The 143,292-nt window shown below is 42.6% G+C and overlaps 6 protein-coding genes across 13 annotated transcripts; 3 read left to right on the top strand and 3 right to left on the bottom strand.

Annotated features, from left to right (window-relative positions):
* The first annotated feature begins 5,830 nt into the window (after positions 1-5,830).
* On the top strand, positions 5,831-29,587 carry CLTB (clathrin light chain B). Of its 2 annotated transcripts, XM_061617531.1 has the most exons (6): positions 5,831-6,200; positions 11,272-11,318; positions 20,437-20,554; positions 21,962-22,073; positions 23,773-23,826; positions 26,219-29,587. In XM_061617531.1, the coding sequence occupies exons 1-6, from the start codon at positions 6,017-6,019 to the stop codon at positions 26,388-26,390; spliced, it is 687 nt and encodes a 228-aa protein (XP_061473515.1). In that variant the 5' UTR covers positions 5,831-6,016; the 3' UTR covers positions 26,391-29,587. The 2 variants fall into 2 exon arrangements, with proteins under 2 accessions (XP_061473515.1, XP_061473516.1); XM_061617532.1 differs by lacking the exon at positions 23,773-23,826 and having other exon boundaries at positions 5,834-6,200; positions 26,219-26,636.
* Positions 29,588-33,491: 3,904 nt separating this feature from the next.
* On the bottom strand, positions 33,492-35,621 carry HIGD2A (HIG1 hypoxia inducible domain family member 2A). Its single transcript, XM_061617534.1, has 2 exons — positions 35,324-35,621; positions 33,492-33,940 (listed from the first exon to the last, which is right to left on the bottom strand). Exons 1-2 carry the CDS (start codon positions 35,460-35,462, stop codon positions 33,774-33,776), a joined length of 306 nt encoding a protein of 101 aa, XP_061473518.1. The 5' UTR covers positions 35,463-35,621; the 3' UTR covers positions 33,492-33,773.
* Positions 35,622-35,680: 59 nt separating this feature from the next.
* On the top strand, positions 35,681-42,187 carry NOP16 (NOP16 nucleolar protein). Its single transcript, XM_061617533.1, has 5 exons — positions 35,681-35,928; positions 38,363-38,477; positions 39,556-39,625; positions 40,328-40,434; positions 41,252-42,187. The coding sequence occupies exons 1-5, from the start codon at positions 35,822-35,824 to the stop codon at positions 41,393-41,395; spliced, it is 543 nt and encodes a 180-aa protein (XP_061473517.1). The 5' UTR covers positions 35,681-35,821; the 3' UTR covers positions 41,396-42,187.
* A 617-nt stretch (positions 42,188-42,804) lies between these two features.
* Positions 42,805-49,630, bottom strand: ARL10 (ADP ribosylation factor like GTPase 10). The gene is made up of 4 exons (XM_061617530.1): positions 49,145-49,630; positions 45,739-45,907; positions 45,169-45,344; positions 42,805-44,502 (listed from the first exon to the last, which is right to left on the bottom strand). The coding sequence occupies exons 1-4, from the start codon at positions 49,538-49,540 to the stop codon at positions 44,326-44,328; spliced, it is 918 nt and encodes a 305-aa protein (XP_061473514.1). The 5' UTR covers positions 49,541-49,630; the 3' UTR covers positions 42,805-44,325.
* Positions 49,631-65,847: 16,217 nt separating this feature from the next.
* KIAA1191 (KIAA1191 ortholog) lies at positions 65,848-80,011 on the top strand. Of its 4 annotated transcripts, none has more exons than XM_061617529.1 (9): positions 65,848-66,072; positions 68,515-68,591; positions 68,836-68,918; positions 70,554-70,744; positions 72,262-72,388; positions 76,285-76,409; positions 77,018-77,124; positions 77,388-77,536; positions 78,386-80,011. In XM_061617529.1, exons 3-9 carry the CDS (start codon positions 68,891-68,893, stop codon positions 78,592-78,594), a joined length of 936 nt encoding a protein of 311 aa, XP_061473513.1. In that variant the 5' UTR covers positions 65,848-66,072; positions 68,515-68,591; positions 68,836-68,890; the 3' UTR covers positions 78,595-80,011. The 4 variants fall into 4 exon arrangements, with proteins under 4 accessions (XP_061473513.1, XP_061473512.1, XP_061473511.1 ...); XM_061617528.1 differs by having other exon boundaries at positions 65,848-66,087; XM_061617527.1 differs by lacking the exon at positions 68,515-68,591.
* A 184-nt stretch (positions 80,012-80,195) lies between these two features.
* SIMC1 (SUMO interacting motifs containing 1) lies at positions 80,196-127,362 on the bottom strand. Of its 4 annotated transcripts, none has more exons than XM_061617521.1 (10): positions 127,077-127,362; positions 96,641-97,420; positions 94,648-94,889; positions 92,773-92,842; positions 90,336-90,484; positions 89,324-89,512; positions 88,249-88,377; positions 81,437-81,593; positions 81,110-81,194; positions 80,196-80,671 (listed from the first exon to the last, which is right to left on the bottom strand). In XM_061617521.1, the coding sequence occupies exons 1-10, from the start codon at positions 127,212-127,214 to the stop codon at positions 80,451-80,453; spliced, it is 2,160 nt and encodes a 719-aa protein (XP_061473505.1). In that variant the 5' UTR covers positions 127,215-127,362; the 3' UTR covers positions 80,196-80,450. The 4 variants fall into 4 exon arrangements, with proteins under 4 accessions (XP_061473505.1, XP_061473504.1, XP_061473506.1 ...); XM_061617520.1 differs by lacking the exon at positions 127,077-127,362 and adding an exon at positions 126,721-126,936; XM_061617522.1 differs by lacking the exon at positions 127,077-127,362 and adding an exon at positions 109,636-109,850.
* Positions 127,363-143,292: the final 15,930 nt, after the last annotated feature.

Here is a 143,292-nt window from a genome sequence, read left to right as displayed (position 1 = left end):
CGGATTTAAAGGCAAAAGCAGCTGAATGTACTCGCGTTGGCAAAAATGTCATGTAAACGGTCCAAATTAAAAGGATCAGCAAAAAGCATCAGATCCACATTATACTGGCATCTGATCAGGCCCAGTGTCATGGCAGTGACTGATGTGGTATGTAATTGACATGGTATGGCTAGCGGAAGGGTCAGCTGCCACATGGGGAAGTTGATTTTGGTGGCATAACATGTGTGGAGGCCCTTACTTCTTGCATGGTTGCCCCTAGCACTTTAGCTCCAGCCCAGCTATTTTGCTGGATCCCAGGGGAGAGAAATAGATGCATCACAATTATTTAGCAACATGGGCCACAGTGCCTGATTCCAGAAGCAGTGAAGGAGCTCTACACTGAAATAGTGATATCTATCAGTTTGAATTAATGCCTAATTTGCCCAATGGGTTAGCAAGCCCTGATTGTGCCATAGGAGTTTGTGATGCTTCTCTTTCCTTGCCCTAAGTATTTCCCATGAATGCTTCCCTGTCCCAACAGCAGAAGCAATTCCTATAGAGAAGATTTCCTGCAATAAATGAGTGTCAACTAGACATTTAGGGCTCATCTACATGGTGGTTTAATGTGTGTTTGTGCTACTCACATCCCCTTTTATTTTGCATGGTTCACATGACGTTGCTGGCAAACAGATGCTATCACGCAGTTTTCTTCCTGTAAATCTGTACTAAACCAATCCTCTGATAATACGAAAAGGGAAGGAAAACATGTCTTCACTCTGTATCTCTAGTGCTTGCAGACGCTGTGCTCTGATGCTTTTAGGTGGGTGTGTCAGTCATTTCCCTCTCTATGCCCACACCCTTCTCCCTTCGTTCATTTTGTTTCCTGAGGGCTGAAGAACAACCACTGGCTGCTCTCCCCTGTTCTGCTAGCATTTTTATGTTGCTTTAAACTGTGCCTTTATTTTGTTTTCCCCTAACTTGTGTGCAAAAGCATAACACTGCTCAAAGATTTGTATTTCTTCTGTATCCTACCAGGGAAAACACAGATATTTGCACTTCTGAGTTTTTTTTAAAGGAACCCACTGCAGCATGCTTGGTTGTCAAGCAACCAGAGGGAATGGAAATGGTAAATTAGAGGCTGTGGTCATTAGGAAACTGTGTGGTTGATCCTTGCCCCCAGTGTGAATAGAAAACACTGTATTTCCAGCTGGCATTGAGCTGTTAATGTGGACGGTGCAAACAGAAAATGGAGGTGAAAACAGTGACTTTAGTATGAAGTAATGCTCCCATGTGGATAAGTCCATATTATTTATATTCACATTATACTTAGGTTGGATCCAATGTTGTGAGAGCAAACTTCCGCTTGCCCAACAAAACTTCCACTTCCTCTTCTCTCCTCTCCTCTGCACCTCCCCAAAATCTACTCTGGAGGGTTCTTAATACAAAGCAGATTTTGGGATAATGTGAGGAGTCTCAGCATAAGTGAAAGGTTACATTCTATTGTATGAGTGGAAGTCTGTTCTGCTTGTGCACAGTTACCATTATATTTCACCTATTATTTATTTTTTATTACATTTATATCCCACCTTTCCTCCAAGCAGCTGAAGGTGACGTATATGGTTCTCCTCCATCTCCATTTTATCTTCACAACAACCCTGTGAGGTAGGTTAGGCTGAGAGATTGTGACCGGGCCAAGGTCACCCAGTGAGCTTCATGACTAAGTTGGGATCTGAACCCTGGTGTCCCAGGTCCTAGTCTACCACTCTCTACATAATGCCTATTTACAAAAAGTCATTAATCTAGGTCTTTACCATCCCATCTGTCATATTGTCCTTCCTCTTATTCCTTAGTTCTTGAAATTCTCATAACAACATGAAGTCCACTTTTGAGCCTTTAAACTTTTGTCTAAACTAATATAATTAATTTTTTTTAAAAAAAAAATCCCAGTGCCATTCAGAAAGGTTCCATTTGTTCAAATGTCTCCTAAAAACGCAGTTGTTCACTCAGGTCTATTTTGATGCTGGAGACGGTTCTCCTGTTAAGTTAAAGTTAAGTTAAAACAGCAAGTCAACATGATGGATTTTTTTGGTATTTTGAGTTTTATTTGTATTATTTCATTTATTTAATATATTTTGATTGTATAATTTCTCTAAACCACTTAGGACTTTTTGCCAAAAGTTTAAGCAGTATATAGGGCTCCTGCTGGGAGGAAGGGCAGGATATAAATCAAATAATAAACAATTCATTCATTCATTGGCGATCACTCGTGGCAGAGTAAGATTGTCTTCCAAGATAAGGTCTTTAACAGTGGGTCTGTAAGTGACTGTGGAGGCCAATTCTGGATCCACACAGCCTCCACAGTGAGGACATAGGTTTCCAGATGGAAGATGGTTGCGATGAGGATTTGTTTGATGTGCCTTCCGCTTAGCTCATTTGTCCCATTCGCCTTGTATTCATGCTTCTTTGAAGTCCATAGCACCTTTGATAATAGCTGTCCCCCATTTGGGACGTTCATGGGTCAAGACTTCCCAGTTCTTGATGCTCATGTTACATTTTTTTAGATTCGTTTTAAGAACATCTTTAAACCTGTTTTGCTGTCCACCAATATTCCATTTTCCATCCGAAAGCTGGGAGTAAAGTAGCTGCCTTGGAAGATGGTGATCAGGCATTCGAACAACATGGCCAGTGCAGCAAAGTTGATGTTGAAGGATCAATGTTTCAACACTGGTAGTCTTTGCTTCTTCCAAAATGCTAACATTAGTCCGTTTGTCTTCCCAAGTAATTTGCAGAATTTTCCAGAGGTGGCATTGGTGGAATCTTTCAAGAAGCTGGGAGTGGTGTTTATAAATGGTCCATGTTTCACAGGTGTACATTAAGGTCAGTGGTACAATGGTTTTGTAAATAAGCATTTTGGTCTCCCTGCAAATATCCCAATCCTCGAACACTCTACGCTTGATTCGGGAGAATGCAGCACTTGCTGAGCTCAGACGATGTTGAATTTCAGCATCGATGTCAGCTTTTACAGAGAGATGGCTGCCAAGACAGGGGAAATGATCAACGTTCTCCAGCTTCACACAATTAAGCTGGATTGATGGTGCTACAGAGGGACTAGTTCGCACCTGTTGATGAAGCACTTTGTTTTTTTTTAATATTAACTGAGAGCCCAAACTTTCCATATGCTTCTGCAAAGACATTTAGGATAGTTTGAAGATCTTTCTCTGAATGTGTGGAAACTACATTATCATCGGCATATTGAAGTTTATTTATTTATTTATTATCATCTCATTTATATCCCGCCCTTCCTCCCAGCAGGAGCCCAGGGTGGCAAATAGAAATGCTAAAAACACTTTAAAACATCATAAAAAGACCTTAAAATACATTAAAGCAAAACAATGTTAAAAACATTTTTTTAAAAAAGCTTTAAAAACATCTTTTTTTTAAAAAAGGGTTAAAAACATTATTAAAGAAAACATATTAAAAGCAATTCTAACACAGACGCGGACTGGGATAGGTCTCAACTTAAAAGGCTTGTTGAAAGAGGAAAGTCTTCAAAAGTTCTGCGACAGAGGTTGACATTACCTTACTTTTTGCTTTCAGCCTACTGAGATTAAAAAGCTTTCCTTCTGTTCGATATATCACACCAGTAGGAAGTTTCCCCTCAATAAGGTGTAGAATCATAGCAATGAAGATAGCAAATAAGGTAGGGGCAATGACGCATCCCTGTTTTACACCTGATCCGACTCTGAGTGGATCGCTCTGAATGCCATTGTTATCCAAAATTGACGCTGTCATGTTGTCATGAAGGAGTTGCAAAATATTCACAAATTTATCAGGGCATCCAGTTTTCAGAAGGATGGTCCAGACAGCGGTTCGATTCATAGTATCAAAGGCCTTATTCAGATCAATAAATGTCATATATAAAGGTTGATTCTGCTCCCGGCATTTTTCTTGAAGCTGTTGTGCAGTGAAGATCATGTCCACTGTCCCCCTGGAAGAGTGGAAACCATTTTGAGATTCGGGGAGGACATCCTCTGAGATTGGCAGGAGGTGATTTGCAAGGATCCTTGCAAGGATTTTACCTGCGGTAGCAAGAAGACAGATACCTCGATAGTTCCCACAATCTGTTCTATCACCCTTCTTTAAAATGGTGATAATTATGGCGACCCTAAAGTCTTCTGGGATCTCCTCCCTCATCCAGATTTTTTTCGATGAACTTATGAAGTTGTTGTGTGGGTTCAGGCCCACCTTATTTAAAGACTTCAGCCGGAATCCCATCAGGTCCACTAGCTTTGTTCTTCATTTGATTAATGGCTTTACTGACTTCATCCAAATTAGGGGATACTGCAAGCTCATCTCTAGTTTGGTGTTGTGGAATTTGCGAGAATACCTCATCAGCCACAACAGAGTTACGATTAAGGAGGTCATGGTAATGCTCTTTCCAGTGCAGTGCAATAGACTCTTTATCCTTAAGAAGTTTGGTACCATCCATTGAACGTAAGGGATTTGTACCGTGATTTGTTGGTCGGTAGATGGCCTTTGTGGCATTAAAAAAGCCCTGTGCGTCGTGAGCATCTGCAAAGTGCTGGATTTCTTGACCTTTCTTTATCCACCAGGCGTTCTTAAGCTCTCTGGTTCTTCTTTGGACCTCTGCCTTTGCACTGGCATAGATGTTTTTCTTAGCAGCACAGTTAATGTCTTTTTGCCATATCTGGAAGGCTTTCCTTTTCTTGTCAATGATACGTTCAATCTCACTATCATTCTCATCAAACCAGTCCTGATGTTTCTTAGTTTGGTATCCAATAGTTTGTTCACACGCTGCAGTAATGGATGTCTTCAGTTTAACCCAGTGTTCCTCGACATTTTCAGGGACTTCCGTCAGTAGATATTTCTTGAGAGTTGTTTGAAAGCAGGCTTGTGAGGGGGAAGGGCGGATTATAAAGGTATGGATGGCATAAAATTGCAAAATTGGGGTGGCTAGTTTTCCCCCCCTAGTACACCAGCTAGAAGCTCACTGGGTGACCTTGGGCCAGTCACTGCCCCTCAGTCTCAGAGGAAGGCAATGGTAAACCCCCTCTGAATACTGCTTACCATGAAAACCCTGTTCATAGGGTTGCCATAATTCGAAATCAACTTGAAGGCAGTACATTTCCATTTTCATCTGCTCTTTATTCCTGTTTTCCATCTACCAAGGAATCTGTGTGTTTCATTTAAGGATGAAGACAGGCTTGAGTAACATCTGGATTTTATATTCCCATTGATAGGGGAACATACTATTGTATGTTCCTTCTTCCTACTAGCCTTTGCTGCAAACTGACACCTGCACAGCACCTAACAGAGCCTCATTTGATGAATGTCTGCTGCCTTCTCCCACATTCCACCTTGAGACCACGACCAGGTGCAGATTCCGTAGCTTCACCATCAGCCACTTTTCCCTCCCCACTCCCCGCTTTGTTTACTGATATAGCTGGGAGTTCTGGAAAACGGGGGAACGTGCGTATTACTTTGAGACATTTTGGTTGGACTAATCAAGGTACTGCTTGCCCTTATCTGGATTTTGGAACTGAGAGCCTGGGGAGTGTAAAGTCGGGGGGGGGGCGACCTTAGGCCATACTAAATATTGCTCTGTTAAGATGCCACAACAAAACTCTTCGTCGTTTATGGTGTACCATTGGGTAATATTCCTGACAAAGCTCCCACTGGGCGGAACTGATCTGATTTCGAGGGAGGCTGGTTAGTTGGGTCACCCCGAAGCGATGCGAAGTGCACGCCCAGAGCTTCCCCCTCGTGGTTCCAGCGTGACTCCGCAGCCTGGTTGGTGAGGTCACCTCCCTTCGCCTATATAATATCGTTTTCAGGCTCCTCCCGCAGCGCGCCGCAGTGACAGCTGAGCCTGGGCTTGCTCGGCGCTGATTGCCCCGCTCAGTTGGTCTCCGCTCGTATCGTTGCAGCCAGGGAGCGCCGCCAGGGCCGTAGGGGCTGTTCGGTGTGCCCATCATCCCTGAGGGAGGAGGGCTTGGGAGGAACTGGGGAAAGCAACATGGCTGATGATTTTGGTTTCTTCTCGTCCTCGGAGAGCGGGGCAGCCGAGGCCGCCGAAGAGGACCCGGCCGCAGCTTTCCTGGCCCAGCAGGAGAGCGAGATTGCGGGCATCGAGAACGATGAAGGCTTCAGCACGGCCGACGGGGCCGCGGGAGGCGGCCAGGAGGCAGAAGAGATGTCGGGTGAGCGAGTCTGAAGGGCAAAGAGGCACCCCCGGGAAGGGGAACGCGGGTCTGCGGAGAATGTTCCTGTTGTTATGCTTCTAGTTGGGCTCCTGTTGTTATGCTTCTAGTTGGCGCGGGCGGGGGAATCGTCGCAGCGTCCGGGCCAGCTTGGAATAAGAGAAGGATGGTCGCCCAGCGGCGGGGTAGCTCAGGTCCCCAGGTCAATCCCCGGCATCTCCAGGTAGGGCTGGGAATGACCCTGGAGGACTGCTGCTGCTAGTCACTGCGGGCAATACAGGTCTAGATGGGCCAATGGCCTGACTCAGTATAAGGCTGCTTTCCTATGGTCCTATGCCTTCCTCGGCCTGCATCTGAAGCCGGTTGTAACTGCCGGTTCCATTAGGGACAGGGAAGCTTGGAAACAGCTTTTGAGGGTTACATCAGGAGAGCGGGAGGCAGGGTAAGTGGCGCTCCCTTTCTGTCCTCGGAGGCCTTGGGCATCATCAGCCTGGCAAGGATGCTGCCGCTTCTGCTACAATGTATAACTTAACTGGCACTCAATGCCATCTTTATGGTCTCTTCAGTAGAATACTGTCTCCATTTTATCTTTAAGGGAAGCTGAAACGCTGTCCGAGTGCCTGTTCTAAGACCGGACAATAAGTTTGTGGCACAGGAGGGACTTAAACCCAGGACTGTCTGCCCAGTGGAGAATACTGGCATCCCAAGCTCCCTTCCAGTCTCAGTAATACCATATCTGTGGCAGGGTAGCTTAGTCCTTTGGGTCAGGAGCCAGCTCCGCTTCAGGTTTGGGAGCCTCATAGGAGACAGACACCTTTTAGAGCAGCTCTGCAACCTGAGGAGGGGAATTGGAGTTGGAAAGGATATCAAAGTTCATCTAGTCCACCCCCTGCCAATGCAGGAACCCCATTTCTTCATTATCAGTGATAGTTGGTCTTCCAGCATCTTTTCATGGGCAGCATCTTTTGCCCAGCCATGAAAATGGAAATGGACTGCCCTCAAGTCGATCCTGACTTATGGCGACCCCATGAATAGGGTTTTCATGGTAAGCGGTATTCAGAGGGGGTTTACCATTGCCTCCCTCTGAGGCTGAGAGGCAGCAACTGGCCCGAGGTCACCCAGTAAGCTTCATGGCTGTGTGGGGATTCAAACCCTTGTCTCCCAGGTCCTAGTCCAACACCTTAACCACTACACCACATTGGCTCTCCTTGCCCAGCCATAAACAGTTGCAAAACAATGACCCACCCGGAAAGCCCTGTTTCCCTGGTTAATTCCTTCCTTGGCTGTGGTAAGGCAGAGCTGTTAGGCCCCAGTGCTGGCCTGGGGAGAGAGGCTGTGGAAGGAAGGGACTAGCATCAAAGGAGACAGGCCTAGTGAAGTTCCAGGCCAACTTTGGGAGGAGTCCCTACAAATGTTGCCAGACCAGATCTAGTCATCCTGGGTGTAGCCAGATATTCAGGGTGTGTGTGATGCCAGGGAAGGGAAAGGGCATCTGCAAGGAAGTGGCATAAGGACAAGAAGAAATATATTAGTATGGGGACAGCACAAGGAATGGCCCTCTGCCCTTTGACTTACCCTCTTGCCTTAGCTCCAGCTAGGGTTGTCAACTTTTTCAACTGGCCCGCTCCTGTGCTTTTACCATTGGCTTGGCTCACATACATTTTCCATTGCTTTATCTCCCTGCCAAGGAAAGCTTGTTCATTTCTGCATGTCATGCTGCTACCGAAAGCAAGAAAGTAGAACTAGTGAAAGACAAGTCCATTCTTGGCTCTGCTTAGGCAGGAGCCCTGAAACTATTTTATTCCCAAGCAAGAAAGTTACACTCTTTAGCCATAGTTACTGTTTTCAAAGGCCTTGTGAACTAAAAACACAGTGTCCCCAGCTAGCCTTTCCAAACATGCTCCAAGGAAGCAGCCTAGAGTTTCAGAACCTATTTATACTGATGATAAGGGTTTCCCCCCCCCATCTTTACATCAGATGTTTGGAGTCAACCCCCCTCTTCCTGTGAGTCTGGCTGGTCCCAAGGACAGCCTTAATTTAGTGCAGCACTTCAGCAGAAGGTACCTAAAGATCCCCCCTCCCCCAGAGTGGGATATGGGTACAGAGGGGCAGATTGGTCTCTCCATTTGCCAAGGCTAGGTTAGGAGTCGGCATCCACACTTGGCGTACTTTCATGCGGCCCTCAGCCTAGTCATTCCAAAAGCCCTCTGCAAGCAATCAGTTCAGACCCCCGGCAAGAGTGATTTGTCTCTCTCCTGGCAGCCCGCTAGGTGGAGGGGAAGTGGAAGGACAAGGGGGGAGGCATGGAAGTGAGTGAATGAGTGAGTGAGTGAGAGAGAGAGAGAGAATGAGAGAGAGAGAGAGTTTCTGCTCACTTTTGCCTCTGACCTTATCCACTGCTGGCTTTGGGCCTTACCCGCCTTCAGCATGCAGATTACCCCTAAGAACATAAGAAGAGCCCTGCTGGATCAGCCAAAGGCCCATCTAGTTAGGCATCCTGTTCTCACAGTGGTGATTCAGATGCCATTGGAAAACTCGCAAGCAGGCCAATGAGTGCAGCAGCCCTCTTCCCACTTGTGATTCCCAGCAGGTGGTATTCAGAGGCATACTGCCACCAGCAGAGGAGGGGGTATATAGCTCTCATGGCTTGTAGCCACTGATAGCTTTATCCTCCATGAATTTGTCTCTATGAAAGCCATCCATGTTGATGGCCATCACCACCTCTTGCAGGAGCGAATGCTGTAGCTTAACTATGCACTGTTTGAAGAAATACTTTCTTTTGTCCCGAGGGAATGTGGGCCCGCAACAGCAAAAATATTGCCCACCTCTGGTCTAGGGGCTTCTTCCAAACTAAAGGGGCAGCTATTATATTTCACAAGTTACCAATGTTGCGTGTAGTAAAGAATTATCCTTTGAAATAACAGGTGTTTGGCCAGCCTAGATAGAGCCAGAACTCTTCATGCCATGTGCCGTTAGCTAACCCATCATAGGTTTGCGAGGTTCAGGATAGGGCTGTTGTCCCATTAGCGTTACAAAAACAGAGAAAAATGGCTAAGTCCCATTTAATTCAGTGGGGACTTACTCTGGAGAAAACACGTATCATCATCTGCTGTCAGACTTATTTGCAGTATTGAAGAAAGGGGATTTCTGGCTTCTAACAACATTCCACTGAATTTGAATCTTGGCAATTGCTCAGAGGCACCTGGTAGTTGGGTCCTTATCTAGGGCTTAGATAAAGGAAAATGAGTCACAAATGGATAAACTGGCTTTTACTGAGAAGGCTAGCCCAAATGCCCTTACACAGGTATGTTTTCCTGGGGGGACACTCTGGGATGCAGCCTCCCCCCCTATTACTTTCTTTGCTGCTGTCCCCCTCCAAACCACAGCAATTACCCAATGCCTAGTGTATGCTTGTGTTTAAAAGCTATGGTCAGGAGCCACTAGAGCTAATCAGCAGTCAGTATGAATCTTCTTGCATGCTAATTGGCTCCCACCATCTATTGTTGTGGGGAGGAGAGAAACACGAGGAGGGGGAGAGTCAACAGGAGTTAAGAGAGGGAAGTTTCCTGAGAAGAGGAGGGACAGCCAAGCCTGATTTCAGAGGGGCTTTGCATCAGAATCTTACTAAAAGGATGGGCTTTCAAGCTGTCCCACGCAGACCCATAGCAGCCAATGCGGAGGATAGGTGAAGACAGCCACACTGGAGGGGAGAGGGAAGGCAAAGCAGCATTTTCTCACAGAGAAGGGGGACGAAGAAAGGCAGGCTGCTTGTAAAATACAAGGTGCATTGCTTATAAAGCATTTTTTCCACTCATTGGTGCTTTTTGCAGATTGTCTGGGAGAAACTGGGGGGGAGACAAAGAACTAAGAAGAGTGGGGGTATTTTAGAGACATCACTGCACGAGACAGAACTTCTCACGGCTCATCTTCAAAAAGCAGGTTTCTTCCCCTTGTAAAATAAAGGCAGCCTCATCCTTCTTTGCTCTTTCTGTCTTCCCCCACCCTCTGTGGGGCTCCCTCTCCCCCCCTCCACTTTCTCACAGACAATCTGCAAACAGCACAATCAAGGGGAACAGAACTACTTTACAAGCAACCCCCTTGTATTTTATATGCAGCCTTCCTTCTCCCTTTCTTCAGCCTTCCTTTGCCCCCTTCTTTGTCAGGAAATGCTACCTCACCTCGCTCTCCGCTCACTCGTAGCCCTCTTTCTCTCTCTCCCCACGCACCCTCCATTCTGGCTGCGGTGAGTCTGTGCAAGGAGAAAGAAACACTTGTCAGGCAATGCCCCTTGTATTTTACAAGCATCACGTGTGTGAGAGAAGTCCTTTCTCAGCTGATATGCAAAATGCAGGGGGAAGAAACCTGCTTTTTGCAGATCAGCTGTGAGAGGGGCCTTTCTTGCAGGCAGCAATGCCTGTAAAATCTCACCCTCTTTGTGCCCACCCCCATGGGGAGGGGAGAAACAGCCACTTTGCTTGCTGTGTGTTTGACGCTTTGGGAAGTGCCAAGTACGGGACTAGCAATGCTCCATGTGCAGCGATTTTCAAGCACCTGATTGCCAGCAGGATGTTGTGGCTTGGGAACCCCCTGCAAGGAGTTTTGATAAGTGGGTTGGATAATGTTGTCATGTGATTGACAGGTGGGTGCCTGCAGTCACATGTCAAATTTGGCTGTGAGGCTGATCCTGGTGACTCATGAAGGGATCCTGGACTTCTAAATTTGCCACTAGACTATGGCTCTCACAGTCTGTGTTGGCTTGGCTACCAGGGTTTGTTTCGGGGTGCTAGAAGATGGGGGTGAGCATTCCAGATTTCTGAACTTTCTGTCCCTAGATTCTGAGACTTATGGCTGTCTCTTTGCCTTGCAGCCTTTACACATCAATGTTCCTTGGATTTACCTCTCTGATATAGACCTGTGTTCTTTGCAACCCAGTCAAACCATGAGGTAGAAAGCTGGTGCAATAACTCATTCTCTCAGCCTGGTGCAGTCCAGATGTTTTGGACTCCAGCTCCCCTTAGCTCTGCCAGCACAGCTGACTACTAACATATTTTTCTTTTTTTGCCCTCTGCAGCTGATTTTGACGGCACTGGGGCCACTGTGAACGGAGATGTCTTTCAGGTGAGACTGTGTGCTGTACTAAGCTGGGAAAGGGGGAAAGCCTTGGTCTGTGGGACTAGCGAATACAGCAAATGTAGATGACCAGCAGGAATCACTAGACCCAAACATCTAGAGAAGGTTCATTGAGATGTCTCATCTGAGGGAAAACTGGTATTGTGTCTGCTTCTTTGCTGATTTCTCAAAGAAAGCACAAAGCATTTGTGGATGGGCAGGGATCCCAGTCTGTTATCAGTTGAGATTGGCTATAACATTCTCTTTTCCTAGAGGTTTATCCATAGCAGCTGCTTATGAGCATCACATATAGCAGGGATGAGGAATCTATGGTCCTCCCTCAAGATGGAGAAGAGCCATAGGTCAGTGGTAGGGTGTCTGTTCTGCATGCTGCAGGTCCCAGGTTCACTCCTAGCATTTCCAGCTAGGGCTGGGAATGTCCCCAGTCTGCTATCCTGTAGAGCTGCTGACAGTCAGTGTAGACAAGACTGAACTAGATGGACCAATGGTCCTACTTGGTATAAGGTACCTTCCTATGTTGTCAGACTACAGCTTCCAGTATCCCAGACTGTTGGCCATGCTGGCTGGGCAGATTGGGTTTGTAGTCCAACAATCTCTGGAGGGGTCCCCCTCCTGAACATCAGGTGGCAACTGGTGGCCATTTGAGGACACTGTTATTGTGGAGGGGGGTTGCTAATGTTTTCAAACAGGAAATTTGTTGGTGGTGGGATTGGATAATCAATTAAATAAAGGAATGGGAGTATGGGAAGAATAGGTAAAATGAGGAGAATGAGAAATGGGGTTTTTTGAGAGAGGCCATCTTGTTAATTAATAGTAATGAAAAGGAATTTTGTTTGAATCTGGACTGTTTAAAATGTTGGTACAGGTATTTGTATTACTTTTTAAAAAATGGATCCTACAGCCTAAGGAACATTAGGAAGGCTGTTTCTCTCTCTCTCTCTCTTTAAGGAGTGGATCTCAAAAGCATAGAACATATTGCACAGTGGTGGCTGGGCCTCTCCCATCATGGATTATTGACAGGGGCTTTCTTCACACACATCTTGTAGCTTCCCAGTCCAGTTCAGCCCCTGTAGCTAAACTATGTGCCTTTTGTCAGGGATGAGTCAAGTCTTATCTAGCAGAAAATAACCATCTGAATAGAGCCTGACCAGACAGATACATCAGGGGCCAGATATGCTGGCATATGCCGTGCGTAAGTTCAGTTGTATCTTAACTAGGGAAGGGGTTCAGTAGTTGGTTCCTATTCATTTGAATTCCAACGGTCTGGCTTTCAGTACTGATCCACCTTTTTTTGTTCCTGATTGTTTTTGCAATTGCCAATTCTTGTTTTTTTCCAGCGGAAAAAAATGACGTAATTACTAACGAAAATGCTAATGAAAATGCTTATGCTGTAGGCACTTGTTCCACTGAGTTTTTTTTTCCTATTTAAATATTGGTTAGGCAGCTAATCGCCCATTAATTCTGTCTCTTGCCTCAGGCTAACTGCTGTGCTGCTTAGCGAGGACTATCTCCCCCACTTTTGCTATTCTTGTTGTTTTGCAGTACCTTTGATTGTTAATGGTGATTATTATCACCCAGATAGCAGTTAAGAATGCATCAGCTTAGATGAAAGCTGATTACAAAGACAATAATGTAAACTTTGGAGCATTTTTTTTAAAAAAAAAGTGCCGATGACAACTGTGACCACAAGAAATCAATGCCGGTCTGAAAACAATGTGGATTGTTGGATTATGTCAAAATCCAGTAATAAATTCAATTTGGCGAATATTCTCCCCTAATCCTAACTGTTTCTGGTCAGGGTTTGGGGGGGGGGGAGGGTAGCATAAACCTTCATAGTCTGCTTTTCCATTGACTCCTGCGGCACAAATTTACTTTTTTCGTGCATTTTTGGTAATGAAAGTTACAGGGAGCTCTGTAGGTGGGGCCAGTGAATGAAGGGAGTTAGAATGCAGCATATTTTTTAATCCTTATCCCTGTCCTGACCCACTCATTCACTGCCCTTGATATATCCCTTTTACTGGCTAACTTCCGCTGGCTTTATGCCAACATGGCTTTCCCTCAGATGGAGAATAACACCAGGGTAAGTGATTTACACAGGCTTCAGGCTAGCTCAGGTGGGGGATGGCGAGATGTGCCACATCCTGATCTCTCCTAGCCAGTGTATCTGGAGGGTTGGATTGCATCATCAGTTAGGAAGCCTGTGTCGATTAGAATTTAAGAACATAAGAAGGGCTCTGCTGGGTCAGGCCAGTGGCCCATCTAGTCCAGCATCCTGTTCTCACAGTGGCCAGTCGGATGCCTGGGGGAAGTTTGATGGATTCAACCCTAGATGTTCTGACTGTACAGAGATTACTAGCAGAGGCAAGACCACTTTTTTCATTTTGTTAATGTGAAGAGGTTATGAATGAATATTTTACTCTCCCTTCATTTGACAGGGAGATCTTAATAGCACTCTTGACATTGCAGTTGGTATTGAAAGCAAACATTTTTTAGATATCCATCTACCTTTTTTTTTTAATGTAACATTCACTCTTGATATGTTTAGATGTACAATCAGGTGCCGGGGGGAAATGTATCTTACAGATATACTTGTCAGAAATCCAGGATTGGCAGCAGCTCCCTGTTGAGTATATGCTCGGTGAGAAAATTAGATTTGTTCCTCTGTAATGTATTAAAGAGTGCAAACTTGACAACCATGGACCCATGTCCTTGTAATGTTTTCCCCGGCCATGCAGGATCCAGACTTTTTTTATCTTTCTGTGAGTTAGTTGGCAGCTTTTTAGTCTTGGAAATATCATGACTATCTGGTTGGGGCACACAGTTTCTCTGTTGTGCTGCTGTGATTGCTAAATATGATTGCTGAAAAACAGTTTTGTGCTTTTTTTAACATCATAATGTTAATCTACTGCACTACTGATTGCACATTCTGAGCACATCCACTTCCTCCACACAGTCCCTTTAGCCTCCACTTTCTGCTGACGTTAATCCACAGTTGCACAGCACTCTTACAATGTTGTGCGTCGGCAACCACTGACAAGCTACTAAGAAAGAATTTGACATCCACTGCCCTTTTGGATGCCATCACACACTGTGGCATATGAACAAGCCCTGTCTGCCCAGATGGATGGAGAGGCAGCGGCTGTTGTGGAGTGTTTCACTCCCTCCTTCTTGTGGTATTGACTTCGTCTATAGAGCTATAATCCCACTGGAGATGGGTAGACTTAATTAGATTAGTGGATTGGGATGCGGGTAGAGGGTAATCTAATAGCTGCATTCAGCACTACAGACAGCAGTATTTGTGGAAGCAGAGAGCACTTCACACACAATTGCAGCTATTTCTATCTCTCTCTCCCCCCCCCGACTTGGACCCCCTTGGAGACTTGACTGTTGAGCCTAGAAAAGCAACCCTCTTAGTCACATCCAGATACATCAAATCCTGATAACAATTTATGGACCATAAGCTTTCATAGCCAGAGAGCCAGTCTAAATGTAACCACGGAGTCAGATTTTTGGCTTACTTGGAGAGGGTGTTTGAGGCAGGCTAGGAAATGCTTGCACCCTGATGGTAAAAAAGCAATCATTACACCTTAGTAACAGTACTGACATCTGAATAGTGCTTGCATGTTCATCTGTCAAAGCATGTTGATGGCAGGAAAATAGTTGAGGTACACTTTAAGACAGTGGTGGCCAGTTTCCTAGGTTTAGAGTGTGTGTGTGTGTGTGTTACTTTGCACATTCCACAAGGGAGGCCAGTTTTAGGGATGGGTCATTCCCCTTAAAAAGCCTAAGATTTGAGGGGAAAGTGTGGATGCTCCTCAAATACTTTGTTGCTTCAGGAGAAGAAAGTGGTGCCCCCAATACAGGGACAATTTGGTGCTACCCAGAACTCCAGGCAAGAACCTGTAGGCTGTCAGGATAAAATTTTCCTTAGGACCAGATGCAAATGCAACCCCTTGGGTCATTCCCCACTCCACCCGGTTTACCTTAATACAGTATTGCTCTTCTTCCTTAATGTTTCACTTCTTGTAGCTACAAGCCAGGTGTCACATTTCTCTCCCAATATACATTCCTTGTTGACCTCACTGCCTCTCACAGGAACTGGGTGTGGCCAATTCCAGCCCACTATCAAATTATCCCTGCATTGCATCTTTGTTGCAACAACAGAAGCTGCAATAAGGAAGGGCAAGAGAACTGGCTGTACTGGGAGAATTAGATGTGCTAGTTCTTTGCAGTACAGGTAAAACATCATGAAAGTTAAGGGGAAATAGCATTGCATGGTAATTTAGAGACAACCCAAGGTATTTTGCTACCTGAGGCAAATGGTGCCCTCGGTTCCTCCACCGTGTAGTATCCAAGGCTGGACAGGTTATTTTGGTATCTGTGGCAGAACATTGCACTAGTGCCTTTCTCCTCCCTGATAGTAAAAAAAGCAATAATAGTAAATTAAATAACCAGTCTTGTCTTGACACTCAATATCAGTCTGAGGTCTGGCTGTCTCACTTTGCCTAATGTCAGGGCCGGCTGTTCCCTCCATGACACTCTTTCAGCTTCTAACCTATCCCTGTTTATATACCTTGGCTACTGAATAACTAACCGTCTTTTCATGTATATGCTTGCAGAGAGCTAGCCTGTTGGGGGGAAAATGGGCTCCTACTAGGAGGAAGGGCGGGATATAAATTTAATAAATAAATAATAAAAGAAGAAGAAGAGTTTTATGGCACCTCATGAAGCATCTGTGAAAAAGCCCTCGGCCTTTTCCAGAACTGAATTGGTGATGAGTTGATACCCCTTTGTCCCAGGATTTTAAAACTGTTTTTAAGAGTACTTTTTATTGTAAAGATGCTTAGGCATCACTTACCAAGGTATCAAAACTGTTAAATCACAACTAATAGAAAGATGAAATTTGGTCTACCTATAACAACTCATCCTGATTATTAGAAAAATATGAAAATGGAATTTATAAAATACATACTGTTTGAAATTGTAGACATGAAGTCTGTCTCACCATGCACGCAGTGCATTTTGAAGTAGAATTGTGGGGACCCAGGTTCAAGTCCCCACTTAGCATGAAGCTCACTGGGTGACTTTAAGCCAGTCTCTCTCTCTCTCTCTCTCTCTCTCTCTCTCTCTCTCTCTCTCTTTACCTACCACCTAACCTAACCCTAACCTACATTGTTGTGAGGGTAAAATGGACCATGCACACCACCTTTTGCTCTTTCGCAGGGCAGGTGCGGGATAAAAATGTAATAAATAAATATATATGAAAACTGTAGAAGCTACATGTGCAACAGAAAGTGTGGAAATTCCCTTGTTATGCCTTTGAGCAGGATTGGGGGGAGAGGAGTTCAGGAAGCTGGGAATGTATGTATGTTTGTGGAATGCAAGATGACATATTATTCGTAGTCTGGTAAAGGGTCAGCGCTTACTTGGCTAAACATGTATGTTCATGCAGCTCTTTCAAAAGAAAAAAAATAGTACAGTGCTAAAAGTTATGCACATCACGTCAAGGGCCTTTTATTTAAAATTGCTATCTGAAAGATATAAGCTCTCCCTTCTAGCAATGAAGAAGTGAATGGCCTTTATCCCCTTTGCAGCAAAGTCCTCCCACTTACACTGCCATAGGACTGATCACACCACAGTTGCAGGATAGGGGCTCGCCATCGTAGTGCCCTATCATAGAACTAGAGGTGAAGCTGTTTCCATTGCTCATTGACAATTCTCATCCGCACGTGCCTTTGCAGACATAGCCTGGATTTAGACTTCATACACAACTGTATGCTTTTGACAGCCATTATTACACTGTTTTTGACCTCAAGTGGCGAGTTTGTTAGATCATTCCAGGAGTGCTAACACAGTCAGGCATTAAAGTGTTTGTGAATGAAGAATGATAAGGTATGACGTAGCGCATGAGAGAATATTACTAGTGATGAGAACATTCCTACCACAAGGGGTTTACACCCCTTGTGGCATAACTCACAACTCCTATTAACTACAGATACCATTTTCTTCATGTTAAGAGTTTTTGGTAAATATATATTGTAGAAGAGTGCAGAAATAATTGGTCTGTTAAGACTGGTAATTGAAAGAACAAAGAAACTTAAGGTTTATTATTACAAAGAGGTAAAGTAATACATGCTGAAGTAGCCATGTGACTTGTACTCCGGAAGCCATTAGTAACTAGTTGAAAATAAAGACAGGAAGAGAAGAGAAAGGGGAGGAGCAAAGCCTGCAAAAAACAACAAACACTTAAGAGAAGTCCGCAAAGAGAAGAATAGATAGATAGAAAGGCAATCGCTCCCAACTGGTTCATGTTGTTTGGTACATGCATTGTTGCCTTACTCCCAAAACTGAAAGAAGGAAAATAACTGTTAGATGAACAACAAAAATCCCATTGGTATAATCTCCTTATATTCATTAGCATTTAGATATGTAGATTGGCTTACAGATAGAAAGTGCTCCATTAGTCTTAGTTTGTTCTTATAATGGCAGAGGTTTTTCTTCACTTTCTAACGGCTAGTCTACACAAGCAGCAGATCATGCAGCACAAGCGTGGGGAAGCTGGGCCCTCCAGGAGTTGCTGAACAACAGTTCCCATCATCCCCGACCATTGGCCATGCTGGCTAGGGCCAATGGAAGTTGCAGTCCAAGAACATCTGAAGGACCACAGGTCCCCTGCATCCCTTATGTAGCACAAGGGTAGGGAACCTCTAGCTGGATTTGGTCTGCAGAGATTTTGGATTCAGCCCTCAGTTTCTCCTCCCTGCCTCCTGGCAGTTAATCTTAGAAGAAAGGTCCCATTTGTCTTTTTACATCATGGTAACACAACATTGCCCCTGTGGTGCAGTTCCTAACTGTAGTAATACTGTTCCTGGACTGAACCACTGTGGAGGTGAGGGGGATTCAATGCATGAACCCTTCTCTCTGACACACTAGCTTTTTATATAGAGGAAGAGTTAGTTATTGCTATTTTGATTTTACAGGGTGATATAGAGATATGCTGCTCCCCACCTGCCATGGTCCAGTTCAGAAACAATTGTGTAAATTTGGTCTTAGAAATTGGCTTTCCTTTTGAACTGAATGCTAAAATTCTGGAGGGGCAGTGATAAGTTCAGAAGAATGATAGCAAACCATTTGGTTGATTGCCATGGTAAGAATGAAACAAGGTTATGGGGAGGGTTGCTCCATTGATAGTGAGTTAACAATCCACTGCACAGACGTTGAAATCACTGCAGGGAGTCCTACTATGGACCAAGAAAATGTCATACGTAAATGGAACTGATACTGTGGCCCTTCTCAAATACTACAGCTGGTTTTTTAATTACTATCATTACTAGCCTTTAAATAAAGATGACCACAGCTTGCACTTCTGGCATGATTTCAGCTTGAGGCTGTGATAATTGGTTCTTGCCATGACAATGGCCCTGGATGGCATCAAGGTGGTTTTAGAACCAATTGAAACAAGTGTCCAGTTCTGTTCAGAGAAAGATCTCCTCAACAAGACACTGACCTTTTAAAGATTGATTGTGACATCATAGGGGTGACATCACAGAGGCACAGCTTGTAGTCATTCCTCCTTAGAACTGTAGGAGCTTGCCTGAAGCACAGACATGAAAATCATGTTGGCAGTGAATGGCAAGTTGAATAAGGCTGGGCAGGTACATGGGGGATGAAAGGCTTCCATTAGGCAGCTTTAGCATTCAGAAAGCCCTGTTCTTAGAAGCTTGCAGGCAGTTGTACTAGAGACAGCGTTCAAACCTCCTAATTGTTTCCATTCCTCCCCACCTTGCTTGCTGAATGGGCCTTGGGAAAAGATAGTTTATATGTATTGGAGAACCAGGATTAGGATTTGCCTATAGTTCTGTGGAAGATGTGTTAGCATGGTAGTTGTCATGCCCCCCAGACCCTCAAGGTACCGGGTTCATGCATCAGACTCAGACCCCCACCCTTAGGGAAATGAGACTGGAACCAAAAAGCTATTACTTCACCCTTGCCAAGGCTGTGTACGCTCACAACAACCCTGCAAGGTAGAAGGTAGGCTGCCACCACCCCTGTATACTGGTCCACTCAGAGCCAGGGGATCTCTGAGCCCAGAAGATATATAAAACCAAGGTCCTAAAAGGCAAGAGTCACAGTTACACTCCTTGCCAGGCACCTCTGGTTTAACACTTAAAATCCAAGCCTTCAACTTCTTAACCCTCTTTGGTAGTGAGTGACTGAGATGGGTCAAAGTACTGAATTCAGAACCACCCCTTCTCTCAAATGAACACACCAGGTTAAATAGAAGTAGCTTTATTAAGAAATATAAGTGCACATATCATATAGCAGCAAGTAATCCTTTAAGACCATTCACCCAACAGGGGTTTAGGTTCTTACAAGAGAATTCATACACACAACAAGAAAATAACAAACTAGCTTACCTAACTACTTACACAGGAGGTAGTTGGTTGCAGTGGCATCTCTCCTAAGAGAGATGGATGTTCAACATAAAGCAATGGAACCAGACATAGGTTGCCTTCTCATAAGCAACCCCTGGAACCATAAGGCAGAAAGGTTTGGAACTCTGGTGCCAGTCAGCATAGGCAGAGAACAAAGAACAACGGCTATGGGTCTCTAGCCCTATACTTAAGGGAAAAGGATCCTAACGGTCCAAGATTAATTGACCAATCAGGAATTGGCTGATGTAACTTTCTTCTCGATGTTTCTCACATTTTCGCGCCTTCAGGCCCCCCTCCCAACTGTGTTTTCCAACTGTACAGGCCAAGGATGACCTTGGGTACCAGGCACTTGCTAATCAGCAAAGATAAACAGGTGCAGCTTGTTAAGGCTTCTCTAACCATCTTCAGCTGGGAAGTGAAACTTAAATTTGCAAATTGGCAAAGGCTTGTCTTTTCTAACTGTAACCGTCTCCCAGAGTCCCTTACTGGAGCCAAAGTATTGTTATTAGATTTTTAATAACTCATGACCATTACAGGTTCATGACAGTAGTGACTGGAGAGCCACAACCTTCAAGCTCCTAGTAATTCCACATAGGTAAATGGTTGGTCGGGGCTATGGGTGAGTGTGGGAGAACAGCCTGAATTTCACACACAGATTCTTTTGTTGAAAGGAATCCAATGGACCCACAGATGCCTATGCAGCCATTGCCAGAGCTGACCGGTTGACACAGGAGCCTGAGAGCATTCGCAAATGGCGAGAGGAGCAGAAAAAGAGGCTGCAAGAGCTGGGTAGGAATGAACATGTCTGGGTGGGAAGAAATATAAACTGTACACATGTACACTGTGACAATGACGGGAAGAGTCTGTATTGTATTGATCAGATTCTTGAGGGGCAGTCCTAGCTGGCCCAGGACATTATTTTTATTTATTTATTATTTGATTTATATCCGGCCCTTCCTCCCGGCAGGAGCCCAGGGCGGCAAACAAAAGCACTAAAAACTTTAAAACGTCATAAAAACAAACTGTGAAACACATTAAAACAAAACATCTTTAAAAAATTTCTTAAAAAAAAAAAGATGATGATGATTAAAAAAAAAATGTCTGAAGCGGAGTCTAGTAGCCAAGGCCTGTCATATTACTTTGGAACCAGAGGCGGAAAAGTGCCCCAAGTGTCTCTTCTCCTGCCTGGCAGCAAAAATACAACCACCAATTAAATAAGCAACAGTTTGCTGGCCTTCTATGGGGGCTGAAACCAGCCACCTGAGGTGGTTGCCTCCCACTACCTTATGATAGAATCAGCCTACAGAAGCAGAAAACAGCAAATAAAAAGATAAGGAGAAGCTACAAGGATGAGTTTAAAGGGAGAAATGAAAAGATCACTTTCATGGTGTGTTTTTTTGGAGGGGCGGGGAAGTAAAAGGCAAAAGGGAAAATGGCAGGTGAGAAAAGTTGAAGCCTGGGATGATGTGGGCAAAGGAGTGGCTAGTGCTGAGGAGATGAGTGGAGAAATTAAAAAGATGGCACTGGGAGGTAAAACCACCAAACACAGAATGGGAAGACAGGAGGAAAAGACGAAGGAAATGTAGGATTGCTAGATGGAACATTAGCCTCAAGCTTCACCTCAGGTTGAGCTATTTTCATAGGACTTCAGCTGGACAGAACTGGCAGACCCCCTTTGTAACTGTAAGCCTGGTTAGTTGGGTGTCCATTGATTTTTTTCTCCTAGTGTTTGTGCTTCTCCCATATTTCTACTTGGACCTTGGTAGTCCATTGGGCGGTCCATGCAAGCCACTTCTTTGTTCTTGTCAGCCATGTTTCAAGGTTGCTTACAGCTAGGGCTGGGAAAGACTCCCTGTCCGAAAGCCTGGAGAGCCACTGTTTTCCAGTGGAGATTATACTGAGCTACTGTGGAGAGACTGGGCCACAGGATGCTTGGAAAACACTTAATAACTATAGGTCAAGCATTTATAGTCGCAGGTTTAATCCCTGGCATCTCCAGCTGGGGCTGGGAAAGACTTTCTGTGTGAAACCCTGGAGAGCCGCATGTGGAACCTCTCCCTTGCTGCAGATCTTCAGCCACCACTTTGGAGCATCCCCTAGTACCTCTTCAAAGTCAGCTTTGCAGGGTGTGCAACTGTGGCTGAGACTTCTCTTTGTATCCTTCTCTCCACCAGTTATGTGTCCATCTGATTTTAGATGCGGCCTCCAAGGTGCTGGAACAGGAATGGCGTGAGAAGGCTAAGAAAGATTTGGAAGAGTGGAACTTGCGGCAGAATGAGCAGATGGAGAGGAACCGGGCCAACAACAGGTACAACTGGGAGGGAAAAGCCTCCTGCCAATTTTTAGCTACTGACAACAACAGCAGTAATAGCTTACTTCACCACCACTCCTGCCAAAATATCTCAGGCGGATGGGACAGAGCTGCCCCTTGGAGCCATAACACAGCGTGACAAAAAGGAACAGGCCCCTTTGGCTGCTCTTGCCCATGTGTCCCGTGAGGCGGACAGGGCAAGGAAGCTTGGAGGTAAACTGTCTTGATCTATGTCTCCACCAGGCCATTCTTCACATCATCCACATCAAAGTTTACTAAACTTAGCAGGGCCAAGTAATGAATTCTGGTGAGAGGGCCCAACCAGGAAGCAAGGCTAGTCACTTTTGTGTTATCTACAACATGTAGGCAGTCTTTTCCACATTATCTGCTGGATGTAAACGCTAGTTCCTTCAGACATTGTCAAAGTATTTGCCTCAAATATCTTGGGTGAATTCCCTTTTACCGCTTGTTGTAAAAAAATGTTAATCTTCGGGAGATTTTGGGCCCAACCACACTATACATTTAAAGCACTATGATACCACTTTAGATCTTTATCTTCTGCAATAGTTAGCTGCTGATCTCTGATTTTAGATTTTTACATGTTTTTACTGTATTATAATTGTTATAAATTGCTTTGATTTTTAAAAATAAAATTGTGGTATACAAATATTGCAGTAAGTAAGTAAATAAATAAATAGTAATGGCTTCCCTCAAAGAATATGAGAGCTGTTGTTTGTTAAGGGGGTTGGGAGACCCCATTCCCCCACTGAACTACAATTCAGAGTTCCCTGGGAAGAGGAATTGATTGTTAAACCATTCTGGAAATCGTAGCTCTGTGAGGAGAATAGGAGTCTCCTAACTCTCAGAATCCTTAACAAACTACACTTCCCAGGATTCTTTGGGGGAAGCCAGTGTGATGAAGTGGTTAAGGTGTTGGACTACGACCTGGGAGACCAGGGTTCGAATCCCCACACAGCCATGAAGCTCACTGGGTGACCTTGGGCCAGTCACAGCCCCTCAGCATCAGAGGGAAGCAATGGTAAACCCCCTCTGAATACTGCTTACCATGAAAACCCTATTCATAGAGTTGCCATAAGTTGGAATTGACTTGCAGGTAGTCCATTTCCATTTTTAAGAGCCAGTGTGTTGTGGTGGTTAAGGTGTTGGACTATGACCTGGGAGACCAGGGTTCGAATCCCCACACAGCAATGTAGCTCACTGGGTGACCTTGGGCCAGTCACTGCCTCTCAGCCTCAGAGGGAGGCAATGGTAAACCCCCTCTGAATACCGCTTACCATGAAAACCCTATTTGTAGGGTCACCATAAGTTGGGATCGACTTGAAGGCAGTACATCATCATGATGACTGTTTAGAGTGACATAATGTTGCTTTAAATGTATAGTTCGGGTGTGGTCTTTGTCTCTGTACTTCTCAGAAGCTGCTGTCTCTGCTCTAGGAGGGTCACAGTGGGGGCACCATGCCAAATATTTTCACATCGTAAGGGGGCTTCCTTCTGTCTCGCCTAAGCATTTGTCTAATGAATCTCTAACAAACCCACAGAAGCCCCTATGCTGTCCTGCAGTGTCTAATTCTCTTGCTCTTCCACTCTCCCAAGCGCATTAACCCATCTTTCTCTCTTTAACTCTTTGCTGCCTCTCTGCTCTGCTGTTTTCTTCTGTCTCTGGGTCACACCATAGGATTGCTGACAAAGCCTTTTACCAGCAGCCGGATGCCGATGTGATTGGCTACGTGTAGGTCTCTCTTGCTCTTTTTTGGGGGGAGGGGCTTTACTGATGGGGATCTCTGTATGCAATTTATGGGCTTTCCTAAGCTTAAGGGAGTTTGTTGGTTACACACGAGTATAGTCAGGCATTTTACAACTGAAGGGCCTCTGCAAATGCTTCAGGATAGGCTAACACTGCATTGGTTCCTTCCTTTCATAGTTAGAATTTCCAGACATAATTTCAGTGTGTTAGTGTCGCCATTTGACTGTATAGTTTCCCTAGTCTGTTTAAAAAATCTCGCACTTCTTTGACTTAGTTGTACTCGATACCATTCCTATTCCAAGAGGTCTGTGGCTGATCTCTCTCTGCTGTGTCTTGATTAATTCCTGATAAGTAGGTGGGTGCTCTTTGCCTTTCACATCGAAAGAAAACTAATCTGTTTTTGATGTCCAGTTAAATAAGTAACCCCTCCCCCTGCCACCATTCCACTGGGGTAGTAGAGAAGTGAAGAGGAAACAGGTGCTGAAAGTGTATAAAGGAGCACTAGAGGAGTGACTGAGCAATGATGTAGGAGGAGAAGTTACAAAGTGGTACAGGTGTGCTCTGTGTAGCCAGAAGCTTCCTGACTCTTGAAAGAGTGTCGCACAGAGGAGGGCCAGGATCTCTTCTTGATCATGACAGAGTGCAGGACATGGAATAATGGGCTCAAGTTACAGGAAGCCAGATTTCAGCTGAGCCTCAAGAAAAACTTCCTAACTGACAATAAAGCCAATTACCTTGGGAGGTGGTGGGCTCTCCAAAACTGGAGGCATTCAAGAGGCAGCTGGACAGCCACCTGCTGAGTATGCTTTTGCTTGGATTCCTGCATTGAGCAGGTGGTTGGACACAATTGCCTTATAAGTCCCTTCCAACTCTACAATACTATGGGTAGAAACACACCCACTGTTCTGCCAGTTCCAGTGCGTCTCCGCCTCTCTCTCTTCTGAAAACGGGGGGTGGGGGCGGCACACAACACTACTCAAACCCTGCCCGTTAGTGTAAAACCTGGTGGGATCAGCTTTTTAACTTTTCAACTTTAAAGAGATTTTGCAGCTGATCGGCAGATCAACCCGTTCCCCCTCCAGGAGTGGCTAATGGAAACTCTTTGATCTGGCGAGTAGTGTGTTTACAGCCTATAACTTTTAAGTAACAATTACAGTGCTTAGAAATTATAAAGCTCTTTCCTAATTGCTCAGACACTCTTCATCTAAACTTGGCAACTGTTACAACAATCCCATATTGTTAGTATTGCTGGCCATATCCCCATATTTGATACCAGATTCCAGCAATGTTCCTGGAATTGAAGAATCCTAGAGGTGCTGCTCACAGCAATGTATCCCTCTGTGTGTGTTATTTTGCAAGTCCTTCCAAGGATGTCTTGGTGATTGTTCCAAATAAGCATCCTAATCTCTAGTATGCAGGCAGTGAATCGCCTCCTGTCACCCTCTGTTGCTTGCTTTTAAGGATGAGGCATATGTATCCTACCGCCTGAGTCACTGATCGTGGCACTGTCCATACACTCGGGGGGACTTTTCATGCTATAGAAGAGCAGTTTTGTTACTCAACTGTTGCATGAAATTCAGATGTTTTGGCAAGGCAGAATTCCTGTTGTGGGAATTTCACATTTCCCCACACCATGCAATCCACCCCAGTATTCAACTAATGTATTGTATTGTGATAGTAAAAACGGTGTGGGATCACGTTGCCTCTTTATCAGAGGCACCCATTGGATAGTGCTTGTATGATATCAGTGTGATGAGTGACACACATCTTTTCCCTGTCTGAACCCTTCTGCAACCTTTTATGGAAATCTATTTTTTAAATACTTCTTTCAACAATTGGAGCAGACCCACCCAAATTGTAACATACAAGCTAAATACATCCCATCAACCTCCTGCTGTGGCCAATGTTCGACAACCACCTTGTTTTTGCAGTCCTGCGTAGGCAGCGAAACAGGATGTTTTTCAAGCCCCTGATGGAATACCATAGTTAGTTAGTGTGCTATGTTCTGTTTGCTGGGTGATGCATTTTTGATCTTATGATGGCATCCATTTACAAAAATGTGGCTGCACAAAAAGATGAGAGTTGCCTTTTAGCATATATAGCACCCTACATATATACGTCCAAACATTTATGTACATGACATAGCCTGATTAGTTGCATAGTTTGCAAGTTCACTTGAAGGGCTTTGTGTGCCTCATTTTGCAAGGTTTGCAGTCTCCACCCCTGCAGGCCTTGCAAAAAGGAAGGAAGGGGAAACTTGTAAGCTCTCCTATCCAGGAGACAGATAGGAACATTCATAGGTTTCCCCATGTTGAGGCAGAGTTGTGTCTGCTTGCTTCTTTTTTGAGCCTATTTGCTAACTTACCTTCTTCTCCAGAGCCTCGGAGGAAGTCTTTCTGAAGGAGTCCAAGGAAGAGACGCCTGGCACCGAATGGGAGAAAGTGGCTCAACTCTGTGACTTCAACCCCAAGAGCAGCAAGCAGTCCAAGGATATGTCACGCATGCGCTCAGTGCTGATCTCTCTCAAACAGACACCCCTGGCCCGCTAGCCTATCCAAAAAGGGGCTGGGGCTAGGGCCGGGACTGGGGTGAGGATGCGAATTGCTCTTTTGCCGGCAGATTTTGTTCAGCACAACAGGCTTAGATGGCTACCAGTAGGGGACACAAAAGCATCCCACCCCTGCCCCTTACTCTCTCCTCCGTATGTTTGTGTCACTCGGATTGGGTGGTTGCCTGTACCCCTCTCCCTTGATTTTACTTTGCTTAAAGGGTGCATTGGTATCTTTTTACACATATTTATTAACTGCGTGGTTCCTTGGGCAATTGCCTTCTTTGGTTTCTCCACCTGCTGCCTTCAGGAAAGGTCACTCCCTATTTTAGTACTGGGGGCATTCACAGGCTTCTCTGACCCTAGTGCTGCAGGCCTGACCCCACCCCCCTTATCCCATCAAACTTGGCTGGTAGACAAAATACGGTTCACTTTTCCAATACTCTGTACCAGACCCAGGAGGCAGCACCAGATCCGAGCTTAAGGCTGCAAGTAGGATTCCCTGAGTTGGAGACTCAGCTCTGTTCCTGTTTACCACTTCCTCCAAGTGACAGTGAACGGTGATTCTCGCAAGCTGCCTGTAGGTAGAGAGTTGGAGCTCAGTCGCGCTTCCGAGTTGGTGCCTGAGAGGTTTGCACAGATCGAAGAGGATGTCCTCTGGGGGCACAGATAGAAGCAGGTCCTCTGGGAGTCGAGGGGGGGATGTGGAAAGGGAGAGAGGGTCATGATGAAAACTGAAGTAATTCTAAACACTTGGTATACTGAAATGGTAATGGAGTGGCTGAAAATGAAGTTATGGAAGAGCCTCAAGGGGGGAAAATACACAAGTCATTGCAGTAAGACTTGCTTCCATTGAAATGGAATGCTGTTCCTCCCTACCACAAGTTATTCCTGAATCAAAAGACTGTTTTGGTTTAGGGGAAGAATACAAGAAGGTAACCTGATCATTTCCTTCATGTTCATTCTCTCAGACACACATGCACACACACCCCTCTTAAGGCAGGTTATTCTGTATTTATTTAGGAAACACTAAGCACAGGGACATGATATGGGATTAATTAGATTTTCTTTTTGAGATCATTAATTTCAGTTTGTGTGCTTCGAAGAGATGATAGGGGAAAGGAAGGAATTTGTCGACTTGAGATGATTCCCCACTGAGAACTGTACGCATCTTTTAGGGTAAACCCAAGTCAATTACTATCACCACCCATAGTACGTTAACTGTACTTCAGAATGCACTCCTTGGCATGTTTACTTGGAATTAAGTGCCACAGTGTATTCAACAGGGCTTTCTCCCATATAAGTATGCACAGGTTTGCAGTCTTAGGCACTTCATCAGTGCAATACTACTACACCCATCTACTCAGAAGTCCCATTGAGTTCAATGACGTTTACTCCTAAATAAGTGGGAATAGGATTTCATTTGACAACTTTGTTTGGGAGGCTGTATGTCCCCTCTAAATATTCAGAGATTTACTGCTCTTGTAATGCTGCAGCTGCTGTTCTTGTTGCTGTTAGGTTTCCCCAGCCCAGCTAACAAGCAGGAAACAGGAAAATGTGGAGCTAAAATTCCACTGAGAGGAGCGCACTCCCCTGGTGCTGTGAGAAGAGTAGGTGATGATTTTTCTTGTATTTGTTCCCTTCCACACTGCTGGCCTGTATCTCAGGCTCCTGCATTCTCCTCCTCTGTACCTGGAGAGGAACCATCAGATCGCTCCAGTTTCTCCTTTGACTGTATGTTCTGCTGCGAAGGGCTGTTTGGCTCTCCTAATGAAGGTTTTTTACCTTGAGTGAATGTAGAGGTGGTAGACCTAATAACAGAAAAGAGTTAAGAGCACAATGGCCACACAATGAATGTAAGACACCTAGGAAAGTACGTATTTTGGAGACCCAGGAAAATATGGCCATTTGGGGAGATCTGGGCTGCCTGCCGAGTCTTTCATGCATTTGGGTTGAAGCATATGAGCCCATGGAAACAGCTGAAAGTACAGCATACGTGGATTATCTGAGTTCACCTCTTTACTTGGTTTGGCTTTGCAGGGAGTTGATTTTGTGATTCACTTATGTCCATGTGTATTGTTGAATGCATTAAGGTCCTTATGCAGTAACCTAACCATATCATTTTTGCACAGTGGAGCATTTGTGAGAAAGAGATCCACATAATTCTTGTTGTGGAAATTCTGAAGTTCTTGCTCATTTCTTTCAAGCAGTTTCTCTGATATGTAACTTTTGAACTTTCTGCATGTGGGGTGTCACATCAGTGCCTCACTCTTCAAAAATGGTGTTATAAAAATCATCCAATGAAGACTTTACTATGTTCAAAATGGGGTTGTATGAGCCTTGGCATCTTCCAGAAAAAGGGATAGGTGTTTCCCATAAGGAGAAGCATCTCCTTCAGATAAGATGCTCAATAAGGTTCATGTTTTTTGCTAATCTGGAGCCCCAAAGCTTTGGAAACAAATCCTATGAGTGCAACAGCCTTGTAGGATGTAGGGAGCCTTGCGGTATATACGGCTCAAAAACAAACAAATGAAAAAACCCTGGCAGATCTTTCCCCAGTATGTCCTGGGACCTATGCCCTGTTGCCAAAAGGTGCTTTGATTTGAAATGCAATGTTTGCAACAATTGCATTTCAGCTATTTGTTTTGAGCTGTTGTCGCTAGTTAACAAAAGTACAGAGAAAACTTATTTTCACAGGAGTTCTTTTTTAGAGATGTTTCCTCTGGATATTTGTTACTTCTTCAGAGGCCCAGGTAGGGGGCGAACAATCCACATTCAGGTCTATCTGAAGAGATAGAGACAAAGAAGGGCCCTACAGTGATATGAGGGACAGATTCCAGATTGGTGGCAGCTGCCTCTTCCATCATCAGCTACAGAGAAGTTCATAGTATAGACGAGACAACCAGGCCACCATCTGGAAGCAATGGTGGTCTGACCATTCATCACAACTGTTGGCTAGGTTTGCTTTGTACCCAAGGACAGATATTTGCACTGGAGTCCAGTAGCAAGACACACTGTGCTTGGAATCACCCAATCAACCCACAATTCCACTACCACTTCAACTTGAATCCCAAGAGGCAGCAGCAGTAAGCTGGGGTGGCACTTGAGGGAGGTGGGAGCTCTGCCTGCAGCTGTCCTGTCCCCCCAGCTTTACAATCTGTCTGTTGAACCACTTATCAATAAACTGCCACTACTGCAGTCACAGCATATTTCTTTCAGTGCTTCTCTCTGATATTATGGGGAGTGAATAGGGCAATTAATATCCTAGGCCAAGGTTGGGAAACCTCTGGCCCTCCAGATGTTGTTGGAGTACAGCTTTTTTCCCTATCATTGACCATGTTAGCTGTGGCTCATCATTGACCATCTTGAGGACCATAGGTTCCCCATCTCTCCTAACCTGAGGCCTTCCAATCTTCTGTTCAGATGGAAGATGACAAGTTTAAATATATCTCTCTGAATGAACACAGACCTTTTTAGACACATGCAGACTGATCTTAGGCATGCTGAGTTGGAAATGTCCCACTGTCTCCAGTGAAAATTACTCCTAGGTAAGCATTCATAGTGTTCCACACAAGAAGCTTATGAAAGAAAATAGTGTATCACCAATGTTAGGGAGCAACACCTAATAATAGATCTTTCTTATTCCATTTTATATATAAAAAGTTCTTGGTTTGAGGCATTTATGGAATAAACTTCTTCAGCAGTAAATAATACAGAACTAAAAATAGCAGTTTTCTTCCTATCTCCCTTGACATAGATTTGAATTACTATTTCCCCCCCAAATATTCTCTGGAATAACAGAAAATCCACCCCTTTAGCACACTCTAAATTGATTTGTAACTGATCTTTGCGGGCAGGTACATTCTGTTAGCTGAACGAAAAGTTGCCTGTCTACATTTGTGAGAACAGACTGAATTATGTCTGGCAAACTATTCACTAGAAGAAATTATTATGTGCCTTACATGAGCAGCTAACTGCAAGCAAGTTGGGCTATGTGAAATGTTCTTGTAAATGACTCTCCTTCCCCTGTTGCCCCAGTGGCAGATAATATACTGGCATCTTACACTAATCTTATGCACTCTGCACTGCCAGTCGAATGAGCAACAGATTGCATTTAAGGTTTGCCTGTCAATACAAGCCAAGCATATTTTGGCCTTAGGCATGAAAAAAACACTTTCGTTCTACATTTCCTGCTACAATGTGCTCAGCATTCTTCTCTTTCATAGATTTGGGATAATTTTAGTTTCTAAATGTTATTAAACATTTAGAACTGACTTAGAGATTCCTCCAACTCCAACTTATTATTAGAGTTGTTGGAATCTCTAAGACAGTTCTGTCCACACACCTTGCTTCTGACCTCTAGGCCTTGGAAATCATCTTGGAAAAGTTATCAGTTCTGATTAACATGCCTTTCTGTGATTTCAGGAGAAGCATAGTTCCCTGGAGCATCTAATCTCAGTTCTCAGGCAGGCATTGTGACAAAGGAACAGGGCTAGGCTGAACATTAAAAGCTGTCAACTAACTGACCTATTATAACTGCAGTAGTTTATTGGAGAGTTCTCATGTCTTCATTGTAAATAGTTAAAGTCAAGGCACACAACAACTTCAGTGAAAGAGAATTTGGATTTATTAATGTACAAACATCACCAAAAGGAAGGAAGGAAGCATGCAGGCAGGCAACTTGTTCTACTTGGTGACAGATTCTTCAGCTATGTGCTGGTTGCTCATGTTTCTAGAGGAACTCTGCTTGGATTTTTATCACTATCTGCTCAGTTAATTACTAAATCCTCTAAGCTATGGTTTGCACTTCGTCATTAACAGCTCAGAATACAATCTTATGTGCACCTAAAGAGTAAGATCCATTAGATTATATATTGTAGAGCATGAAGGGGGGGACCTGTGGTCCACTAGATATTGATGGGCAAGTTTCCATCACCTCCAGCTGTGCTGACTGAGGCCAACAGAAGTTGGTTTAACAACTTCTGAAGGGGCAAATGTTCCCCATCCCGGTTGTGGAAGATGCTATATGCCAGGGACAGGGAACTTGTGGCCCATCAGATGCTGCTGGACTACAGTGCCCATCAGCCCTACTCAGCATGTCCAATGGTTAGGTAAGATGGAAGCTGTAGTCCAATAACATGCAGAGAAGCACTAGTTCCCTATCCCTGCTGTAGGTCACACTGAGTTTAATTTACTCATAACAAACATAGTACTAGGCTGCTAGTCTTCCACTTTGATTCGTATTGTCCACTTTCAATGGAATAAATAAATCAAGTGCAGATGAAACAGCTGCAACAGAATCCAGGCCCAATTAACTCCAATTCTAGATTTAGTTCTGCTAAATAATCATGCTGGCACCACTAAGTCTGGTGATGGCAAAATGTATTGGGCTCTAACTTCAGGAAGAACAATTTAAAGCTTTCTCATCAAGTCTTAATTTGTTGACATCTACTCCCCCCCCACATATTTCCATAGCTCCTATCCATTTGAGATTGCAATCCAATTTGCTGAGCTTATTCACACAAAATAGAGGGGGAGGCATTACTCCCAAAATCTACAAAAAATATTGTATATCTTCTTTGGTTTCTCTTCATTCAGAATCAAAGTTCCATCCAATGAAGTGGATATTCTACATTTTTTGCACTGTATAACTCTTGGATGCAAGGTGCACCATTTCAAACTATTTTGGTGGGATCTGCTTTCGACAGGCATAAAAAATTTGTCCATAAAATGTGATCTCTTTGCAGATGATCTAGAAATTAGACTAAACCTTTTCCCCTCCATGATAGATTTCCTCAGTGTTATGTTTGCTTACCAATCATAACATGGAACCACAATTGATTATATAATGTTACAACTAGATAATCAAAGAGGTTGTTCTTCAAATTGTTAATTTTACAATAGGTTAATAATATATCAACTGCCTCATTCAGCAGAGTAAGCTGCAAAGCTGCTGCTTAACACGACTTGTCTTGTAAGTCAGACGGTTCCAGAATGCTAACTGATATTATCAAAGTAATCCCAATGCATTCTATGGACAGCCATCACTATATTTAACTCACTGTGTTATGAAACAATGCTTTGAAAATAAAGTTTTCCCACTCTCCCATTTCAAGCATCTTCACTTATGCCATATGCTCCAGATGTTGTCCAACTGTTTTATTTCCATAATCTGTCCCCCAATTTGCACCAACCAATTCCTCTTTGTCAATCACAAACCATGGAGCATAAAACAAATCATATACAACCTCAACAACACAGTCCTATACATGTCTACCCAAAAATAAAATGGAAATGGACTGCCTTCAGGTCGATCCCGACTTATGGCTACCCTGTGAATAGGGTTTTCATGGTAAGTGGTATTCAGAGGGGGTTTACCATTGCCTCTCTCTGAGGCTAGTCCTCCCCAGCTGGCTAGGGCCTGCTCAGCTTGCCACAGCTGCACAAGCCAGCCCCTTCCTTGTCTGCAACTGCCAGCTGGGGGGCAACTGGGCTCCTTGGGACTATGCAGCTTGCCCAGGGCTGCACAGGTGGCAGGGCACGTAACCCCTGAGCCACTCACTGTGGGGATGATCTTTAGCTGGCCCCTGACACCCAGGAGACACGAGCGGGGATTTGAACTCACAGACTCTGGACTCCCAGCCAGGCTCTCATCCCCACTGTGCTATACTCCTGGAAAAGTGGGTACAGGATTGCAGCCTAAGTCACATATCCATTTCCCTATCCTTCCTTTTGAACTCAGCAGCCTGGATGCCTGAGGAATTGATAGTGGTTGGCTAGAAGATGGCACCAGTAAGAAAACCAGCAACATGCACAAGAGCAGCACATGTAGATACCAATAGCAGGAAAGAAAAAACCAGCAAGCTTATAATTTTCAGTTCAGATAAGAACAAACATGAACACAGATTGGAAAAGAGATGTGATGTGCCTTGCCCTTGAATGTGAATATATTTTAGAAAAAGTAACCACAACACCCTTCCCCATCATTCAAAATATTTTGCTCATTACTCCCAGACCTAATGCCAAGTAATAAACACGTGCCATTTCAAATGTGTTTCAAATCTCATGATGGCCTACAAGATAATAAAGACACTCCTTCCAGTAAGCTTTCCTAATAACCTTTACTCCAGGATACTGGCCTTGTCAGCAAACTGGTCTCACAAGGCTACATCTGTGCACAAAAATTCTTATACACCAGTGACAAGGCTGAATTATTTGAATGTGTTAATACAGTTATAACAATATAAAAAGAATCTGGAACTCTCTGACACTTGATGTTCAATCCAAAATGATCAATAAGACATCAACCTGCAAGTACCCTCTCCACGGCAGAAGGATTCACTGAGACAGGATTGTCACATATTACTGCACACCAGCAGTACGTTCACTTCCTTGGTTTCAGTGCTGTAACCACCACACCCACCAGTAAGGCTGCAACAGTGAAACCCTGGGCTAGAATACGTGCCCGCATCATCATCTGGGACTGGCGGGTTTTGCCCCTCTTGAAGCAGATGAGTCCATAGGTCAAAATTCCTGCTGTGCCAAGGCAGCCTAAAGGGCAGGACAAGAGAAAGAAAGGTCAAAGGAGGAAATGCAACCACGGAGGTCTGTGTGGTCCTGTGAACAAAAAGTCAGACTTTGACTAAGAGATGTCAATGTAAACACTTTCTTTCAGCCTCCAATCCCCCTAGGTAAAATAGTGATTTACGTCACAGGGAAAAATCCTAGTCTCAAGTAACAGATAATAAGAATTATATAAACAGAATCTATTAGGATGGTGATGCCCTTCTTTTCTTGGATCTAGTTTTCCCAAAGAAGCAGCATCTGACCACATACTGCTGCGAGGGTGGGGGTGGAAATAAATGCTACATGGAGTCTCCTTCCTTAGATGGGCAGAGTAGAGAATGTACCTACACAGTGGTTTAAATACTCAAAATTTCAGCTTAAAAATCAGTCACTAGCTGTATGGATAAAATGCACTGGATGGGGAACTGACACAGTCACATCCTCTGGTACACTAGAAGTCCACAGACTTTAAAAATGGTGACATTCTGTACTTTCGACAGGCTTTGTTTTTAAACAATTCACTAGAGCCCCCATACATAAACCCTGTGGATTTTATTTATTTTGTCCTTCGATAGTCTCCACTCTGACTGAAATCCAGTCCACCCAAACTGAAATCTAGATGACTGTTCGTAGCTTTATGGCACCTTAAGACTAATACATTATGACATAACCTTTTGTGGACCACAGCCAGTTTCACCTGATGCATGGAATAGGATCCTCAGTGGTCAGGTATAACTAACTGATGAAGTGGGTTCTAGTCCACGAAAGCATATGCCACAATAATGTTTGCTAGTCTTTGAGGTGCCACAATTTTTTTAGTTTTGCTACAAAAGACTAAACGTGGCCGTCCCCCTGGAAATTGTTCACCATTTATTACCTTTAATCCAGTTCATCATTTTCCCCCTCACTCCAACTGCCATCTTATTTCTGGCCCTGGGCCTTTAAGAATATTCCAACACCAGATATTTCGCTGGAGAGATTTTCCCCAGCCAGGAAGCGCTTTACCAACATTTCTGTGTGTCAGGCTAATATTAAAGGCACAGGGCCGGGAGAAGTCAAACAAAGAAAAGGAAACACGCACCCATCACCTTCATACTCTCCAGACCTGTTTTCTTTCTAGATTTGTTCCCTTCTTTGGCCAGGTGGGCCCAAAGCATTTTGCTGCCTAAGGTGGAGCAGCAAATGGCTTCCCACCCACGGTGACCCCGACCAGATGCTATCACTGCATTTCCATATTGGAAAGAAGCTTTCTCTGTTGAATGAGTGGTCACTGTAAACAGGAGCCACGGCAGAGGAGACAATAAACTTAATCCGGTCACCTCCCGCTTTAACATGCCCTCTCTCCCATATCCTCGGCCTCCCTCTCACCAATGGGCACCAGCGGGTTCTCGCGGATCTTGAGCAGGAACTTTTCTCTGGTTTTCTCGCGGTGGACGGCGGTTGGCGTAAAGCCTTCGATCAAAGGTGGGCGATTGGGGTCAAAGGGGGGTGGACTACTCTGAGCCATGGCAAATTACTCCAGGGGTCTAAACAGAAAGGTGACTGACTGCTTCGCTCTAACTATACTAACCCTCTTCACCACCCGTACAAACGTTGGGACACGAGCTGCCCTTGTAGCCAATAAGCTAGGATCTGGGAACCGGCCAGCCAGCAATACGAATACACGTATTCTTTGGCTTTCTGGGAGTTGTAGTCCATTTAGGGCTTTCCGTACAGGAATTTAACCACGTGGGCCGAGCACTAAAACTACGCTTCCTATCGGCCACTGCGGCAACGGGTCCTGTTGCCTTCGCTGCTCCACAGGTTGGGACTTCTACAGTATAGAAGCCGCGTGTTGCTGGCTGCTCTGTCTTCGGAGTCGCCGCGATGCCAAAAGCGAAGGGGAAGACTCGGCGGCAAAAGTACAACTATAATGTGAATCGCAAGAAGCAGAACAAGGCTTTCCGCAAGCGCGCGGCGCCTCGTATAAAATGGTGAGTGGCCGAGAAGGCAAAAATAGGCACCGACTCGGGTTTTGGATGACCAGGCTTCGGATCTCAGCCCGTAGCCTAGGAAAGCCCATCCCCGTATTTTCGGATCACAGTCAGGAGGGCTCACCCATGGCCTTATGAGAAGCTTGGAGGACGCTGGTAAGGCTTTTCGCTCCTGCTGCGTTTTTGGAGCCGTCGCAGTGCCAAAAGCCAAGGGAGAGGACTGGGTGTCTCTCCAGAACCATAGTTAAACCGTCCAGTTTCTGCACCGCCACTATCTTTGTTTCAGTTTTAGTCATGCACTGAAATTAAGCTTGAAAATTAAGCTTGATAATTAAGGTCCGTTTTAGCCATTTCTGCCATTCATGGTAAGAATGGCTGCTTTACAGTGCAATGCAGGGCATGTTCTGAGGGTACGTGATGCAGCCATCTTGGTGTAGCTAAGCCGGTCTCATAAGTGTGTGGATGGATGACCACCTGAGAATCCTGTGTATATTGCCTTGAGTTTCGTGATGGAAGAAAAGAGGAATAGAAATGAATTAAGTAACTATAAATAAGTAAATGTCGTATGCAGCCTTGATCATGGACTTTCACTGGAAGATGCTTTTTGTTTCTTGTAAAGCTTTGTTGTGTCCCTTCAGCGCTTATTTCCTTGGGATACTTGGAAGTAATTCTGGAGGGTATTGATTACACTGGATTCAGCACTGGATTCCCACTAGGCAAAATGAATTATACTAGTTGGGAGACCTTTCCAGAGCTAGGTCTGTCAGTAAATGGTCCCAGGCTATATGGTCTGAAGACACATGAGGCCAGCACCCAGTCTGGTCAGTGCCTGGATGAGAGACCGCCAGGGAACCATATGTAAGCTGCCTTGGGTTTCTATCATGAAAAGAAAGTCAGGGTATAAATGTAATAAATAAATAATAAAACAGAATTAAAAGTGCTCTTGTGGAACCACATGTTGATGGGTGCCTCATATGAGCAGAAACAGAAACACATAGAGCAGCAATAAATTGACAGTTCTCCCAATGGGTGGGGGGGCTATAGAAAGAGTCCCCCAAGTATTGGCATTGAGACCTGTGCTTTTTAACTTGTTCATAAATGATTTAGAGTTAGGGGTGAGCAGGGAGGTGGCCAAGTTTGCTAATGATACTAAATTGTTCAGGGTTAAAACAAAAAGGGATTGTGAACAGCTCCAAAAGGACCTTTCTTCACTGAGTGGAGGTAAAATGGTAAATGCAGTTGAATGTAAACAGTGTAAAGTTATACATATCGGAGCAAAAAAACTTAATTTCATATATATGCTCATGGGGACTGAACCAGCGTTGACTGACCAGGAACAAGACCTTGGGGTCATAGTGAATAGCTCAATGAAGATATCAATCCAGCATGTTGCAGCTGTGAAAAACGCAAATTCCATGCTAGGGATTATTAGGAAATTTAAAATAAAACTGCAAATATAATGCTGTTACATAAATCTATGGTGTGGTTGCATTTTGAATAATGAGTACAGTTCTGGTCACCTCACCTCAAAAAGGATATTGTAGAGCTAGTAAGGTTCAAAAAAGGGCAACCAAAATCATCAAGGGGGCAGAGCGACTCCCCTATGAAAAAAGGTTGCAGAATTTGGGCCTTTTTAGGTTAGAGAAAATGCGAGTAAGAGGTGACATGATAGTAGGTTATAAAATTATGCATGGCATGGAGAAAGTGGACAGAGAAAAGTTTTTCTTCCTTTCTCATAACACTAGAACTCCAGTAAAGCTGAATGTTGGAAGGTTCAGGACAGACAAAAGAAAGTGCTTCTTCACACAGCGCATAGTTAAATTATGGAATTTGCTCCCACAAGAGGCAGTGATGGCTACCAACTTGAATGGATTTGAAAGGGGAGGAGACAAATTCAAGGAGGATAAGACTATCAGTGGCTACTAGCCCAGATGGCAATACTCTGCCTCCATAGTTGGAGGTGGTATGCTTCTGAATACCAATTGCTGGAAACTGCAGGAGGAGAGAGTTCTCTTGCACTCAGATCCTGTTTGCAGATTTCCCATGGCAACTGATCGGCCACTGTGAGAACAGGATGCTGGACTAAATGGGCTATTGGTCTGATCCAGCAGTCTCTTTGTATGTTCATATGTTCTTAGGTATTCTGTCTATTTGCTATGTGCTGAAGTGCTGAAAACATTCAAGGAGACAAACAGGCTTTAAAAAGTTAATGAATTCAGGCAGAACTGTGTTAAACAATGAAACAAATAAAATATGTACCTCATAATAAGGTGTGATAGTTTGAAAGATCTTTGGATGAGGATGGCTAATGTTCCCCCCCCCCAATAGTAAGTTAGCTGTATGGAATTCTTATCAGAAAGGGGAAGAAGTCCCTTCAAGAATACTTAATATTGATACACATCTCTTTCTTCCCCTCCACCCCATCTTGGTCCAGTGCCCAAATCCGACATGCTTGGGATAGGACCAAATCAGTATCTCAGAACCTGGCTGAAATGGGCCTGGCTGTTGATCCAAACAAGGCTATACCTATTCCAAAGACAATACAACAGGTGAGTGCTGTTTGTGAACTCCAAATAGGATAATGGTATGTAGAGCATGTGGGAAAGTTTTTAAACCAAGGTTTCCAGGTTGGGAGATCAGCTATTGTTAGGTTGAATACCAGTTCATGGGTGATGGATGCACTGACAGGACAGGATGCATAAAATGAAAGCTACACAAAGAACTGGAAAATTACCCCATAAGAAAATGTTATATTTAAGCCTGGATAAAAGATCTCATGTGGTGTTTAGGTAGACACAAAGTATACATGAGAGAAATACAGTAGCCAAGATGTTACTTTATTTGTGAGAACACCAAAAAGGTAAGATTTCAAATTCATGTACACTTTCCCTTTACCCTTCTTATTGAACAGCCAGATGGAGAGTTGGGTGAATTCCAAATCTTGGGATTTCCTCATGGAACGTCAGCAGGTCTAGTAAAAATCTCTGAGTAGCATTCTATTAACTTGTCCCATCAGTGCAAGGATTACTGCTACTGCAGCAGGATTGTCCCCCTTTCTCCTCCCCCTCTGCCCCTCAAATCCACCCCGGAGGGTTGGGAAAGTCCCTAGAACAGATTTAGGGGGCACATGGGTGGGGGGAAGTCCTGCTGCGCCAGTGGCATTCCTTGTGCTGACAGGACCCTGATCAAATACGACCCTTTATTCATCTGTACAAGATACAGATTGACATCCCAAGTATCCCTGGGAGTTATATTGTGGTGGTTTGTGGAAGTAGTGCAGAATGACTGTTCTCTGATGCTAACTTATTCTAGGGATGCTACCATAGTTTGAGTTAATTTAGTAGTCTGGAATAATGATTGCATTGGTGAAGTGCCATCCAATGTGTCTCAAGTATGTAATTCTTGCTCTTTCCTGAAAGACAAATCAAGTGGACATTTGCTGTTCATGCGCTTTTATCTTACCCAGGTGATACTAATGAGCATGATAGCATTAAAAAAGCAAATTACATCCTTAAGGAAAGATGAATTAACACCAGCTATGGGATTTATAAAGTTAGATAAGAGTTTTAGAGTGTACAAAGCAATGGCTGAAACACGAACCTACCACCATGTTCTTTCAAAATGCAGATGATGAAAATGGAAGTTGATGGACAGCAAGCAAAGGTGAAGACTGTGCGGAAGCCATATGTACTAAATGGTTGGTATTGCCTTCATATTGGCAGTGTAGCGCTGACCTGATGCCACATAGTGAAGCCCTTTAGTGCCCAACAACCCCAAAGTGTTGCATTGCTGAATCCTGAGAACCATTGTTTATTCCATTCAAATTAAGTGCAGCTTTGTGGAATTTATCAGCTGTCATTGTCAGGCAAACAGAAGCGTTATCCTGTGCAGTTTGTGTGGTTTGTTTGTTTTTAATGTGTTTTGTAGGCCACTTCTTGTCTGAATCAGAAACCGCCCATCCTCTGTAAGAACCCAGTTGCTGGTTGATCACAATAAAAGGATTGTGCCTGTTGCCCGTGGTGCATGCCTTTTGAGCTTTAGGACAGCACACTGCTGTGTTTACTTGGGTGTAGTGCTAGGCATGTAGAGATAGCAAAATCCCAAAATGCCCATCCCCTCCCCCTCACATTTCTCACTGATTCATGTTGTAGCCATGAGACTTACTGTTCAGGCTCCAAAGGCAGTCTAGTGTGCATTATAGGTTGGGATGAGATTTTAATGTGAACACAATGGCAGACACACACAGTATGAGCATTTTACCTCTTACTGCCAAAAGGAATCCAAGTGGCTTCCATGATCCTACTAGCTGAATCTTGCTTTTCTGTTTCTGGTAGAACGAAGTCTCACAGTGTGCAAAAATTTTCCCTCTGCTTCACTGCCTTTTCCTCTTAATGCTTAGAGTTGGAATCTGAGGCCAGCCTTCCAGAGAAGAAGTCAGAGACCCTCTCCCGAGATCTAATTGACTATGTCCAACACATGATTCGGAACCATGGTGAAAACTACAAAGTAGGTACTCCTTTGATAGTAGCCCTGTGGTGAATGTTTCCAGCTGCTGGCATTAAAATGCCCACTTTTCAGAATTTCCTGGTTTGTCTGATCAGAAATTGTTGAGCACGCTCATTGCCCTTCTGTTTGCTTCCTCTCTTCACCCACACTTCTTTGTGTATCCTGAGCTGAACTCCAGTGGGTTGCTTCCACCCGCTGAATATATCTACTTTTTCAGAATGCATTCCTGTGGCTGTAGTTTTCCATTTGCTTTGTTCACAGCCACTTCTTGAGGCTTGACATACAGTATACTGCTTGCTTTCTGGGTGTGGGAGGCCTTCTAAGAATATCTGAGATAGCTATTTACTCTTTAAACTCTTAAAAGAGCCTTGACTGCAAGTCCTGCAAGACCTTCTCCCTGCTTGCTGGCCTCTTTCCATCTCACCCAGGAGGGTGGGGCACAGACTGACTGCAGCTATAAAAGCTGCTACTAGCTGAAGTTGCCACTAGCTGAAGTTGCCAGAGACCATCTTGACTGTGGGGTGTTGTTTAGGGGATTCCATTTGGGCCAAAATTTAATTCTGCTTGTCAGGTATTTTTGCTGTTATTGGGATTATGTTTTTATATTTTATTGTTAGACCTTATTAGGAATTATAATGGCATTTCAGTTTATTGTACGTTTCTTAAGATGTTTCTTTATTTTACTGTTTGACTATCTGAATTTTGTAAACGTGAATTATGTACCCTTTTCATGTTGTGAGCTGTCTTGAGCATAGGTTACTATGGAAAGCAGCATACAAATAAACCATGATGATTAACTTTACTCTTCACCTCCTAGGCTATGGCTCGTGATGAGAAGAACTATTACCAGGACACACCAAAGCAAATAAAGAGGAAGATCAATGTGTATAAACGCTTCTACCCTGAGGAGTACCTGGCATTTGTTGCCTCTCTAAAGCCAGAAAAGATGGATCAACAATGATTTTACTCGCTAGAGAAATGGGCAGAAGCAGCTGCACCTCTGTTATTTGAAAAGCTGGCTTGCCCTTAAGTGACTGGTGCTCAGGGACTGAAAATTAAATTACATATAATCCTGTCCTGTGATGAGAGAAAATGGGAAGGAGTCTGTGTTGATGGGACTTTGCCTACTCTGAATCCTGCAAGGGCTCTCAGTCGATAGCATCTTGGGATGTAATTTCCTTTGATACTGGGAGATATCCCAATTGAAATAAACTGTTTTCCAAGTCCCTATGTCAGTAACAAAACACAGCCAAATAATATACGTTTCCTGTTCTTGTTGTGTTAGTAGTAGAAGGGTTTAGAGAGGCAACCTTGAGCCAAGTTCATGAGTGTGTGCACATGCAGAGAGATGGGATTCACTAAATCAGTGGTTCCTAATTTTTCTGCTGTTGTAGCAATTGCAGTGTGCTGTGCTACCTGCTGTATGATTTTTAATTGTATTTTTATTGCTGCTTGTTTTTTGTATAGTGTATTTTATTTCTATTATAATTTGAATTCCATAGAATATAAAATATCAGAAATAAGCAAAGCAATAAAATACAATTAAAAATCAATATAATACTTTAATGTGTGACGGATGAGGGATAGTGGGAGTTGTAGTCCAAACCATTTGGAGTACACCATGTTGGGGTAGACTGTCTTAAGGGAATTCTAGCACATCCTCAGCCTAAGGAAGCAAAAAGATGCCAGATTGGTAGTTCCCAACATGTTTTCAAGCATTCTTTAATGTGGAGTAAAACATTTCCCTTGTTCAGTATGTATTTATTTATTTTTTTAATTACCAGTATGGGAAACTGTCTTAGTTTCCTCAATTTTTCCTACAGCAGTATTTAAACCCCTAGTTTTGTGTATCAATAGATCACCCCTGTGTTCACATGACATAGCTACAAAGGCAAGGTGGCGTTAGGAAGGCCTCTGTATACTCCACTGCCCCCTGGGAGCATCTGGAGAGCAGCACAGTGGCTGCTTTGTCTTAAGTCTGGGTGTGACTATCTGGCCTGTTCTGGCTAGTCTGTTGAAGTGTCTGTATTGATCGGTGGTGGCCATAACATCTCTTGAGTTCTGCCCTTCCTAGCGGCAGTACTATATGATGCTTTCTCATGATTCCTGCAGTTGCATGTTAAAGCAGAGCTGAAAAACTAATCATTTATTGATATAGTGGGGAGAAAGTTAATGTAAACAGTTGGCCATCCATTATCCATTTCATGCAAGCAAGAAGAACTTAGGGCTAGGATCCTCTGGCACAAACCAAACTTCCTATATGCTGTGATAGAACAAAACAACCATGGGGAAAGGGGGTCAGGTTCTGCAAAAGGAGCCTAGCCCAAGCAGCACTGCTGTGGTCCTGCTGTAAGGAAAGGGAAAAGGGAGTTGGCAAATGCAATGTTTAAGAAAGCACGTGCTGACTGGATTAGCTTTGTGCTAATAAGAACAAGCTGCCTTTACAGGGCTGGCTGAACATGTAGTACTAGTACTTTTGCTAGAGGCAAGATTTGTAGTTTGCAGAGCTTGGAAAAGTTGTTTTTTTGAACTACAACTCCCATCAGCCCAATCCAGTGGCCATGCTGGCTGGGGCTAAGGGGAGTTCAGAAAAGTAACTTTTCCAAGCTCTGGTGGTTTGTGCGAGACCAACTTCTACATCACTAGCAGCCTGAACAAGGAGGCTTTGGCGTGTGTCAGCCACCACTGAGTGCTCAGCTTCTACCTCAGAGGGAATATGGATTATAGAGGAATGATAGATAGCCCTGAACCAGGTGACTGAGATCAAACATAGCACCAAAGGGATGTTCAGCTACATTAGCACATAGGTTGTGCTGCGCCCAGCCATACACACTAAGCAACTCAAATTTCCCAGTTCCTTGAAATTCACAAGTGTTGCTTACCTCAGAAGCAGCAGGCAAGCAAACATGTATTGAGTATATAAAGGTAGCAATTCATTGGAGACTGACTTGCCTTTTGCAGCTGAGGAAGAGCACTGGCTCTACCTCAAGGGGCTAGTTCCAACTTTATAAGGCCAGGAATAGGGAACCTTTGGCTCTCCAGCTGTTGCTGAACTACAACTCCCATCAGCCTGAGCAAGCATGGCCAACAGCCAGGGCTGATGAGTAGTTCAGCAACAGCTGGAGGAACAAAGGTTCCCCAACTCTTGCGATAAGGGATAGCAATTAATTGAGAGCATTGAGTGTGCTGGAGAGGGGGTAGCTAAGCCACCAGTTATTTATCAAATGCGATTGCTACTCATGAGTGCAATAAAAGTTGTTAAAAAGTGCTAAGATTCCACTGGGGCACCTCAACAGCATAGCTGCCTGGACATGTTCTGCTGAGATGCCAAATATATCTCCTTGTCTCAGACTAGCCATCAACCAACCTGAGATGGTGCATCTCTACTAACTGCAGGTAGGATTGAATAATCTTTCTGAGGGACAAGATCAATCTCCCACTGTCCCAAAAGGACAGTGAGGAACCAGATATTCCAGCCCTTTCCTAGGCAAAGAATGTGCTAACTAGCACAGGGGAGAGCCTTCCTATAGATCTGGTGGTAGCAGAGCCTTTAAGACAAAATTACAGTTCTTAGTGCAAGTATTGACATTGCAGTTCCCTAGAGCTGTACAGCAGCAGCTATCCGCAGCCACCCTCTGAGATTATGGTATTATCCCCATAGACAGTTTATTTTGCCCCTGTTGTACTTCCTTCTGAGGCAGTTTCCGAGGTCATATTGGCAGTAGGAGTCCTTTCCGGAACAGGAACACCTAAAAGGTTCTTCCTTTGAGAACTTGGAAGAGCCTGTTTATCCCCAATTCTGCAGATAAAATCTCAATAGGCTGCTGCTGCGAGAAATAAAGCCGTATTGGATCCATCTGGTCTGAATATCCTGGAGATGTTTAAGAACTTTCAGGCCTGGGCCAGGAGTTTGACCAGCAGGCTCTTCAGGTGGACAATGCTGTTTGCAGTGGCCAGGCCAGCATAAGTAGCACTCGTGGGCAGGAGAAAGAATTCCCTCTGATTGTTCAAGGTGTGCAAGGCCAGCTCCTCATGTAGTTCTGCCACACTCAGTGCATCGCTCTTGTCCTAAAATGGACACAGATCGTAGTCTGAACAAGGATACTCCCCACCTCTCTTAAGAGAACTGTATTTTACCACATGTTTACATCACACAAGGAGTAGCATGAGAAGTACAGCTGGGAAGGAAATGGTTATCCTTGATGCTAAATTCTTGTATTATGACACAATAAAAGCTAAATGTATAGTTAGTTGTGCTGCCATAGGCAGCAGGCAAATTAAGTGCAGAAGACTAAGGATTCCAGGCAAGACAAGACCTCCAAATCAAGGGTAGGGAACCTTAGACCTGAGGGCCAAATACAGCCCTCAAGGCTTTTCTATCCAGACCTTGCAGCTTTCCCTAGGCCACACACCCCTCACCTTAGGCCACATCCCTCACCTGCTTTGCACCCACCTTGAGTTCATTTGCTTGGCTAAAATGTATCCTTGGTCTGTGCTACTGCCTCTTGCTTCCCTGGATAGAGAGGTAGAGATGTAGGGGTGTGTGTGTGTCTATGTATAAATGCCTCTGATTTTTGTATGCTCTACTATACAAAAGTCACCTGTTGCCCTGCCCATCACTAGCATGCAGTCCCTGGAAGGTTGCCCACATGGGCAAATGCAGCCCTCCAGCTAAAATATGTTGCCCTCCCATGCTCTAGATGGTCATAGGCGAAAGATGCTAAGGAGGCCCACCTGTTTGTTCGCCAGAACTATCAAAGGCAACTGAGGGTCCTCGGCTAGTAGGCAGTGGAGCTCCTGTCGGGCAGTGTGAAGGCGTGGGCCATCTGCAGAGTCCACTACAAACACTAGGACGTGGGCTTTGCTGAGGTAGTGATTCCAGTAGGAGCGTAGATTCTGGCTGCCACCAACTGAAATACAAAGAACCAGAAAGAAAAACACAGACTTTGGGTATGTGGCCTATTTTGGGCACCCCTCCACTGCCCAAGAAGGGAGGTGGATGTAAATGAGGGTGAGGCATTTTTTAAAACAAATTTTCTTGTGGTATCGGAGTTTCCTGCCACTCAGCCACTGTTCTGCCAGAAAGAAAAAAGGACAAAACAGCAACAGGCATTGGAAGGCAGTAAATGCGATTAATGCCTAGGGCTTCAAGGCACCCCCCAAACACACACACACACACACACCATTTGTGTGGAATGATGGTGTAGAAGGAGCTCCTGGATTATAACGGTGATGGAAGGCCACTTCCAAAGCTCTCCCACTATTCTAGCCTGCTTGCTTCCAGGAGCCTATGGTAGGACTTACCCTCCAGGAGGTCCATCTGGAGCCCGCTGGCCTGAAGTTGTGCTGAATTGAAGCCCTGAGTGGGTGCTATGCACATCTTGGCTTCTGTACTGCAGACATAGTGGATAATGCTGCTCTTTCCAGCCCCATCCAAACCTAGAACCAAAACCTGATGCTCCGAGGAAAGCGGCTGCAAAGAGAATAAGAGTTTTGGTTTAGTCAGCACAATGGGGCAATTGTAGAAGGGCCTTCCATGGCTGACAGGCTCACCTATCATTGTTAGCCAAGAGGACTGTAAAAATCAAACTTCACGGTCAGGTTGTGTGTAAAGCTATTATTCATAGGTGGGGAGAATGGGATGGATCACTTCAGTCTTGCATAACTCCACATGATGAGTTAATGGGTATTGTTAGAGAACGGACAGGTGACTGTAGTATAACAGCAATGGATAGGATTGCACTGTCAGGCTGAATTTATTTGGGATGCTAAATTCATTTGTAATTGCCTGGTGGTGATTGCAACATGTCTCCTTAGATTAAACATCCAGACAAGACGCCAGCCAAATTGAGGGACAAACTTGGTGCCGCACAAACTCATCCTGTCTATGCTGATGAGCTCTAAAACGTATATCTTGCAAACATTATGGGTGGTCCCTTATGATGGCAAGAGCTGTAGCCACATCCCTTTGAATAATCTATACAGGCAAAGAAGCACAATGGGGAATCCTGCCTCTTTCCACCTTCACGTGGCTGTGTGAAGGCAGATAGAAGAGCAAATGTAGTATGTTAAACTGACCTGCACATCGCTCTTCCCCTTAGCCCAACCCTAAGAGCCAGTTTGCAGAAACAGCAGGATCGTATAGTGACATCTTTCCTGGACTGTACCATTTCAGGACGCAGGGAAAGAGCCACATGCATGCTGCTGCATTCTTTCCTGCTTGCAGGTATCTGGTTGACCACTGAGGGACCAAAATGCGAGACTAGACAGACTTCTGGTCTGATCAAGCAGAACCATTATTATTAGTAGTAGTAGAAGTAGAAGCCGCAGCATGCTAGATGATGGAGACTGGATGGGTTATACAATTGAGGCAGTCAGGTGGCTGCTGATTGGACAGTGGGCTGCCCGTTGAAAATGTATCTTATTTGCTCTGAGTCCTACCCCATTTAAAGTGAAGATGGAAGGAGTCTGCATAGAAAGAGACCATAAGAGCAGGTATGAAGTTAAAGGGAAAATGGGGGGGGTCTTTTATTTTTGGGAAAAGCAAAGGGCAGTACATTTAGTGCAAGGGGTTTCATGTTTGGGCCTCCAATCTCTCATCTGCCTTGTGCTCACTAGTCTCCTTCTATTCCAGCCCTCTCTTGCAATGACCAGCTAAATGCCTTTGAGAAGCTGACAAGCAGGGCATGAGGGCAACAGTGTCCCCATGTTGGTCATCCCCAACATCCAGTATTGAGTGGTATACTGCCTCTGAATCATTTAATGATTTAGCGATTGGGTCTATACTTTATAGCTACATCTGCAATGAACTTATCTATCTCTTTTCAAAACCATCTGACTAGTGGCAATTGCCATGTCATGGGTTAATTGCACATTGTGTGGAATAATCCTCCCTTTTTTCTGTCCTGAATCTACTGCCAGATTCACTAGGTGACCCAATGTTAAAGGAAATGGAGAAAACTACTCTCTTCCTACATGCACACAAACTACAGCTGCATAGTATTCTGTATTTTGGCTCCCATCACAGTCATCATTTTCTAAACTAAAGAGTCCCCAATGCATTAACTGCATAGAGAAGGCTGTCCAACTCCTTGACTACAATTGCTGCTCTTTTCTACACTTTTATCATCTTTTGAGATGGGGGAATCAGAACTGTACACAATATTCTAAACGTGTGTGCGCGCACGCGTACTTACACTCAGTTCTGGTACTGAAAAGAAATGGTTTATTTGCTCAGACATGAATGTGAAATGTATCTGCCCACCACTCATCGTTACTGTTTTACATCAGGCTCCTGTTGATGGATCCTGAGGTTCCCAAAACACTCTGTAACTGAGTGGCCATTGTTGAACTTCTAAAGGGAACAGCATGTGAAATTGTTATTAAATTACAATTCAAGAGGTTCAGTGCTATCACCTGTAGAATGAATTGTTACTAAGGATTTTTTAAACACACTGCATGTGTTAATTGACTTATCAGTGCCAGATTAGCATGTTAATAACAGGGCACCTCTTAATAATAACCACAGTCTTTATTCTCTGCATATCTTTTCCTTCTCACATCACTGTTTGCAATCCCACCTCCAGCTATGTATATATTTACCTGAGGTCCACAAAAAATTATGCCATAATAAATTGGTTAATCTTTATGGTGACACAAGACATATTTTGTTTTGTTTTTAAAAATGTAGACCGCACAATCCTGAAGTCTGCCCACCCCAGCTTGAAGGCCTGTTGGGTGTATGTGTGCCATATGGGCTGGTGACCTGTTAACTCATGAATTAGCCTTCCAGTTTCATCTCTTATCATCTGTTATTTGATTAGGATCTTTAGTACCCCTGCCCCAGGTGTAGGTATGTAGTACCCCTGCCCCAGGTGTAGGTATGTTGAAACTCAACCCTGGCACACAGTCGTGGATTTAGGAACAAGCCAAGTAAGCCCTGGCTTAGGGCCTCACATTAGGAGGGACCTTTTAATATGTTGGAGATAACTACGAAGATTTATGATAATTTATTTATTTATTACATTTATACCCCGCCTTTCTTTCATAATAGAAAGCCGGGGTGGCTTACATATGGTTCCCAAGCAGTCTCCCATCCAGGCACTGACCACTCCTAAGCCTGCAGGGTGTTGGCCTCAAGTGCCGTCAGACCATAGCCTGTGACCAATTGAAATCGCTTTGGCTTAAACAATCTTTCGTATAAAACCCACCATCAAAATTAAGAACCCTGACCTTCCCCCATCCCAATCCACACCCAATCCCTTCCAGGGCTTCTGGACTACTTGTAGCATCCACAGATTGTCCAGCCTCACCTCAGACCTCAAGAGGAGACAATGGAAGCTAGTTTACCAACGCATTCTAAAGCCCTGCTCCACTCCAGGCACCACTTCCCCTAATCCTCTCCTCGCTGCTTTCCCACCACTTTTTATCTCTATTTTTATGGTATGAGGCCTCTGAATCTTGACACGGTTTAGGGCCTCAGCATGGTTTAATCCCGCCCTACGGGCACATTTGAAATAATGATTATATTGAAGCCTCCCTTTCCAGAATCGGAACCTCATTCACTGCATCTGGCCTTGGCTCCCAGAGCAAAGGACTGATTGGGATCCAGAGGTACACCTTCGATTTGGCAACGAAGCCACTGTTCCCGGTCTCAGGAGTAGGTTTCATAGCACCGGCCCTGAGCAGAAGGCGCTCCCATTCATCTTACCTTCTCCCCATTAGGAGCGTTGCGTCCCAGCTCCGCTTCCAACTGCTGCTCCCAGCGTCCCCTCCAGCCGATACAGCTGTCGTTGACGTCTCGGAAGTAGATTTTCCAGGCTATGAAAAGGAGGGAGCCCAGGGCGGCCACCGCTGCGCCCAGCACCAGGCTCAGGTGTTTGAAGGCGCCAGCGGGAGCCATGGGCGAAGGAACCGGACTAAAATCACTTCCGATCAGGCGGAGCAGCAGCACACCACTCCGGATGAACCCGAAAAACAACCGCCCTGCAGCCTCCCGGGCTTGGGTTATCTTTTTTCCTCCCTTATTTTGCAAGCTTGCAACCTGCGTCCACTCAACTGAACCGGCTTGATAAGTGCAATGATCCAGAGTGGCCGACAGACGCATCCAGCTGACCAAGAAACTGCCTGTGTGCTGACTTAGTCTAAACAGCCAGAGAATTCCCCGGCTGGTGGTAACAGCAGCAAACTGTGGACAGAGCCTCGCTGACGTCACTCACAATCTTAAAGGGGACATGCTCGCTCTGCCCACTGGGCAAGTTTGTGGTAGCGTGAGTGAGAAAAAAAGAATGAATTAATATGGTTTCTTTATAGGAGTAGCACCTGCACGTCTAATTATAAAAAACTGGACTCCTAGAAGAAGCATCAGTTTGCCTGCAGTGGTATTGCCTTATACCAAGAGGAACTCCCATTATCCCTGACCATTAGCCAGACTGGCTGGGGATGATGAGTCCATCTACATCAGTTCGCTACCCTGGCCTTATACCAAGACAGACCTCTGGTCCATCCAGCTCAGTATTATCGACATAGATTGGTCTTTCTCATTTCTGCTACTTGAGAACAGCAGTGTAGTGGCAAATTCAGAAGTGCAGAGTCCCTTCATGATAGTCACAGCCACATCCCCTTCTAAAATTGCCCAACCTTCTAAAATTATAGAATAATCTGGCCAGACTTGAAGGTTGCTTTCTGCTTCTTTATCACTGTCACCATTTGATTGTCTTTTGTCAGAGATATTGCTTGAATTACTGAATTCAGTGTCTACATTTTGTCTCCTGCTGCTACCAAACTGCATGATGATGTAGATGGGACGCTGTCCTTAGGATTCATTGTCTCTTCTTCTGCAGTTACAGAATTTGCACTCTCCACAACTTGTTTTGGCTTTTTGAAGTAGGTAGTAATAAAGGCTTGTTTGCAATCAACACTCATTGGGACTGCTCTCAGTGGCTAACATACTCCCCTTTCATGCTCATTGGCTAGTGGGATGCTGGAGACATAGGGACTCTGCTGGGACCTGGCTCCCAAAAAAGTAAGGAGTCTAAGACCCCTGGGATCCCAGATGACTACACCCCTGCAATTTTTGGCATGCAAAGCATATGCTCTACACACTGAGCTAGGTCCAGTACGGACTTCTCATGTCCCCTAATATAGATATCACTAAGAGAGCAAGTCCTACTGAGCTCAGGACTTACTTCCAAGTATGCATGGACAGGATTTATTTATCCTACTTCAGTCCTAGGCATGCTTGCTTAGAAGTCTATTTTAAAAATACCCCAGCCTTACTGTTAAGTACATGTGGTTAGGATTGAAGTGTTGCACTGGAAGCCTACATATACTAACCTGGAAGTAAATTCTAATGAAATCAATGGGACTTCTGAGTAAAAATATTTAAGATGAGATTCATCTTACAAACACAACCAGTAAGATGAATGAGCCAAAACAAATACGTGAAGACAGAGAGATGGACAATGGCAAGGCTTATTCTGAGACAGGATCAGGGGTGTAGTCGTCCGGGGGCATGGGGATCATAGACCCCTTACTTTTGGGGGAGCAGGGTCCCTATGGCTCCAGCATCCTACAGACCAATCAGCATGAAAGGGGAGAATGTTAGCTGCTGAGAAGAGTCTTCTAGAAGCTATCATTGTATTCTTCTTGCTGAATGTCAAAAAGACATCCTCATCCTGCATCTATTGCTCAACAGAATTCCAAACAAAGTTAAGAGACTGAAAGCTCATTTTACTGTATAATCTTAGAAGGTTGTATAATCACAGAAGGGGGCATGGCTGTGAGGGGATGTAGTATGACTATCATGAAGAGACCCTGCACTTCTGAATTTGCTATTACACTGCTGACCAGGATTCATGAGGGCTCAGCTCCAGAGCCAGCCTTCAGGGTTCCCAAACACACAATGTATGAAGTAATTATAAAGGTGCCTTTCAGCATATGCAGAGTGCATTTCTTTTGACCACTGGATAACCAAAACTACCTTCCATGCATCTGGAACTAGGATGGGTTACTTGGGGAAAGAATATGGTTTCTTTACAGGAGTAGCACAAGTTCACCTCTAATGATAGAAAATGGACCCTAGAAGAAGCATCACTTTGCATGCAGGTGATAGGTGAAAGAAAGGAAGATGGCTGGGGGGTGGGGCGGTGGCAGATAGATGGATGTAAAGCATTACAGGTGGACTACAAACAGTGTTCCTGCTATGTATGTGAGGCTAACCTATCCTACTATGTGGAGAAAGCTAATTAACCTTTGTAAGCCACCTTGGGAGGGCTTTGCCTGAAAGTTGGCACACAAGCTTTACATAAATAAAATAAATTTGCCTTCTTATTTAAAAATACATCTGAAAGCGGGGGGAGGGGGAGCTTTCTGAAGATAGATAGATAAATTTTATTACAGTCATAGACCAGCAAACAAATATACATCTTTACAGTAAACAATTATAGTTAAAATTCAGACTGTAAAAGTTCTGGGGGATTCTATTAAAAAAAAACCCAATCCTAAATCTTATGTAGGTTGTGGAGTTACCAAAGACTTTCTGCAGAGATTGACAGCGGTACAGAAACTGGCTACCTTAGCTGATACCTGGGGAATTAGGTCAGATAAAAGGTACTCCACAGGTTGGTGAGCTGCTACCAGTGGTGGCCTCTTCTGCCCCCTACAGCCAGGACAGAGGCTTGACCTGAGTACCTCCCCCCCCATTTCATTGTAGTATTATTATTGATGCTTACTGTTAAACTTCAGATTCAAACAGTAGAAAATAATTTAAAAACCACCGCCCCCAGCCTCCCTCTCTCCCCCAATGGAATGGTTATGAAAAACAAGCATCTTTAAATAATAGCAGCGACTCAAACGTGTTCATGCATTAGTGGAAGAGTCCAGGCCTGCCTATTCTCAGATGTATAGGTTATGAATGGGTACCATATTTCCAAAAAGTCATCTTCACTAAGATGGTCATTCAAAGCTCTTACTTCTTTGGTTAACTTTTCTATCAAAGCTATGGTCCACACTTCTTGCCTTCAACTATGTACAATCACACTGTCTGATTTCCGCCCCTCCCCCCAATGTTGTGCAATGACTTGTCTTGCTGACACAAGGAAAAATGTGATCAGTTCCAAGAGCAAAGTCTTAACCTGGTAATGAAAAGATGTTTGGGTTGCTGGCAGGTAGGCTTTACTCAGGAGAACATTCCACAGGTGGGGGGCCCACAACTGAAGGAGCCCTTTTGCTTGTTGCTATTCTCTGAGCCTCTCTCAGAGGGAGCACATGGAGAAGGGGCTGAGATGGTGCTCATAAGATCCTTGTGTATTTGTGTGTGATATGCATATCTCTATATATCATGCCTTTCTAGGTAGAATGTCCATTCACTGTGGCTTAGATAAAATCAATAAACAATAAATCAACAACAAGAAAAAAATAAGACAGAAGAGCAAGAAACCAGGCAAAGATTATTTTTTAAAAAAAGGTCTGCTGAAACAGCTGTCTTCCATGTCCACATAAAAGCAGGCAGTGAGAGAGCCAGCCCAACCTCTCTAAGAATACATCATAATCTGGGTGACACAACGAAGGAGACCTTTTCCCTCATCCACCAAACAAACCATAGAAAGGCTTTGGAAGATGAGCAAAGTTCTCAGAGAAGCATATGGGGGCGGGGGGAGGCGATTTCTGAGACAACCTGATTCCAGACTGTTGTAGGGCTTTAAAGACTGATTGATATAAGCACTGGATAGCCAGAGAAGTTAATAATGATGTTCAAAAATAGCCAGTGTATTACCAGAAGTTTGATGACCCCCCTTTTTTCTGATAAAATCCCAGGCAGACAGCTAAAATTAAGGCTCTGGTGGGCTGCATCTGGCTTGGGTTGAACAGACGAGGTGTATGTGCAAGAGTACATGATGTCTTTTGAGGTTCAAACATACTTCATGATATAATGACTGAGCTATATCTGCCACAAATATTACTGAAGACTTGCTTAGGCCTTCTCTTGAAGCTTTTCTATTTTGTATGAGCATTCCAAAGGAAGAGGCCATTTTACTAAAGCAAGAAGCCCTTCAAACTCATTTGTTTAGTTAGCCACTCGTATATTATTTTCCAAGACATCAGGCAGAAGGGCTATTAGATTCTTGTCATGTCCCTGTGAAAGTCTGAGTTCGAAATTTATGGGTTGAGAATGAATGGTTTGGAAGCAACAGCTAGCACAGGCAACTACCCGGACATAGACTGGCTGCATATGTGTTCCAGTCATGACAAAGAAGCAAAGGTTCTAGATATTCTAAATGACTATTCCCTAGATCAGTTGGTCATGGAACCGACCAGAGGGACGGCAACCCTGGACTTAATCCTCAGTGGGGACCAGGACCTGGTGCGAGATGTAAGTGTTGTTGAACCGATTGGGAGCAGTGACCACAGTGCTATTAAATTAAACATACATGTAACTGGCCAATTGCCAAGAAAATCCAACACGGTCACATTTGACTTCAAAAGAGGAAACTTCACAAAAATGAGGGGGTTGGTAAAAAGAAAGCTGAAAAACAAAGTCCAGAGGGTCACATCACTCGAAAATGCTTGGAAGTTGTTTAAAAACACTATATTAGAAGCTCAACTGGAGTGCATACCGCAGATCAGAAAAGGTACCGCCAGGGCCGACTTCCGGGAAGTGGTGCTGGCTGGTGGTTGTCTCTGAGGGAGCTCTGCCTCAGAGGAAGCTTTTTTCAGGTTAAAAACCAGCCAAGAGGAATCTTGGACTGGCTTAAATGTTCTCCAAGGTATAGGAGAACCGATCAGATCTTCCACAAGACTTCGTTGAGCTGTCGGCGGCTGGAATTGATCAGGAAATTCCTGAGATAAGAAGGCAAGCCGATCGGCTGAAGACGGAGTCAGGAATTCCACGCAAGCTGAACTGGAATAAAGCGAAGCGTTTTTTCTTCTCTCAAAAAAAAACGTTCTTAACCAGCGAGCCCACTTCTGCCTAAACCTTATCATTCGGCTTAAATTACTGCAATAAAAGGGATTTGTTTATGAATCAGCAATTGAGAAACCTGGGTGAGTCATACTTTTTCTCTTTTAAATATAATTAAGGAAGAAAGAAAATATAAACAACTTATATACTTTTTTTACGACAAAAAGCTGGCTTGAATTTGGACTTTTAAAGTTTAAAAACGGATGAGAGGTAATTATTATATTTTGGACTATTTTTCTCTTTGGACTATTTCTTGTTGGATGAATCCGCTGCTCGTATATGCTACTAATTGTTTAGTCTTGGCAACCAGAATTGTTTTGCATTCTTGGAAGCAGATAAGGACTGTGTTGTGCTGGCTGGATTTCAATAATAGGCCTGGAATATTAACTCTTCTTTTTGGTGGAGGGAAAAAAAGAAAAGAAATAGACTGCCCTTAGGTTCTGAAACAGTGATTAATATTAGAAATTAAAGGCCTCTTTTTGAAAATGACAACTAAAAAAACAACCAAGGCCCAGGGGCGAAGAGGTTCTATTGATACACAGGAAGAGGATATACCCCCAGAAATGTTTCAAAAAATAATGGAAGGGATTAATGCTATAAAACAGGAAATGAAACAGGAAATGAAAACTGAATTGACAGATATAAAAGACTATATTAAAACACAAGTGGATGAGATTAAAGGGACAATTGGGCAAATAAAGGAAGATGCAAAAAATACTAAAGAAAAGGTACAAACCTTGGAGAATAGAACAGATATACTAAATCTGGAACTAGAAAAAAATTTGGACTATTTAGCTGTGACTGAAATGAGAAATAAAGAGCATTGTTTGAGATTCCGTGCAATCCCTGAGGAAACAGGTGAAGACATTAGAGATAAAATTGTTAATGCTTTAGTAAAATTTCTGGACTTGAATGAAGATAGGATGGAATTTGAAATAGACAAAGTTTATAGAATTAACTCCAGATATGCAACAATGAAAAAAATTCCAAGAGATGTGCTTGTTCATTTCGTAAAGAAGACGACCAGAGATATGGTTTTACAGCAACACTTTAAATATACCTTTAAAATTGATGGTAAGGAAATATTGGTGATGAAGGAAATTCCTATTAGACTTTTACGTAAGAGAAAAGAATATGCTTTCCTTACAGAAAAACTTAAGCAATGCAAAATTCAATTTAGGTGGGACGTTCCAGAAGGAGTGATTTTTACATTCAGACAACAGAAATACAGACTGAATACTGTTCAAAAAGCAAGGGACTTCTTGAGAAAAGCTTCAAAAGATATGGAAGAAGATAAACTCAAAGATATGGATATAGTTCCTGGGAAACAAAGTCAACAAGGATATGCAGAGGAGGGGAAGGAAGATGATGGATCAAAAGGAGCATCAGGCAAATTTTAAAATACACGCTTAATGATGGATTACAAATACCTAACTTGGAATATAAATGGAGCCAACACGGCGCAGAAGAGAAAGAAAGTGTTTCATTATTTGAAAAAATTAAAATTGGATATAATTTGTTTACAAGAAACTCATATTCAGAAGAAAGATTCCAAATATTTGATTTGTAAAAATTTGGGTGAAGAATTTATTTCAGCTGGACCAAAAAAAAAAAATGGAGTTGTTCTCTATATTAACCCACAATTGCTTCCTAAATTGGTATTATTGGACGATAGTGGTAGATTTGTGGGGGTTGAAATTACTTTACAAGGTACAAACATTTTGATAGTGGGTATTTATGCCCCCAATGAAGATAAAACAAGGTTTTATACAGGACTTATGGAAAAATTGTCAGAGTTTTCATATGAGCATTGGTGTGTCATGGGTGACTGGAATGGGGTAATCTCACCAAAAATTGATAGGCTTTCTGAAAAAAATATCAAAGAGACACAAGGTAAATTACCGAAGATTTGTTTTGAACTCATGGAACATTTAGAATTGGTGGATACCTGGAGATATATAAATGATAATGCAAAGGAATTTACTTATTTTTCAGAAAGACATAAAACATTTTCGAGGATTGATATGATTTGGATGTCAAAAATTTTAGCGAAGGATATTTTTAAAATGGATATATTACCAAAAACTTTTTCGGACCACAATCCTGTGATATTAACTTTAAAAAAAAAAAATCTTGGATTTAGATGGAGACTAAATGAATCTTTATTACAGAATGATAAAGTAGTACAAGAATGTAAGAAGAAATTAAAGGAGTTCTTTGAATATAATTTATATAAAGGAACAAGTGAAAATATTGTTTGGGATACTAGTAAGGCATTTATGAGGGGATACTTTATTAAATGTAATTCTGAATTAAAAAAAAAGAAACAACAGAAAATGCAATTAATTTTGGAAGAAATAAAACAAAAAGAGGAAGAATTGAAAAAGAATCCAGCTAAAGTTTCTATTGTAAATCAAATTAAAATGTTACAGAAGCAAGTATCAATGTTGACAGTTAGAGAAATTGAAAGGAAATTAAATTTTGCTAAACAAAGGACTTTTGAATTTGCAAATAAACCTGGGAAATGGTTAGCATATAAATTAAGAAAAGAACGTCAAAAAAATATTATTTTAAAGATACAAGAAGGAGATGAGACGCTGACAGATAATGTAAAAATCAAAAAGATTTTTCATCAATATTACTCAACATTGTATAAGTGTCAAGAAATTCCATCTGAAAAAATAGAAGAGTATTTATCTAAACAGAATTTGCCGAAAATTACAGATTTTCAGAGACAAGTTATTAATGGCCCTATTACGTCAAGAGAGATATCTGAAGCTATAAATAAAATTAAATTAGGAAAGGCGCCAGGACCAGATGGGCTATCTGCAATGTATTATAAATGTTTGGAGGAAGAACTCTTGCTACCCTTACAGTCTACAATGAATTCTATTTTGCAAGAGGGAAAGATACCGGATAGTTGGAAAAATGCTAATATAACATTAATACCTAAAGAGGACCAAGATTTAACTAAAACAAAAAATTATCGGCCAATATCTCTACTGAATAATGACTATAAAATTTTTACAATGATTTTGGCTGAAAGATTGAAAATAATATTGCAACAATTTATTCAGGAAGATCAATCAGGGTTTTTACCTAAAAGACAATTACGTGACAACGTCAGGAATGTTTTGAATGTGTTGGAATATTTAGAACAACGAAATGATAAACAAGCAGCTTTGATTTTTTTAGATGCTGAAAAAGCATTTGATAATTTGAATTGGAAATTTATGTTCCAGGTTTTGGAGCAAATGGATTTTGGAGACAACTTTATAAAATGGATCAGATCGATTTATACATCACAGAAGGCCCAGATAATTGTTAATGGAGACTTAACGGATTCATGTGAAATACAAAAGGGTACAAGACAGGGATGTCCATTATCTCCCCTTTTATTTATTCTGGTTTTAGAAGTGCTGCTTAGAGATATAAGGCAAGATAAAAGGATTTCGGGATTAAAAATAAAAAAAGAAGAATATAAATTGAGAGCATTTGCTGATGATTTGATAATTGTACTAGAAAACCCTTTGGAAGGAATTCATATATTGATGGACAAATTAAAAGAATTTGGACCGTTAGCAGGATTTAAGATCAACAATCAAAAAACAAAGATGTTGGTGAAAAATTTAACTTTAAGGGAACAGAAAGAGTTAATGGACAAGACAGATTTTACAATAGAAAAAAAGTTGAAATATCTAGGCATCATCATGACAAATAAAAACTCAAAGCTGTTTCATAATAATTACGAAAAATTATGGACAGAGATTAAGAAAGACTTGCTAAGATGGGATAAACTACAACTGTCATTAATGGGTAGAATATCTGTGATAAAAATGAATGTATTACCGAGAATGATGTTTTTGTTTCAAACAATACCTGTAATATCCTCTGATTTACCTTTTAAACAATGGCAAAAAGATATTTCTAAATTTGTATGGCAAGGAAAAAAACCAAGAGTTAAATTTAAATTACTTCAAGACGCTAAAGAAAGAGGAGGACTGGGATTACCAAATTTGAGACTTTATTTTGCTGCCTGCTGTTTAGTCTGGATAAAGGAATGGATCTTATTGAGGAATAAAAGACTATTGGATTTGGAGGGCCACAATCTGAAGTGGGGATGGCATGGATATCTATGGTATGACAAAGTAAAAGTAAACGTAGACTTTAACAATCATTTTATAAGACGTTCTCTGTTGAAAATATGGAATAGATACAAACCAAGGTTTTATTCGAAAATACCATTATGTGTCTCAAGTCAAGAAGCGTTTTATAGAAGAGAAATGTCTGGAAAAGAGAAATGGTTAACTTATCAAGAACTATTAGAAAATGTACATGGAGAATACACAATGAAAGAGAGAGAACAATTGATAAAGGAAGGATATAGTTTTCATTGGTTTGCCTATTTACAATTGTTAGAAAGATATAAAATGGACAAGAAAATGTATGGGTTTGAAATAAGTAAATCTGATTTTGAAATAGGTTTGTATACAAATGATGAAAACATAATTGCAAAAATGTATAAACTTTTATTGAAAATGGATATGGAGGAAGAACAAGTAAAAGAGTGCATGGTAAAGTGGGCAAAAAATTTTGGTCATAACATACAAATGGATCAATGGGAAAATATGTGGAAAAAAGGCTTGAAATTTACATTATGTTATAATCTTAAAGAAAATTTTTATAAAATGATGTACCGTTGGTACATGACTCCAGAAAAGCTGTCAAAAATGTATAGTAATGTCTCTAATGTTTGTTGGAAATGTAAACAACAAGAAGGATCTTTTTATCATATGTGGTGGTCATGTAAAAAGGCGAAATTATTCTGGGCACAGATAGGTAGGAAGATGCAAAAAATTTTAAAGATAAATATTCAGTCAAAACCAGAATTTTTTTTTACTGGGTTTTATGGATAAACAAATAGAAAAGAAATATGGAAGAATATTATTATATATGATTACGGCAGCAAGATTATTATATGCACAAAAGTGGAAAATGGAATCAATACCAACAATGGAAGAATGGCTACTGAAATTAATGGACTTAGTAGAAATGGATAAATTGACGTGTTTACTTAGAGAAAAATCGACAGATACATTCCTTAAGGATTGGAAGCCTCTCTTAGACTTTTTGTCGAAAGATCAAAATAAAATGATGATACTGGGATTTGATGATTAATTAAGACAGCTTATGGAGAGACTTCCGGGAAGGGTGACTTAGCCTGTGCCTGCTTTTGAGACGGGCTCCTGCCTCAAAAGAAGCTTATTCAGATATATCAGTCAGTTTTTTCTTTTTTTTTTGACTGATTAAACTTCTCCCGGGTAGGGAGAAACGAAGAGATTAACCTCAAAGCCTATTTTTGTTGGGACGACCAGATCTCATTAATTTATGGGACGAGGTCCAGCCGACGAAGGTGGGACGGATTTTCAACAGCAAGCTCTATCTGTTAAAGCGAACGTTCATCTTATCTTCTAAGAGAGAACGCACTAACAGGCAAGCACCCTTCTTTCTATATTTTTCTTTTACTTGACTTAAATTGTTGCTGTTTAAAAGAGATTTGCCAGATTGATCGGTTTTTGACATCTCACTGGGGAGCCGTAACTTCTCTCTGCTACGCACTAATTAATAGCTTATCTCTGTTTTTGTTGCAAAAAGCTGTCCTGGATTTGCATTCTAAAGATACACACAGAAGAGGGATTTCTATTCCAGATTTTTATTTTGAAAAATATTATATTGTTTTGAGACTACTCTCTTTTTGGTCTATTTTATTTTGACGAATCTGTTTCTTGACGATTGCCATTAATTGCTTCGATCCTGGGAACTGCATTTTGTTTACTTAACTATTGGAGAGATAAGGCTGTCTGCTCTGTTTATACTGTGATGTCACCAAGTTTGGAGTATTAACCCAATTGTTGCTGAAATAAGAAGTGGTTTTCCTATATTTTTCTTTTAAAATGGCAATTAAGAAAGTGGCTGAGAATCTGGAAATAACTATGTTTCAGAGAATAATGAATGAGATTGAGATAACGAAAATTGAATTGAGTAAAATGAAGCAGGAGATTAAAGATATAAGGGTCCCTGTGAGAGAGGTGACCCTGGAAGGGGTCCCTGTGAGAGAGGAGACCCCGGAGATTGGAATAGGGGTCCCTGTGAGAGAGGAGACCCTGGAGACTGGAATAGGGGTCCCTGTGAGAGAGGAGATCCCGGAGATTGGAACAAACGTGGAACAGGAACAAGATTTGGAGTCTATGGACTTTAGAAATAAAATCTATTGTTTGGAACTCAATGTTATCTCTGAAGAAACTAATGAAGATTCTAGAGATAAAGTTATCAATGGCATGGATTATCTTCTGGACTGGAATGATGTGATGGAGCCCAATATAGAGAAAATCTATGGAATTAACTGCAGCCATGTGACAATGGAAAAACTTTTAAGAGATGACCCAGTGTATTTTGAAAAAAAGAACAGAGATATGATTTTACAGCAGTATTTCAGCAACTTATTCAGAATGGATGGCAAGAAAATATTTGGGATAGAGGTAATTCCCATCAGACTCTTATTATATGACTATGGCTTTGACAGCAAGATTATTATGGAATACTGATAATGGAAGATTGGATATTGAAATTACTGGACTTAACAAGACTACTGAAGATGGAAGATGGAAAATGGAACTAATAGAGATAATAGAACAATGGCTACTGAAATTACTGAACCTAACAGATTCTGATGTGATGGATTAATTGAAATGTTTATTTTGACTATGGTTATGACAATAAGATTATCATAATTAGTAATGAGATGGATTAATCGATATGCTTATCTGGAAAAAAAAATTGATAGATATATTTCTTAAAGAATTGAAACCTCTCTTTGACTTTTTGTGGAAAGAATAAAGTAATGTTTATGAGATTTGATGATTAAGTAAGATAACTACTGGAGGAAAGTGATTTTATAATATGACTTAAGAGACAGGATTGCTATATATTATAGACTTATAACTGATTTGATCTTTGACAAATGGGAAGTCAATATTTTATTCTTTATTTTTTATTTTTGTTTTTTTTTTTTTCTTCTTTTCTTTTTTTCTTTTTGTTTAACTATTTTTGATTTTGTTTTTTGTCTTTGAATGTTTTATGATTTTGTCTTGTATGTTTTATGAAAATCTGAATAAAAATTATTGAAAAAAAAAAAAAAAAAAAAAAGACAGCTTATGGAGAAAAGGGATTCTGTATGTACATATTAAGGGACAGGTTTGATGTATATTATATACTTATAGCTGATCTGTGACAAATCGGAAGTCAACCATTTTATTTTTATTTTTTGTTGTAGTATTGTTATGTTTTTTCTTACTTTGTTTTGTTTGTTTTTTGGAAAAATTTGAATAAAAACTATATAAAAAAAAAAAAGAAAAGGTACCGCCAGGGCCAAGAAGATGCCAGCATGGTTAACGAGCAAAGTCAAGGAAGCTCTTAGAGGCAAAAAGTCTTCCTTCAGAAAATGGAAGTCTTGTCCGAATGAAGAAAATAAAAAAGAACACAAACTCTGGCAAAAGAAATGCAAGAAGACAATAAAGGATGCTAAAAAAGAATTTGAGGAGCACATTGCTAAGAACATAAAAACCAACAACAAAAAATTCTATAAATACATTCAAAGCAGGAGACCATCTAGGGAGACAATTGGACCCTTGGATGATAAGGGAGTCAAAGGTGTACTAAAGAACGATAAGGAGATTGCAGAGAAGCTAAATGAATTCTTTGCATCTATCTTCACAGTGGAAGATATAGGGCAGATCCCTGAACCTGAACTAACATTTCCAGGAAGGGATTCTGAGGAACTAAGACAAATAGTGGTAATGAGAGAGGAAGTTCTAAGCTTAATGGACAATATAAAAACTGACAAATCACCGGGCCCGGATGGCATCCACCCGAGAGTTCTCAAAGAACTCAAAGGTGAAATTGCTGATCTGCTAACTAAAATATGTAACTTGTCCCTCGGGTCCTCCTCCGTGCCTGAGGACTGGAAAGTGGCAAATGTAACACCAATCTTCAAAAAGGGATCCAGAGGGGATCCCAGAAATTATAGGCCAGTTAGCTTAACTTCTGTCCCTGGAAAACTGGTAGAAAGTATTATTAAAGCTAGATTAACTAAGCACATAGAAGAACAAGCCTTGCTGAAGCACAGCCAGCATGGCTTCTGCAAGGGAAAGTCCTGTCTCAGTAACCTATTAGAATTCTTTGAGAGTGTCAACAAGCATATAGATAGAGGTGATCCAGTGGACATAGTGTACTTAGACTTTCAAAAAGCGTTTGACAAGGTACCTCACCAAAGGCTTCTGAGGAAGCTTAGCAGTCATGGAATAAGAGGAGAGGTCCTCTTGTGGATAAGGAATTGGTTAAGAAGCAGAAAGCAGAGAGTAGGAATAAACGGACAGTTCTCCCAATGGAGGGCTGTAGAAAGTGGAGTCCCTCAAGGATCGGTATTGGGACCTGTACTTTTCAACTTGTTCATTAATGACCTAGAATTAGGAGTGAGCAGTGAAGTGGCCAAGTTTGCTGACGACACTAAATTGTTCAGGGTTGTTAAAACAAAAAGGGATTGCAAAGAGCTCCAAAAAGACCTCTCCAAACTGAGTGAATGGGTGGAAAAATGGCAAATGCAATTCAATATAAACAAGTGTAAAATTATGCATATTGGAGCAAAAAATCTTAATTTCACATATACGCTCATGGGGTCTGAACTGGCGGTGACCGACCAGGAGAGAGACCTCGGGGTTGGAGTGGACAGCACGATGAAAATGTCGACCCAGTGTGCGGCAGCTGTGAAAAAGGCAAATTCCATGCTAGCAATAATTAGGAAAGGTATTGAAAATAAAACAGCCGATATCATAATGCCGTTGTATAAATCTATGGTGCGGCCGCATTTGGAATACTGTGTACAGTTTTGGTCGCCTCATCTCAAAAAGGATATTATAGAGTTGGAAAAGGTTCAGAAGAGGGCAACCAGAATGATCAAGGGGATGGAGCGACTCCCTTACGAGGAAAGGTTACAGCATTTGGGGCTTTTTAGTTTAGAGAAAAGGCGGGTCAGAGGAGACATGATAGAAGTGTATAAAATTATGCATGGCATTGAGAAAGTGGATAGAGAAAAGTTCTTCTCCCTCTCTCATAATACTAGAACTCGTGGACATTCAAAGAAGCTGAATGTTGGAAGATTCAGGACAGACAAAAGGAAGTACTTCTTTACTCAGTGCATAGTTAAACTATGGAATTTGCTCCCACAAGATGCAGTAATGGCCACCAGCTTGGATGGCTTTAAAAGAAGATTAGACAAATTCATGGAGGACAGGGCTATCAATGGCTACTAGCCATGATGGCTGTGCTCTGCCACCCTAGTCAGAGGCAGCATGCTTCTGAAAACCAGTTGCCGGAAGCCTCAGGAGGGGAGAGTGTTCTTGCACTCGGGTCCTGCTTGCGGGCTTCCCCCAGGCACCTGGTTGGCCACTGTGAGAACAGGATGCTGGACTAAATGGGCCACTGGCCTGATCCAGCAGGCTCTTCTTATGTTCTTAAAGGCACCATCAGTACAGTACAGACCTTTAGGCTGCAATCTAAAGCATACTTACCAGGTTGCCAATGTTTGTTTTACACATTTGCTAAGCTGAATGTCTCTGAATACAAGCAGATTTTCCCCCTCTCATGGGGGGAAATTATTGCTGTTGTTGTTCAAAAAACTCCTGAGCATATGGAAAGGGTGCTTCTTTTATGAAGGGAATGCTCCGTTACTTATCTGGAAAGTTTTTGGGCACAGTGTAATTCTGATATTCTGCTTAACATAGTAATTTCACTATCTAAGAAGCAGCCCAGGACAGAATGACAGGCAGTCCCTTGAATGAATGGGAAGGACTTGAACTTTGCTGTGGTCCGGTTGGGTCATCTGTGATACAACTGGGAGATCAACACACACACGTGTACAATCTCACATTTAAAGGTCAGTATTTTCTCCAAAGAATCCTGGGAACTGTAGTTTGTTAAGGGTGCTGGGAACTGTAACTTTGTGAGGGTAAACTAGTTTCCAAGATTCTTTGGAGGACATAATGTGCTTTAAATGTATGGTGTGTATGCAACCCAAATGCATCCTGCAAAATGGCATCATTTGCTCATCTCACTGCACACATATTCACATTCACAGTGCATCCATGCATGCTGCACTACCAATGAATGAAACTAAGGCAGCCCATAGGCACCAACAGCAAAAACAATTAGCTAAGATTTTCTTCTGGCTCTGCATTCTCCAGTTCTGGCCAAGAGTCAGGAAGATAAAAATCTGGCCACTTGACAATACAAGCACTTACTTTGAAATACTGTAGATCTCATTGGGATTTATTTCCAAGTAAATGGAGACAACCACTTTCAAAAAGCTATTTTTTTCTTCTAGGCCTAAATTATCTCTCTCCACAACCTCAATTCTATTTCCACTGACTCTTGTACATTCTATACAGGCAGCCAAGACAAGTCAAAAGAGATAAAGAGCCCTTTCCCTCAATTAAGTGGCCATTTAGTGTCAAAGGGCCATAATGCTGTGGCAGAGCAGCTGCTTTGCATACAGAAGGTCCCAGGTTTAGTCTGGTCTCCTCAGGGGGCCTGGGACAGTTTCCTGCCTGAAACTATGGTGAGCCACTGCCAGTCAGTGTAGACAATACTGAGCTAGATGAACCTTATGCAACACAAGGCACTTTCCTATGCTCCTATGAAGCTCCTTCATTTGAATGGGTAGCTTGGTGCTTATTCAGTGTGGGGAGCAATTCTAGTCCCCTTTAAAAAGCAAGAATGTTAATGCCTTCACGTGTAACCTTGTGAATTCAGTTTAGACCATACACAAATGTTTGCAAGATACCAGCTTCACATTATTTAATCACTTACAAAGCTCAAAATAATATTTGTGTTGTACAGAGATTAAGAGATAAACCAGTGTCGGCTTCAGGCTCACAAACGCATAGGAACGATATAAAAGAAAAAAATAAATGGGGAGGGAAGAGAAAAGCAAGCAATTCAAGTGCCAGTTCTTGAAGTTACATAAGGTACCTGGATAGGGGCTCCCTGCCTTTAGGGCCGGGCAAAAGTTGCTGCCCCTCCACGTTTCGCCAAAACATTGTGCGCCGTGAAGGGGCGTGTGTGCCAGGGACTTTCGAGGGAGGAGTGAAAGGCGGCTTCAACGCCTCTCTTTTTGATTAGTCAACAACTTACTACTGTATAGCAAGACTATACGCACAATTAAACCACAGCACAATGTCCCACAATGTCCATCATTCCAGTCACAGCATGCTTTCCAATCGACACTGGGGGAACTGTATCGGCGCTGCCAAACTCCGCCAGATTCCGCCTCTAACGCCACTGGCTGAAATCTCGCGATATTTTAAGGTTATATATAATGCTCCCTCTGCTGACGGGTTTTAGTTGACGGTATTGTCGTCAGTCGTGCTGTTTCTCAGCCGGTTTGGTCTGGTTTGAGCTCTTCCTCCCGTCTCCGGCTGCGCCATGGCGCGTCTGAATCTAGCTGACCCGCGTCTGCTCTCGGGAGGTCTTCTCCGCCTCCTCTTCTCGTCCGACTCGTGGGCCCAGTGGGCCTGTTAGTACGGGGGGAACCCAGTCCAGGGGCTGCGGGCGGCCCAAGACAGGTACTCGAAAGACAGGTAAACGGGGACCCTCCGCGGGGCCTTGTTGTTTACGGCGCGGAGTGGGAGGGGTTGCCCACAGACTAGTGTCGTCTCGCCTTCTGGAGCGGCTTGGGGAGCGGGAGGATGACCGAGGGTGGAGACTAACGGAGTCTATCTCCGGCGGTCGGGGAATTCATTTCGCGTGGTTCCTTCGCTGTTCTTTGCTTGAAAGAACCTGAAGCCATGGCACTTCTTTCCGGAGGGAGGGGGGAAGGGACTTCGACAGAACAGAAGATGCGGTTTTGTGTGGTGATGTCTGAGGCAACAATCTTACCAAGCTGCCATCTTAGTAGACAGTTAGCCCCATTGAACGCAGTGAGACTTGGTTTCAGGTGAGTATGGAAAGAATTGTGTCTTAATCTCAATGCATGTGTTCTGTACACTAACGCCTGTCTCCCTTCCATGAAGGACTCCACCCTAACCAGGCCTGCCTACTCGGAACTAAGCCCCATTGAATTCACAGCTACCGTTGAGTTCAATGGGGCTTACTCGCTGGAAAGCTGGCATCGCATTGTAGTATAAGCCAAGGAGTGTATCTGTTGCCTACGCTTGTCTGTGTGTGTCTTTCTCGAGGCCCCCTCCATTTACTAACGGGAATAAGCGTTGATGAGTTGAACCTTTGGGGCCTACAACAAAGTTTCCCATGCAACCAGCCCAAAACGGCATTATTTCCTTTCCTGGTGGGTTGGTGGTTACTGAAAGGAGCTGGGAATTCAGAGTGGTTCATAATAATTTATAAAATATCTCAACAGTCAGATGCGATGTAATTCTCTGTAATTATGTTAAAAGTAACAGGCTACTGACACCTGTGCCCTCCTTCAGTATTGGAGAAGAAAGAGAAAGTGCCTGTTTTGGTTTAAACTACTTGCTTTTGGGCTCTGAGTAGGAATTGCTGATCACTAGAGATTTGTACATAGTCAAGAAACCAGAAGGCTAGGACTGGGGAGGGCAGCTATGAGAGAACTAGAAAAGGTCCTCAAATGCAAAGATGTATCATTGAACACTAAAGTCAGGATCATTCAGACCATGGTATTTCTGATCTCTATGTATGGATGTGAAAGTTGGACAGTGAAAAAAGAGGATAAGAGAAAACTCATTTGAAATGTGGTGTTGGAGGAGAGCTTTGTGCATACCATGGACTGTGAAAAAGACAAATAATTGAGTGTTACAACAAATTAAACCAGAACTATCATTAGAAGCTAAAATGATGAAACTGAGGTTATCATACTTTGGACACATAATGAGAAGACATGATTCACTAGAAAAGACAATGCTAGGAAAAACAGAAGGGAATAGAAAAAGAGGAAGGCCAAACAAGAGATGGATTGACTCCATAAAGGAAGCCACAGACCTGACCTTACAAGATCTGAACAGGGTGGTTCATGACAGATGGTCTTGGAGGTCACTGATTCATAGGGTTGCCATAAGTTGCAATCAACTTGAACGCACATAAAAACAAAGAGATTTGTAGGAGCTTGGCAAGACTAAGTGGCCATTTTGAGGCCCTTGTATCTCTCCTGTCATACCCGTGAATCAGAACCTCTTGAACCTCCATTTACAGCATCTGTCTACTCATAATTGCAGGGAAACTGGAGAATATGTTGGCATGAGCGGGTGGGTGTTGTTTGTATAGCTCCTTTGCAGCTCATCAGTTATTGGGACCTTTGAGGGGAAAGTATTCTTGTGTAAAATGCCTAGAATTGGTCAACAGTGATGGTGGGTAGAAAAATGGATAATAAATTATGGCATCACATCTTATTTATATCTCACCCACCCTGATAATTTTGCTGGTGTGGGGAATATATCTGTGACAAATCTGAATTTCTCTAGTGGAAATATCTACCTCGAATTAGCCGGATGCATAGTAGAACACGTGCTTACTTGCAATTGTTGGGGTGAATTACCAGATTGCCTTCTGAATTCATGATATTTCATTAATTCAGAGGTAAATTACAGCTGTTGATAATTTATTTTGTGTCAGATCACTTTACTTTGAAACTGTGTAACTGCAGATTATTTAGATGTTGAGTGATATATGGTGATGAATGTTCAAGCAGTGTCCTATGACCCTATGTTGTTTTCATTGCAGTACTAATATGCTAACCTCTAACATGCAGGGCATATTTTTTTGCAGGTACTTGGGAATCCAACTGAGTGCAGGTTTCTTTCGTATAGTTGATCTAGTATGTAGTTAGGACCACTTCATATGTTACAGAATTTTCACACGGAGGCACTTTAGGTTGTGCACTATTTTCTCCTTAAAAAAAAAATTAAACTGCTGAAGTGGCCCGTAGAATATCTGGCAGTGTTGAATTAGTTTTGCTGCAATTTTAGAGTGTCTTACTACTTTACTTAATATAGATTTTTTTATTTTGAATTTTTGTCAATCTATCTGCATTGAAGCTCACGGGGATGGGTTGCTAGTTTCAGCTGCAGCAACAGAATGATCCTTTTTTGACATCTTTCCGTCATAAGTTGTGGTAAGCTCTATTAGCTTTTTTCTTGTCATAAACATTTTTATTACAATAATACCTATGATTAATTTCAAATGGGTTAGGTCATAATACCTTTTAATTAGGTCATCAGTGTGTTAGCCATCTTGCATTCTTTGAAAACAAAATAAGTTATGTAGAGCTTCATTGGCATACTCGGGTTTTATTATGGACCAGGATCCTTTGCTGTGGTATAATTTTTTCAGATGAAAATACCCTCTGTTTTTATTAGGTAACAGCAGTCTGGTTCTGGCTTTCCATATAGTGAAACACCTGGAGTTGCAATCATGGCTTCAAGACGAATAGATGTTCCTGGTAAAACTAATTCTCTTAATAAATGTGAATTATTTGACAAAGTGTCTAGTGGTAATTGTAATAAATATAATCAGGTCTCTGATTCAAATCTTCTAACAGCCTATTAGTGTTGTCTTAGTGAGGGATCCAACAGTAACATGCTGCATGCAGATGAGTCTAAAGATCTGGCTCTGCTCTAGAGAAACTAGTAATCTTGCATCAACAATACATCTGTTGGTGATCTAACATCTTGTGGTTGTAGTTGTCAGTTTTCGATCCCTGCTTATGATCAGCAACTGCAAGGTAGATGATGATGACTAATCTACTAAGATGATCTAGTGCTCTTATGAGATAAATTCTTCCAACCTGTTCCTTGAAGCAGTTTTTCAGACCATCTACAGGATTATGTGTTTCATTCTAATATTGAGTGCATGATATCATCACCTGACTTTAACATGCTGTTGAGTGCATATTTTGAAATCAGATTGCTGGCGTGCCTCTTTATCTGAGCATATGAGAAAGAAGGTTGCTTGCCATTGATTTGGAGAAGGTATTTCTTTGCAGGGATGGAAAATTATTCGTTCCCTGTGTAATGTAATTATATTTCTAAGTTCTTAAACAATTTTTAGCCTTGTTTTTCAAGACTGTGTTCTTCATATCATGCTGTTTGCTCGTCTTGAAAAGGAAATCTGATTTACACCCTGATCCTAGATGTCTTTATATGTAAAAAAAAAAAATTCAGTGCAAGATTTTGGGATCAGGCTTTGATTTCTAGTAATTCTGGATCAGTTAAGTGCCTAAACTAATAAACAATAGATTTGTTTGAGTGACAGTATTTCAAGGAGCTTTGGTCCATGGGCCTGATCCAGCTCACCAACCTTTTGTCAGTGATCACCAGCCCCCAGACCCAGTTTGGTAGTGCTGCTGTGTGCATGGGAGCATAGCGCACCAGCGGATTTTCATCCTCACAGTGTTGGGTGGAGAGGCTAAAATTTCACCTAATCTAGCATCATGACAACAGGTGTCATTGTCTCCCTGCTCTTATCAAATTGATCATGAGTGGATCTGTCACAGATCACCGGGGGGGGACTCTTTCACAACTTACTTGGTTAAAGAGAAGGTGGAATCACTCCCAAAGACTTGACTGTATGCATTTTTGCTTTCCTACTGAAATCCTTAGATGACTTTTCTAATAAATACTGCTATTTCCATTTTGCTTCACCTTGTTGCTGTTCTTGTATGTGTATGTATTCCCTAGTGTGTGTTTGTGCATGCAAACACATGTGCTCTGGTGTGCATGTGTTTCCATGTGCTCTGGTGTGTTGTGATGTTTGTGTGTTGAGTGCATAGGCATTCCTGCTGTGGGGTGGCCATGCCCACTCTTAGCATGTGGCCCCTGGAGGAGTTAGAAGATGGTGATACAACTTTGTACCTGAAAATGTTAGCTGTCCTTAGATCAGTCATAGTGTGGTGTGGCATGGTTTGTCTTGATTTAAAAATGAGTTAGTTATATCAGAAAGTTCTCATATCCTGTGATACTGATCCTAGAAGACCATTTTAATGAAAGAAGTGCTAATGTGGTCTTTAGTACATGTTTGTGAATAGCTGACATTCTATAAGTGCAGCCTACTGTGAAATCTCCATCTCTGTCCTTAGCTATTGAGCATACCTCTGGAGGCCTTCTAGGAAAGATGTCCCAACCCATTGGGATGAACCGCCGGGCATTCAGTTATGACGATGCCCTTGAGGATATAGCACCAATGACCCCTCCTCCTTCAAATATGTGCTCCAGTATCCTGTGGAAACAGCCGGTCATCCCAGAACGCAAATATGAGGAGCTTTCCAAGGTATGCAGTCTCTAGAGTGAATACAGAGCTGGTATGATGTGTCCAGTCGATGCCAGTTCTGTTTTCCCATTGAGGAGGTGATAACAGTTCATGTAAACTGATCACTGAAATTAACTAAGCTGGAGGGCACCTAAATTGATACCACTGTGCTGTTGTCATATTTTTTTTAGCAAAAATTCTTGAGGGAGAAGCAGTTCTCTAAAAAGACAGTTTGTAACTGGTTAAAACTGGTGAATTATAAGTCTGGCAAAAATAATGAAAATGTCACAAATGAGAGTTGGTATGATCCCTAAAAGAAAATTTGAAGGAAAGCATGTAAAAATACCCTATTTTGGTGATACGTTTTCTATGAAAGGCTGAAAAAAATTACTTTGTTGCAGATGTGGGTCTTCCAGATGTTGTTGGACTCAAACTCCCATCATATCCAGCCAGCATAGCCAGAGGTCAGGGATGACAGTAGTTGTAGTCCAGTAGCATCTAGAGGGCTGCAGGTTTCCCGCTCCTGTGTTCCACATTTTGTTTTGGAAATGTTAGGCAAAATAAAGAGAAAAACACCTATAATCCCAATTTATTCACTTTGTATTATTAGGAGGTCCGTTCCACACAACATAGGAAGCAGACCTTTAGTGTAGTGGCACCTACCCTTTGAAATTCCCTCCCCTTAAATATTAGACAGGCACCATCTCCATCTTTTTGGTGCCTGCTGAAGACCTTCCTTTTTCAACTAGCCTTTTAAGTAGAAACCTTATCCTACTCTACGTCTGCATTGGAATTGCTTTTTAAGATGTTTTTAAAGCTTTTTTTAAAAAGGTGTTCTGTTTTAATATATTGTAAAGTCTATTTTTATGTTTTTAGTGTTTTTGTTCGCTGCCCCGGGCTCCTGCTGGGAGGAAGGGCAGGATATAAATTTAATAAATAAATAAATTTCTAGTACCTTCAAATGGAATACATGAAGAATTGTGACTCATAAGGCAAATTAGAAATCTGCAGTTCAGAAATATGCAATAGTCATCTTAGACAACTCAAGTAACTTTAATCATGGAATTTACTAATTTTTCACATGGGTTAGGGTTGACTGGCTGTGGGTGGGTGACAGAAGTAACAGATTGTGATCATTATCATTCTGATTTCTGGTTTTATTCTTAAGAACCAGGGAGTAATATGAAAGTCATAGTTGTCATCTTTGGCAGGAGAAAACTAGATTTGGGGTTGGGCTTCTCATCTATGGAGCAGAGAACCATTTCATTTGTTTTCATGGGTTGCAGTGGATCTGCTTTTCAGTGAACATAGGAGTTACGTGCTGGATGCAAGATCAGTGTTTTCTAAATACTATGCAGAATTAAAATGTTATAGGGAAAAGTGCAAAAATGTCCAGAGTGCACCTTGTTCAACTGTTTGTACAGTTCACGTTTTAGTTCCAGGACTCACTCCCATGAGAATCAGGAGAAGCTTGTGAGATTCTCCTGAGGTAATTTTGCCCCTTACCCCTCAAACTGTACCTGGCTTCCTCTGTACAGGTTGAGGAAGGGGAGACTAGCATGCATCCATCTGCCATAACCCCCTCATCTTCCACAGAGACTGTGAACAAGGTTCCAGTAGTGAAAGCCAAGGCCACCCACATCATCATGAATTCTCTCATTACAAGTAAGAACTCTTGTGTTCCTCTAGTAGGAAAGTTAACCTGGAGATGGAATTTTGTAATATAGACGGTTGCCCTTTACTGTGTGGGTTAATTTTTTCTTCTCTGAGCTATGTGATATAGTTGTATCCATTCAGAAAAGCCTCCAAAGAGTTTGGGTGTCACAATGGAAAGGGAAAAAACCCTTGTTCTAAACAAAATGCTGCAAGAACAAATTTGAAATGCTCTACCTTCAGATTCTAAATGCTAGAATGTGGCCTCATGGAAGCAGCATTGGAAGTCAGTTCTTCAGAGGTCCTGCAGTATTTAATTATGTTTTTTGTGGTAGTATTGGTGGATCTGTGCTGCCAGCTGTAATTTGTTAGCTTGGCAAACTCATTCCATTTGTCCAGTAAATGTCTTAAAATGAATGGCCGTGGAAGACAAATTGTTGGCACTTAAGTATAATTGTAGCTGTTAAATCTTTTGGGAAAAACGTAAGAATGTATCCTTCCATTGAATTACAGAATTAAGCTGAGAAACTCATTAGGTTGCTAACAGTACATTCTTCTATTAATGGGCAGATATGTGACATATAGACTAGTCTATTAATATATGCTTGAGTGGGTGTAATAGTCACAATTCTGAGTCTGTTGTAGCTTTCTGTTCTGGAAGCTTTGAGTATAAAATATTTCTAATTCAAAATACTTCTACAACAGGCATTGCTGAATATTGTTGGCTGAAAGTCTAGAGAGCACAGCAGTATGGAGATCGTTCAGGTTTATTGCTCTGCTGCTTGGTTTGGTAAATTCATGAGCTCATGCCAATCTGAAACTGTAATTTTGAGCAGTGTGACATTCCATTTTTCCACCATAAGTTGAAATACATTAGCACAGGTTTGTAAATAAGCTCACAAAGTCAACTAGCCAGCAAAAATTTCTCATAGCCTTTTGTGAGCTGTCTCTGTCCCTGGATGTGGAAGAGTGATGGAGTCTGCTATTCATCCTCTGCCTGCATGCCAAACATGCCATTAATTGTCACAAATGGCTTCTGAGTGAGGGATTAAATATAAGGCTAGACTAGCAGGATTTCCTGTCGTATCTTTAATATTTAAAGATGGTGGCAACTGTTGCCTAAAAATAGTTACCAAGGAATAGAGTTAATTGTTCTTCCCGAACCTGGCAGCTTCTTTTTTGGCCTAGCTTCTGTTTCTCTGTGTATGAGCTAACTCTAAAGACTCACAAGAACATGGCAAAAGGTGCTGCAGTAAATGTTTAGAACAGGGATAGGGAACTTGTGATTCTCAAGACGTCGTCAGACTGCAGCTCCTATCATCCCTAGCCAGCGTATCAAATGGTCAGGGATGATAATAATAATAATAATAAATTTTATTTCTGAGTCGCCTATCTGGCCGAATCAACAGCCGCTCTAGGCGACGTACAATTTCATCAATAAATACAATAAAACCACAAAAATCATAATAATAATTAATATCAGTATTAAAACTAAACCACCCCAGAGGTCCCGTAGGCCTGCCTGAACAGCCAGGTTTTCAAGGCCCGGCGGAAACCTATCAGGGAAGGGGCATGGCGAAGATCAAAAGGAAGGGAATTCCAGAGGGTGGGGGCCACAGTCGAAAATGACCTCTCTCTGGTCCGCACCAGCCTCACTGTCCTAACTGGTGGGACCGAGAGAAGGTCTTGCGCGGCTGATCTCGTCAGGCGGCATAATTGGTGATGCTGGAGGCGTTCCTTCAGATAAACTGGGCCGAAACCGTATAGGGCTTTAAAGGTCAATACCAACACCTTGAATTGGGCCCGGTAAACAACTGGTAGCCAGCGTAGATCTATCAACACCGGAGTGATATGATCACGGCGGCGGCTGTTCTTAATCAAACATGCCGCCGCATTCTGTATCAGTTGCAATTTCCGGACCGTTTTCAGGGGTAACCCCCACATAGAGCGCATTACAGTAGTCTAGGCGAGAGAAGACCGGGGCCTGTATTACCCCTGGGAGGAGATGGGCAGGCAGGTAGGGTTGCAACCTCCTAATCAGATGTAATTGATACCAAGCTGCCCGGCTCACTGCTGAGATCTGAGCCTCCATGGACAGCTGGGAGTCAAGAATGACCCCAAGGCTGCGGACCTGGTCTTTTAGGGGCAATCTTACCCCATTGAACACCACATCTATATCCCCCAGCCTGCCCCTGTCTCCCACAAGCAACACCTCGGTCTTGTCGGGATTTAGTTTCAACCTATTCCTTCCCATCCATCCACTTACGGATTCCAGGCACTTGGAGATGGTATCCACAGCCAACTCTGATGAGGACTTAAACGAGAGATAGAGCTGGGTGTCATCCACATATTGGTGGCACCGCAGCCCAAATCTCCTGATGATGGCCCCCAGCGTCTTTACATAGATGTTGAATAACATGGGGGAGAGGATAGAACCCTGTGGCACTCCACAATTGAGAGGCCAAGGGTCTGAAACCTCCTCCCCCAATGCCACCCTTTGATGCCTGTCTGAGAGATAGGATTGGATCCACCGTAAAACAGTGCCCCCTATTCCTAATCCCTCCAGGCTTTCTAAAAGGATACCGTGGTCAACGGTATCAAAAGCCGCTGAGAGATCCAGGAGGACGAGGAAGGTGAATTCTCCCCTATCCAGCGCCCTCCTCATATCTTCCATCAGAGCGACCAAGGCTGTTTCAGTTCCATGTCCAGTCCTGAAGCCCGATTGGAATGGATCCAGATAATCTGTTTCCTCCAAGTGTGTCTGTAACTGTTTGGCCACCACTTGCTCAATCACCTTGCCCAGAAATTGTAAATTAGAGACTGGGCGGAAGTTATTTAACTCTTGGGGATCCAAGGAGGACTTTTTTAAGATGGGCTTTATAACTGCCTCCTTGAGGGCTAATGGTAGTGCACCCTTTTCCAAGGATGCATTTACTATAGCCTTGATCCCTTCACCCAGTCTCTCTTTGCAGCTCATAATGAGCCACGAGGGGCAAGGATCCAGTAGACAGGTGGTTGGCTTCACAGTAGAGAGCACCTTGTCCACTTCCTGAGAGGGAAGAGGCTGAAACCGATCCCACCGGACCGGAATGCAACTGGCCAGCTCTGGCTCACTTACTGTATCCACGGCATATGGAATCAAGCTCTTCAGGCGCTCAATTTTATCGGCAAAGTGTTTCGCAAACGTGTCACAGGAGGCTTTAGACTGCTCCATGGGTTCCTGAACAACTGGACCAACCAGATTCTGGACCACTTGGAACAACCTCCTGGGACAGCACTCTGCAGACGCAATAGAGGCAGCAAAGAATTCCTTCTTTGTGGCCTTTGTTGCCACCTGGTAGGCAGCTATTGCTGCTCTAACCAGTGTCCGATCGTCTTCAGAGCAAGATTTCCGCCACTGGCGCTCTAGTCGTGTCACCTCCTGTCTCAGACCCCGGAGGCGTGGTGTATACCAGGGTGCTATCTGAGCTCTATTCAAGGGGAGAGGACGTCTTATTCATCAACACCTAGATGGCCACACATTCCCCATCCCTGGTTTAGAACATCTGGTTCAGGAACACAAAAATACATAATATCTCTTGCTCGGGGCAAGAGAAGCAGTACCAAATTATCTTGCTCTGCCAGTCTCTTTAGACTGAGTTGTTTGCTTCCATCTGCTAGAATGTTGAAAATTCCAGAATGTTTCAGAACAAGCTGTGTTGCTCTGGCCTTTTATTGTAAATGGTTTAAACAACTTTCACCCTGTGTGCTTTATCATTTCTTATACCTATAAAGGCGGGGTATAAATAAACTAATAATAATAATAATAATAATAATAATAATAATAATAATATATGAGATTGTGTCTTACAAATCTGTTGCAGGCATGTTGTGTGGCATGTGTGAATGTGTCATGTTGTCTGTTCTAGAACAAACTCAGGAGAGCATTCAGCGCTTTGAGCAGCAGGCAGGGCTGAGAGATGCCGGATACACTCCCCACAAGGGCCTCACCGCAGAGGAGACTAAATACCACCGTGTGGCTGAGTCACTCCATGTAAGGTGTTGGGTCTCACTGTGCTTTAGTCAGTCAATTACTTCAATTGGTAGAACTGGTGAATTACTACTTTACAGAATTTAAGCAAGGAAGGGTGGGATGTTTGCTAATAGGTGCCATTGAAACAATATGATTTGTTTGGAGTTTTTTTCCTGTTGTAGTCATGTGCTTAAGAGTTCATCTTAAGAGACCTTGAATCCAGCATAAGCTAAATATAATAGAGTTCTTGATTCAATACCAATAAGGCATTGAAGACATTTAATGTGAATTCTTGATTTCACTGTATTAAAAGCCTACCCTTCTGAGATTGAGCATATACTTTACTATTACTTGGAAGTGAGTGTTTTGCCTTTATCTGGCTGTTGAAGAGGAATACGTAGTTCAATAATAGAGGGTAATGACTTAAAAGATGGCATGACTCAGAATGCAGCTACTGGTCTCAAGGCAGAAATCTCTCCATGCAATCTTGCATGCAAGTTTTTAACATGCTGCATAATGCTTTTATTAAACTTTACTAATTAATGAAGTGGAGTTTAACTTTGACTGTTTGCTGTTCACTTGCTAGATTCAGAAAGCTTCCAAATGTGTGTCTTTACCCTTTGTTACAGAATCTAAAGATGCAAAGTGGAGAGATGGCAAAAGAAGATAAACAAACCTCTTCTGTCCAGTCCACTCCAAGCAGCACTCCTCATTCTTCTCCCAAGCGCACATACAGGTACACTTCCCAGAGGAAAGCAAAGGGTACTTAACATTATGTTGAAATGACTAGGAATTCCATCTTCCTTTTGGTTAGTGTCTGTTCAGATAAGAAATTTGCCTAGTGCTTCTATGTAATGATACTCTTTCTGTTGTGAGTGGGTATTTTGTGAAATGGCTCATATCAAATTGTTGGGATTAAAGATTAAATGTTTGTGGCAGTCTGATACTACTGAGGCCTGCTGTTCCAGTTTTAGTTCTTAATTAATTCATTATCTTCAGGAGCTGGTTTAGTCAGGGAACATCCACATCCATCACTGGTTCTGATATTGCTGCCATGGATTCCAGCGGTGGGGATGGTGATAAAGTACCATCTGAAAAGTGGAGTTTCTTTGGACCTAGAGCTCTTCAAAAACCCACTACTGATTCAGGTATAGCAACATTTTATGAAAACACCATATTTCTTCAAGGAGGATGCCTCAAATAAATGCTCACTTTACAAAGGACTACAGTAGCGAGTTTTGGCTTTAAAGACTACAGATAGGAAAAAACTTAAAAGTAACAGGAAGAATTCATAGCTGATTTGAATTGGAACTACAGAAGAAAATACCAATACCAAGGTGAAATACAGTACAATGTGCCTGCAACGTTTCTGTCTGTGGCACAGATCTCAATCACTGCAATTAAACTTTGGATTCAGACTAGCACCTCCTGTGTCTTACTGTGTTTTTGTAGTAACAGCTGTGTTTACACTTGTTTGTAGTTACTATGGATTTTCTAAATGTTAACTATTGCTGTTTTCTGGTACGCCTACAATCATATTTGGTACTGAGAAATGTCTATTCCATACTTTTCCAATAAACAAAAGACACTCTGCCTACTTATTTCTGTTCAGAAAAGTTATAGTGAATATTACTCTTGATTCTCTTAACCATCTGCATTGTTCCTTTAATGCTGATTCCCCAGAACTACTAATGAATCTTCCAATAGCAATTAAATCTGCTCAACACACAGCATAGATTAAGTGTAAAAAACCACATCACCAAGGATACTTCATTTGCAGTCTTGGTAGTAGGTTTCTCATATGACTATAGGAATACAAAAACATCATTTGCTGACAAACACAATTCCCACGTCCTATGACTGATAGTGCTTAGACTTTCTTAAAATGCCAGTTGCTGAAGCATGTCTTGATTATGTTGTGTGTGTACACAGATGTGTGTGATGGTTAGCTGCTCTTGCCATTTTCTTACTTCCTTTGTATATGCTTCTTCCCTCAGGGGGCTTTACCATCCAGGCCTATAAAGGTGCCCCAAAACCAACCCCGATGGAGCTGATGCGTGCCCAGGCCACCAGGATGGCAGAGGACCCTGCAACCTTTAAGCCCCCCAAGATGGACATTCCAGCTGTGGAAGAACAGAGGCGTTCCCCACGTTCTCATAACCTCAGACCTCAGGACTTGAATGTGCTTACTCCCACTGGGTTTTAGGAACTCCGTCACTTAAAAGGCAGAATGAGGTTCTTGATATTTGATGAACTACATAATCCCATGCTGTCTTTCCCATTCCAGATATACAGATGACATAGGCAGATCTCTTCTAGATGAGTTATAGGTGGTGATGAAACAATATCTGGGCAACTTTCTGAATTTATTGCTGTTTTTCCTCCCAAAGGTCTTTTCTTTGCAGCAACAAAAACATAATTATGATTATGTGCTGATCTGTGCTTCTTTGAACCCACCAACCTATTGGAGTGTTTTTGGCTTGAATATTTGGATTGCTGCATCTGGCTGATTCATGCCAGATTACTGAAGGACAATGTATAACTTTCTAGCATCTAAATACCTCCTCTTTGAACCTTTTTGAGGGAATCTAGCATTAACCGAAGTTTAATGTTCTACTAAGGGTCTTGTTCCTGGAGGAACTGAGTAATCTGCTTCAGACTTGGACTCACTGCTTGGCTGTTTCCACTTGTAAGAGATTCTTGTCTTGAGGTACTTAATGTTTTAACATGAACAGATTAGTGCTTATTCTAGGCCTGTGGTATGAAATATATTTGTGAAATTCTTTGCTCTTGACATCATGAGGCTAGATCCAGAGTATAATGGAAAAGTTCCTTCATTCCTGGAGAATCAACACTGCTTTAACAAAAAGAGAATCATAGCTATTTCCTGGGAGCTTTGTTCAGAACTCTTAGTGACACTTTCTGGAGAAAGTCTCTGAGATGGGAATAACTTTATAGTTACTGTGAAAGGAACAGTAGTTATTCCTATTTATGCTTCTTCAGGGGGCAGAGAGAGCACCCTGAAATAAGAGCATGGGGAAGATTTTAACCTAGCTGCTCAACTATAGTTGTGAACATTAGTAACGATTTATGTAAAAGCTTATTTTAACAGATTTCTATTTGAGCAATTAGGCAGTGAAAGATTTGATGTATTCTGCATCTGCTTCAACGCATGGGGGCACGTATTGTTCTTGTCTAAACTCTTAAGCCACTGGTTGGCTTTTCAGCAATGAGATGGCAACCTTTGAGTGTCCAAAGAGAAGCTCTTATATGTAATGGCATGTTTACTGAGACTTCCTCACTAATCTTTTTTATGTCCCAAAGAAGATCTGTGTCCTATCTAAACCCCCATATTTTTTCTATAAATTGTGGGCAGTGCTGTTGCTAAGTGACTTAATGATGTCTCATCCAGCTTCATCTCCTCTTCCTTCATTTATATTAGTAACATTTTGGACTTGTGTTGCTTTGATAGCACTGTAGTTCTGTCAACCTGTTAGTCATTGCCACCACTGCTTGTACACAGTGATCTAGCTTCTTTCTTAGTGTTAATTTATTTTTTGTGATGCTTAGTGCTCATGTCTTTGTGCCTAATACTTCCACAAAATAAAAGCCTTGAGAATAAATTTTAGGGATGTGGTCATCATTGCAGCACTTCCTTCAGTGGCAGAACCTTTGCCACACATCACTATAAGCAAGCCTGTAGCTACTTACCTGGCGAAAGCCTTATTGAACTTACTACTGAATAAACATGCTTAGGATTGCTGTTAATTTCCAGTGTCTCTGTAAACAAAAACTCATCTCCCTCAGTCAGTAAAATAATTTTATAAAAGCTATATAAAACTCAAATGCAAACAAACAGATTGACAAACCTGTATGACAACAGAAGTGTTAAGATGAAGTTGTACAGTTGCTAGAACTGTCCACTGATTGATAATTCAAAGCATGTCTTGTATACAAAAAGAGTGGGTTAGTATTTTTGTTGAGGATTTTATCTGAAGATTCATTGCTCAGGTGTTTCTGTTTGGAAGAGGTCCATCTTTCAGGTATCTAATATACCTCCTGTTAGTTATCCATAGCAGTGAGAAGCAACACTTGGAGTAACTCAATTTTGTCCTTTATGGGTGGGGGAATTGGCTGCCCCAAAGTCTGAGAAAGCTGCTTCTGAAAGTCTTTAATTTTGCACTCTACAGAATTTCTTTCAACGCAGTCATTTGACTGTAGTTTGGGTTTGGCAGCGTTGATAATTAAATTAACCCGTTCACACACTGAACTTCTTAAGTGCCCTATAAAAAAGAAAAGTAGGAAACAGTTAATTGAATTTTGAAGGGGTTTTGTTTCAGTTGTGAGGGCTGTGCTTTAAAAAGGGGGACAAGGACGTTATGCACTTTTACCTGATAAATGCATCTATAAACATTCCACCATCAATAAAATTGTATCCCATGATACTAATTTGTATAAGAAAGCACATCCTTTAAAAATGCTAATATAGGGTGATCCTAAGGAGACAGAGAAGATAGCTACTAGACTTTGTGCAGGTAATTCTATCAACTGTTTTATTTATTTCTATCATTGTTAGACATACAGCTGCTCTATATGTAGATGCCTAATAAGTGAACAAATGTGTGCAAGATGGTTGTCTAGTTGACACTATATAGCAGCGTATCTTGATCAGGTTCTCTGCTACTCAGAAAGGCTAATGAGGTGTTAAGGAAGCTGCTCACCTAGGACGACGCTGCGATAACTCAGCAACAATAAGATCAATTGGTGAAGCATCTCATCCCATCTCAGCCATGTTACCTCATTGTCCTGTGAACAGATAGGTTGTTAAGTTACTCTAGCTCTTTAAATGTTATTTTTACTTGCCTTTATAAAACATACAAACATAAAGCAGAAAAATATAATACATTTTACTTATTAACAAAATAACAGTTTTCAATGCTATCACAGAGGTGGATCTATGTCCCTTAAAGGCCTTGGACTGAAAGTGGACTAGCATCTTTTCAACTTTTTCTTCTCAGGATAAATGGACAGGAACACTGCTGCAGTACCTGGTATGTCAGTAGCAGAGAAAAGTGCTCCAGAAAATGCAAGATCTTCTTCACAGACAAGGGCAGATCAGTGGGTGTGTTGCAGTTGTGCTGAAAAATGAGTTCCAACACTTTACAGCGCAAGAGGTGGCATTCCATACTGCTCAGAAAGGCTTGCCTGCAAGGAGACAGACAATGGAATAAGTTATCCCTGTTTTAGATACATTTTCTAGACCACCTTTCACCTAGTTATAAGTAGTTTACATTTTTTAAAAATTAAATAAAACCAAGAAAAAGGAAGCTGAATTAACAAATGAAACATTAGTATAAACATCAAAAGTATGCTGGAATGGTTGCTGGAACCTGTCTGTGGAGCTCCATGCTCATGCTAAATATACAGTCCATGGAAGGGCATTCCATAGTTCTGGGGCAGAAACTGAAAAAGACCTGTTTGTGAAGGCCAACCTAACCTCCAAATAAGATGGAACCTGAAATGGGATTTCCTCAGCTGCTCTAAACATGCAGAGTGGCTTGTATGGGAGCAGGCATTCCAAAGTCTACCCAGAGCACATACCACTTTAAGGCTTTATATGTCAAAGCCAGTGCTTACATACTGCCAGGTAGCATAGCTGATTCATCACCAGAGTAATGATGCCTTACCGATCTATTGGATATCAGCTGAATGAGCCAAGTCATGCTTTGGAAAGTAGGAGAAACGCTGAGTCTAGAATTACTCCCACGCTGTAATCCCATCAAGAACAGGCCTAGACTCCACTGGGGTCCCCTAATAACTTGTGACTGTACTAAGTGAAGTTTAATTCACTCTCATGCAGCCAATCACTGTGTGGGCACACACGTATATGTTCAGGAACAACAAGCAGAGTCTCGCAGATGAAAAGGAGAAACAGAAGTGTCATTTGTGCACTCTATAACGCCATCATGACCTCTTCCAACTGTGTCATGTAGATGTTAAAAAGCATGGAAGACAAAATTGTCCTCTGAATATCCGAAACAACAACTACCTTGAGGGGTGGAGGACAGCAGTAGACTTTCAGTACCACCTGAAATTTCCCTTTGCGGATAGAATGGAACCAATAAAGAGTAATCAAGGCAGTCTAAAAAGTTACCATGATAATGAAAGCTACTGAGAGATGAAGAAGATGAAGAGGGTCACATATACTCTGGTTATTCAGCAGGGTGAACAAGGAGGTACCAGAACCTGAGCAAAAGCCACATTAAAATGAACCCAAATAAAGTTTCATCCAATAATGTCTGAAGTTGCCTGCTCATCACCCTCTCAGTTCCCTTGCTTAAAAATGGCAGATTGGAAGCAGGTCTATAATTAGCCAAACCCCTTTCTAATGTTAGATTCTAAAGGAAGGACCTAACTACTACCTCCAAGGCAGTACTGACAAGCTAAACCCATTCTGACAATGTGCATCAGCAGGAATACAAGTAGCTGTGACAGGCAAGGCTGAAGAGGGCATTTGCATCACTGACCTCGCTGAATGTCAGCTGCAGCCTCAGGCTAACAATCTCATCCAAGTAAAGTGGAAGTCTCAGGGCCCTTAGATCCCTATGGACCCAGAAAGCATGCTAACTGTTTCCAGGACTACTGAAACCTATTTGTGTGCAAACATGCTGCAGTTCTAAACTCCTGACATCCGCCAAACTCAGAGGAAGGTAATGGTAAACCACCTCTGTATACCTCTGTAATGTTCCTCCCCTGGCACCACCTGTCAGGCTCCCACCTGTGGCTCCCACCAGGGAGAAACGTAGTTTTTATTTTTCTTTAGCTCACCCTAGCACAGACCTCACAAGATCCCACTGCTGGGTAGCACCGCCAGCCACTCCCTCTAAACAATACTGCTAGAGACTTCACCTTGTCTCCCTATGGCTTATTGTTACTTTGTGTCTGGGTGCCCTTGCTGTCCAGAACCCCCCTGAATCTTTGTCTATAAAGCATACAGCCCTGGGTTGCCCTGGATACTTGATGATATACTATGTCTTCACTGCTGCCACCATTTGATGCTGTTTCTCCGCCTTGGTAAATACCCTGCCCTCCCTTCTGGTCTGTGAATCCCCAGCCAAGGATCAGGCTTTAGGTAAACCAATAAAAGTATTTATTTGATAATACCAGGAAATAACAAGATTACTTTAGGTATGTTCAACAAGCGTATGGTTTCATATAGTGTCACTCTTTATGTTTCCAGTCTTATATATTCTGTCTAAATACCAGCCAAATATAATCCAACCCACAACCAACTCCAATCGATACTCCACAACCAACCGCCCACAAATCCCCCACAAAACAGAACCCTGAACCAACTGTCATCCTCTCATTTATACCTTCAGCCATTCAAACACTCAGCCAATCATCATACAGCATTCTCCAGCATTCTAGCCCATGTACTCCCCCCTCTCACTCAGTCACTTACCATATATCACTTAATAAACCTGCACTTACCATATTTACAGATATTAAAATACAGGGACATCACAATCTCTTACTAGGAAAACCCTATAATCCCTATCCAATATGCAACACGAGATAGTGCTGGAAAATGAGATTCCTCCCAGTTCAGAAGGCACTCACCGAGCTACTGGGGAAGAACAAATGACAAGTATGAGTACAACTGTAACTAATGACACAGCTGGGTCAAAGCCGAAAGGAAGCCCAGAGGCTGATGCACACAGATGTGAAAGGAGAGTCTAGAGTTGTATGGCGCACACAATGGGAACACAGAATGTGAGAAGCATGAACCAGGGAAAATTAGAAATTGTCAGGCAAGAAATGGAACGTACCAACATGACAAAACTTGGCGTGAGTGAATTAAAATGGACAGGAATGGAACATTTTCAATCAGGCAACTACAAAATATTTTATGCAGGAAATGAGAAATTAAGAAGAAACGGGGTTGCTTTAATAGTGGCAAGTGATGTAGCAAAAGCAATGAGGAACTTTATTGCAAGGTCTGAGCGAGTGATATCAGTGATATTAAACAGGAAACCTATTAACATAACCATCATCCAAGTCTATGCCCCAATGGCAAACGCAGAAGAGCAGTTGGAAAGATTTTACACAGAAGTACAGGAAGAAATTGATCACACACCAAAACAAGTTGTGCTGATAATCATGGAGGACTGCAATGCAAAAGGAGGGAACAGAGAAGAACTGGGAATTGTGGGGAAATGGGGCTTAGGAGATAGAAATTAAGCAGGAGAAAGACTGATTGAATTCTGTGAAGCCAATAATTTGCTTCTTGCAGACACATTTTTTGAGCAACCAAAAAAACGACTGTACATGTGGACATCACCAAATGGTCAATATAGGAATCAAGTTGATTATATAATTAGCAGCAGAAGATGGAGAAGTTCCATACTTTCTGCGAAAACAAGACCAGGAGCAGACTGCGGTAGAGATCATGAACTGGTAATCAAAACTAAACAAGAACAAAGCAATCATAATGCCAAAATACAATTTAAATAATATCCCAGAAGAATATAAAGAGCAAATAAGAAACAGATTTGAGGCTTTAAACTTAGTTGACAGAGAAGAACTATGGAATGAAGTCAGAGACATTATCAGGGAAGAATGCAAAAAGACAATACCTCTAGTTAAAGAGAAAGATCTCAATGGATGACTGATGAAACTCTTCAAATGGTTAAAGAGAAGGAAAGGAAAAGGAGAAACACGGTTAGAACCCTAATTGCAACTATAAAGCTACTAGTATGGATGGACAAAGAACTACTACAATAATAGAAGAGGACAACAAAAAAGAGTAGAAGAGCCCTATTCCAAAAGATTAGAGAAATTAAAGGGAAATTTAAACCAAGAGTAAGGATGCTGAATAATCAACAGGGGAACACACTGACTGACCGAGATGAAATAAAAGGAAGATGGAAGCAATACACTGAAGAACTCTATAAAAGAGATGCAAGGAAGACGGATTCATTCACGAAAGAACCATATGATGAAGAACCAGAAATTTTAGAATGTGGGGTGAAAGCTGCTCTTAACGTACTTGGAAGAAACAAATCACTATGGAAACTATGGAATGCTTTAAACGAAATGGAGGTGCCACAGTATCTGATTGTCCTGATGCTCAACCTATACTATGGACAAGAGGCTACTGTAAATACAGAATATGGAGAAACTGATCGGTTCCCCACTGGAAAGGGTGTGAGACGAGTGTATTTTATCACCCTGTTTGTTTAATCTGTATGCAGAACATAGCATACAGAAAGCAGGATTGGACCAAGATGAAGGAGGTATGAAAACTGGAGGGAGAAATATCAATGATTTAAGATATGCAGATGATACCATACTACTAGCAGAAACCAGTAATGATGTGAAATGAATGCTGATGAAAGGTAGAGGAAAGCACAAAAGCAGGACTACAGCTGAACGTCAAGAAGACTAAACTAATGACAACAGAAGATTTATGTAACTTTAAAGTTGACGATGAGGACATTGAACTAGTCAAGAATTATCAATACCTTGGCACAGTCATTAACTAGAATGGAGACAATAGTCAAGAAATCACAAGGCGGCTAGGACTGGGGAGGGCCGCTATGATAGAATTAGAAGAGGTCCTGAAATGCAAAGATGTATCACTGAACACTAACATCAGGATCATTCCCGTTCTCTACATATGGATGTGAAAGTTGGACAGTGAAAAAAGTGGGTAAGAGAAAAATCAACTCATTTGAAATGTGGTGTTGGAGGAGAGCTTTGTGCATACCATGGACTGCAAAGAAGACAAATAATTGGGTGTTAGAACAAATTAAACCAGAACTATCATTACAAGCTAAAATGATGAAACTGAAGCTATCATACTTTGGACACATAAGGAGAAGACATGATTCACTAGAAAAGACAATAACGCTCGAAAAATAGAAGGGAGTAGAAAAAGAGGAAGGCCAAACAAGAGATGGATTGATTCCATAAAAGAAGTCACAGACCTGAACTCACAAGATCTGAACAAGGTAGTTTATAACGGATGTTATTGGAGGTCACTGATTCATAGGGTTGCCATAAGTCGTAATCGACTTGAAGGCACATAACAACAACATGCTGCAATTAACCAAGGCATGCAATCCTGCTGCAGATAAGTTTACTTCATGAAAACTGGGTGATGTTTGCTCAAGACCAGGAAGGTCTGCAATTGAAGCTAGTCTCTGGTTCATTACACTCTGGTAAAATAGCCCTGTTATACTGAGCACAAATAGGCTATTATGATTGATACAAATCATAATGAAGCTCTATAGCAGTCTTCCCCATCCTGTGCCCTCCATGTTTTTGGACAACTCCCATCAGTCCTAGCCCTCAAGGCCAAAAGTCAGTGAGGATTGGTATGGGACTCTAAAACATTTCGAGGGCACCTGCATGGGGGAGGGTGTTCTATAGACACAGCTATGGAATTATTTTATATGATGTCTCTTTGAATTAGGGTGGTAATAGATTATTGGAAGCAGCCAGTAGAGTGCTACTATGTAATTTATCATGGTTTTCTACACTAAAAATGGCAAAAACAACAAGGAAGAATGTAGGTGGTGCCTGTGAGAATGGGCTTCACTTCCTACTGGGGAGACGCATTGACAGATCCTTGATTTTAAGTTCCCTCTGTTGTGCTACCATCAGAGCAGGACTTGGGAGCAGAAGTCCAGGTTTCTTCCCCCTCCCCATTGCAATAGAGCAGGCTTACTTCACTTTGAAAAGAGCAAGGTGATACACATTACCATCTAAAGAGGGCAACTCCCCTCCTCCAGTAATACCATTAAATTCAGAGTCTAAAACTATTTAACTGCATCACTGCCTCCCAGGATCCTGAAGTCACACTGCTGCTTTCAGGTTATGATCCATGCCCTTAATATTCTTTTAGGGGCCTAAACCATGATTGCTGTGCTACAGGCTCAGAGGTTTGGGAAAGAATCCCTGGCCTGGCCACATCCCAGTACTTCCACCTACAATAAACTTTAAACACATTGCAGCTGTGTCTTCCCATATACTTGATTTAGACAAAGAACCAGACTCTTACAGGAACTGTTCTTGTTAAGATTTCTGAATTCCCTGCTTACAGAAATAAAACTGGCCAGACTGCAGACTTATTGTTTCCATGGTATTCTGGGAGCTAGTGTTGTTTAAATACCTGAAATCACAGTATAGCTGGAACCTAAAATCCAAGCCTCCTCCCTACCTTCCTCCACCACCACCGACGACAGGGAGAAAAGTGTCACCTTTGGAAGTTTGAAGTCCTGGGATCCATAAAGGGTGAATTGTATGCATTCTAGCTGGTCATTATAATAGCTATTATTTAACTTAAATAACTGGTGCCAGAGTTTGTTTGTTTTCCTTCCATGTCCCTTTTTTCTTTTGTGTTGTGTCTTTTAGATTGTAAGCCTGTGAGCAGAGACAGTCTTGTTTCAATTGTATATAAGCTGCTCTGGATGCCTTTTTTTGAATGAAAAGAGGAGTACAAATGCTCTAAATAACACAGTATAGAACACACTATCTTGCTTCTGGAATATCCTTATCTCTTCTTTATTCTAGTGCGTAGTAAGAACACGTGGCCAATAAGCATAGGTGCACAGTTTTTATTATCCCAGTGCTCATCAACGAAATACTTTTGACTGGTTCTCTAGATCTGTGTAAGACCTTCAGTCCTTCCCAGATCAGACACAAATGGGGGATCTTGCCAAATACTTGCTCTTTGCCCAGAAATGCCTGCACATCCAAGAGCATAAGAAGTACATTGCCAGGACATGAGGGCAGCTGGGCATCAAGACAGGAAATGACAGTTCTCAGAAGGGTTTGTTTATAAATCCCTTACCTCTGATAGTGCTTGGGAATATTCAGCAATGACGAAAACACCATATGTACAATCTTAAGGGCACTGCAGTTTGGAGACTTGTCCACTTCTATTGCTATAGAAAGCATCCTTTGGAGAAATGGCACCTCTCTAGGCCAGAGAATCAGAAAACAAAAGCATTACTCACTTTAACTCCACCCCAACTGTAGTATATCAAGCCATGGCCTTCAAGGAACCTACATAACCTTTAGAGCATATCTACCATTTCAGAGAAGATTAGAAGTCTGGCTTATTGCCTCAAATATGATAGAACTGGAACATTCAGAACGTGTTGCTGATACTTAACATTCACTCACTCCCCATGTGCATGAGTCCAGGCCCATTTCAAGCGGTTTTCTCAATGGTGCAGCTTTTGTCCAAATTGCTTCTGTTCGGTTGGGAATCCCACACAGCAGCATGAATGGTTGAAACCACTTCCCATGCTGATTGGTCAGGTCCCGTTGTGTGTACCATCATTTCTAGCCTCTGTGCAGTATGTTCCCACAACTGCATGCAGTTTCAGTCACATGGAAAGTTATTTTGTATAGCAATCAATCTAGAGAGTAAACATTAATAGCAGGAGCAAGGTCCAGTCCAAGAGCACAATGATGTCTCTTTTCTGTTAGTATCTATTGAAGATAGGACAGAGGCCTGCTAAGCTCAACCCCCAGGCATACAGAGACAGACAGACATCCACCACTACCAGCGCTATCCATATGTATTTACTGAAGAAGTTTCTGAAGTCAAATGAACTCAACCTTCAGGGAAATTAGTACTTCCCTAGTGCACCTAGGTCAAGGATGGGGAACCTGTGATCTTCCAGCTATTGTTGGACTACAGTTTCTTTTCACCACTAGCCTGGTGGCTAGGGCTGATGCAACTTGGGAGTCCAAAAACATCTGCAAGGCAACAGATTCCCCATGCCTGGGATAGGGCATCCTAAGTTGGGAAAGACCTGTACCTACTCACCTCATGGTATTGCTTAAACATTAGCATCTCTAGAAAACAAACAGAATGTAAATCAAAAGAGATGGAAAAAGCAAATTCCGCTACTCACTTTTGGGACTGAAATGATGGAATGATGTCATCTGTTTGTGCAGTCTGTTTTAAGTGCAATTTTGTTATTGAGTTGCTGCTCATGTCCCTGGATGTTTCTAATGAAGGACTTCTTGCTTTCTGCAGGTTTCTTCTGTATTGGTTAATCCTTACTCCCATAACAGCAGCTACTAGCCATTCAGTCACTTCCCTGAGACAGACAGGAGTATTATTTATTGATGATGATTGAATTTGTATCCCCATGCCATATGTGTGCCTGTGTTTGAACAAAAAAAAATTCTGACTGCCATGAGGCTTTGAACTATTTCTATGTTACAAACCTCATGTCATAGAATATTTTCTTTTCTTCAAACACAAACATTTTCCCACATGCTCTTCCTCCCAAAGGAGCCCATTAGTTAAGGAGGTACTTGCATCCTCTTGCCATCATTTGGCAAGTGATGTAACATGTCAGTCAAAGGTATTTATGGGCTTTAGCTAAATGAGGATGCACAGGCATCTATTTATAGTGCTTTCAGTTGAGTCACATGTGAAGGCTGTCAGGATCTGGGGTTGCCAAGGGTGGCATGTGGCAAAGAGCATTTGAAAACTTTCAAGGCCCTGGTTGCCTGGAACACAGGAAAGCTTTGTAGGGTAAAGTGGACCATGGAAAAGAGCCTTCTCTGTGGCTGCCCCCAGGCTCTGGAACTCCCTTCCTAGGGAGATTAGATTGGCTCCCTCCCTGCTGTCCTTCCATTGGCAGGTGAAGACTTTTCGGTTCAAACAGGCTTTTGGAAACTGACTGGAATGGCTATTAAATAGGGTGCTGTTTTTACTGATTGGTTTTTTTTTTGTTTTCTTTTAATTGTTACGTTTTAAATGGTTTTAATTTTATTGTTAGTTTAATTTCATTTTAATTATAACTTCTGCATGTTTTATTTATATGTTTTTAACTATATTTTAATTTTTTGTAAGTTGTCCCAGTTCTGAGAAAAAGGCAGGATATAAATAAATAACAATAAAGTGCTGCTTACTTTACGTTGCTGAAGCACTGATCACAGGAAAGCACTGCCTTTGCAATAGACTTGTGCAGGACGCCTGTTCTGGACATCCTCTGGAAGTCATCCTCCAAGGTCTGGATCACATACTGCAAAAACAGGAGTCGCCCGGGAAACGTTTCTTCCTGAGGAAACCAGAACAATTCAGAGGCAGAATCATTAATGACTAACCCTGGCTCCTCTGTATAGAGGGTTTAGTTAGCATGCTGAACAGCAAACACAAGAACTTGGCTTGAAATGGACGGGCACGAGTTTTGCAAAAATCTGCTTATTTTGCATAATTTACTCCACTAGAGGAGCATGGAGCTCTATAGGAGCCCTGAAAATCCTGTCTGACTCCCCTCTAGCTTCTGAGACTGCACCAAGCAAGGCCCACCCATTTCAAGCGATCTTCACCAGCATACAGATGAGAGAAGAAAAACAAAAGCTGAGCTGGTCAGCATGCTGCATTCTGCTCATTCGTGGAATTTTGGAATACAAAGAGCCCTGACTGTAGCTAGGCTAAAATGGCTGGGCTTAAGAGGGTCAAATTATGCATGATGTTGGTCATGTGTTTAAACAGATGTGCTTCAAACTTGGCTGCTTTTGGAGAAGAGATGGCTAGGGCCCCCCAGTCTCAAAAACGCACTCTTGATCTGGATTATGGGTCTGTGCCAGTTTTCTAAAACAATCTGCAACCAGGCTTCTAATTGTCCTTGAAGGTGCTGGTTACAGTAAATGGAACCTTTGGGGGCAAACAGCAGCCAGGTATTGAGTGCTTTTTCAGAGAAAAATGACATGGGACCCCATTCTGGATTGAGGCCCCACAGCTTCATCTACCCCCTCAAAAAAAGATTAAACATGCTTGTTAATATGTAACTAATTGTTGAAATATGTGACTAATGTCATGTGTAGCTAGATATTGTAAATACTGAGGCAGAATGCGAGCACAGGGAATTGAAGCCCTTGCCCAAAAGGTATAAAGCAGTTCAGTGCTTTGAGTTCAGGCAAAAATACTGGCCTTAATCAACCTTGCCCAGGAAAGGGGAATCTGGCCCTCCAGATGTTGCTAGACTACAGCTCCAATCATCCCTGACCATTGGCCATGCTGGCTGAGGCTGATGGAAATTGGGAGTCCAACAACATCTGGAAAGCCATAGGTTCCCCATCCCTGTTAGGAACATAAAGTACCTTATTCAGTAAGAGTGCATAGCAGTGGTCCATGCCAGTTTTGTACAAGCAGTGATAAAGTGTGACTCACACAAGACCACGACCACATCATAGAACATCCCCACCCCTTTCCTTGTGGTAATGAAGGTCCCAGAAGAGCTGGGGCCAGAATATCCCATGGCCCATGCAACAACCGTCAGCACTACCCAATTTTAGCCAGGAGGTTTTGGGAACAGTAAAATAAAAAAGCCCCTGCCAGCCAGGAAGATCAACAAAAGCTGCACAGCATGTGGTCTGTGGAGTATTCAGCTCCTATTTCCACCTAGAATTGCTAATACTTGGCTACCCATGCTGGCACAGGGCAAGGGAAGCAGAGCAGTTTTGTGAATTGAGCCCACCCAGCATCAAGAATGGTTATGATCCACCCTCCATAACAAAAACTAGTCGAGATTTATGATCCTGCCAAGCATCTCTTTGGCCACCTCCTGGTCCTAATACAGAATTGCTCTGTGGTCCCAAATCACAGAGCGCACACACATACACACACACAATGAGAAGCATCCAATGAAAAAGACAAAAAAAGGGGGGAGAATCAATCTCAAGATGCTGAAGATAAAGTCAAGCAGTTTTGAATAATGCCCAGCATGTTTTGGTCTGAACAGGCCTTCCTCGGGGAGTTTTCTACAAGATATGGGAGAACAGTTAATAAACCACACTTAAAATATGCAAATTTAATACACAATTCTCAAACCTATTTATAAAACCCTCATTACCATCAGTCTCAAAGAAATCTATTGTCAATTACTAAAGAGATTCTTTTCCCATGTAAAAACACTAACATGTTTCCTTATGGACAACTCAAAAGACATCCTTGTAAAGTATGGTTTATTGTCCCATTTCTTCTAGAAAAGGGCCTGAGAAGGCCTGTTGTGGCCCAAACACATAGGGTCTTAAAACTGCATTACTCTTTCTTCAGCATCTTGAAATTTGTTCTCCTTTTTTTGTCTTTCCCATCTTCCAGAGACCACAAAATGTCCTTTAGCAAGCCTTGATTTATTGGCAGTTAACTAGGAAGTTAACGAGATAACTTTCCCCCTTTTTTGCAGTAAATGGAAAGTGGTCTCCGCCAAGCAGGCTTGGTTCAAACTGGTTTGTTAGTAGAGGGCTGGTACAGGAACCTCTCACTTAACTGTAAATCAAAGACTGGCAGAATGATAGTTTCTTAAAAACCACAGTCCCACACCATGGGATGTAATCTACATACCTGCTCTTCCATGACCTCTCGTAGCAGCTCCCAGTCCCATACCACTGAGTCTGCCTTTGCTGGATGAAGTCTAAAATACAGAAGTAGGCCTGCTGATACCACCAAATCTTTCTATGAAACTTTTCTTTAAATAGCTAGCCTAAGACAAATGTCAAAACATCCAGTCTATTCACTCCTTGGCTGTGATTTGTGAAGAAGGGGAACAATTAATATGCAGTTTAGTAAAATCCATGCCACACTAACTATTATCAACTGTGTTTTCTGATCAGCAAGACATTTTTCCTCTTAGAGCCCTGACTCTAAAGCAGGGGTGGAGAACCTCCAGATATTGGGCTATAATCTCCATTATCACTGATCATTGGTTGACCTAAGGAGGCCTGTCCCACCCCAACCTTTATACTCTGATGTTTAAGCTCCTCCCTGACCAATCTTGCCTTGTTGATTGGGCCAGCAGGCATAGGCTTATCTTTCTCTTCTGTACCTGTGGATCATAAGCTCCTGAACAAATCATATGCTCTGTTTTCTCACCCAAATATGTGTAGGGCCTAGAAGCTGTCCTTCTAAACCTGAGGGTTTTGGGGTTTTTTTGCTTTCCTATATTGCAGTAAAGCGTGCTGTCCCTTTGTTCCTTTCTTCTGTCTTTGACCTACTATGGTCTTGGGCAATAGCAAGTACTATCACCTACATATCATCTATCTTGAGTACAGAAAGAGACCAAATCATTTTTCCCTTGACCTAGAGAAGTTCTGTGGAACAAAGTATGAAGATCCTTCCTAAAAGATGTTTTCAGAACATTTCCAGAGAACCCATTGTTAATGGCTTTTACCCATTTGTTGTACCCAGTTAAATGTCTTCCCTTCAAGTTGTGCCTCTTTTACAGGGACACCCCATTTTCTCAGCTATAGAATGATCATTGGGAAAATGTGATTCTTCCTCCACCCCTAAAAGAGCATCCTTTGCGCTCCAATTGCTCTGAGAAATGCAACTCTGAAAGGGTCATGAACACCTGTAGGATATTGCCTTGCTTGATCATTTTAACAGTAGTGATTTCCATTCTCAAAACTCATGCTGTGCTATGCTCCTACTGTTTTAGCATTTGATGTTTTACAACTAGACAATTCTCTTGCTATATTACCCCAACATAAGAGGGCATTTAACCTAAAAAAATAAAGAAAACTCTTATCAAGATTAGATCCTCCTTTGCAGCAAAGCCCCGCTGTTTTGTGAATCTTCTGCTTATTTTTTTTAAAGCTGCAAACAGAGGCTGTCTATTTCAGCAGAGCACAGCTACCACTCCTTCAGTTGTGTGCATATTTGATATTGCGCCTACTACCTTTGAATGAGGACTTGAAGGACTATTGAACCAAGGATAAAATGCCGTCAGGACACATGTTCTGTCTGTCTGAATAAGTTACTGTTACATACAGTTGTTTCCATTGCAACAACAACAACAAAAAGATTACTTAATTAGTGAAGTTGGAATACCTTGTTTCACTGCTGCTGCCTGTGATATTATTGATGTTATTGTTTCTGTTTAGTTTCTACACTGCTAATGTTTGGCGTTGTTAATTTTTGGTTTAAATGTTGATGTTCGTTCCACCCTAGGACCTTTTAAAATGGAGAACAGATGATCAATGGTTATAATAAATAAATAGTAGGTCCCACAGGAATGAAAAGACCAAACCATTGAATGAGGGGACTCTGCTTCTGGAAGTGCAGCTAGTTGTCTCTTCATGCTTAAACAATCACACGCAAACATAATCAGGGTCTAATTTACAACCACAAAGCTGAGAAAGAGGCTTTCTCAACAGAAAGGACTGTGGTCCCATGTAAGACAGCACAAAATAAGAGAGTAGGAGAACACAGGATACATACGCCTGGATTTTCATCAACAACATGTAAGCATCTTTCTGTGTCTCCTGTTGCACATCTTTGCGTTCTGGGCTCAACAGGATCTGCCTGACCACACAGGATGTGATCTCTTTTGGAGGGTAGTACTGGCAGGATACATAGTCCATGAGGAAGTCCAAAGTTCCCTGGAAGAAGTTCTCTTCGATAGTGCTGGACACCATGCTCAGTCTCCGTGATGTGATAGGCTGGGGGTTCATTTGCTTTTTCTGTGCATATAGTGAGACATCAACATTGCATACAATTCCTGAACATTAGTGATGTGGGATGGGAAAAAAAATCTGCAAAACGTTTTCTATTGCTGTATTGGTGTATGGAAAATTTTCCAAAATGCCATGCTGCTGCTTGTGGTTGTTTGGAGGGAAAAAACATGAGTCTGGGTTTGGACAATATGACAAGTCAGACTCTGCAGGAACTTAACAGGAACAGGGAGAAACACCATGAGAACTGTTGAGCAGCATGAACCAGCAGGCTGCTCATTCCCATTAAACCATGGGTGTGTGAACCAGGCAAAAGTGCTGGTTACAATCTACAAACTGCTACATAACTTTGGCTGATAAGCTGACTTGTAAATATGCTGTAATGTATTCTAACTGGTTGCTTTATTGATCTTTTGACATTGTTTTTATTGCATTTTATTGTGTTTGCACAACTGCGGTTAGCTGCCATGGTTTTTTAGCTTAAAATTTGGTTATGTTGATATATATATGTATTGTTTTTATTCTTGTTGTACGTCGCCTAGAGTGTCCCTAACCCAGACAGATAGGCGACTGAAAAATAAAATTTATTTATTATTTATTTATTTATAATACCGTTTGGTGGAAAGGCAGGAGAAAGGCAAGCAAGCCAGTTAGGGCTTCTTTTCACATAACCTTGTTAGGAAGGAAAATAATTTTGCCACTCCAGCTCAGCTGAGGGCTGCTGCTGCCTAGCAATACAAGACTGCTCTGCTGAGACAGCATGAGAACATGCTGATGTGGCATGACTTATTCTTCTCCAATATGAAGTTTCCTCCCTCTGTGTGCATGTTTGATATCCACTAAGCTTCTGCCAAACAAGAGATAATACAAGTGAAAATCAGAATAAGGCAACAGCTGACAGAGATTTATGAGTATTTCTCTGTAGGCCAGGGATGGGGGACATGTGGACCTCCAGATATTGTTGAACTCCAGTTCCCATGAGCCTCAGCATCAGCAAGCATGGCCAATGGTTAGAGATGGGAGATGAACTTCAACAACAGCTGGAGAGCCACAAATTGCCCACACCTGCTATATTTTGGAGAAGAGATCTTAAAAGCTAGTAGCAGTGGCAGCTCTCACTAAGCTTTACAACTGGGGTTCCAAACATAAGGCTCAGGAGTTTTATTGGGTTCTATGGGGCTCCCAGTATGGTCCATGACATCCCTAGCGCGCTCCACACAAATTATTAAATCTTCCTCAGGGCTAGGAAGATGATACTTAACAGGGCAAGGGGGCCATCCCTGGTGAAAAGATGGACAGATGTTTCCAGAACCAGTTTTGGGGATGGGATTGTTTGCTCCTCGAATTCCCAGGACAACTCAAAGGAAATGGATGCTTGCATAAAGCCACTGATTGTATTCATGTTCTATATTCTTTACAACAACTATGTTTCCAGAAAACAGCAGGGAAAATAGACACACACACACCCCTACAAAAAGTGAATGCATAATTAAGGTAGAATTGATGGTTTGGTGTCTACACTCAAAAGGCATCAACATTTGTTTGTTGAAAAATCATGAACATAGCCCCTGGGCAGGAAAATTCGCCCTCCAGCTCATTCAATTGGACCCCCCCGCCTTGCAATCACTGTGGTCCCATTGAAGCTATGCTCCACAGTCCAAAGCAAGCCCGTTTCAATGGTGCATCCAGCATAGCACATTAGCAACCTCAATTCAGGAAAATCCCCTTCTCAAGATCCCTAAATTCCTTCCATGAATTACCTGGCTAGCATCCTTTTCCTGCACCACATTTTGGAGAAAGGGGTGATGTACAGGGACCCCCTGGAAATACTGCAACGTCTTCAACCAGATCTTGAGGTCGATCTGCTTCGCTGTCTCCTGAATGTCCAATTTTACAGCACTTGGTGCTGCGTTATTTGCCTCTTGCAAAGGCTGATCAGCTTCTGCTAGAAACGGAGAAATGCTCATTGGAGAACAGTAGGGGATGGGGCTTGGGGAACATCTCTGATGTAGTGGGGAGGACTGGGGCTTGGGTTCTTCCTTGGACAGGCAAGTACCAGGAGCTTCTTCCACAGAGTCCAAGAACGCTTGGCATTCACTGCTGTCAGTGGACGGAGAGAAGGAGAAGACATCAGACCCTAACTGGGGGCTTCCTAAGGAGCCCAAATCACTGTTGTAAGTGGTGTGGCTGCTGCTGTCAGAATCCCCGCCGTAGCTGGAGATGAGGGAGAAACTGCTGCACTGAAAGAAGGGCTGCTTCTTTCCAGTATCGCCTTGGGGGGAAGGCTGCTCACAGTCTCTGTCCCACAAGCCAAGCGGCATGTCAAGTTTGTTCTCAGTTTTTATAGGGGTGAGGATTTTAGGAGAGTATACGGGGTGCTTGCTGACTGGAGACGAGTGCTTCAGGCCCTGATCAGTATAGCAACTAGCATGAAGAGGACCGGCTATGTTCTCCTCAGCCTCCGTCAGATCGATGACCCCAAAGTCATTGCATGCTGTTGTTCTCACAATCATGTCATCTCCAGTCAGATCAATGACCTCCTACATGGGGAAAAAGGGGAGGGGACAGGGTGAGAAAGAGAAGCAGTTCAGTTACTGCCCAACCCAGCAGGATGGAAGCTGAACTAGATACTCCCATCTTGCCCAGTTTAGATTTATATTGTAAATACTAAATGGTTTGGGACATACCCTGGAGATTGCTGTATCCCCCAAGACCAACTTATAACATTAACCCAATGCCAGAATTAGATGATGGGGCATATGTAGAAATGTTGTTTGCAGCAGGTGGTACACAACTCCCGCAGTTATCATGGAGGTTCATCCGTGATGCCTGAACATCCAGCTGTGAAATTGCTGCATGATCTTCTGATTTGGAGAGCAGAGTGGCAAACAACAAGTGATAAAATAAGAAAACATCTTAAAAACAAAACTTCTTAAAAATAACTCCAATACAGGCGCAAAATGGGATGAGGTGTCTATTTAAAAGGCTTGTTGGAAAAGGAAGGTGTTCAGTAGACACCGAAAAGACAACAGAGACAGCGTCTCTCTAATATTTCCAAAGGGTAGGTACCACAGCAGTAAAGGCCCAATTCCTATGTTGTGCGGACTAGTTCTCCTAATAAGATCATATCTGCAGGAGGCCCTCACCTGCAGAGCACAGTGATCAAGTGGGCATATAAGGGGAGAGATGATCTTTCAGGTATCTTGATCACAAGCTTTATAAACCAAAACCAGCACCTTGAACTTAGCCTGACAGGTAATTGGCAGCCAGTGCAATTGTTTTAGCAGCAGGGTAACATGTTGGTGATATCCTGCCCAAGCGAGTAGTTGAGCCAACTCATTTTACACCAGCTGCAGCTTCTGAACCAACCTCAGGGGCAGCCCCACATAGAGTGCATTGCAGTAATCAAGCCTGGAGGATACCAGCATATGGACGACAGTGGTCAGGCTCTCCAAGTGCAGAAACGGCTACAGCTGCCTTACCAACTAAAGCTGGTAAAAACACACTTCTAGACACTGAGGTCACCCAGGCCTCTAACAACGAGGGGGGATCGAGGAGAAGCCCCAGACTATGAACCTACTCTTTCAGGGGAAGTACAACCCCATCCAAAGCAGGCAATTCACCAATTATCTGGGCTTGGAAACCACCTACCTACAGTGCCTCTGAGTCAGTTTACTGGCCCTCATCCAGCCCACCACAAAGTCCAGGCACCAGACCAGGGCTTGCATAACCACTCCCGATTCAGAGGTTACCAAGGAAAGAGCTGGGTACTTGTGACACCTTGCCCCAAATCTAATGACCGCTTCCAGTGGCTTCATATAGATATTAAACAGCATTGGGGACAAAATGTACTCTGTGGCACCCCACAGTACAACTGCAAGGGGGCTGAAAGACAATCGCCCAATGTTTTTCTCCAAAACCAATCCTGGAAACAGGATCAGAACCAATGTAAAACAGTGCCTCCAGTACTCCTCTCACTAAGTATGCTCATAAAGATACCACGTCAATGGTATCAAAAGCCACTTAGAAATCAAATAAGAATAACAAGGTCACATTCCCCCTGCCCTTCTCCCGATAAACATCATCCATCAAGGTGACCAAACCAATTCAGTCCCATAATGAGGCCTGAACCCAGATTGAAATGGGTCAAGATAATCTGTTTCATCTGAGAGAACCTGCAATTGCTGCACCACACTCCTCTATCACCTTCCCTAAAAAGGGGGCATTTGCAATTGGGTGATAGTTGTTGCAAACCAATGGGTCCAGGGCACACTTTTTCAGGACCAGCCAGATCATCACCTCTTTTAGGGTGGCTGGGACCACTCCCTCCCACAAGGACACATTGACCATACCCTGTATCGGCAAGAGTCAAGAAGCCACCTTGCTGGCCACATCGTCACAAATACCTTGTCCGTGCCATCAGGCTGCAACAAGTAATCCCATCAAGTTGCAGCAGAAGTGATTGTGATTAAATCTTTATTGCTCATGGCCATTGGCCACCGCAATGAAATACAAATATAAAATCAGGTAATGGAATTAAAATATAGCAAACAAAAAGCCATAGGTATTAAAATTTACAATAAAACCAAATATTCATAACTTTCCTGTTCAAATTTAAAAGAATCCGAAGTTGAGAAGTCCAAAATCAGGCCTCTAATTGCTTCTGGTGGGTGGCCCTAATTTTCCCTGCCGCAAGAGCAAAATTTGCCACTTGACGGGTTACAAAGATGTCAGTGCCAGCTAACAGGACACATATTTGTTCCAGTGGGGGCCTGTTTGCCAGGAAATAGATGATAAAGGAGAGGAATTTAAACCTCGGGTCTTTATATTGAGGGCAACTCAGTAAATAATGGGTAATGTCTTCAACTTCACCAGAATTGCATATGCACCGATGAAGGTGAATTGGGATTTTTGCGTATCTCCCGTCAAGCAGGGCTGTGGGCATGGATTGGAAACATAAGGCCATAAAGGCTCTTCTCAACCATGGAGCATCTAAAAAGATAAAATAAGGCTCCATGATGAAAGAAGTTTTAAACATGGAGAACCAGGGAGAGAAAGACAACTGGATGGCGGCTTGAAGATCCCATCTTTTGGTATATAGGAGAATTCTTTCCTTCAGTATCTGTTTCGCTCGAATGGAGGGATAAGAAGGAGGGAACTCTATACTTATACCATAAAAGGACAGAGTGGATTTAGTCCTGTTTAACCAATTACTGTGTGTAGGATTTTGTACGAGGAAACATTTTTTTGGCAGATGTGAGTCATTCATGCAAGCCAGTCTTAGCCAGTAAATGGCAAGAGCCGCATGAACCAAGGATTCTATAGAGTAGAGGCCGGTCTCTATCCTCAGGTAAGGAACAGGGGTACCTTTTGGAGTTGCCAGGACAGTTCGAATAAAAGCGTTTTGGACTTTCTCCAAAGGGTACGTATTAGCGTGACCCCAGATCTCTGCACCAAAAAGAGGCATGGGAAATTTTCCTTCGAAACACCTCTACTGCGGGGGGCACCAGACTTCCTCCTTTAAATTTGAAAAAATGTAATAACAATTGGATAGAATGAGAGGCCTTCAATTTAGTTGATTCAGCGTGCGCTTTCCATGAGAGGTTGGAATTAAAGGTGGGTCCCAAATACCTAAAGGTGCGTTGTAGTTTAATGGGCTTTTCATTTAGTTTCCACGTATGTGGTTTGGTTTTCTTCCCAAACACTATGACTTTTGTTTTAGAATAATTTATTAATAAATGTTCCTTGGCACAGAACGTTCCCAGGGTTCTTAATAGTCTCCTCATACCAATTTGAGTGATGGAAATCAAAGCTAAGTCATCAGTGTATAACAACACAGAGAGCTTCACTTTTAAAATCGAGGGCGGGAAGAAATCTGGGCCAGTCAATTCCTTGACAATGTTATTAATATAAAAGTTAAAAAGGAACGGTGCCAAGAGGCAGCCCTGTCGTACCCCTCTGTTAGTTGGAACAGCTTCCAAGAGGAGGCCATTGGCACTGAGGTGGATTTCGATCAATACTGAACAAGTCTGACTGCCGTTCTCCCTAGACAGGGAGTCACATAGATAATAGAGAATAGTGCTGCTGTAGTGAATACGTACCAAGGACACTGATATCGCAGGAATGGAGGGAGGATGGATGGAACGGGGGCAGAGCATTATTGTAGCATTGTAACATAGAATAATGCAATGTAATTGATGCCATGATTGTGACGAAGGAAAAGGTATATAACTGTCTGTAACTAACCACCGTTTTGAGGAAGAGAGTTGAGTCCCCCGCAGTTGCCTCCAGAAGAGTTTCAAAAAAGGAAAATTTTTTAAGCATGCTCAACTTTTAACCTGATGTTGTCTCAACAAACTAATTTCTCCACCTCTGATGCTACCATTCCTCTTACAGTTGCTGGCCAGCCGCAGCATTTCTCATAGACTCTTATGCTTCCAGGTCCACAGTTCATCAAGCTGACCTGTCTCATCCACCATCAGGAGAAATAGTGACTGAGTTTTAAGTAGGAGGTCAACTAGCAACCTATTCAGCTGCTCCACTCACCTATGACCATATCTTTCTTTCCCTGGTACCAGTTCTGTCAATTTCTGTGTAAATTGCACAATACTGTTATTGCAGCTCTGATGGGTACATTTGGATCTTCCCTTTTCTGATCCTCATGATTGTTCCTTCTAAAGCTACAGAGGCCTTCCCTTGGAATGATGTGGGAAAGCTGCTAGCAGTGGAACCAATCGAGATTCGGTGTCCACCTGATAAACCTTACCCATCAGTAAAGCAATACACTCTCTCAGCTGAAGCAATTGAGGGCATCCAGCCTGTGATTGCCTCACTGCTACAACGAGGTATTCTTGTATGTAATGTGCTTCCCTGTAACAGGAAAAAGCCGCTTTGTGGGTTTTGGGAGTGGCTAAATACTAGGCATTGGATCCCAAACTTTGCAGCCTATTGAATGAAAGGCAGAATGTGAGGCTTCCTTTGTGGATTTGAGAAAGGCTGTGGCCCAGACTCCTGTTATGTTAAACCTTTTTTTCCTCTTTTGCCATGAGTCTCAGGGTTCTGCTGCAGAAGTACTCTGTTGACCTGGTGGCTAAAGGATACCCTCCTTGGAGTACAGCTTTGCTTGTCCAGAAGTCTAAGGACTTGGTGCAAGGACGTTCCCTCGCTGTGTTGTTTCCCCACTCTGTGCATTCTCTCCTGCTATACAGAAAAACTCAGTCCCTTTCTTCTCAATGTCAAACTTCCTATGGAACAGTTAGTGTTCATGTACCTCACAGCATTTCTTACTTCAGCTAGTTCACCTTGGGAGGCGGATAGCTTTCCTTATTTACAAGGATATGATGGCAACAGAACTATTCTGCTTACTCCTCCTAATAACTCTGTCCCCCTCTCAACCCTGCTTCCCTTCTACCCCTTCCTTCTGATGGAGAACCTCATTCAATCTCTCCTCATGATTGTTTGCAGGTCGTTGAACATCTCTCCACCCCTCACCCTGACCTTCGTGACGTTCCTCTGGATAACCCTCCTCTTATCCTTTTCACAGATGGCTCCTGCTTCAGAGATGACACAGGAGTTCTCAGAATTGGCTATGCAGTGTGCTCTCCACATGAAGTCCTAGAAGCCTTTTCTCTGCCTACTCTCTGGTCTGCCCAAGCTGCAGAGCTCGTGGCTCTACAGAGAGCCTGCATTCTGGCATCCAGTTGCTCTGCTAATATCTATACAGACTCTTCTTATGCTTTCAAAACCTGTCATTTCGTGGGTCAAATTTGGTCACACAGAGGAGTCTTGACTTCAGCTGGCACACAAATTTCTCATTCAGCTCTTATTTCTGCTTTACTGTCTGCTCTTCAACTTCCTAATTCTATTGCTCTCATGCACTGCTCTGCCCACACCACTGCTACTGATCCTGTTAACCGTGGCAACCGCATGACGGATGCTGCTGCTAAGGCTGCTGCTCTTAGTGCACCTCCTTCTCCCCACCTTCCTTCTCAATTGATTCTCCTCCCCTCATCTGTTCCTGAACTACCAAAACTCGCTTTGCTTCAGGAAGCTGCCCCAGAGCATGAAAAAGATCTTTGGGTCCGCTTTGGCTGTCGCTTGCATCCTGACTCTGTCTGGAGGGATGTCTCAGGCCGCTTTGTAGCCCCACAAGCACTTCTTTTCCCTCTTGCTCAGGCGACTCACCACTCTTCTCACCTGAGCAAAGGGGGGATGCTATTGCAGATTTCAACTCTCTGGTTTGCTCCTAAGATTACACCTGTTCTGGCCCAAGTGGCATCCACTTGTTCAGTGTGTTTAAAACACAATGCTGGCAAACCAGAATGTCCTCTTACTGGCACCATTCCTTGGGCCTATGGACCATTTCAGCATGTTCAATTGGACTTCATAGAAATGCCAAAATGCCAGAACTACAGATATGTATTGGTCACCATCTGTCATTTTTCTGGTTGGGTAGAAGCATTTCCATCACGACATGCAGATGCTGCAACTGTCTCCAAGGCACTGCTTAAACACATCATCCCTCGATTTGGCTTACCTGTCCAATTGGATTCTGATCAAGGTACTCACTTTACAGCTAAAAGTGGTACAACAGCTTTGCCAAGCCTTAGACATTAACCCAGCCCAGCCCAATTACAGTCTTTATTGGAGGGTCACGAAGAACTTCTGGTCTACTGCACTAATCTTGCAAAAACGTTGAGAACTCTTTCCTCCCAGGTCCAGGAAGCCACTCCTGTCCCGCTAGATGTATCTGCTCATCGGTTCCAACCTGGCGATTGGATCCTGGTTCGTCAATTTCTGAGAAAAGATTGCCTTCAACCTGGATGGTTGGGTCCTTTTTGTTGGAATTTCTCTATTGAGATGCGTAGCAAAATACTCCTGACATTTACCACAGTGCGCATCGCTGAGAGGACAGCTTGGATACATGCATCCCATTGTCAAAAGGCCCAGCAGCCTGACGAGACCGAGAGAGGCCAGCCGGATCCTGACGGGACGCCAGGAGGAAAGGCCAAGGGACAGGAGTCCCTTCCTAAGGACCACCATCCCTACCATCTGAGGAGAGGCCCTCGCGCTGCCAGAGGACTTCGTGAGTTCCTATCTCCCTGGGAGAAGTTAGAACTACGAAACCGAAGAGTGTCTGAGAAGACAAGACAAATATCATCTATCCATTCTAGAGCCAATGAGGTGTAACCCCTTCGGCAGATCAGCTCCCCAGATAGACTTTGAGCTTATCGAAGTAGCACGTAGCCCATTGGACTCTTTTGGACCTTCTCACACCGAGGTGGGGAGGCCAGTGACTTGCATTGCTAGAGAAAAGTTTGGCTTCATTGCTGTTTGCTTGCTATTCCTTGTAATCACAATTCTAATATGGCTCCTGCGGGAGTTAGGCTTGCTTTCCTAATATTGTATAGCCTCCTTTTTACAGGACATCCTGATTGGAGTAGAAACACATACCTGAGGCTAATGGTCAATCTCGCTAGAGGAATGAACAAGAGCACTTGCTGGATCTGTATGCATACCCCAACTTACGAAAAGGAAGGTATCCCACTGGTAGGAATACCTCTGAATGCAACTGGTCTTGTTTCAGATGAATGGCTCAAACGTGATGAGTCTCTGAAAAGTCTCGATACTACTCAGTATGTAGCCCTGTCCGGATGGACAAAAGGTGAACTTTGTTTAAAGTTCATGGGAAAAACATTCATTGGTAGCAGCCAATGTGAATGGGTCCTTCATCGGGCCAAAGGTAAATGGAGTCCGGGGGATTGGTACAGTGGCCTAAGAGGCTGGATAAAATCAATCCTGTTAGGACTATTGTTGGGTATGTTGTTCCTCTTTGCCATGTATATCTTGGTTAATTGTGTATTATTTTGTTTAAAGAGTACCTTGCAAAAGATCACCCAAATGTTAACACCGGCTGAAGTGAAATAAATGTACTTGGAATTTGATAGACAATGGATGGAGGAGAAAGAGGAGGTGTTATCTATCATGTAAATTGGGATGGGACTCGAAAGGAGTCCCACAGAGGGGAGTGAGGTGGATTTCGATCAATACTGAACAAGTCTGACTGCCATTCTCCCTAGACAGGGAGTCACGTAGACAATAGAGAATAGTGCTGCTGTAGTGAAAATGTGCCAAGGACACTGATATTGCAGGAATGGAGGGAGGATGGATGGAACAGGGGGCAGATCATCATTGTAGCATTGTAACATAGAATAATGCAATGTAATTGTTGCCATTATTGTGACGAAGGAAAAGGTATATAACTGTCTGTAACTAACCACCATTTTGAGGAAGAGAGTTGAGTCCTGTACTCTGGCTAATCGCTTAGCTAAATAAACAACCTTAAAACAGGCTTTGGCTTCATTATTAAGTCTCCTCAAAAAGAACTCAGTCGTAATTCCACGACAGCACCTAGCCTGACCCTAAGGTACGTGTTTGTATGGAGCATTTGTATCAGCCAAAACAGCCATTGATCAATATTCGTGGAGGATAGTTTTTGCCAAAGCCTCTCTCTATCAATGAGGTCGAAAGCTGATGTAAAGTCGACAAAGGTGACAAATAGTTCTCTTCTATTATAAAATGAGTATAAGGTGAAGTAATATAAAGCATTGGTCCGTAGTGGACATTCCCTTAACAAAGCCTGCCTGTTCTTCCGCAAGGATCATGTTCTCAGCGGCCCAGGAGTCCAACAGATATTTGGCATACATTTTGGCAGCTATGTTGAGAAGGCTAATTGACCTAAAATTTTTCGGGTCAGCCTTAGAGCCCCTTTTATGGATTGGCACCACTATACTGACACCCGAACCCTTATGAACTGTACCATGTTGATTAATAAAAGTAAACAACTTAGCGAGCACAGGGGCCCACCAATCAGGGTTGGCTTTAAACAGTTCTGCCGGGATCGCTTTTTTCTCGGGGAGATAATTAATCAGGGCAAATATTTCTTGTGGGGCAACTGGTTCCCACTCCTGGCATGAATGTAGTGTCAGGAATTGTGTGTTGAATTGGGTGTCCATAAAAGGGGAGGCCATGGCCTGAGAAAAAAGGGCCGAAAAATAAGAGCACCAACGGCCCGACGTTATTTGGTTGTCTATACAGGAGTATTCCCTATTTATTCCCTTTGTTACTAATTCCCAGAACTTGGGCGAGTTGCTTTCCGCTAAAGCTAGGGCCAGCTCCATCCATTGCTGGCGATCATAATTTACTTTCTTCAGGTGTAATAGATTTTTATAGGACCTACGGAGTTGAATGTAAATACCAAAGTTTTCTGGTGAATCTACCCTCCTTAGGTGTCTTATGGATTGAGAAAGCTTATTTTTAAATTCTATGCATTGTTTGTCGAACCATCTGCGATTCCTCAAAGGCCTTAGATCCATAATTATGGCATTATAACATTCAAGGGGATCCAAGGAGGCCAAGAGTTGGTTTCGCAATGTAACTAACGCAGGCAAATGTAGATGAGAATTTAAGTCATCTTGGAGCTTCCTGTTCCAGTGGATCCTTCTACTACCTTGCTGGGTAAGATTTTCAGGAGGTATAGATCCGCTAGTTAGAGAGATCATTGGGATAGCAAATAGGGAGCGAATAGGCATATGATCGCTCTCTGGTCTAGTCAAGACAGCAAAAGACTCAAAATAGGGCAAAAGCGAAGGAGAGAGGATCATGAAATTGATGACACTGTTTCCTCTAGGGCCATAATACGTATATAAATCTGAGGTCGAATTTCTAGATGATCCATTGCAAATAAGTAGATGGTATTTATAAATAAGGGCAAAAAGGGAACAACCTGCTGAGGTTATGACTGGGTCCCTAGAATCCCTGGGAAGGCAGAAAGATAAATCTTCCGGTGATAGACCAAGTTTGCCTCCTATTTCAAAATTATTTGATCCCAATCTGGCATTGAAATCCCCAGCCAAAAGAATTAAAGGGTCCAAAGACTCCTGAAATAAGGAGTTCAGAACCTGATCCAAGTCTGCCCAAATTAAAGAACCCGCTAGCCTAGTTTTCGGGGGGGGGGATAAATATTAATCAGGGACATTTTTAAATTTGGTGGCCTTATAATTTGAGTAACAAGGATGTTACTGATGACCGGCACAACTATCTGAGTAATAATTGGGTTCAAATCTACTGAAATTAATGTAGCAAGACCACCACGCGGTCTGGCACCCTTAGTTGAATTAATCACAGGAAGAGAAAAAGCAACATACCCAGGAAGCGAGAGAAAAGATGCTGAAGTGACCCAAGTTTCTTGGATACATAAAATTTGGGGTTGAGTGCAAAATTCTCTGAAAGATCTGTCTACAAGTTTAGCTGTCCAACCAGCGACATTCCAAGAAATCACCTTGATGGCTGGCTGGTCCATGGTCGTTCGAGTCAGGGAGGGTCATAAGGAGGGAGTAACATTCGGACTGTTCGGAGGTGGAGTCAAATTTTGTGGATTCTTAAGGTGAATAATGCCTCACACGTAAACGCCGGCTTGCTGACATTAGAAAGGGGGTAGTTCAAGTAGGAAGGAGAGTCCATTGGTGGACATTTCGATGGAGATCCCAACTCTGAATTCTCCAAAAATCTTAAATCTGTCCAGGAAGTGTTGGAATGGGTATTCAGGAACACCCTACGGCACGACGGGGGGGAGAGTGGAGGAAATGGCCTGATTGGTAATATTGCGGGGGAATTAAATCCTCCATAGGTACCACCGGGTGCATATCATGAACAGTATGAGGGGATCCCCTCACATCTATGTCAATTTGGGTTCCCAGCTTTACTTGTGTGGAGGATTCCGTTTGAATCATCTTAGTCTGCAAGCAGCTAGCCAGATTTTGTAGTCTAGTAATAATGTCCCATTGCGCATGAAGAGGAAGGGTACTGAAGTTTGTAAAGAGATCCTTCTCTTCTTCAATGGAGAAACTAAAAGGTTCGACGTTATTTTTGCTGTTCAATTCATGCTCTCGGTTCAACAGGGAAGGCGAGTTCGACAATGGATGCACATCAACATTCGCCACAGTACAGTGATACAAAGGAATTAATCCAGGTGTCGAATTCAAAGGTGAGTGCACCTTGCCATTCTGCATAGTATGTTGATGGGAAGGTGAAGTTCCAGGTGGGAATGGCTTTGGCGATGGATTAGCAGTAGAGTCAGAAGTTCCCTTGTCCGGGGTTTGCAGTCCATGATCAGCGATGGGGTCGACTCGAGTGGAGTATATCGACTTCGAGAACGGGAGCAGAGGGTGCAGGCCGATTGCATTCTGAAAGTGCCTTTGTATGGTTACACCATGGGAAAGCAATACATGCTTATTTGCTTGAAGAAACCGAACGGCATCCGGGTCTCTGAAAGTGAGCAAACCTTAGCATTCGTATGGTTATTGTGAAGGTATTCCACTTTACAGATATCTGCGACCTTTATCTGCCTCAACGCCATCGAATGAAGGAATTTAAGGATATGTAGTTTCCGCGTGGGTTGAAGATCTCAAAAATTAAACCTAGGACAGTTCAAAAGTACAATTTTATTCTGGCTATCTTTTAAATTCCAGCACTTCTCTTTAATTGAGGTACGAGAGGAAATTGGCTCTTTCAGGAATTCTTTCTTACATGGCTGGGTCGGTGGTAGTGAGTGCGCCAATGAGGAAATTACTTCTGAGTGCAGGTTAGGTAGCGGGCGATGACATTCCTGAGTAGAGATGGTATTTCTTTGGGTTTTCCTGGTTTTTGCTTACGCTTCCAATATTTTGAACAGCTTGGAATAATTCATTTTCTTGACCCTCGGAGCCTTATAGTTCTTAATGTTTTTTTATTTTTTCACATTTATACTCTTTTTAGATTTGGGTCGATGTTTTATTTTTTTGCGTGCCACTGGGATCCTAGGAGTAGTCGACTTGACTTTAAAACAGTATGTCCGATCCGAAAAAATATTGGGTGTAGGAGTACCGGACTTATGATGTATGTTCAATTTTTTAAATTCCTCCCTCAGTGAGAGTTGTTAATAATCCATTGGACTCCATTATAAAGTTTTTAATACAGAGAATTTCTCTCAGAATTATTACCAGCTGAAATTCCATCTGTTGGAGGTCGCCAGGATGGTGAACATGCTGCTTACACTCTGAGGAATTCTGAACTGGAGAATTTGACAGGGATGAAAGTCTCAGGGTCTAATAGGTAAACCCTTTGATGGCTGGCACTGCCGGGAAGTTACAGGGATGATCATTTGGCAGATTTTCTGCCTGCTCTAGTTCCAGGGCCAGGTTCTGTAAAGGAGGAGCCGGCATGCCTGGTGTGAAAGTTCCTTTCATGTCTATGGACCAGTCTAGGTTCACATTATTTGTGGAGATAGGATCAATAATATAAAGCAAAGCACTTGTGCCGGCATTGCCTTTAGGCTTGGAGCGTCCACAAGTGGAGTTAATATATCTGGTTTCCTTTCTTTCGTACTCAAAGGGAAGAAGGAAGTAATTTTGGATTGATTTGTCCTCCCAGAAGATGCACTTATTTCCTCAGCAAAAGGGAGTCCCTGGTCTTTATACATTTTCCTGGTGTGGACCATTTTATCTGAGCGGCGTTTTTAAGAGGAGAAGTAATTAGAGGATTCAGGTAGTTAAAGAAAACGATACCGAGAGGGGCGTTAGCGTCTGTAAGTAACTAACTATTCATGCATCAGCCCACGTTGAACACAGTTTAAAAAACGCTGCAATTAGGTTCTTATCAGCTAGACTTAAAATAATTTACGGTGGCTCCGGGAAGACGTTCAAGGGAAACTCCTTACCTCTCTCCTCAGAAAATAGCAAGGCCCCTGACAAGAGGCTATTACATGGAGTACATTAAGGTGCAGAACAATTATAGCCATAAAATATTTACTTTAGGAGGCTACAGTCTTCAGGGACAGTTTTTGAAAAGCTGATATTCGGTCAGTCAGGCTAAATTTGTTAACTTGTAGAGAATAGGAGACAGGAAGAATAAACTCCCGTCCACAGCAGCCATTTTTTCCCCTCCTCCTCAAGTTGCAGCAGATATTGCACTAGATGCATCACTGGAGACGGCAGTGAATGTAGATGTGGTATCAAGATTGCCACGGAAGGGAGTTGCTTTACCCTTGAAGTGCCTTGCAGACAATTCTGACGGGTCTAAAACTCCATTCCCTGGAGCAGATGTTAACAGACCCCAGACAATACAAAAAAGCTCCATAGCTCCATTGGACGGCTGCTGGAGGATGAGATGGAGGCAGAGAAGTAGGCCACACAGTAGGCATAGTTATGTTGTTTCACACATGCTCGGTCAGCTTCACAGCACAGCTTTCACCACTTGCACTCTAGCTAGATTTTGTGCTCTAGTCAGAATGGATTTTGCTGCCTCAGGTTATTGGTCAGTAGTATGCCATTCTGCCCTCCAGAGAAATAAATCCCCACAGGCTCCTATACTTTTCAGCTGCTGGTATTTATTTATTGTATTTGTACCCTGCCACATGATCCAAAGGACCATTGCACCTCACCTAATCCATAAGTGGTTTACTTGTTCAGTTGCATAATTTCTCCCATGACAGAAACGGTGGCATCAGGATCTCTGCAAGCCTTCTCAGTTTTGTGCTGGCCCTCTTTCTATTGCAGTACAAAATCACACCCAGCTCATGCCTCAAGCTTCAGATGTATGGCTCTGATTTGTCTATATCGCTAACAAACTAAAGTAAAACAAACAAAGGAACCCAAGAGGGCATTTACAGAGGCAGAAAGAATGCCAATAGTGTGTAAATAACCCCCCTCCTTATTCACTCTTTACTGAATGAGAGGAGATAGGGATTCCCATTGCTGGAAAGCCGTCTGGCAGCTCTCAGGTATGCAGAAAACCTGAATGAACCGGCAGGACTGATGCAATGTGCACTCTCCTCTATTGTTAGCTGGGGCATTGAGGTCCTGTGCACACTGGCTAGGCTGGAGAGACCTCTATCCTGTAAGGCAGGGGTTGGGAATCTGTTTAAGCCTGCGGCTGACCCTTCTGGGGCCCTATGCCATTGGTGGGCAGTGCCCAGAGCCACCCACTCACTCCCCAGCCAACCAGTTCTGTCTCTTCCTTCCCCCACTGCTGCAAGTGTGTGTTTGCCATTTTTGGGGTGTGTGTGAAGGGGTCACAGTGTACACCCCTGCCGATCACCCCCACCCCAATTAGACTTTTTTTAAAAAAACCCTTCCATTGGAAGCTTTTTGAAGGCATAATTGCTTACGGGGACAGAGCCAAAGAGGAGAGGCCATGAGCTGCATCCACCCTGTATGTACTGCCTTCAAGTCGATTCTGACTTATGGCGACCCTATGAATAGGGTTTTCATGAGGCTCAGAGGCAGTGACCAGCCCAAAGTCACTCAGTGAGCTTCATGGCTGTGTGGGGATTCAAACCCTGGGCTCCCAGGTCAAAGTCCAACACCTTAACCACTACACCACATTGGTTCTCATATCCACCCTGTGGACTGCAGGTTTCTTCCCTTGCTGTATGGTGTGCACTGAATGCAATATGGGCAAGCTGGAAGAAGGCATAACATTTTATCTCTCTGATGAATACACTCAGAGAACTGTAGATTTCATTGATCACGTGGCAAAATTTACATGGGCCTATAAACATTACAAGCAGGAACAAAGGGATCACTGTGCTTGGGATACAGTGATGTACAGTGATGCATGTCTTATTCCCCTAATGCTACCACTGCAGATTAGGACTACTATTTGTTATCATTTCAAAATTTACTAAGCCTAATCACGTACTGTATCACAGTCATGGCTCTGAATGGTGATGTCTTCAATTGCTGGGCACATTAAACCAAGAAACAGAGTATCGCCACATAGAATACCCACTTCAATCTCTGTTACATGAAGTCAGACAGCTGGGGGGAGGGGAAGAGAGATAGCAAATAAATTCCACATGCAATTCTCTGTAGCGCAAGAAATACAAAGCAATAGCAACACCCAGAGGCAAAGAAGGCGAATAAGTAATCACTGTCGGTTTCGGAGCAAGAAGGCTCTTGCTTGTTGTGCTTTTTATTTATTTATTTATTTATTATTTCAATTTATATACCGCCCTTAGCGAAATAGCTCAACAAACAAAATAAAATACAATATATCATAATAAAAATACAAAAACATATACAAACAAACAACGAAAAGCACAGCAAAAACAAAATAAATACTACAAAAATTAAAATACTTTCACTCTGCTGTATTGCATGCACTTTCTCCTGGTTTCTATACCAACTGGTGTGCTACTTCACTAGATCTTGTACTCTCCTGGGGAGGGGGCATGGTCATCGCTTGCCTGCAGGAAGCCTCAGCATCTGGCATCTCTACTTTTAAAAAGGGTGCTGGATATTAGAGCTGGGAACAACAGCCACCTAGGGAGCTACTGGCAGTGAATGTTGACAGTCCTGGACTAGATGGACTGATGGTTTGGCTCAGTACAAAGCAGCTTCATAGGCTTTCCTCCAACTGCTTGGCATTAGGGATGGGCCACCATTTCCTGAAGCTAAAGCTGGCCCCTTGTTAAAAACCATTGTGCTGCCCTTTGTACAGGATTGACCAATGAGTGTCCTCCATATGTTGTTGGACTCCCAATACATTATCCACTGGAATGAGACCTATTCCAAAGAATAGGGATGGGGAACCTGAGGCTGTCCAGATGTTGTGGGACTCCATCATCCCTGACCATTGGCTGTGCCACATGAGGCTGATGGGTGCTAGGAGTCCAGCAACATCTGGACACCTCTTTGGCTACCCCTGTTCTTTGGAATAGGCCTCATTCCAGTGGATAATATATTGGAACTAGAATCCAGGATATGATTTCCAATTCTGGGTGGTCCTGAGCAAGTCATTATCTTTCAGTCTCAGTCTTCCATCTCCAAAATGTGACACCACTAAGCCACCTAACAACATTATTGAGCACACCTCAAATTGAAGGCTGGAACCTTAGGTTTTCAGCTTGAGGCAAATAGTGACTTCACCCACCCAGACAAGGTGCATTGGACCCAAGGCGTTGAAGTTATTTTGGTACTTGAGCACCTCTCCTTCTCTTGGCAAAAATGGTACAGTAATAAAATTAAATAACAACTTACTGCCCTTTCATGACACTCCAAATCAGCTACCTGAGCCAGCTACCTCACTCTGCCTTATGGTAGGGCTGGCCCTAGCTATGCACCCTCAAGTAAGTCTGGTTGAAATTAGTGGGGCTTGCTTCTGAGGAAACATGCACAGAATTGCACTGCAAATACAATATAGAAACTGTTATGAACACAAGCATCACAGCAATAAGATAAAACAGCTAGCAACAATCAAACTAGTAACAAATGAATCCAGTGTCAATTGATTTGGATCAGTCTATAAAGGGACAAATCAAGCAAATCAAACAGGATACCAAGACTTCAGTGGACTGTGAAATTTTCTACAGATTTTGCTAAAAAAAATAGCAGCAAATCAGATAGGAACACAGGAAGCTGCCTTATACCAAGACAGACCATTGGTCCATCTAACTCAGTACTGCCTACACATTGCCTATACCGACACATAGCGCCTCTCCAGGACTTCAGATGGGGTCACTTCCAGCTCTACCTGGAGATGACAAGGACTGAAACTGGGACTTCTTGCGTGCAAAGCACAAGCTCAATCACTGAGCCATGGTCTTTCCTCTACAATCCCCTTCAAGATTTAAAATATAGGACATAGGTTTTAAATCTTGAAACCTAATATGAAACATTCCATAAAAGTTCTGGAGAGGAGGTGGAGAGGAGAAACAAAGTAAAACAGTCCCAGATAAGGAGATTCAAAAGAAAAAGTTGTTTTAAAAACAAACAACTGCACCAGGAGTATTATATAACCATGGCAAAAAAGTAAAATGGCATATTACAAGAGGTTTACAATTCAAGAAGCAGCAATGACACATTAGATTTCTAAGTGTGAAACTGAGGTTGAATTTTAAGGATTCCAGCAGAAAAGAATAATCTCTCACTGTTTATCATGGGGGATAATGATCGTTTGGAAACAAAGCTGTTCTGAATAAAGAGCCCAAGCTCCTACACACCAGTTTTGAAACCTAATGGAAGTGCTTAACTGCCATTCCTCTTACCATTTCACTTCTTCCTGTTGGAACCTCTAGATATTTGAAAGCTGCATCAGAATTAAATGGCCAACAGAATTCCATTTGGGCAGGGCTCCCTCCTTGCATAAAAACATAGGGTTGTATCAAATGCTAATCCTACTCAGAGTAGACCCATTGAAATTAATGAACTTAAGTTAGTCAGGTCCATTAACTTCAATGAGTTTATTCCAAATAGGACTAGAATTGGGTACAACCTATACCTCCTCAAGTCAACTCAGAAGTTTCACTATGTTGACTTCATCTCTCAGGCTGATAAACCCGAGTTCGCAGATGTCTAGATTGTAGTTTATTTCCCCAGATCCTCCTGTCTTCCAGCTTCCCAAATTGCTTAAGTCAAGAATTAGTCAAAAACGTTTTCTGAGAATTAGAAGTTACTAAAGTAAATCTTAAGAAGACTTCTTCCTCAAAATGCTGAATAAGAGGTACAGAACTATTTGGGGTTTTTTTTGGTATTCTCTTAGGATATATCCTGTATACTAAAAGCAAACTCATTCTCCAATTGTAGACCCTTATGTAGCCAAAACAGCACTGTCCATGCCCAAAAGAGTGGTGTCAACAGGCTTGGGGGAACCCAAAGGGTTGCAGATTTTAAAAAAAGAAAGAAAAACTCTCTTCCAAACAGTCTAATGAGGACTGAGCATGCTCACTGGGCACAGAATACTGACATCATTTTTTTAGCCAGAGGGGAATGGAATAGCGTAGCCTGAGAAAGGGCTTGGGTGACTGGCTCCCGGAACAGTAGCACTCTGTACAATAACATTTTGTCACAGGTCCCCCTTGTTGGGTTGGTCAGTCAAGAACATTAGAAGAATTAGGGATTAGAGAGGTTACATATCTTTCAAAGTTACAAACAAGATGGCTAAAAGCCCCCAATACTCACCAGCTAGATTCAAGGAAGACTTCTTGTGGAGTGAGAGAGCCTAGCTTCTCTTTGATCAACCCCCTTTTATTATATATTTGACAATATTTACACCCTCACATGGGGTTTCCTCACAAGGGCTGTCGCCAATGTCTCCGCTTCTAGCAGCTCCTTGTGGTAGACGCAAGAGGAAATTGGGGCAGGAAGGGAAGAGATGTTCCAACAGCCACTCACTCTAGTGCTTTAATATCTAACGCAGCCTTTCCCAACCGGTGTGCCTCCAGAGGTTGTTGGACCACAACTCCCATCAGCCTCAGCCATTGGCAATGCTGGCTGAGACTGATGGGAGTTGTGGTCCAACAACCTCTGGAGGCACACCAGTTGGGAAAGGCTGCTCTTTCAGAAGAAATATTTTTATATTTCCTTTTATAACCACCACATTATAACTAGGATCATGTCTCATTACCTTTAGCAAGATCCAAACAGCCAAAAAATCCATTTACTCCAACCCATTCTTTGGAACACCCCCTCCCCAGCAGTAAATGTAAACGCTTCAGACCTGGGCCTACTAGGGGAAACCAAGTGCAGCACCTGCGGCCAGAGAGCGTGATGGCCTATGCGGATAGGAGTGATTAGTTTGCTGCTCCTCAGACAGGTGTTCCAAGCCCTTGTTTGGAATTTCCCTCAGCTCAACAACGTGCCCCGATTATACTCCACTTTCTAATTGCACTAGAATTAGGGGCATATAGCAATTCTCATCGTGGCAATTATTCTGCTCTGGCCTCGACATGCAGACAGTGTGTACAAGGAAGAAGCTGGTTTGCTAAATAACTTTTTTGGTTTTTCACATGGAATCAGAATACAGAGCACAGACCCCTAGGAACTGGGCTGAGACCAGCTGCTGCTGTAGTTCATGAATACTGTGAAGAAGCCTTTCGTTTTAATATGTTAAAAATATGTTCTTATGATGTGTTAGGGTGTTTTTAGTGTTTTTGTTTGCTGCCCTGGGTTCCTACTGGGAGGAAGAACGGGATATAAATTTAACAAATAAAGCCTTTGTAAACTAAACACTTCCAGTCACCATCAGCCTCTGTCACTTGAGAACCACTGAACTGGACAGCTCCTACAGCCCATTATCCAGAATTCATAAACCTTTAAACTAGTAAATTGCCAGCTGGCCACAATGGCTATGTTCTAACTTCACTGTTGGGAGGCAGTATGATTCTGAATACCACTTGCTGGGAATTACAAGTGAGAGGTATCTTGTTGGCCACTGTGAGACCAGCATGCTGGACTAGATGGGCCTGATCCAGCATGCCCTTTCAGCTAGTCAAATCCATTGTACCACTTAGAAAAGGGAATTTCACACTCCCCTGACCAAATGTGTTCTCAGCCCTCACACTTTCCACAAGACTTTTGGGGTGTGTATGTTATAGAGTCTCAATATGGCAAGACCTCCTGTTGCTAGCTCCTCATGATGGGCTAAGTCAGCTTTCCTCACCCTGATACTGTCCAGATGTTTTAGACTGCAACTCCATCTGCCCCAGGTAACATGGTCAATGATCAGGGATTATTGGGGCTATAGCTCAAAATATCTGGAGGACAACGGGTTGGGGAAGGTTAGGCTATGATTTAACCATGCACAGTGCAGTAGATCTGCAAAGCTGACTACAGATGTGGATTGTGGTAGCAAATTGTAATAGGCATTATTGCTACCTCTGGCAAGTGAAGCGTTGTTTTTTAAAAAAATGTAGGGCCTCAGGCCCATACCTACCTAGCCTTGTCCTAAGATGATAATAGAGCTGGATACAAAATAGAATTTGCCAGAAAAGCTTTTGAATAAGAAAAAAGACGTAGCTTAAGACTAAACCACCTGGAATATTGAGTTGGTGTAGAATCAGAAGATCACCAACTCTTGAGTTGGTGTGGAAACAGCACAAGGGATAATGAAAGGATTAGCAGTTGTCTGAGATCTTGCAGACAGCTGGTGTAGAGGACAAGAAGTTACAATGGAAAGAAGGCGGCTACAGAATTCTGAAGTATCGTTCCTCCAGAGCCTCCAGTTATTGGAAGGGAAGGGTACAAGGGGAGAGGCAAGGGGCGTGCGCCCTTGTTGATCCTCCTTGATCTCTCAGAAGCTTTCTGTACCATAGATCATGGTATACTTCTGAAACAACGGTGAGTTGGAAGTGGGCGGCACTGCTTTGTGATAGTTCCAGACCTACTTGGATGACCATCTTCAGAGGGTGGTGCTTGGGGAGTCTTATTTGGCCCCATAGAGCCTTCAGCCTTCAGGATGCTATGGGATTCAATTTTATCTCCCATGAAACTGCTGAGTGTGGTCATCAGAGATCTGGAGTACACTGTCAGCAATATGCTGATGATTCACAGCTCTGTTTCTCCTTTATATCTGCAGGTGTGGCAGTGGATATACCAGACTAATGTTTGGACTGGATGAGAGCCAATAAACTGAAGCTTGATCCAGATATGACTGAGGCACAGTTAGTGGGTGGTTACCTAGACACGGGATGAGAGGAACGAGGCCAGTTCTGGATGAGGTTACACTCCCTCTGAAGGAGTAAGTGTGTAGCTTGAGGGTACTGGGACCATTACTATGGATTTGGCAGTGCAAAGTGCCTTCCAAATTCCCCTCACAGAACTATAATTCTCAGAATGGTTTAACAGTCAACCCTTCCTCCCAAGGAACTCTGGGAATTGTAGCTTTGTGAGGTGAGTAGGGTCTCCTTAACAGACTAGTTTCCAGGATTCTTTGGGAAAAGCCATGATTGTTTAAAGTGTTATGATACTGCTTTAAATATATAGTGTAGATGGGGCTATGGTGAATCAGCAGGAGCTCTGCATTAGCCAACCAGTCTTTTTGGCCCACCCCACTTCCCAGGCAACCCATGTGACCAATCCACTCCCTCCATTTTGCCTGATATGCCAGCCATGCCAGCTGACATCCTAACAGAACTCAATGCAACCCCCCCCGACTACTTCACATATCCTAGCAGCGGCACTCATTTTATTTGTGCACCCTGAGAGCCATGCTCCCTCACAGTTCAGGGAACCTGAGTGAGCAGTGAGGGGACGCAAGTCATCAAGCTCCCTGCCTTCCCCTTTGCAGTTCCTTCCCGAGGCCAGATGAACCCAGATCTACTAGGGTGGGGGAAATCAACAAAGAACTACCACATATGACAAGGCAAAGCTTTTAATTAATTTAATTTTAATTTAATTGCTGCCCTGTGCTCCTGCTAGGAGAAAGGGCAGGATATAAATCAAATAATAAATAAATAAAATTAACAGCATTCAGAAATGGAAGATAACCTGAAAGGAAAAGGCACAAGCATCAGATGGCCAGGCGGTCATCCCAGCAGGGTCCTGTGCCTTGGACAATGGCTTCACAGACCACAGGGTACCAGATGCAGTGTCTCCAGTGGTACTAACTCCATGCTAGGAACACTTTCAGATGTTGCAGGAGGACTGACATCGTTTGCCAATTTAGGACAAAAGGCAGGGCAATCCCAGGTTTGTCTTAGCCAATACACATCTGTAGAGGGATACTGTACGGGGTTACTGTAAATCAAGGGGGGAAACCTCCAGCCTGCAGGCCAAATTTGCACAGCCAAGTGCCCCACAAGCCTGCTGGTTGCCAGGCATCGAGGAAGCTCTGTGCAAAGCGCTTTGAAGGCCTGGGCTTGGCACTTCCCAAGCAGCAAGCATAAGGCTGGCAAGCACCCAACAACTAGCTGGCTGTAGGGCTCTTGGGAAGTGCTGGGCAAGGGATTTCAACAGGTGAACAGGACAACCCGCCTGTCAATTATCTGATGTCATAATGACTTGAGGTGATTGACAAGTGGGTTGTCCTGCCCATGTGTCAAAGTCGGTCCACCGGGTGGGGAAAAATAAGGGTCTGGTCCTTCAGTCTAAAAAGGTTCCCCATTTCTATTATAAAGGAAGGTCAGCAGCAACAAAGTCTATATGCAATTCAGAGATCTAAATACAGTAAAAACATAAGAACATATGAAGAGCCTGCTGGATCAGGCCCATGGTCCATCTAGTCCAGCATCCTGTTCTCACAGTGGCCAACCAGATGTGTATTTCTATCTCTATGCTGCAGTAAGGTGCATTAGTAGTAGGAGGAGAGAAAACCAAAAGCAACAGACAAAACTAAAAGGACAACTTGAAACCATTAAAGTTAAACTGAATGACAAGAGTTATTTGTACCAGTTAGGGAGCTGGTGAAATGCCAAGAAGCAATCCAAGCAGAATCAGCAAAATGCCAGAGGGTGTCATGAAACCAGAATTTATGTTCAGACCAAGATTAATATTACAGGGACAGCCCCCAAGACTGAAGTAACAGATCTGCAGTGGTGCACAGCAGCCGCCTGATAAAATATAAGAACTGACAGATCCTGAGCAAGCTGGTGAAGATTTGTTAGATTTTTTGTATCACTGGTTTGTGGTGTTGGTTTGTTCCTTGTCCTTAGCTGCTTTGCCTTTCCACAGAGAGGTGGGGGACAAACATTGAAAAGAAATAGACATAATGCTATCAGTTTCTCAGTGCTGCCATCCACACAGAGTGGCAGTGAATTAATTGACAGAATAGCAGAACAGAATGGTGGAAAATAGTTTGTCTCCAATAGTGAAGGGACAGCAAAACTAAGGCTCAAGCATGATTTCATCCTACTTCAAGAAACCTGGATGTTGGAAGAAATCAGTTTAGAAGGTTATACCCCTTATTCTAGGGCTGCAACTATAAATGACAGAGGCGGTCGCCCAAGTGGAGGCCTTATTATTTATATTGCCACCTCACTAAGAGTCAAATTCATAAGGCAATACATGCTAAATAATTCGGCGTTAGCCATGGTGCTAAAATCCCCAAATTTCTCTTTGATAATGGTCAACGTCTACCTCTTTCCATCTAGAGATAAAAAAATGGCCAAAAACCAATTAGATCTACTAGAGCTGGAACTAACTAATCTTGCTGCAATTTATCCAGGAATGCTGATGATTATAGCTGGCGATTTTAACGCCAGGATAGGTCCCTCTGATCTATCTCTGTACGCTAAATATCAGCATCCCCTTCCAGCCTACGAAATTGATCAAAATATTCCACCTAGACAATCAAAGGATGACCGAATAAGCTATGCTGGTTTCTGCCTAATGACTTTGACCACAAAATTAAACCTCATTCTATTAAACGGTCGCTCAAAAGGCGACACTGAGGGTGAACTTACTTACTTTTCAGTTAGAGGTTCCTCCATGATAGATCTAGTTTTTGTATCCAAAGAATTATTCCACCTAGTTGGAAATTATCGAATAATGAACCGCCCTGAGAGTGACCACTCCCCTATCTCCTTCTCACTAAATCACAATGGTAACTATATACACTTAAGACAAAATACTTTCCCAGATGAAAAAGTAGATATCCGTACTGGGAAGATCAGATGGCTGCCAAAGATAGAAAAAGCCGTAACAGATAGACTAAATTCCACCGAACTACAGGATATAAGGGCACTCTTCTTAACTCATACCTCCTTGTCTGAACCAGTTCAAGATTTCCAAAAACTGATGGGAACTTTACAAATAACAATTCAACAAAATTCTCATGTTAAAATTAATGGGGCTGCAAATAAATCCAAATCATGGTTCGACAAGGAATGTAGAGACTTGTGCAAAGATCTAGTGAACTTATATCATAGGTATGAAAAAAGTAGATCTCTGATATCTTTGCAAATATATTGTGAAGCTAAAAAGAAATACAAAACCCTGATAAGGAAGAAAAAAGAAACAGAAATTTCTGAAACATGGCAACAAGTACTAAAGGCTGCCAAACTGAAAAACCCTAATGTCTTCTGGGGGTTAATTGCCCATCACTGGCCAAAATCTAGCCCTAAAATAAACTGTGTAATTCCTCACACAGATTGGGAGAGCTATTTTCTAAGTTTCTATCAAGCCAACACAGACATGCCACCTGAAAACCAATACTCCATATACGAGGTTCCCTCCTGGTCCCCTGTAACCGAAGATGAAATCTTACATCTTATAGCACGACTAAAATCAAATAAAACCCCCGGACCTGATAATATCCCTTCGGAGGTCTTTAAATCAAACCCAAAATGGTGGGCACCTATCTTGGCGACTCTCTTCACATACATTGATACTTCAATGAAGATACCTCTGGACTGGGGTGCTGCAATAGTTATACCAATTTATAAGAAAGGTCCACAATCTAATCCGGCTAACTACAGGCCAATAAGCCTGCTTAATACTATTAGTAAATTATATACAGCCCATCTCTATTCTAAGCTGACAACTTGGATGGATCAAAATGATATATTAGCTCCAGAACAGGCAGGTTTCCGTCCCAATCGGTCGGTATTTGATCAAGCTTTGATCTTACACCATCTAATACAAAAATATGCGAACAGACCTGATGGAGCAATATACACTGCATTCATCAATTTAAAGAATGCTTTTGATTCAGTAGACAGAGCAAGACTGTGGACAAAATTAAACAATCTAAAGATAGATAAGAGACTGCTTATTCTGCTCCAAGAACTTCATCTTAACACCTCGCTCCAAGTAAGAACTAATAACAAGGGCTATTTGACAAACCCAATCCCAACATTTAAAGGTCTTAAGCAGGGTTGCCTCTTGGCTCCCCTACTATTTAACATCTATATTAACGACGTAGTATTTAAATTAGCTCCCACATCCTCACACTCACCTATTGTAGCAGGGACCTCGAGAAACATCCTTTTATATGCAGATGACATGGTTCTAATTTCAAAGACCCCAATAGGCTTAAAACGGCTATTGTCGCAATTATCCTCATACTGTTCTTCGGAATTGCTGAACGTAAATTACCAAAAGACAAAAATAATGGCCTTTACCAAAAAAAGATCTATGCACCGCTGGGTAATTAATTGTAATGTCATCGAACAAGTTAACTCCTTTAAATATCTAGGAATAACCTTCCAAACATCAGGAAGCTTCCAAATTCATAATAAACTTGCGATGATCAACGCAAAGAAAACCACGAAAGCACTAACAACCTTCTTCTATACTAAGGGAGGACAATCCATCTTACCAGCACTGAAAATTTTCAATGCAAAAGTAATTCCGCAGCTTATTTTTGGATCCCAAGGATAATCTATTACATCTAGAAACAGTACAAAATAATTTTCTAAGAACAATTATGGCGGTTCCAAAATGTATCTCCAACTGTGTTTTAAGACTTGAATTGGGTGTGCAAACCATTGCATCTAGGGTGTGGTGGGCCAGGATCAACATGTGGCTAAAACTAATGTTTGAACCGACAGGCTTAGCTTCCCTTATTCTAAATGACAATTATAAATCGATCTGGGCAAACGACATTTTAAATAGAGTCCAAAGCCTTGGCTTCTCATTTCAAGCAATTAGCGAATTAGGCCTAGTAGCTGTTCGATCCAATATCAAGCAGCGCCTAAGCGATATTGACGTTCAACAATAGTTAATGCTAATTAAAAAACAAAGATGTAATCTAAGCTTTTTAAAACCGATGCCATATATTTCGGACCTTACAATTCCAAAATATCGAAATGCGTTTACCAGAATGTGATTTAATGTTCTACCCTCAGCCTTGCTAGATGGAAGATATAATAATATACCTTATCAGGAGCAACTCTGTCCATGCGGATCCGGAGAGATTGAGACGAACGCTCACGTTTTGTTGCGCTGCCCATTTTATAATGCTCAAAGATTGCGTTTAATTCTTCCTCTTATAGACTCCAAGTCGCCCAGATCAGAAGCCCTTTGGTTAAATTATCTATTAGACGACTATTCACCAGAACGGACATTAATGGTGGCTAAGTACTCCCTAGCTGTAATAAACCGGAGAAAAGTTATCTAAAATAATTTTGCGCAGTATTAAGGCTCTCTGAGATTTCATATGAACTACAATTTTATGATAAAGACACCAATAGTTATTTAAACGTGCTTGCTGTATTAAGAATAATAAGTATGTTTGAAGAAATTGCCTCTTATAAGATTACTCATTTTATCATTTTAATTTTGTTAATAATTACCTCTGACAAGTGATACATGTATACACGTTTATACTTTTATATTGTATTCTGATAGTTTTAAATATCCTTCTCTTTGGTTGATCCTGTGATCGTAATAAAGGATGATGATGATGATGAGTGCTGCCATCCACACAGAGTGGCAGTGAATTAATTGACAGAGTAGCAGAACAGAATGGTGGAAAATAGTTTGTCTCCAATAGTGAAGGGACAGCAAAACTAAGGCTCCCAATATAGAATTATGGTCACTTTTCTTTTGGGATGGTAATTTTATTTTTGTACAGGATAATTCCAGTTCTGTCTGGATGGTAAAATTCCAATTTGGGAATTGTTTAAATGTTTTACACCCCCTGCCTTTTGCAAAAACAAGAACCTCAAGATATCCAACAACATAAGACAACAAACTAACAATAAATAAAATAAAAATAACCCAGCTGATTAGAACAGCCTCATATATATAAGCACAAGCCTGAAAGCCATAGGTCAGGGGTGGAGTTCCTTTTTCAGCCATGTGCTGCATTCCCTTCTGGGCAATCTTCCAAGGTGGGCAGGGCCAGACACTAAAGAGGGCAGATCAACTAATGAAAATATTACTTTTGTACTGTAGGCTTCTTTCTACACCACCACCCTCCATCCAGGCAAGCAAGATGCAGAGTTCAAGGACACATTCCAGTCTGGCAAAAACACTCATCGAGTGCAAAGCAGGGCAACTGAGTGGTGGCCTGGGGAAAGTTCTGACAGAGACCCCTGGCTGTGACATTCAGTCCCCAGGCCTGATGTTCCCACCTCTGTCATAGATGAAAACTGTATTCAGGGAAGTGAGTGGGCTAGTAAAGGAGATTGGATGCTTGATCCTTCCTTTATGCCCAGCACAGAAATCAAATGGGTTGCTAGCAGAGGGATGCCTCCTCCTCCTCCTCCATTCCCTGCATAGAAATGCAGATTTTGACTTTTCTCTGCCAGCCCCCAATAGACTTGTAAAAAATATTGCAGGATAGACATTTTTGTGGGATTATTGACATGGCTGCATTAAAACAAAAACAAAATATAAAAGCAGTAGTCAAATCTCCATTAAAAGCACACGTACACAGGCTGGATTGCACCTGGAAACTAAAAAAAAAACAAAGAATGGGCCAGGCAAACATGTTTGGAAAGGGAGTTCCACAATTTGGGAGCCACCACTGAAGAGTCCCTCTCTCCAGTAGCCATCCACTTAACCGCAGAGGCTCCTAGAAAGGACCTTCAAAACAGATCTTAATTGGCAGGCAGGTTTATATGGGAGGAAGTAGCCCTTTAGCTATCAAGGCCATTTACCGTGAAGGCCAACACCAGCACTGAAATTGAGCCCAGAAGCAAACTGGCAACCAGTGAAGACCTTTTAATACCGTTGTAGCATGGAAATATCAATCAGCCGACTTCCGGGAAGGGTGACTTCGCTTGTGCCTGCTTTTGAGACGGGCTCCCGCCTCAAAAAAAGCTTATTCAGATATAAATCAGTCAGAACATTTTTTTTTTGACTGATGAAATTTCTCCCGGGCAGGGAGAAACGTAGAGATCAACCTCAAAAGCCTGTTTTTGTTGGGAGGATTGGATTTCATTAATTTATGAGAAAAGGTCCAGCCAGCAATGCCGGACGGACTTCCGAACAAGCTCTATCTGATTAATGCGATACGTTTATCTTTTCTTCAAAGAGAAAACGGACTAACAGGCAAGCACCCTTCTTTCTATTATTTTTTTTACTTGGTTTAAATTGTTGCAGCAAAAAGAGATTTGTCAAATGAATCAGCTTTAAAGAACTTCTGGGTGAGCTATAACTCTTCTCTGTTATTCACGAAATTAACAGCTTATCTCTGTTTCTATTGCAAAAAGCTGTCCTGGAAGTGCATTCTAAAGATATAAACAGAAGAGGGATTTCTATTCCGAGGAACATTATATTGTCTGGGACTATTCTCTTTTTGGTCTATTTTATTTTGACGAATCTGCTTCTTCACGACGCCACTAACTGTTTTGATGCTGGGAACTAAATTTGTTTTGTATTCTTGAACATAGAGAGATAAGGCAGGCTGCTCTGTTTATACTGTGATGTCATCAAGCCTGGAATATTAACCCAATTGTTGCTGAAATAAGAAGTGGTTCTTCTTTATTTTTATTTTGTTTTGTTTTCGTGGTTTTAAAAATGGCAATCAAGAAAGTGGCTGAGAATCTGGAAGTAATTATGTTTCAGAAAATAATGGATGAGATTGAGATAACGAAACAAACTCTGCGACAGGGCAGTAAGGAGCTGAAAATTGAACTGAGCAAAATGACGCAGGAGCTTGAAGAAATAGGGGATCCTGTGAGAGAGGAGAATGAGATCAGAGATGAGAAAAGAAAAAATAAAGGGAAGATACAAGCCCTGGAGATTGGAACAAATGTGGAATTGGAAAAAGATCTGGAGTTTATGGATATTAGAAATAAAATCTACTGTTTGGAATTTAACGTTATCTCTGAAGAAATTAATGAAGATATTAGAGATAAAGTTATCAATGGCTTGGATAATTTTCTGGACTGGAATGACGTGATGGAGCTTGATATAGAGAAAATATATGGAATTAACTGCAGCCATGTGACAATGGAAAAACTCTCAAGAGATGAGCCAGTGCATTTTGTAAAAAAGAAGAACAGAGATATGACTTTACAACAATATTTCAGCAACTTATTCAGAATTGATGGCAAGAAAATATTTGGGATAGAGGAAATTCCCATCAGACTCTTATTATATGACTATGGCTATGACAGCAAGATTATTATGGAATACTGATAATGGAAGATTGGACACTGAAATTACTGGACTTAACAGGACTATTGAAGATGGAAGATGAAATTAATAGGGATAATGGAATAATGGCTATTGAAATTATTGGACCTAACAGATTTTGATGAGATGGATTAATCGATATGTTTATTTGGACTATGGTTATGACAATAAGATTATTATTATTATTAACGAGATGGATTAATCGACATGTTTATTAGGAGAAAAATTGATAGATATATTTCTTAAAGAATTGAAACCTCTCTTTGACTTTTTGTGGAAAGAATAAAGTAATGTTTATGAGATTTGATGATTAATTAAGATAACTACTGGAGGAAAGTGATTTTATAATATAATTTAAGAGACAGGATTGTTATATATTGTAGACCTATAACTGATTTGATCTGCGACCAATGGGAAGTCAACATTTTATTTTTTTGTTTAATCATTTTTGTTTTGTTTTGTTTTTTGTCTGAATGTTTTATGATTTTGTTTTGTATGTTTTATGAAAATTTGAATAAAAATTATTGTAAAAAAAAGAAATATCAATCAGCCCTTGGCTACTGTGTTTTACAACAATGATGCTTCTGAATGCGTTTCAAAACTCAGCCTCACGTTCAACACATGGCAGCGGTCTAGCAAGCATGTTACTAGAACATAGATAACAGTAACTTGTAACTGACATTATGACATCATATTACATAGCTGTTTATTCAACAACCCTGTGTGGAATTTCATTCTATTTCAGCTCTGCCTATCCCTCTATCATTCAATTTGTACACTGCTATAGGAGGTGTTGTTCTATTTCAGGGATTACCAGTTCTTCTTTGGACATTCATCCCTTACAGTGCCCAGAGCAAACATCTTGACCATTCCACTTTTCCCCAGTTATCTCTATTTTATTGTCCATTCTTTTACTCTGCAACATATCCCTGCCTCACAGCATTCCCCACAGCATCAAGAAAGCCTCGTGGCCTTCTTTTTAGCTTCCAGAACAGCACCTTTTGCACATCAAGTCCGCGAGCCGGGCAGAAACCGAGAGCAAGAAGACGCCTGTCATTCCACCACACTCCGCTTTGGGAACCCAGGTCAGTCAGTATCACCAGCAACACGAGGCGCGCACGCAGGGAAAAAGCAGGTATAGGTGGAGGGGAAAAGGAAAAGATCCCCGTCACCATGCAGGGCAAAAGGGAAAATCTCTCCGGCTAATAAATAATTTCGGGATCTCCATCCAGAAAGCGAAGAGTGACCCAAGGAAAGGCGGGGGCAGCAACGGACCCTCAAGGTACCAAAGCAGGACCGGAAACATCTCCATCTTTACTCCTGGCAATGCTACGATACTGCCGGCAAAACTTACCAGCGGTTCCGGGAGGCCGCGCCTCAGCCGCCCCCGTTTTCTCCTTTTAAGCTGGCGCCACCGGCGAGAGCGAAGATACCCGCCTGAGCTATCCCCGTCAGAGCTAGACTCCGTAACAAGAACACCGCCTTCAGCCATTACAGCCCTTTTAGTAAGACCCGCCGCTGGTGGGCAGGGAAAAACGAGATAGGCGTGGCCAGACGGAATTCTATTCGTTTTAATGATCGATCGGGCTTTGTTGTCGTTGGGATGCTCCGCCTCCCTCCTCCCCTCCCTTTTTTTTGGCCACTCGGTTTCGTTTCACTGCTCCTGCAATCTCCTATTCGGGAGGGCGGGGAGTTTTAAAGGAGCCCTAAGTGGTCCGTTCTCTAATTGTTTCCCACATACATCATGGGTTTAACAACTTGGCAAGCTAAATGATTTATTTATTAGTGGAAACCTGATACCCTTCAGATGTTGTTAGACTCCCAATTCCCATCAGCCCCAGCCAACAAAACCAGTTGTCAGGGATGACGGGAGTGGTAGTCCAGGAACATTTGGAGGGCTTCAAGGTTCCCAGAATAATTGATCTGATTTGAACCAGATGAAAGATTATGACACTGATGAGGGCTTTTGAAAAACTGTATCTAGTTCTTTTTGTAAGCTGGAGAATAACTCCTAGAAGCCACAAGTTGTCCCACTAGTTCAGGGGGTAAAAAAATCTAGGGGAAAATAGCAGCTAACCCAATCAACTCATTTTTGTGACATCAGATCAGATCTGCTCAGCATGTTTCCCATGTTATATGCTGAACACAACCCACCACCAGTCATGCATTGTGGCTCATGAACAAATCACTTTGGGGGGGGCAGCCCTGGGTCATAAGATGGAGAAGCTGGGGAAGATCCATGGCTCAGTAGCAGAGCATCGGCTCTCCATGCATGAAGTCACAGGTTCAGTCCTTGGAATTTTCAGTTAAGCATATCAAAGGTCTCTGCACTGCCATCCAAAATGCAAGAAAAGCAAGAGACCCAAGGATTGTTCCTGGTTTAGATTTTCAACTGTTGCATATATTGGTCTTCACAGCCTTCTATTCAACTGTCAGATATATAAAATAATATATTATTGCTCTATTTTATTTCCTGAAACAAATCATTTTTTAAATAGGGAGACCTTACAGTTCTTGATATTTGAGTCATTATCTTTATTCATTCAGGCATTTGGGGAAATTGTGAACGCATACAGTGGTTCTCTTTTCAGTCTCTTCTTTTTGACTGAATACCACAATCCCTTTCTAGGCTTGGAGGCAAAGTGACCAGAACAAGCCTTTGCTCTCCCACACCAGAAGATGTCTTTGGATTAAAAAAAACTCACCACCACAAAGTGGTGCTAACAATGTGAAAGGATATGCCTACCACTAATATTTAGCTAGAAGTACACGAAAATAGTCCTTCTCACTGGCACTTAAAATTAAAAAGGTGGCAGAGCAGCTTTTAAACTGACTGAGGGGAGAAACCCAACAGGAGCTGAGAAAGGTCCGGTTCGGAATAAACCTCCCCCCTGGGATAAAAACCAAAGAAATGATGAAATTTTAAAAGGGGTAGGCCTAGAAGTAGGCATTGTGAGAGCAGGGGCACAGGATATAAATTCAGAAGAGCAAAATTACCACAGGCCTAACCACAAGTGCCAAAGACACTTGAAGAGAGACACTGCTTACAAGTGCCTGTACGCTAATGCTAGGAGCCTGCGAACCAAGATGGGAGAACTGGAGTGCTTGGTCTTAGAGAAGAGCATTGATATAGTGAGCATAACGGAGACCTGGTGGAATGGAGAAAACCAGTGGGATACGGTTATCCCTGGATATAAACTATATCGGAAGGACAGGGAAGGACGTATTGGTGGCGGAGTCGCTCTATACGTGAAAGAAGGCATTGAATCCAGCAAGCTCGAAACCCCCAAAGAGGCAGACTCCTCCACAGAATCGTTGTGGGTGGTGATACCATGCCCCAGGAGGGACTTAATACTTGGAACGATCTATCGTCCCCCTGATCAAAATGCTCAGGGAGACCTTGAGATGAGATATGAAATTGAGGAAGCATCCAAACTAGGAAATGTGGTAGTAATGGGTGACTTCAACTACCCAGACATAGACTGGCTGCATATGTGTTCCAGTCATGACAAAGAAGCAAAGTTTCTAGATATTCTAAATGACTATTCCCTAGACCAGTTGGTCATGGAACCGACCAGAGGGACGGCAACCCTGGACTTAATCCTCAGTGGGGACCGGGACCTGGTGCGAGATGTAAGTGTTGTTGAACCGATTGGGAGCAGTGACCACAGTGCTATTAAATTAAACATACATGTAACTGGCCAATTGCCAAGAAAATCCAACACGGTCACATTTGACTTCAAAAGAGGAAACTTCACAAAAATGAGGGGATTGGTAAAAAGAAAGCTGAAAAACAAAGTCCAGAGGGTCACATCACTCAAAAATGCTTGGAAGTTGTTTAAAAACACTATATTAGAAGCTCAACTGGAGTGCATACCGCAGATCAGAAAAGGTACCGCCAGGGCCAAGAAGATGCCAGCATGGTTAACAAGCAAAGTCAAGGAAGCTCTTAGAGGCAAAAAGTCTTCCTTCAAAAAATGGAAGTCTTGTCCGAATGAAGAAAATAAAAAAGAACACAAACTCTGGCAAAAGAAATGCAAGAAGACAATAAGGGATGCTAAAAAAGAATTTGAGGAGCACATTGCTAAGAACATAAAAACCAACAACAAAAAATTCTATAAATACATTCAAAGCAGGAGACCATCTAGGGAGACGATTGGACCCTTGGATGATAAGAGAGTCAAAGGTGTACTAAAGAACGATAAGGAGATTGCAGAGAAGCTAAATGAATTCTTTGCATCTGTCTTCACAGTGGAAGATATAGGGCAGATCCCTGAACCTGAACTAACATTTGCAGGAAGGGATTCTGAGGAACTGAGACAAATAGTGGTAACGAGAGAGGAAGTTCTAAGCTTAATGGACAATATAAAAACTGACAAATCACCGGGCCCGGATGGCATCCACCCGAGAGTTCTCAAAGAACTCAAATGTGAAATTGCTGATCTGCTAACTAAAATATGTAACTTGTCCCTTGGGTCCTCCTCCGTGCCTGAGGACTGGAAAGTGGCAAATGTAACGCCAATCTTCAAAAAGGGACCCAGAGGGGATCCCGGAAATTACAGGCCAGTTAGCTTAACTTCTGTCCCTGGAAAACTGGTAGAAAGTATTATTAAAGCTAGATTAACTAAGCACATAGAAGAACAAGCCTTGCTGAAGCAGAGCCAGCATGGCTTCTGCAAGGGAAAGTCCTGTCTCAGTAACCTATTAGAATTCTTTGAGAGTGTCAACAAGCATATAGATAGAGGTGATCCAGTGGACATAGTGTACTTAGACTTTCAAAAAGCGTTTGACAAGGTACCTCACCAAAGGCTTCTGAGGAAGCTTAGCAGTCATGGAATAAGAGGAGAGGTCCTCTTGTGGATAAGGAATTGGTTAAGAAGCAGAGAGTAAGAATAAATGGACAGTTCTCCCAATGGAGGGCTGTAGAAAGTGGAGTCCCTCAAGGATCGGTATTGGGACCTGTACTTTTCAACTTGTTCATTAATGACCTAGAATTAGGAGTGAGCAGTGAAGTGGCCAAGTTTGCTGATGACACTAAATTGTTCAGGGTTGTTAAAACAAAAAGGGATTGCGAAGAGCTCCAAAAAGACCTCTCCAAACTGAGCGAATGGGCAGAAAAATGGCAAATGCAATTCAATATAAACAAGTGTAAAATTATGCATATTGGAGCAAAAAATCTGAATTTCACATATACGCTCATGGGGTCTGAACTGGCGGTGACCGACCAGGAGAGAGACCTCGGGGTTGGAGTGGACAGCACGATGAAAATGTCGACCCAGTGTGCGGCAGCTGTGAAAAAGGCAAATTCCATGCTAGCAATAATTAGGAAAGGTATTGAAAATAGAACAGCCAATATCATAATGCCGTTGTATAAATCTATGGTGCGGCCGCATTTGGAATACTGTGTACAGTTCTGGTCGCCTCATCTCAAAAAGGATATTATAGTTGGAAAAGGTTCAGAAGAGGGCAACCAGAATGATCAAGGGGATGGAGCGACTCCCTTACGAGGAAAGGTTCAGCATTTGGGGCTTTTTAGTTTAGAGAAAAGGCGGGTCAGAGGAGACATGATAGAAGTGTATAAAATTATGCATGGCATTGAGAAAGTGGATAGAGAAAAGTTCTTCTCCCTCTCTCATAATACTAGAACTCGTGGACATTCAAAGAAGCTGAATGTTGGAAGATTCAGGACAGACAAAAGGAAGTACTTCTTTACTCAGCGCATAGTTAAACTATGGAATTTGCTCCCACAAGATGCAGTAATGGCCACCAGCTTAGATGGCTTTAAAAGAAGATTAGACAAATTCATGGAGGACAGGGCTATCAATGGCTACTAGCTGTGATGGCTGTGCTCTGCCACCCTAGTCAGAGGCAGCATGCTTCTGAAAACCAGTTGCTGGAAGCCTCAGGAGGGGAGAGTGTTCTTGCACTCGGGTCCTGCTTGCGGGCTTCCCCCAGGCACCTGGTTGGCCACTGTGAGGACAGGATGCTGGACTAGATGGGCCACTGGCCTGATCCAGCAGGCTCTTCTTATGTTCTTATGTTCAAATGTGTCACAATCGGACATAAATTCCAGCTACAGAAACGACAGACTCTGGTCTGTGCTTCTCCTATTTGATCCCCAAACAAAAGATTTGCTGTCTGCTGTGGTTCTGTAGAGGAAGGAAAACCCTGGCTTCAGGAGAAGAGGGGTGAAAGTTTTGCCACTGACTTCACTGAAGTCCAAATGTCAAAGTAGGGCAAGATCAATGCACTGTAGGGCATAGACAGACATGTATTTTCTTAAAGCAAAAGGCATCCTGGACTCTCCAGTATGGGGTTTCGCAGGGGTCAGTTCTGTCCCCCATGCTGTTCAACATCTACATGAAACCGTTGGGTACGGTCATCCGGAGCTTTGGAGTGCATTGCCCTCAGTATGCTGATGACACGCAGCTCTATTTCTCCTTTTCATATTCTTCAGGTGAGGCTGTCAATGTGCTGAACCGGTGCCTGGCTGCGACAATGGACTGGATGAGGGCTAATAAACTGAGGGTTGATCCAGACAAGACTGAGATGCTGCTAGTGGGTGGTTCTTCTGACTGGATGGTGGATGTCCAACCTGTCCTGGATGGGGTTGCACTCCCCCTGAAGGAGTAGGTTTGTAGCTTGGGGTTCTCCTAGAACCATTTTTGTCACTTGAGGCTCAGGTAGCTTTGGTGGCACAGAGTGCCTTCTACCAACTTTGGTTGGTGGGCCAGCTAAGCCCCTATCTGGACAGGGATAACCTGGCTTCAGTTGTCCATGCTCTGGTAACCTCCAAGTTAGATTAATGCAATGTGCTCTATGTGGGGCTGTCTTTGAAGACAGTTTGGAAGCTGCAGCTTGTGCAAAATGCAGCGGACAGATTGGTAACAGGGACCAGACGGTTCAAACATATAAAACCGATTCTGGCCCGCTTGCATAGGCTGCCTGTATGTTTCTGAGCTCGGTTCAAGGTGCTGGTTTTAACCTATAAAGCTTTACACGGCTTAGACTACAATACCTGATGGAACACCTCTCCTGACATGAACCCACCCATATACTACGTTCAAGATCCAAGGCCCTCCTCTGGGTGCCTACTCTGAGGGAAGCTGGGAGTCTGGCAACAAGGGAGAGGGCCTTCTCAGTGGTGGCCCCCAAATTATGGAATGATCTCCCTGATGAGGTGCGCCTGGTGCCAACACTGTTATCTTTTTGGTGCCAGGTCAAGACTTTCCTCTTCTCCCAGTCATTTTAGCATGTGTTTTTAAATTTGTATATTTGTTTTTAATGTTTTTTAATTGTTGTAAACCACCCAGAGAGCTTCAGTTATGGGGCGGTATACAAATGCAATAAATATGAATTTTCTCTTTTGGTTATATATACATATATATAAAAAATCCATGGCCATCCATCAGGGAGATATGATTTGTCCTTGGTCTACATGTCCATGTACACACAGTAAAATAACAGGTGAAATACTGGAAAAGGTGTATTCTGCGAAACATGTACTTTACCTGCTAATTACATAAAGTATATAGCAGCCCTTAGAATAAGTCTGTTTATCTGGTCTATGTGAAATTAACTCCAAACCATTAAACATTTTCCTCTTTACTTCCTATTTCTTACAACCTTTTCACTGTTTTTTTCCCCCAGTCTGGATGGAAGAGAAATAATTTACAGCACAATCCTAACTATGTCTAGCCAAAAGTAAGTCCTAGTGAATTCAGTGGGGCTTACTCTCAGGTAGGTGGTGTTAGGATTGCAGCCTTAGAGACATCAATGCTTGTATGCAAAAAAGGGCAATCGCTCCCATAAGCACAGGTGAATAAAAGTACATCATATTGATTTATTCAGAAGTAACCCTGCAGTAACAAGCTCCTGGCTATGCCTGTGTTTTAGTAACAATTTATTGCCAAAATCTACTAGTAAGGCACCAGGAAAAGTTTGGACAGCTGCCTTGTTTTTGCTTAAATTTCTTGTTTGATACAGTTTCAAGTATAAGCAGCAATGTTAAACAGTTTTAATATAACATTTAACAACATTTTTATTAATGACTTGGATGAAGAGGTACACAGAATGCTTATCAAATTTGCAGATGATACAAGATTGGGGGGCATAGCTAATACCATAGAAGACAGAAACAAAATTCAAAGGGACCTTGATAGGCTGGAGCATTGGGCTGAAAACAACAGAATGCAATTCGACAGGGATAAATGTAAAGTTCTACACTTAGGAAAAAGAAAACAAATGCACATATAAGATGGGGGATACTTTGCTCAGCAATATGACATGTGAGAAAGATCTTGGAATTGTCATTGATCGCAAGCTGAATATGAGCCAACAGTGTGATGTGGCTGCAAAAAAGGCAAATGCTATTTTAGGTTGCTTTAACAGAAGTATAGTTTCCAAATCACGTGAAGTATTAGTTTCTCCTCTATTCAGCACTGGTTAGGCTTCATCTTGAATACTGCATCCAGTTCTGGTCTCCGCACTTCAAGAAGGATGCAGACAAACTGGAATAGGTTCAGAGGAGGGCAACAAGGATGATCAGGGGACTGGAAACAAAGCCCTATGAGGAGAGACTGAAAGAACTGGGCATGTTTAGCCTGGAGAAGAGAAGACTGAGGGGAGATATGATAGCATTCTTCAAGTACATGAAAGGTTGTCACATAGAGGAGGGCCAGGATCTCTTCTCGATTGTCCCAGAGTGCAGGACATGGAATAATGGGCTCAAGTTGCAGGAAGCCAGATTTAGACTGGACATCAGGAAAAACTTCCTAACTGTTAGAGCCATATGACAATGGAATCAATTACCTAGAGAGGTAGTGGGCTCTCCGGCACTGGAGGCATTCAAGAGGCAGCTGGGCAGCCATCTGTGGGGAATGCTTTGATTTGGATTCCTGCATTGAGCAGGGGGTTGGACTTGATGGCCTTATAGGCCCCTTCCAACTCTACTATTCTATGATTCTACTGCTACAACACATTACAGAGAAAATAAATGTCAGTTTCTATCTGAACCGCCAGAACTGAAATAGCTAACTGCTGGAGTTATGATAGGAAATGTCCTGGGGTATTATTTTCCATTTTATGATCTGATCTGAGTCCCCTGAGATGCAAAGTTTGTTGTTACTATTGCAAATGTGTGAGAACAAACAATACAGTAATATTCACACATTAACCATTGTCACGCACACTCCAGATAATACATAAGCATTTTCACATATTGATAATATATATGTATTCACCCTTTCTTTTGGCATGCATAAGGCGGCTAACAAATCAAAGCATGGCGTTGACTATCTTTAGGCTGGGGGTTGGATGTGGGAAAGCAGAGGCTGCTGGCGGTTAATGTCAAGTTGCTCTAAGGCAGATAATAGAATGTACTGTCTCAATTTAGCTTGTGCAGTTATTATTATTACATTTACATCCCACTTTTCCTCCAAGGAGCTCAAGATGGTGTACCAGCAGGGTTCTCCTCCCCCCAATTTTATCCTCACAACAACCCTGTGATGTAGGTTAGACTGAGAGACAGTGACTGGTCCAAGGTCACCCAGAGAACTTCATAGCCAAGAGGGAATTTGAACCCTGCTCTCCCAGGTTCCAGCCTGGCACTCTAACTATACCACACTGAAATAACATCCCCAACACTATGTCTCAAAAACAACAACAACCCCCCCCCCATAAAAATACTCTCCATCTGTTTCCAGCTGAAGTCATGTACTGGAAGTTAGAATAGCCTCACAGTTAGAATAGTTATTATTTTTGATTATTTGTAATTCTTATTTTTATTACATTAGAGCAACTTGTTGTTGTGCAATTATTTAAAAACAAGGCATACACTGCTTGAAGGCTTACAGTTTAGTTAGAATTATGATGGTTGCATCTGATGAAGTTATCAGGCTTTGCCTCTGCGTAAAACCTACTGGCGTCTAACACTATCCCTTCTTTTAGATTAATTATTGTATTTATTTACATTTTACATAATACCCCAAAATAAAGCCAGTGGGTACTACACAACAAAAAACACTATCCCTACAACAGGACTGTATTGAGAAACAATACATAGCTCAGATTAGTGTGTACATTTTCTGATTACACAGAATTTCTCATCTCATCCCCTTATAAGTAATGCCTAATGAGGAAATCTGTATAGATAGCAAGCTAGAAAAGTTGTTAAACACCTTCTGAAGGCAATCAAAGACAAAATTGTAAATACACAAGATAGAATAAATGTCATAGTGTTCCGCAGCAAAAATGTCTTGTCTACCTACTCTGGGAAACCCCGTGATATGGACAAAAGAGGCTCAGTGCAAGAAAGAAGGGGGGTACTGTTTCAACCATTTTCTAAGCTACAGTGACTGGATTCTCAGTTGGAGTTAACAGAATCCTCCATGTTCAGGGCAAGAGCAGTGGATTAATGTCAATACATTCATATAAAGCAGCTAGGGTTAGAGGTGATATTTATTTATTAGATTTATATCTTGCCCTTCCTCTCAGTAGGAGCTCAGGGTGGCAAACAAAAGCACTAAAACATTCTAAAATATCAGAAAAACAGACTTTAAAATATATTAAAACAAAACATCCTTAAAAACATATTATAACAAAATATCTTAAAAATTTGTTTTTTAAAAAAGCTTTAAAATGCATTAAAAGCAGACTGGGATAAGATCTCTGCTTAAAAGGCTTCTTGAAAGAGGAAGGTCTTCAGTAGGTGTCTAAAAGATAACAGAGATGATGCCTGTCTAGTGTTCAAGGGGAGGGAATTCCAAAGGGTAGGTGCCACAACACTAAAGATCCGCTTCCTATGTTGCACGGAACAGACCTCCTGATAAGATGGTATCTGCAGGAGACCCTCACCTGCAGAGCGCAGTGATCGACTGGGTATATAAGGGATAAGACGGTCTTTCAGGTATCCTGGTCCCGAGCTGTATAGGGCTTTGTAAACCAAAACTAGAACCTTGAACTTAGCCTGGTAGCTACTAGGTAGCCAGTGCAATTCGTTCAGCAGCAGGGTGACATGTTGGTGATACCCTGCCCCAGTGAGCAGTCTTGCCACCACATTTTGCACTAGCTGCAGCTTCCAGACCAACCTCAAGGGCAGCCCCACATAGAGCACATTACAGTAATCCAGCCTGGAGGTTACCAGAGTATGGACAACAGTGGTCAGGCTATCCTGGTCCAGAAACGGCTGCAGCTGTCTTACTAGCCGAAGCTGGTAAAAGGCACTCCTAGCCACGGAGGTCACCTGGGCCTCTCGCGACAAAGATGGATCCAGGAGCACCGCCAGACTACGGACCTGCTCTTTCAGAGGGAGTACGACCCCATCCAAAGCAGGCAATTGACCAATTATCTGAACTCAGGAACCACCAACTCACAGTGCCTGTCTTGCTAGGATTCAGACTCAGTTTATTGGCCCTCATCCAGCCCACCACTGAGTTTAGGCACCAGTCCAGGGCTTGCACAATTCCAATTCAGATGTTACAGAGAAATAGAGCTGGGTATCATCAGTGTATTGCTGACACCTTGCTGACACAATCTCCTGATGACCGCTCCCAGTGGCTTCATATAAATGTTAAACAGCATGGGGGACAAGATGGTACCCTGAGGCACCCCACAGCACAACTGCCAGGGGGCCGAAAGACAATCACTCAGTGCTATTCTCTGAAAATGACCTTGGATCTTGTGTTTCAGTGCTATGAATCATGCCCTCTGCCATTCCACAAGATATTCTCTCCCCCAAACACAGGACTAAAATAGGGTAGAGGCAGAAGAGAGACAGGATCTCTGACTATGAAGGCAGAACATTGTCATCATGGCTAGTAGCCACTGGTAGCTTTATCCTCCATCAATTTATCTAATTCTCTTTTAAAGCAATATAAATTGGTGGCCATCACTGCCTCTTGTGGAAGCAAATTCCACAGTTTAACTATGTGCTACGTGAAGAAGTACTTTCTTTTGTCTGTCCTGAATCTTCCAACATTCAGCTTCGTTGAATGTCCACGAGTTCTAGTGTTATGAGAGAGGGAGAAAAACTTTTCTCTATCCACTTTCTCCATGCCATGCATAATTTTATACATTTCTATCATGTCACCCCTTTCTTGTTTTCTCTAAACTAAAAAGCCCCAAATGCTGCAACCTTTCCTCACAGAAGAGTCACTCCATCCCCTTGATCATTCTGGTTGCCTTTTCTTAATCTTTTCCAACCCTACAATATCCTTTTTGAGGTGAGGTGAGCAGAACTGTACACAGTATTCCAAGTATGGCAGCACCACAGATTTATATAACGGTATTATGATAACAGCAGTTTTAATATTCTTAATATTTTTAATACTTGAACTTATTTTAACATATTTCACTTGTAGCTAACGTTTTAGGATGTTGAATGTTTGAAATGTATGTTTTGATATTTTTATTGTGATTTTATTGTACTTTATAGTTGTAATAATTTTATGCTGTGCACCGCCCAGAGAGCCTTCGGGCTTTGGGCAGTATAAAAATTGAACAAAATAAATAAAATAAAAATAAATTTATCTTTCCTAATGATCCCTAACATGGAATTTATCTGTTTTGCAGCTGCTGCACTCTGGGTCAGCACCTTCATCAAGCTATCCTCTACGACCCCAAGATCTAATTCCTGGTCAGTCAATGCCAGTTCAGACTCATGCAGTGAAATTAAGATTTTTTTGTTCCAGTATGCATAACTTTACATTGCTTCATATTGAATTGTATTTGCCATTTTACCACCCATTCACTCAGTTTGGAGATGTCCTTTTGGAGCTCTACAATCCCTTTTTGTTTTAAGAAGCCTGAACAATTTAGTATCATCAGCAAACTTGGCCACCTCACTGCCCACTCCTAACTCTAACATCGTTAATGAACATCATTAAAAAGCACAGGTCCCAATACCAATCCTTGGGGGACTCCACTTTCTATAGCCTTCCATTGAGAGAGCTGTTCATTTATTCCTACTCACAGAATCATAGAATAGTAGAGTTCGAAGGGGCCTTAAAAGCCATCAAGTCAATCCCTGCTCAATGCAGGAATCCAACTTAACACATACCCGACAGATCCAGCTGCCTCCTGAAATCCTCCAGTGTTGGAAAGCCCACCACCTCCCCAGGTAATTGGTTCCACTGTCATACTGTTCTAACAGTTAGGACATTTTTCCTAATGTTAAATCAAAATCTGGCTTCCTATAACTTGAGTTATTACGTGCCTTGCACTCTGAGATGATCGAGAAGAGATCCTTGCTGTCCTCTGTATGACAACTTTTCAAGCACTTGAAGAGTGCTATATCTCTCCTCAGTCTTCAAGGCTAAACATGCCCAGTTCTTTCAGTGTCTCTTCATACTTTCTGTTTCTGAGCCAGTTCCTGATCCACAAAGGACCCTCTCTTCTTATTCCATGACTGCTAAGCTTACTCAGGAGTCTTTGTTGAAGTACCTTGTCAAAAGCTTTTTGAAAGTCCAAGTACACTATGTCCATGGATCATATGCTTGTTGACACTCTCAAAGAATTCTATAGGTTAGTGAGACAGGACCCTTGCAGAAGCCAAGCTGGTTCTGCTTCAGCAAGGCTTGCTCTTCTATATACTTGGTTATTTTATCTTTAGCAATACTTTTTACCAGTTTTCATTGGACAGACATTGTGCTAACCCCCAGATCCCTTTTTAAAGTTTGGCCAATGTAACACCACTTCCCAGTCCTCAGGTATGGAGGCAGATCTGAGGGACAAGTTACATGTTTTTGTTAAAAGATCAGCAACCTCACATTTGAGTTCTTTGAGAACTCTCAGGTAGATGCAATTTTATTTTGTCTATTAAGCCTAGAATTTCAGCTCTCATCACCACTATTTGCCTCAGTTTCTCAGACTCCCTTCCTGCAAAAGTGTGTTCAGGCATCGGGATCTGCCCTATAACCTCCATTGTGAAGACAGATGTAAAGAATTCATTTAGCTTCTCTGCAATCTCCTTATCCTGCTTTAGCACACCTTTTGACTCACTTGTCATCCAAGAATCCAACTGCCTCCCTAGACGGTCTCCTACTTTGGATGTATTTAACAATTTTGTTATTGCTGGTTTTTATGTTTTTAGCAATGTGCTCCTCAAATTCTTTTTTAGAATCCCTTATTGCTTTCTTGCATTTCTTTTGCCAGAGCTTGTGCTCCTTTTTATTCTTCTCATTCAGACAAGACTTCCATTTTCTGAAGGAAACCTTCTTACCTCTAACAGCTTCTTCAACTCTGCTTGTTAACAAAGCTGGCATCCTCTTGACTCAGGTGGTACCTTTCCTGATCTCTGGTATACACTCCAGTTGAGCTTCTAATATTGTTTTTTTAAACAACGGTGATCTTGGGCAAATCACTGCCTCTCAGCCTCAGAGGGAGGCTATGGTAAACCCCCTCTGAATACCACTTACCATGAAAACCCTATTCATAGGGTCGCCATAAATCGGAATTGACTTGAAGGCAGTCCATTTACATTTACAAACAACTCCCAAGCATTTTGGAGTGATTTCACCCTCTGGACTTTGACTTTCAGCTTTCTTTTTACCAATCCCCTCGTTATGGGAAGATTACTCTTTTGAAGTCAAATGTGACATTGTTGGCTTTTCTTGGCAATTGGCTATTTTCATGTATGTTTATACCCAAAGGCCCTAGGTTGGAAATATTTATAGTCTAAACCAAACAACAAGATTAGAACAGCATAAAGCAACCAGACGTCAGACACAAATCCAGCAGCAGTGAGAGAAATTAAAATTCAATTTGTTCTTTAAAGGTTATTTTTTTTATTTCTGACATCACACAAAATGAAAACGGCAATCTACACGCCACCAGAATATTTTCTAACTTTGTACCCTCTTTTCATTTCATATTCTGAAATTAATATAATTGCTCAAAGTCTTATGTCCGAAAATGAATTCAAATATCAGACATTTTCCTTAGATTGCAACCCTATGCACATATACTTGAAAAGTAAGTCCAAATGAACTTTACTACATTTCTGAGTAAACATGCATAGGGCTGAACTGTACAGTTGTTAAACATTCGGGGCCAGTACTCCTGGGCCCAGCGCTTTTCAACATTTTTATTAATGACTTGGATGAGGAGGTGCAGGGAATGTTTATTATATTTGCAGATAATACAAAATTAGGAGGAATAGCTAATACCCTGGAGGACAGAAACAAACTTCAAAGTGATCTTGATAGGCTAGAGTACTGGGCTGAAAACAACAGAAATTCAACAGGGATAGGTGCAAAGTTTTACACCTAGGAAAAGAAAACAAATGCACAGTTATAAGATGGGGTATACTTGGCTCAGCCAAGTATGCGAAAAGGATCTTGGAATTGTTGTTGGTCACCAGCTGAATATGTGCCAACAGTGCAACATGGCTGCAAAAAAAGACAAATGCTATTTTAGGCTGCATTAATAGAATTAGTTTCCAAATCGCATGAAGTACTAGATCCCCTCTATTCAGCACTAGTCAGGCCTCATCTTGAATACTGAGTCCAGTTCTGGACACCATACTTTAAGAAGGATGAATAGAAACTGGAACAGGTTCAGAGGAGGGCAACAAGGATGTTCAGTGGACTGGAAACAAAGCCCTGTGAGAAGAGACTGAAAGAATTGACGACGCTGAAGTTGGTTCCTAGTTCCCAGTTCCTTATTTGTGTGAAATTTCAGTCACTAACAAAGAAGAAAAGTTGACAGCTACAGCAACGTCAAGCCAAATTTAAAATGCCCCTGAACCCCAAAATAAATAATGGGGTACCCTGTATGATATATCGCTGTAATCAGGAGACTCTCCCCGTCAAGACTGACAATAAATTTATACAATCAAAATCATCAGGATTCCGATATTATCATAAATACATAATGATGTCATAAAATCATAAATCATAAGTAACTGGGGGTACGCACCCCAAAATCTGCTCTGGGCCAGGACAAATCATATACTCCAGGAAAGGGGAGGGTGTCCCCTACAAGATGCCACCGTGTCCCGCCCGGCCCAGAGCTTCTACTGGGCACCAGGCACTCACGAGGGCATCTATGCAAAATCAAACTGGACAAAAACATGCAGAAAAAAATAAGTAACTGGGGGTACACGCCCCCAAATCTGCTCTGGGCCAGGACAAATGATATACTCCAGGAAAGGGGAGGGTGTCCCCTACAAGATGCCACTGCGTCCCGCCCAGCCCAGAGCTTCTGCTGGGCACCAGACACTCACGAGGGCATCTATGCAAAATCAAACTGGACAAAAACACGCAGAAAAAAATAAGTAACTGGGGGTACACACCCCAAACTCTGCTCTGGGCCAGGACAAATCATATACTCCAGGAAAGGGGAGGGTGTCCCCTACGAGATGCCACTGCGTCCCACCTGGCCCAGAGCCTCTGCTGGGCGCAGGGCGCATGGCAGGGCATCTATCCAAAACCAAAGCAGACAAAAACATACAGGAAAAAATAAGTAACTGGGGGTACACGCCCCAAAATCTGTTCTGGGCCAGGACAAATCATATACCCCAGGAAAGGGGCGGGTGTCCCCTACGAGATGCCACTGAGTCCCATCCGGCCCAGAGCCTCTGCTGGGTGCAGGGCACATGGGAGGGCACCTATCCAAAATCAAACCGGACAAAAACTTACAGGAAAAAATAAGTAACTGGGGGTACACGCCCCAAAATCTGCTCTGGGCCAGGACAAATTGTATACCCCCGGAAAGGGGAGGGTGTCCCCTACAAGATTCCACTGCGTCCCGCCTGGCCCAGAGCCTCTGCTGGGTGCAGGGCACATGGGAGGACATCTATCCAAAATCAAACTGGACAAAAACTTACAGGAAAAAATAAGTAACTGGGGGTACACGCCCCAAAATCTGCTCTGGGCCAGGACAAATCTTATACCCCCGGAAAGGGGAGGGTGTCCCCTACGAGATGCCACTGAGTCCCGTCCGGCCCAGAGCTTCTGCTGGGCACCAGACACTCACGAGGGCATCTATGCAAAATCGAACTGGACAAAAATATACAGGAAAAAATAAGTAACTGGGGGTACACGCCCCAAAATCTGCTCTGGGCCAGGACAAATCTTATACCCCAGGAAAGGGGAGGGTGTCCCCTACGAGATGCCACTGAGTCCCACCCGGCCCAGAGCTTCTGCTGGGTGCAGGGCACATGGGAGGGCATCTATCCAAAATCAAACTGGACAAAAACTTACAGGAAAAAATAAGTAACTGGGGGTACACGCCCCAAAATCTGCTCTGGGCCAGGACAAATCGTATACCCCCGGAAAGGGGAGGGGTGCCCTACAAGATTCCACTGCGTCCTGCCTGGCCCAGAGCCTCTGCTGGGTGCAGGGCACATGGGAGGGCACCTATCCAAAATCAAACTGCACAAAAACTTACAGGAAAAAATAAGTAACTGGGGGTACACGCCCCAAAATCTGTTCTGGGCCAGGACAAATCGTATACCCCAGGAAAGGGGAGGGTGTCCTCTACAAGATGCCACTGCGTCTCGCCTGGCCCAGAGCCTCTGCTGGGTGCAGGGCACATGGGAGGGCATCTATCCAAAATCAAACTGGACAAAA

Source organism: Rhineura floridana, chromosome 3, assembly GCF_030035675.1.
Source record: "Rhineura floridana isolate rRhiFlo1 chromosome 3, rRhiFlo1.hap2, whole genome shotgun sequence".
Classification (NCBI taxonomy): Eukaryota; Metazoa; Chordata; class Lepidosauria; order Squamata; family Rhineuridae; genus Rhineura; species Rhineura floridana.
The sequence above is the reverse complement of the archived record's forward strand: the minus strand, read 5'-3'. Positions and strand labels throughout refer to the sequence as shown.

Coding starts and splice junctions, on each gene's coding strand:
- CLTB (XM_061617531.1), top strand. CDS start 6,017: ATGGCTGATGATTTTGGTTTCTTCTCGTCCTCGGAGAGCGGGGCAGCC. Junction 6,201..11,271: donor GGAGGCAGAAGAGATGTCGG/GTGAGCGAGTCT, acceptor TGCCCTCTGCAG/CTGATTTTGACGGCACTGGG. Junction 22,074..23,772: donor AGGAACCGGGCCAACAACAG/GTACAACTGGGA, acceptor GTCACACCATAG/GATTGCTGACAAAGCCTTTT.
- HIGD2A (XM_061617534.1), bottom strand. CDS start 35,462: ATGGCTCAGAGTAGTCCACCCCCCTTTGACCCCAATCGCCCACCTTTG. Junction 33,941..35,323: donor GAACCCGCTGGTGCCCATTG/GTGAGAGGGAGG, acceptor CCTGCCCTTTAG/GCTGCCTTGGCACAGCAGGA.
- NOP16 (XM_061617533.1), top strand. CDS start 35,822: ATGCCAAAAGCGAAGGGGAAGACTCGGCGGCAAAAGTACAACTATAAT. Junction 35,929..38,362: donor GCGGCGCCTCGTATAAAATG/GTGAGTGGCCGA, acceptor ATCTTGGTCCAG/TGCCCAAATCCGACATGCTT. Junction 40,435..41,251: donor ACCATGGTGAAAACTACAAA/GTAGGTACTCCT, acceptor TTCACCTCCTAG/GCTATGGCTCGTGATGAGAA.
- ARL10 (XM_061617530.1), bottom strand. CDS start 49,540: ATGCGTCTGTCGGCCACTCTGGATCATTGCACTTATCAAGCCGGTTCA. Junction 45,908..49,144: donor ACGCTCCTAATGGGGAGAAG/GTAAGATGAATG, acceptor TTCTCTTTGCAG/CCGCTTTCCTCGGAGCATCA. Junction 45,345..45,738: donor CCAGATGGACCTCCTGGAGG/GTAAGTCCTACC, acceptor TTTGTATTTCAG/TTGGTGGCAGCCAGAATCTA.
- KIAA1191 (XM_061617527.1), top strand. CDS start 68,891: ATGGCTTCAAGACGAATAGATGTTCCTG. Junction 77,125..77,387: donor TCTCCCAAGCGCACATACAG/GTACACTTCCCA, acceptor CATTATCTTCAG/GAGCTGGTTTAGTCAGGGAA. Junction 77,537..78,385: donor AAAACCCACTACTGATTCAG/GTATAGCAACAT, acceptor TTCTTCCCTCAG/GGGGCTTTACCATCCAGGCC.
- SIMC1 (XM_061617520.1), bottom strand. CDS start 126,897: ATGGTGACGGGGATCTTTTCCTTTTCCCCTCCACCTATACCTGCTTTT. Junction 81,594..88,248: donor ATTCCCAAGCACTATCAGAG/GTAAGGGATTTA, acceptor GTCTCCTTGCAG/GCAAGCCTTTCTGAGCAGTA. Junction 80,672..81,109: donor TTATCGCAGCGTCGTCCTAG/GTGAGCAGCTTC, acceptor TCTTTTTTATAG/GGCACTTAAGAAGTTCAGTG.